Source organism: Siniperca chuatsi, linkage group LG4, assembly GCF_020085105.1.
Source record: "Siniperca chuatsi isolate FFG_IHB_CAS linkage group LG4, ASM2008510v1, whole genome shotgun sequence".
Classification (NCBI taxonomy): Eukaryota; Metazoa; Chordata; class Actinopteri; order Centrarchiformes; family Sinipercidae; genus Siniperca; species Siniperca chuatsi.
Window position 1 is genome coordinate 4,667,270 of NC_058045.1, and position 144,179 is coordinate 4,811,448.

At 39.8% G+C, this 144,179-nt stretch overlaps 1 protein-coding gene and 1 long non-coding RNA gene across 2 annotated transcripts; one reads left to right on the plus strand and one right to left on the minus strand.

Annotated features, from left to right (window-relative positions):
• Positions 1–988: 988 nt before the first annotated feature.
• On the minus strand, positions 989–70,061 carry cspg4 (chondroitin sulfate proteoglycan 4). Its single transcript, XM_044193805.1, has 11 exons — positions 69,896–70,061; positions 31,984–32,147; positions 26,795–30,346; positions 24,963–25,151; positions 24,513–24,788; positions 19,941–20,117; positions 12,201–12,399; positions 11,641–11,772; positions 9,946–10,106; positions 6,892–7,075; positions 989–5,821 (listed from the first exon to the last, which is right to left on the minus strand). The coding sequence occupies exons 1-11, from the start codon at positions 69,969–69,971 to the stop codon at positions 3,969–3,971; spliced, it is 6,963 nt and encodes a 2,320-aa protein (XP_044049740.1). The 5' UTR covers positions 69,972–70,061; the 3' UTR covers positions 989–3,968.
• A 6,200-nt stretch (positions 70,062–76,261) lies between these two features.
• LOC122874979 lies at positions 76,262–82,899 on the plus strand. The gene is made up of 3 exons (XR_006377717.1): positions 76,262–76,350; positions 76,772–76,876; positions 81,763–82,899. It is a non-coding gene; the product is annotated as an uncharacterized LOC122874979 (long non-coding RNA).
• Positions 82,900–144,179: the final 61,280 nt, after the last annotated feature.

Below are 144,179 nucleotides of genomic sequence, written 5' to 3' on the forward strand. Positions count from 1 at the left end.
TAGCAATAGTTTTTAAGCACAGTGAAATACAGCATCCTTGTTGTATTCATTTCAAAATACGTTCAATTTGAGACTTGACATCCACACCGCAGTGACATAAGCAGACACATGTGGAGGAACAGCTGTGCCAAGCAGCTTATGAAACCTGCAGGATGAGCGCTCCCAGAAGAGCAGAGGCAGACCAATGGCAGGCCAGTGACACCGGGAGAAGACAGGAGAGCAGGAAAATGTAAAAAGCTGAGAGAAACACTGAAAGCAAAGGCCATTCACTGGAAACAATGACGGATGGAGAGAACCTTGTTAAATGCTGATGAAAGGCTGCAAGAACTGTTCTGGTTTCTTCAAGGGCCTGTTTGCACCCTAACGCCACCTGGTGGTCAAAAGCACTTATAGCATCTAATAAAACAAAGATGAAAGGTTGACAAAAAGATGTTTCCTTCCTAAGATGCAACACTTTCTTATATTATAAATATCTAAAACATAGACAATGCGGTATCTTTCTCTTGGAAACTCTCTTTTAATAAAAGGAACAATCTCTCTTCTCTGTAATGTCCAAATTTGCCCAAATTTAACTCAAATTCAACGCCATCACTGTAACAGTGTGTTTTTAATACCTTTGCCAGGTGAATTATAACTAGCAAATACATATACAACCTGTATATTTTATTTTTCATATTTTCACGAGTCTGGTATTATACACTTGCATTACATTTCAACACAACATGCAGTACATATATTATAAAATAAAATAAAATGCATAATAATTAATCAAACCGCGTGTATAGTGCCATTATGTTGTGCTGAAAGGTACCACAGTTGTGTATTGAAAACAACATGCTAACACCTTGGCCAGAATACACAAGCTGTCCTCGAGAAAAAGTGTTCTGAAAGTCAATGAAATATATAGTGCGACTCTAAACATGCTGTGATATTAATCACTGCATGGACAGCAACTACTAAAGCAAAAATGACCACAAATCAAATGAAATAAAATTAATTTTAGTTTATTAAAAAAAGAAAGGCAGCCTTTTCTATTGTTACAATTTCCGGGCAAAAATGATGTAAGCAAAGATTTCTTTATATAGCACTTTTCAAAACAAAAGTTAAAGTGTGGTTCACAATAAAAGCATTTAGCATGAAATATCAAACAGACAGCCACAACAGCAACAAAACTGAATTAAAACAGAACTAACATAAAACAAAAGAGCATAGACATCTGTTTAGAAAAGCAAGATAATATGTTTTTTTATTGTCAATTGATCTCCCTTAATTTTAAATCAAGCTCTGGAAACATCCAGTAGACACTGGCTGGTTGACCTGAGAGACTTTAAAGTTGCTATATGGGCAGAACAATTCAGAACAAATTTACCTTGCTGTTTAGTAATAACTAAAATTTTAGATTTAATTTTAAACTTCACTGGGAGACAATGAAGACAGGCCAAAACTGGAGCAGTGCACTTGTGTCTGTGTTAGAAGACGGGCTCCTGCATTTTGACCCATCTGAAGAAGAACTCCAGCTCCGCTGCCGAGGACAGAGTACAGTGAATTACAGTAATCTACGCATGAAGGCACAAACACATGGAGACATTTCTCAGCACTTTCAAGTGATAAAACATGTCTGATCTCGGCCAATTAACACGTTTAAAGAATTAAAAAGCTTTGTAATGTTATAATATATCAGCTAGTGTGAAGTCAACAACCGAAGAACAACAAAGTCACTGATAAAACAATTAACACGGGTTTGTTGCACGAACAGTTTTATTTCCATTAGTGCCGAGAACAAGCTCAGAGGCATACTGCAGCAATAGACATTTCTTTTGTTCCAGACTCTAAACATTGCTTTGTATTACCATTATTTTCAGTTTGATCTCTGACAAAGCACATAACTTGAGTATGAATTGATGTATGGGCAGTGACAGAAATAATAAATAATGAAAAATGAGGGGTGGTGATGAAACTCAGTCTTCAGTAAGCAGAAAACACAAGAGGGACAGACATGTACATGTACATATACCTTTGACGCAAAACATGATATATATATATATATTTCGAGACGTTAATCAAGCCCAAAAATCTTACTGAAAAACAAAATATTTACACATAAAACTTGATGTGTAAGATGTGGATATGATATCCTGTAGGAGGAACCAATATTTTTTATTTCAGCTATCTTTAAGAGATAATGTCAGTGGAAATACAATCTCCTGAAACACAACACTTCCAGAGCTCTGTGCTGTCTGTAAAATCTCTACCTACATTTTCCTGCACTCAAAACACTACAAAATATAAGATCAATAGAATATGAATACTGCAAAGAAATTATTGTATATTCAGTATCTGAAAGAAATGTACAGCACATTTTTTTTTCAGAAAAAAAATGTTGTTTGAGCCTTTCTTTTCTTTAGTGGATCAAAAAAGTTATCTGATTTTCTCACTGTACACTTTCTACTTCACCTTAAGTACTTCATTCAACATTCAAACACCAGATAACCGTCACAGGTCCGAGTGACGGTAAAGAGGAACAATAGGAGTCTGATTTACACTCTTCTAACATACAATACATACAACTAAAGAGTAAAAAAAAATCTCATGATTTTTCCCATGATGTCTTTATATTCAGTTTACATATGGAATGCTTAAAATCTAAAATAGCTTTGAAGACTTAAAAACAAACTCAATGTTTTCGTTTTAAATCAATGTAACCTAACCAGTGGAGCATTTTAAGTCATTTTCCCCACCCCAGCACCAACCAGTTTTTATAAATTTCTTAATTGCAGACTTGGAAACTGGAAACATCCCAGCTTGAGATGACCTCACCTCTGCCTGTCAGCCAATACGGATGTGTTAAAGACCAATCCTACAGAAATAATGTCCTGCCTGTGGTCTACAAACTGTGTACTGTGTAGCTTTGCGGTCAGTGCTGTGCCAGTCCAGTGAATATTTACAAGCACTTTGGAAGCATGCAGAAATAATAACATATGACAGATGATGACATGACTCTGAGCTAAATTCAGTCAAACCTGTGCAAGTTGTCGCAACACGTTTTTCATTTTAAACAGTTTTTAGTATTAAACCATCGTCTTGCCACAAACTACTGAAATATTATTGTGATGACATAAAAGAAATATTTATACAAAAGATATATACCATATTAATTAGTGAGCTTTAGAGGTGGTGGTAAGAAAATATTTAACCGTTGCACAGAACCAGCCTAGAAGTTTCCCCCTAGTCATTACGTTTAGCTAAGCTAACGTTTCCTGGCTGTAGCTTCATATTTATGAGAATGTTATGAGTAAATATGAGAATGGTATCAATCTTCTCATCTAACTCATCTAACAAAAAAGGGGAAATAGCATATTTTCCAAAATGTTGTACTATTACATTAAACTGAATTTAGCCCTGAGAAACATTATACAACGGTACCTTAAAAACATTGAAAAATAAAGAGAAAACTCAAAGAGGCAGTTTTTCATCTTCTTGATAATGCAGCATATATTTACCTCATTATCTATGTACAAGGCGTATCAACTTTCTGAATGAAGCAAAAACTAAAATCAAACTATCACAAAGACTTTAAATTACCTATCCACTCAAATGAATAATATTGGCCTATGATATCATGTGGAATACAATGACAGAGCACACCCAAAATACGTTTTGCAAACACATGGCATGTTTATGTCTTCATTTGTGCCCTTTGACAAAGAGGAATGATAAAACTAAAATAAATAGACATGGCACGAGCCTCCTTAAGAAACTGCCTCTTTCTTTGCCAATAAGTATTCAGTGTTTCATTGCCTGAGAATTTGTCCACAGTTATGTTGAGATAAGTAAATAATCAATGGTGTCAAAAAATAATTTTCATTTAAACTGGTGTGGCAAGAGGTCTTTAATACTGAGAGGAATGATCTGAGGGGCTTCCAAACACTTAAGGATCCACCTCCCTCTGTGTCCTATCGCAAAGTGTTTCAGACCCAGTACTGGTTCTTTTTCAAGGCTGGGTTCGTTGTCCGACAGTGCTGCAACAACTCCGGGTCTGCGTCTTTGGAGTCCATGTTGGACATGGGGATGTTATTGGCTGGGTCAGTTTTACGAAAGGTTTCTGTGCCGGCCACCTCTCCGTTTTTGGGCTTGGATGCTGCCGTCTGGACATTGTGCTTTCCTGTCTTGTTTTTACGGATCAGGTAGTAGGCCAAGATGGCTGCCAGCAGCAAGAGGAGGAGGATTACCAGGATCGGGATGAGAATAGACCAGAAGTTGCTGCGCCGGGAAACACGTGTTTTCCCGTGGGAGCCAGAGCCAGAAGATGTTGTAGTGGGGGCATCTCTGCCCGTCCAGCGGGGGCTAGCTGGAGTGGAACGAGGGGACCCAGCCACACCAGGGAGGTCATTACTGTCCTTCGATGGGGCTTCTGAGGGAATCCTCAACAGAGTGGCAGGATAGACCCCAGATGCATTGTAGGGGCCCGTCTGGAAGGAAAGCACACATTCTGCAGGAGGAACCCCATGGGCTTTCAGCAGGAAGCGGGCCTCATCCTGAGTGACACTACCTTGTGATCCAGAAGAGCTATTTAGGATTTCCATAGCTATGCGGCCCTCATCCAGGTCCTTCTGACTGAATATGTCCACTGGCTGGCCTGCACCAGGACCTCCAGACCTCACAAAACGAGCCCCCCTCGGTTGTTGGATGACAGTGAACGTGGGGGAGGTTCTGGTCTTGTTTGCCAGGGGAGTTGCATCCAGAAGCTTTCTGTCCAGTTGGACAAGAGCACCTTCGGGTAAGAGAGGATCCTGAGCAATGTTGGCCAGAGGCTGGACTGTGATGTTGAGGACAGAGGAGACATTAGCAGCCCGGCTGCGGGCTACAAATGCAACACTGTCTCGAGGCGAAGTGGACTTGACAAAGCGCACACTGACTCTGCCTTCTTTGATCTGCTTCTGGGTGAAGGCGGATGTCGGCTGCCGGTCTACCATGACAGCTGCATACTTAGGAACACTTGTGATCTTGTAAAGGATGTCCTCCTCAACAGGTCCCCCAGTGGTGGCCCTCAACATCTCCTCAGTCACCAGGGTCTCATCATCGCCTTGCTTCACCTTGATCTCAGGGGCTTTGTCAAGAAACAGGGTGCGAGCTAGGACACCGATATGGAGTGTGTGTGGCTTTGTTTGGTGTTCTCCATCGGACACAATGAATTCCACAAAGCCATCAGCAAGGCTGCTATCGCTGTAGAAGCCCACCTGCCCACGGTTGACCATCTCTTGTGTGAACTCAGAGATGGGGTCCATTGTGAGTGAGTCAACCAGTTGACCGTTGCTAGGGGCTTTGGTCACTTTGAAGTGCACCTCGTCTGGCGGACTGTCCTCGTCTTGAGTGTTAAGATGCTTCTGGGTCAAGATGGTCATGGAGCCTTGAAGAACCTCCAAGAGCATGTCTATAGTGACTAGTTCGGGGGGGTCAGAGCCTCGCCGCTTGATTGAGATATTAAAGATCTCCTCCAGGACCATGGATTCGGCAGGTAAGGCCACACCATGACCCTCAGATTTTAGATGGGCCCTGAAAGAGAAACTGTCAAAGGAGGCCCCTGAGTCATCATGGAGATACTCCAAGTTTCCTTGAGTTACATCTTCCTGCATGAAGGATGGGGCATTACGGGGCAGGTCCTGACCACCCAGGGTGATACGACCGTGGTCAGGGAAACGCTTAATCTCAAAAACCACATCCACATCGCCTTGCTTATCTTCAGGTAGGCTAGCCAGAAGGTTGGAGGCATCAAGAATTGAATCGTCAATGGTTTTCCTCTGGCCTTGCACAATTTCCAGACCTGAGCGGAAACAATAAAAACAAACAGTTTTCAAAGATACTTTCTGTCTAGGTCTGACTGTCTCCTGTCGATATTTAATCAGTACATTTAGGCTGTGGGCACATTAGGAGAGACAGATGGAGCAGGGGGCTTGTTGTTTTGGCAGCAAAAGAAGCAGCGGTGATAAATCCCTTTATGACTTTGGACTGTTCAGGCAATGAAGAATTACAGTACATAATAAGAATGTTATTCTAAAACTCTATAAAAAACTAAAATGAAGAACAGGTCAAATTTCCCAGCATAATGACAAATTTATCAGAAATACACATTAATGTGAATTTGAGTTTTACCATGGGATGATTTGCAGATATTTTAATTAAGATTCAACAGTGACTCAGTTGTGACTGCTGGGTGAATTAAGGTATTTTTTCAATCTGGGAACAAACTTGATGCAAATTCAAATCAAGCTGCCATAGAAATGTATGAGAATTTCTACACATCAGCATATTGGTCTTAAGAAAGTATATTTTCAAAATAAAATCTGTTCAAAAGATTGCATACCAGCAAAAATATCAACAGTTCAGAATTTGTGACATTTTCACAAAAACAGATATGTTGAATGAAAGAATTATATATGGAGTTGATCCCAGACTGTGGACGACAAGTCACATGACTACAGTACTTGAGCCAGTCAGTCAATGTTTCCCACTTAAACTGAAGGCTCCACAACCTACAAACAATATTGTCCGATTTCGGTTTTATTAATGACATGAGCATGTGAGCTCAGCCAGTCTACCCTGTATGAATAAAGGTTAAATAAATAAATACACATCTGACGTGTCTATTTAAGTAAACCATGGCTGCAGATGGTGAAAACACAATGTAACTCTAGTGCTATTATTTTAGGCGGAGCCCTCTAATGGGGCTTTACAGGCTTAGCGGAAATGTATACACAATAACTACAATTGTGTTAAATTAGTGATAGAGTGGTTATTTATTTAGAGACTCATTTATTAGAGTTGTTATTTTAAAAAAAATGTGTCATTCATTCATATGAAAACATTATGTTCCTCTCTCATTTCGTCATTTACCTTTGTTCTTCCACAGCTGTGAGGAGATGTTGCTGTGAGCAGCATAGTAAGAGATGGTGATGGGCAGGATGTGACGGACATCTGGGGCTGGTTGGGATGACAGAGTAACCTCTATGGAGTCCCTTGCCACCCAAAAAGGCTCCTCAGGCATCTGGTGCTCGTAGTATACTGCTCCTGATTCCAGCTGTGTGTCAGAGGGAACAAAAGCAGAAGATGGTGAGTTGTTCAAAACTCTTAATCACAATGGAGTGTATAAAACTATCAATATCAAATAAGATTATGATACAGGGAGAAATAATGACAGCCAAGTGTCTTTTGGAAAAAAAAAATCTGTATCAGTAAATTACCTAAAAGGACACATAATATGAGTATTTTGGCCAAACATCTACTATACCATCAGCTATATGATCGGTCAATATCTTGTCAATATCAGCTTGATTTTTGACATCCTACTTGCAGTCACTAGTTAATAGTTAATCTTCTTGAGTTTGCTAAAATATTTTATTGCTCTCTTTCCCTCACAGTAAAATGGGAGCTCAAATGGCTGCAGCAGTGGTTTGGCTCAGCTGTACTGGGATCCGGGTTTGAGAACTGGAATGTGACGGCCTGTGTTCACTCTCTGAGGTCACTGTGTCCTAAACTCAACTCTTCTCTCTCTTACACACACACACACACACACACACACACACACACACACACACACACACACACGCTATAGTATATTCATGCATGCACACACAAACACACAGTGCTGAATAACTCCAATCATGTTTTCAGCTCAGCGTTGTGTTAGATTTTCTGTCACACTCTAAACAGAGAGGTTTGCAGGGAAAGAATGTTCTCGTGCTCATCCAAGCATGGTCAGATGTCAGGAATGGATATAAAGAAACGGTCTTGAACCAGATGGAGACGAGAGTGAGAATACACTGCCACCATGGCAGACAAACACTGGCCATACAGTGCACACATAGCAGCACTACATGGTCAAGTTGTGTACTCCATAATCCTAAACCAAATCCATTAAATGCTAAAAATACCATCAGTAATGTTTATTAAGAGTAAAAAAAAAAAGAGTTGCCTGTAATTTTCTTTCTTTTTTCCTTTTTCTAATTATGTTTACATACTTAGTAGGTTACTTTGCCAACTGTGCAGTAAAAATAAAAAATTCTGTAATAAATTCCCTGAAAACTCTTCATTTGTTAGGTATTATTCTTTGCCTGTGCCCCCAGTGTATATTTAAAGCCTCTCCAACCCTGTCCTTTACATACAGCTTTGACAGAGACAGAGATTTATTTGACAATGATAAAGATAAATGCAAGGCTGCAGTCACCCAGTCCTGACATGCAATTAAAATTGTCAAGAGTAAAAACTCAAAAAGCTAAAAGCTTATTAGCATGAATGCTCATGCTAACAGTGAGCCTTAACATCACAAAGGCACAATGTCATATATAATGAGGCCCCCTGCTGGTGAAGAAGAGGAACATGTTGATGCCTCGTGCTGTGAGTTTGAAAGTTAAATGAAATATTGCATCCATAATGGACTGCGGTTATAGATGGTCTGTTGATGGTACAAACTTAAGTTAGGAACATATTGTCTGATGCAAACCAGCCACAGTGTATGTGAAGCAGAACTGAACTAAAAGTCAAAATTCTCTGTGCACAGTTGCACTGTTTTTAAGTACATTTCCATTAGCTATAGAAAGGTTTAATGGTCTAAAGGGGAAATATTTTGTTTGTTATATGATTCAGGTGAGATTGAAGAAGAAGTCCATGTCATGTTTATTGCTCATTACACCATGATTTAAGGGCAACATTGGGGATGATTAGAAAAAGTTGTGAAGTCAAAGTTCTTTGTTTGCATTGTAATGTTATGTGCATGAAATTTCGCTCTTGTCTGACAAAAGGTTTCACCACTGCTGTAGCATGTTTGGTGTCTTGAGTCCAATGTGGGCTGGGCACTTGTATGTGCATAACACAATAACATAACATAACATACTCACTATAGTACACAATGTAAAACAATAATACTTAATTTGAACAGTCCACTGCTAATAATCAGGTAATATAGCGGGTTCGTCCTTAGTTTCAGGTGATTTTCAGAATTTTGTGGGTTAGGATAAGTTCAGGGTTACAGTTACATTGTCTTTAAAGATGCAGTGAATGGGCAAGTGTGTTTTTTGTCAGCTGACAGTATGAGCCTATTCAATAAACTGTCTATAAAATAGATATTTTAGCTCGAAATGTCTCTCTGTAAATATTTTGAATATTACCAGCTCAGTCCACTTTAAAGTTACATCCTCATACCTAAAAAACTAAATAGGTCGTTTGTCAGTTGCCCCCAAAACGTTACACATGACTCCTCTCTGGTTAAGGTGTTTGGTTAAGTTTAGGCAACTAAAACTACTTGGTTAAGGTGAGAAAATATTCATTGTTAAAACAACCGATGATGAATGTTGGTAGGAGACGGGATACAAACAGAGGTCTTTAGTGTCATTGTCCCATTGTATCATAAGAAATCAGTTGTTGCAATTGCACTGACTTCTCTAATATAAATAAAAGTCAATGCTGAGTAAAATATATGAAATAACAGTATAATTATGAGCAGACTGTAAAAAGTATTCAAGAGCTGCAACTGCAATCAGCTGCGTTTTTCTGCATTAAAGCCGCATCATGTCGTGTTGTGTGTCTGTCTGATGGTCTATGCAGCAGACGACTGGAGTGCCTCTAACAGCTATGACTGCTTAGTAACACAAACCTGCGATTTACAGAAATGTTAAACCTCAAAGTGGAGAGGATTTATTTGAAAAGAAAATGAATAATAATTGAACTTACAGTGCCCCCTTAATGCAACTTATTATTACATTTCTTTTTTGCTTTAATGCATTTTACTGTTTTAATGTTTATTTGTTACTGTTACTACTAATTTATTATTGTTATTAAAGGTTAATGTAGAACATTCATTTTAAGAAGGGAGGAAGGGAAATTAGTTTAATGTACTTAAAAAATACACCCCAGAAACACACATTTATCACCACACTCAGAAAAAGTAATTACCTGTGTTTTTGAGAAGTGGGTAATTTCCTCATACTGGTTCCTGTCATTGGCCAGGATGAGTCTTCCCAAACGAGGTGGGCGGATAAGTGAGTAGCTTATCTCATTTCCATCCTCATTGGTTACAGCCCCCAGATTGGCACTCGTGATGGGCTGCCTTTTTCCTGTGTAAACACACACACACACACACACACACAGAGTCCTCTGAGTGCTGTGATGATTCTGTTGAAAATGGCCTCTCGGAAGTGTAGAGGAGCTTGTGAAATTAAGCAGAGTCTGGAATTGCCTCAAACTTTAGCAGTTACAGTAACTCATGCACATTACTGTACAGAAGTGTTTCCTGATGGTGAGAGTTTCATTCCAAAATTTTATCCAAGCTTTCAAACTCATCTCCTGTGTCATGCATAAAAGTAAAGTTTATTATGAGGTTATTGCCTGTGCTGACACTTGTGCTCATGAAATAGTTTCACTTCTCAAAAGTTTCATCTGGAGAAGTTGAGATTTTTAACCACTAAAAATAAAGTGACAGTTTTTTTCCCAAAGTATTTAAACAGACTTGAAACAAAACAACTTCTCTTTGGTGACTATATGACTTTTCTAAGATGCAAAAACACAATCTTCCTCTTATGAATGAAAACTGAATTAATAAGCAATAAAATTCACCCTTGTTGAATTCAGTACACTCAGGGGTTGTGCAGCTACAAGCTTTCTTGGTCTGGTATGACCGTAGCTTGTAGTGGCTAATCTTAGCATAGATACTGTGTAACTGCCATTAATGAGTTGGAGTTTACTGCCTTTATGACCTTCCTCTACTTGTGCTCCTGTTACACAGCATTTAAGCATGTTTCAGACAAAGATAATAATGTGATTGTAATTACCACTTTGGCCACCGTGGCCGCTGTTCAGAAAAAGTGACAGTCTCAAATTAAATTAGTAAAGTAAAGTAACTAAAATACAAATCTCTTTGGCACATTTACTCAGGCACCAAATGAACACTACATCTACGTCTGCAGAATTTTCAGATATGACAGAGAAAAACATAAAAATGGGTACCAAAAAGAAAATATATTTTTTAAAATGTGTATTATTCTATCTATATTACTCCATGTAAGTTTTAAACAAGATCAAAACAAACATCCCAGGCAAACTGCATTAAATGCAGGAAGGATAGAAGGACATAAATCATTGTTCATGGAAATGTCCTGTTAGCAAAGATATTTGGAAGAAAGTTGTATTTTGTGCTTCTTTATTGTTGATTATGATCTTCCTTTATGTCCTGAATATGTTTACTTGTATATTTCCTACTCTTAAGGAGTGAAAAAAAGCTATATTTTTACTGTCTGTATGCCGAATATACCAGTTGCTGTGCTTTTTGCTATCTATTGAAAAATTCGAGGGTTTTGAAAAGATGTGGGGACCATTCACAGATACAACAACTCTATTTGTTACAAAGTAATGACTTTAGTAAAGTCTGGACAAACTGTACATCATTTTTTGTTTGTATTTTTTCTTTTTTGACCATGTTTTGTATGTCTGACATAGATACAAAACAGAATAAATATAACCTATTATTATAGACCTATTATTATATTGCCGTAATGACTAGGTTGAGCAAGTGACCACACGCTCGTCACTGTGGTTATCCTTCCATCACTGCCGCCGTCGAGGCTCAATATCTGAAGGATTCTGGCATCTTACCTGGAAATACCATGAGCTCCTCCTGCGTTACCATGGTGATGGTGAGAGGCCTGGCCGTGACAACAAATTGGTAGAGAGGAGATGTGTGCTCTCCGTCTGTCACGGTGAAACTGAAACCTCCAGACTCCTCACCTGCAGCAGCAGAAGAGTTTGGATTCCAATCATTCAGTTAGTTAATTAGCTTTCTATATATTTCTATATATATTATATTTCAATTTATATGATACTACTTATTTATATCTACTACTTATTATTTACTATATTACTAATTATAAAAGCAGAATGTAATTTAAAACTTGCTATACCTTTGTAGCCTTGATGAAAATTACACTTCTATTTGGCACACTCAAAGGGGACAAAAAAACTAGTACTAGTTTTACTGTCTCATGACACAAAATGGCCACAGTATATCTGTGGGGGTGTAACAGGGCTGTTGATCAATACCAGTGACTTACTGATGACTTTGCCAGGTACTGAGACTTCACTTGTGTAGTAGGGGATAAGTTTAAGCAATGTTGTTGTAATAATACGGCGGTAAAGGCTCAACCTGGTGGACTCACCCTCGTGAATGAAGATGACCTCCCCTTTGTTTATGTGAGCCTGTGTGAAATTTAGTATGCCCTCCTCGGGCGCCTCTTTCAACGCCACCATCCCATTGGTTGGCACCTCGACGTGGTAAACCAGTTCCTCTGCAGGGGTATCAGCGTCGTCAGTGTTCAGCATGCTGGAGGTGATATCAGCTTCCTCTCCAGCAAGAACCTGTGAAATATCAAAGACAGTGGGAGGGAGAGAGAGAGAAACAGAGATGAAAGGACACCACAGATTACTCAGTCTGAGTTATGTTTGGAGGAATGTAATTCAAGCCAGGGGTCAGAAGTTTATTTGAAAATTATTAGCAGCTGCTTAGTGTATAAAATACAATATGATGGTGCACATTAACATATGTCTGAAGTTCATCAAAGTACCAAAGTAATTTCTTAGATACATAGAAACAAAGAAACAGGAACAAACAGGAACAAAATAAATAAACAAATCCTACAAACAGCCACCTCCAAAGTAACAATTTCAAAGGTTAATTATTTCTCTGTGGCAGTCTAGACGCTCATGTTATCAGAAGATGGAGCACAGCAGCGCAGGCTGAATGACTCTCCCTGGGTGGAGAAGGCTTTAATGGACTTCTAATGGTTGGCTGGCTGAAAGGAGCATTAATTGAAAGAAATGGGCCAGATCCCCAGGAAGACATTCTTAAATAGCTGGAATCAGCTGGGAGAGGGAGCCGAGGGCTCCCTGCAGTAAGAGGTACATATCGATCTGGAAAGACATTCGCCCGCTGATACCTCTCTCGCTCCCTCTTTCTCATGACTCAGGATGAAGAGCAAGAAGCCTCCGGCAGGAAGAAAAGGAGAGAAGAAGTCTCAGGTGTGGATATTAAAGCTTCAGGTGTCAATCACTGAGAGTCAGTTATATTTAGAAGTTTATTTATGCTATGTGGCACGTACAAGCACATATCATTCATGATCATAATGCATATGTCAAGAGGTATTTTCTAATGAAGTACTAGAAGTGCTGTAATTATCTTTTTTCGTGAGCTCTCAACCTTACCTTATCTACCTCTATGCAAGTCAGTAATTCCCTATGATAACCCTAGCAACTTACACTGACCTTAGAAAGAGAAATAACATAGACTCAAAACTTAAAACTCAACCTGTCTTATAGCCGTGTTGCTTTCTGCTCTACTGAGGAGATTGTCCATTGAGAAAAAGAATGATCTCTTGCCGCTTCTCTCATTCTTCACATGTCAACATGTGCTCAGTTTTTGATGGGAAGTTGAAAATGCACCACCAAATAACACATGGTACATTAACAACAGCTGTCTTCAACGGCGATGACGTGCTTTAAGGTGGACTTTACATTTAATTTACTGTAATAGCAGCCTAAATACTTAACTTAGTATTTAAGTTTATACCGAAGGCTGCAGTCCAACCTATAGATCTAGACACTTACAATTTAATAGAAAACAATATAGCACCAAGTGCCTAGTGACTCAAATCTAAACCAATAATCAAAACAAGACTAAGCGTCTACAGCCATGCTAACGGCTTCGAGCTAAAAACTAATGTAATAAAAATGCTAATATGCTGATGTTTAGCATGTTTTAGCAGGTATGATGTTTACCATGTCCACCAGTTTAGTGTGTTAGCATAGCAGTAATTCATCCTGAAGGGGGCATGAATGTGTTTACCAAATTTCATAGCAATCCAGCAAATATTTGATGAGATATGGGTGCGCTTGTGGAAAAGTCAGGGGATGGCTGTTGAGGTATTTCAGTCTTGACTAAAGTGGTGGACTGAATGACCAACTGACATCCCCAGAGCCACACTGCTAATGTGGCTAAAAAAAACACGTGCTCCATGTCCCCCTTTTTTATACTCGAAATGTTCTGGAGCCAAACATAATGACAAAACAAACCAACTAAATTGCTGTCTCTTTCAGTCCTCTATGTCATTTCTGGTATTTCAGACCAATCTAGACTGGTTCAATATAACAAATGTGTTGTGAAGTGTATAATTTAGTTGCCTCACAGTCCACTGCTCATAACATCCCATTCAGTTTGACACGCCATCAAAGCTCTATTGCCATGACATACAGCATCAACAGTTCAAAGCCATAATTCACCATTACACACTTTGTGCTTTTTTTTGCTGGTAGATTGCATCTTTGTTCCTCTCAAATGATAACTTTTATAACTGGTGACGACTTCATAGACAAGTAAAGTCTGAGTTGAAGTGAAATCAACAGTACTGTTCATGTTCATAGCACAATTTCTGCTGCTATTGATTTGATTTTAACAGTACTGTATAGTGACAGCAGAGGCCATTAAAAATAGGCTTGCATGTTCTATCTAAAAGTCCCGTCTCTAAAATACTAATTACAATACACTTTGCGGCCTCTGGTTGGATGTGGTAGTAAATCTGCTGTTTTGCTTTACTCCAAAAACAAAATTAGGATCTTCTAATGTGATTTTTGTGTACATGATTGTTCAAACAGCACGAGTGTTGATTTGATGACTTAAGGTCAAAGTATGTCCGGACGGTTAGGTTAAAACCAGACTAAATCGGGTTGAAAGGTAAACGTTTTTTGATGTCTAAGTTACATATAACTATAGTTTAATCAGCATTTAAATAACTATATTCAAATGTGTATTTATCCCTGTTTTGCACTGAATACAGTCATTGAAGTGCTTACTGGCCAGCGTTGGGTGCCAGGGTGTGGACAGCAGAGGTGCTGATGTTTGGAAGTAAGCTGGTGGCTAAATTTGGGATAATCCCTGGACCTTGGAGGGGAGTGAGACCTCCTACTAGTTACAACCTCTAAAGTGCTGCACCTGTACAGTATCTAAAGACTTCAACTGGAATTTGTGAAAAGGAAGTCAGTAGCTCACGCTGTGGTTCCACCAGGACTGGTGCACAAGAGATACCTGCAGAGACTGTTGACCAGATTGTGATTGACTCTGGGGACCAGTTAGCTATGAGCGACTATCGGAGAAGTCCTGTCCGAAGAATCACCTCTGGGGACAATAACCTTTCATGTGTCAGACACCTCCATGACAAAATGGGGCTAACCTGCCTGGATGAACTCGATAGGTGGTGTGGCGCCTTCAGAGGAAGAATGAGCATTGTTGCAGGCAAAAACTAGTGTTACATTATTCTCACCATCATTCTTCCACCACTACTAACGGAGCTGATGCTGTCGACGGTTTATTTTCGAGGAGGGTGGGAACAATCTCCTGACGAGAGGCAACAGAAATGATGGTCTTAATTTTCAGCACAGCTTCAAGACAAAAGCTCCTGTTGCATTTGTTTACAGTAACTTTATGATAAGGAATCACTATTAAATGCTCACTGTAGCATTTTTAAAAGATTCACAAACTTAATGAAGTTCTGTATCAGATCACAGGAAGCCCCAATGCAACCTAACAAAGAGTAAATTAACACCGGGCTGAAAAGCAATTTTCCGCTGTAGTCTCCAGTTGAAAGTTACAAGCCTGTTTCACCGTTGACTACATGCAGCATCCCTGATGGGTGTGGTCTGGTGTGGTCAGTGGTGTGCTTTGCAGCATCTGTAACCGCTTCCAGCAATGCTATCATGTGGTCCTGGAGTACACCTGTTCTCACTGCAGGAAGGTGAGAAGTTAAACCGCAGGAGGTCAGCAAAAAGAAGATTTTCTGGTCACTTTTTGATCTTCAGGGTATGCTGCAATTTGTTCTAGATGTATGGAGAACAAAATTAAAACTAATTTTTTAACAGGAAATGTGACTTGACCCTACACCGATGAATTTCGCGGGGCAGCTGATGTGAGACAGTGCTTCTTTTCAACACAAATGATTATGCTGCCTTTTGATTTCTATTATGAGGATGATAATAATCACCGTGTATGCAACACTGATTACCTATTGTGCTAAAATGCAACTTCGTACACCAGACGTTCACTGGAAGAAATATGAACTAGTTCCCAAACAGAAAACAGAATTTACACTGTAAAACAGCCTTTTCGAATACTAAAAAAAAGGTGTCAATATTTAAAATAAGGTCACATCACCAGGTTCATGTTATTGTCAGTACAAGTTCTGATGGACATTTTTTCTACAGTGCAAAACCGACTCCCTGACACTAGATGGCCACATCAGCCCACTCTACACCCCAGCAAGGCACCAGGCAATCTAGGGCAGGTAATCTGAAAATGGCCTTGCAAATTGATGGTTTATATAACAATCAATGCATTTAGCACCTAAGAGGATGGGCTGCAAATTTAATTTGATCGGACACAATGGCTGATATTTCATTTGGAGGCAGTAATGAAGGAGCTGCCATAGGCAAATAACTTAGTTTGCCGATGACTCAACAGGATACAACCGTCTCTTTAAATGTTTGAGACTCTGAGGGACGCCAGACGTTTGAAGCTGTATCCCAAACTGCCCGGCATCTGAAATCCTGGCTGGTTTAAGTGAAGGAGTTAGCAGTGTGTTTCTAAATCTATACTGGGGAGTGGGGAAGTAAAGGTGCACAAACAAGAACAACAAGAAAGAGGATAGTTTACTGTCAGTGCCTAAGCTGTAGTCTATGGCCATGAAGAAAAGAAGACAGTGGTAGACAGACAGATAGACAGACAGACAAAAAACTAAATAAATCAGACTGACCCAGAGGAACAACTATTCAGAGATTCAGAGCAAAGTTAAGTAGAACCAGACTGAGACAGACTGAGACAGAGTGTAAACCCTAATCGAAGCCAGCTGTATCCTATAGACTGGGCCAAATGGGATCAATGGTGAGCTTGAACAGAGCCTGAGCATGGCCATGTTAGTCATCATGTCTGATCATCTGCTGCAGAGGTCACTACACACACACACTTCCTGCTTTAAATCAATCCAAGTGCCGCTGGGTTAGCCCTGACTCTGTGCTGGGAGACATCCACATATTATTATGTTACATTCTGCAGCCGCAGTAGAGGAGGCACAGGGATTGGATGCCGCCCTCGCTCTGCCAGATAGCCGTGGTCTTGTCGACCATCTTGGTTTTCCAAAAATACGGGTTGCCAAGGAGACGCGAAGCCGCAGGCAGAGCAGGGAGGGCTGAATGACACAGTTGGTTTCCAGTTCTGTGAGCTGATTACTGCTGGCTTTTTCCAACTGCCTGCCTGTGCTCTCATAGTAGAATCTACCTCATTGATCCTTCAAAACTTTTCTTTCATGACTGATGTAAATCAGTTTGAAAGCGTGTCGCAAACACACTCTGAACCTACTGTAGATACAATTAAATATGGATACTGTTGAATAAACACCTTTCTTTTTCCAACAAACAGTAATTATTTTGATGACATTATTTAGTGATAGAGCTTAATTCGTCAGAGAAGAAATATAAGTGAGATTTATATATAGGAACTGTAACAGTACAGTGGTACACGGTCTTACACTAGAAGGAGCCTAGTTGTGTGCACATCACATGTAGGTGCAAGGCTATTGGAAGTCAAACATTTAACTTTTGTAAATTTAGACACATTTTGGGTTTATCTTCTTGTTGATAGCTGTATAGTCTCGATGATAACATGCTGCGCATGTTAGTGTATGGTAATAGAAAAATATGATGCATATGAGTTTTTCTGGTAAAAACTCATATGCATCATATTTGCATCAAGTTTTTCTGTTTTTTAATACTTTACATCATGTAAAATATTTGAATGACTCCTTTCATGTAGCTTACTATTTTGGATATATTCAAAATCTTTTTGAGAGACTTGATATATCTGATGTATTATTGTCTCCGTACTTCCACTTTTTGGGATTGATATATTGAGTATTTTGATAGTTTTCATTGTGCGCTTGTTGGATTGTTAATTGTTTTGTTTATCACCCTGGATGGGTTGGATGTTTAATCACACCTGTCACTGTAGAGCCTTTCAGCGTATTGGTATATACAGTATATGAGTGTGGAATCCAGTTTTAAAATTTTGATCTGACGAATATCCGACTGGGATTGAAACATTGTCTGTTTCAATAAATATGGTTTGGAGTCAGTGGGCAGGCTAACACTACCAACTCACGGAAAGTTATCAGAATTATTTCCAGCATACTTCTAAATCTTTACACTGTAATTTTACTTGTAACCCAATCACAACTTAACCTTGAATCCAAACACACAATGTGAATAGTTAAAATCCGAGTTTAAATGAACAAATGTGTTTTTTCATGACTATGTTAATGAGGGATGGGCAATAATTAAAACTCATTTAATTATAATCTTTTAGAATTAATCTTTTTGTGATAAATAATACTCTCAAGTTAGAGTGATACACAGTTCTATAATGTAAATAAGACAAAGATTAATTAGAAAATATTAACTAAATTTAATTACAGACAGAAATATATTTACAAATTAGACATATTTAATATTTTAAAATATTATTTTATGAAAGTTGACTATTCAAAACTTTTACATATATGGCAATAATCCCTGTATCTCAGAGATACAGGGATAAGTATTGGCATGGTGATAATAATACTAATCTCTCCTTATTGCCTGTTCTACTGCAAACGGAATCAGCAAATTTGAGACTGCATTAAAATGCATACCGATACTGTATACCTGAGATTCTGCTTGACACTGTATTGAGTGCATACACTAGTGAATCACTGTGAATCTTATACTTACGTGGCTTATATGATTCACTTGCCACATTTTGGCGCAGTCAAACAGAGAATATACTAATTCACTTCTATTTTATGGCTCTTTATAAAAACAAATGCTGTGGAGGCCACTGCTGTACTGACGCAGCATGCATAATTGTCTGTGAGGTCAGTATCCTTCTGTGTCTAAGTAGAAATTCTCTGCATTTATTGTACTTGCAGTATGAAGTGAATTTAATTCTCAGTTCATACAGGATTCATAAAAGTGGACTGTAACTGCAGCTGGAACTATCCAATATAGATGTGAGAAAGAGCAGCAACAACTACAGAGTTCATTCAGAGTTCAGAGTTCATTCATTCTTAACACTATGATTTTATATAAACTTAAACCTGTAATGTAAGCTACTTCCTACAACTCAAAACCTTTTGAGAGTTTTCGTCTCTTGGGACTTCTAAGTTAGTGGTTAACTAAATTCACACACTATTTTGTCAGAAAATCAAACTAAATCAAGATGAAGCATACAGCAGTAAAGCTTAAAACACAAGCAAGGTAGTTTTTATATAATTACCCCTTTTCAACACGTCAGAATCTCATCAACCATTATAAAGCCATTTATCTGCCGTTCCTTCATATTTTGTGTGGCTTGGGCATCAGACCAATAATGCAAAGTCTGGAGCAGATGGGAATGCCTACTGCCTGTCAATCACATGCACAAGTTGGACTGGTTCTTATTTCCAGCATACTGCAGGAGAGAAATGTATCCACAAAGGTAACATGAAATAAACTGAGCACTGGAACTGATATAAACCTGCAGGGAAGCAAGTTATTTTCTCTACAGTTTCATCTTTTATTTCATCTATTACTCATTCCCTTGTTTTAAAAGGTCACAATAAAAAGTTTGTTCTTTCCTCCCTCACACACAGTGACGGTTGTGGTCAGCTTGAATTCTCATCAGCTGAAATGTACTAAAAGAAAAAAGTATCCAACATACTGAAAGTTTACATTTTATAGATATAAATGATTTTCCTACAGTAACATTTCCAGCCCATTTACCATTGAGCATGTTGGAGGAAAACTCAAAGAAACAGCAAATGGATTTTCAGCAAGCCAAACATTACCTCCAGTCCAGTGTTATGTGTCAGTTTTGGCGGCTCATCGTTGACTGGTATGACAGTCACTGAGATGGTGACAGGGAGGCTCCGACGCTCAATCTCATAAGCCGAGGCAGAGAGTGTAAAACTGTCCTCTGTGCTCTCGGTGCTGTCATGCATGTAGTAGATGTGTCCAAGTTTCATCTGGAGAAGACAAAAAAGGATCCAGTTGTCACTCAATTCTGAATAAGACCTGAATGGTAGGAAATTAAAATAGGGAAAGGCTGGGTGAGCCTGAATAACATTTTACAGTGTGACTGCGTCTCTTACACCCATATCCAAAAACCACTGCTTTTAAGAAACCATGAAGCCATCATATCCATGTTAACTTGGACAAAATTCAAAGAGAATTGGAAGAAAATCAAATTCATGACATAGTTTCCATCTCTAATTCTTAATTTCTTAATTTGATTCAAATGTTTTGGTGCTCAGTGTGATTTTCTCAGATAGGTGTCCTTCCCCTGATACATGGAACTCCAATCATTTTACTCATAAAAGTCAGTTTACTAATCATTTGGGGTACTACTCAGCCAGTGAAAACAGTTGTATAATGTCTACTGTTGCTCTGGGGGACCTGATTATCTCAGCTTTGGCTTGGAGACTACACATTTATAATAGAAAGCCTGCGTTACAAGGTGGAGTTTGAAACATGTGGGTGTTTATTAGACAGGGATTATCTAACAAAATTATGCTGTTGGTGGCATTATGGGAAAGGTAGGATCAAGGGTTTGGACCTTGACCCATACTAGGGACTAAAAGTCACAATATCTTGGCCCCTACTGCTTTAATTTTCACCAGTGTTTTATAAATAAAAGTCTCTTGTGAGTCCACCAACTTTATGGAAAGCAGTTGATCTCTTGCGTACCTATTTCTATCCCTTTCTATCCCTTATCATCTTCATGTAAAGTACATGAGGATGATTCTTTAAAGCAAAAATTGTTAATTTGCTTGATCTTTAGAAGCTGGCTAGCTGTTCCCCCCTGCTTCCAGTCTTTGTGATAAGCTAAGCTAAGTGTCTCCTGACTGTAGCCTCATATCTAACGGACAGATATGACAGTGATATTGATCTTCTCATCTTAGGCAATAAAGCGAATAAGTGTAGGTATTTTCCCAAATTGTCAAACTATTCCTTTAAAGGTCCAGTGTGTAGGATTTCATGGCATCTAGCGGTGAAATTGCAGTTTGCAACCATTTGAATACCGCTCGCCTCGCCCTCCCCTTCCAAGAGTGCAGGAAAAAACTTTGGTGGCCGCAAAACTTGCAAAAAACGCGAAAGGCCCTATCTAGAGCCAGTGATTGGTTTGTCTGTACTGGGCAACTGTAGAAACATAGCGGTGCAACATGGCGACCTCCATGGAAGGGGACCTGCTCCCTCTGTAGATAAAAACAGCTTATTCTAATGTATTGATTCATAATTTCAGGTGATTGTACATTAATGAAAACATAACTAAATATTATATTCCATTTCTGCCAATAGCGCCTCCTAAATGTTACACACTGGACCTTTGAGGGTCAATGTTTTTAGGAGATGAGAAAATATAATAGTGTTCTGTTCTTACCTACAGAGACCTATATCTCTGTACTGTATACATTATATTGTTTGTTATCCTAAGCAGATAAAATATGTTTTCAAAGTTTTGAGACAAAGGCTATAATCAGGTCTTAAAGTCTGGGAGCAACACGAGAACAAGGAGAATCTCCCTTGTGGGACGAAACCTTGAGGAAAACCAGACGCACAAAGGAATTAGTCATCCAATGTCAAGTGAGCTGGATAGAAAACAACACCTGCGGCCGGGTGAGGAATCTCAGCACCCAGCATCCTGAGCTCTTGTTCCTCAGATTTGTCATTCTATCTGGATCAAATAATCCGTCTGCCTAACCTTCTTCTCTGATACTTTTTGACAAATGTACAGAAATTCAGCGTTCGTCTCTGTAAAGAGGTCAGTTGGAACTTTGTAAAAAGCCAGTAAGCTGCTGTGATGAGAGGACCTGCTTCAGAGAGCAGGAAGTGCCAAATGGATCCCATATGACCGACATCCTTCTGGAATAACAACCCCACATCATCATTACTGATCAGGGAAAGTCAGCGCTGCTCGCTGGGACAGTAAACAGCCGGTGGTTGTTGGACACGTGGCCTTCAGATTTACTTCAAGACAGACTGATGCGGGTGTCAATATTTTAAACTAGCTGCATCACTTATTTTGTTTTTTGATTTATGTAAAATCTCAGGGTCTGTGTGCCCACTGTATTTTGGAAAATTATTAATATAAACCGTAGAAGCTTGCTCACTTTGTTCTGAAAACATTTTGTACTTTGTGAAAAATAAAGATGCCTGTGTGGACTTTAATAGGTTTCCCCAGATGGAAAACCTAATTGAGACCTGATGGAGAGCTGAACCTGACAAAGGTGTATTAGAGCACAATGTTTTGATTTTGAGTGTTTAGATTTCCTCAATTTCCTCAAGTATACATGACTTTATTGTTCAAAGCCTGAGTAAATCATAGTCAGCGCTGTGGTTAGCACAATACCATACATTGTCTGACACAGAGTCGATGCTTATGGGACACATCTGGGCCACATTGCACATAGAGTTACTTAACATTCTTGTGGTTGGTGTTGATGTAGATCTTCTACATGAAACACTCTCATTTTTTCTCACTGCACACCCCCCATATTACTGTACGACTACATAGCCTCAGTGAACCACCCCAACTGATGACTTTATCGCAAAATTACTACCACTACACACCAGTCCGGTATCCATTCCCAGGGGCAGGGGGGACCTGCCCAGTAGAGCTCGAAACAGCATTGAACTTAGGGGAAAAAACTCTACAATACAAAATAGTATGCACACATCCGACTTTCCTTTCAGAACAATTACAGTCTGGTTTAAATGCTGCACCGACTGAGACTTGGACATTTATTCTTCAGTGTGGTACTCATTTGGGAGACCTGACTTTGTTTCATTCTCTGAGTATAGCAGTAAGAGAAAACAGAAAAAGAGTACACACTGTGCACACATCCAAAAGTCTCAAAGAAGCAGTATAAAGAAAATCTTTTTTTCTCTGTGACATATCCATAATGGCAGATGATGATATCTATGTTCATTTTTGCCTCCCTGCTACCAACGCAACCGCTGCTATATACTAGACCCATTCAAGTTGCACATTGGGATCTTTGAGAGACAGTATGAGTGAGTCTGGCAGTAGCAAAGCGCGGGAGTTTTGTGTGCACTCACACATTATTATGGGAATATACTGGGCCAGTTTATTTTGGCTTCAGGCGGTCCAAAGGCATCAGTTTTTCCACAATGCTTCAGCAAAGTAGAGAGGAGAAGAGGCAGACCAAGGCTAGATGTAGGAGCAATAAGATATGTGTCTAACTAGCTCCACTAAACTATGTGGTCCATTCAGAATGCATGAGGTTTTTCCACTGGTAACTACTCCTGCATTTTTAATATTTTCCTAAAGCTGGGGCCCCTGAACCACATGGAGGGAGACCAGATAACTGTGCTGCAGCAGCTCCCCGATTCCCTCCCCTCTCTATCTCGTACAACACAACAAATCCAAGACAGCTCTGAGTAGTAACTGGGGAAAGTTCCATGGTGACGCTTTGTTGTGGTAATCCTCTTGAACAACCACCATGATCTAGTCGTGAGAGGAAGATGTTATACTCCCTGCAGTTATTAAGATGGGATAAAATTTGGATTATTGGGCTTTTTGGGGTCTTCTGGGAAGTATTTGGTCCCAGACTGACAAAAATATGAAAATCTCTGTCCAAATGAAATGCAAGGGCTTTGTATGAACACTCTTCCTTGAAGAAATTATTAATCAAATGTACTTAAACTTTAAAATGTTAGCTAGAGGATCCAGTGTTTTGGTGGATTTGGCATGTGGTACATATATGCTAACCATTTGCTAACCCCTCCTAAATAAAAAGTCTCGAGTTTTATTTTACAAGGCATCTTTCTGCCTATAAGCAGGGCAAAATGTGTTGCATGGAACTTCGAAAACAGCAAAAGAAAACCAAATGGAAAAACACAATTCTTTAATATGATCATATTTCTGCAGGCACTCCTCTATATGCTAGTTTCTGATAATGCTGGTACATCACAAATTCCAGGCAAATATGCAAATTGAATGGAATTATAGAAATTGGTACCTGCATGCACTGAAAATAATGTATTTAAAAATAAAGCATGTGGAGGAGAGGAGTTGGATCATTAGGCAAAGGCGAATAGCCAATGACCTATCTCATTACCCAGTGGCTAATCAGCCATTAACAGTAGCATAGCATAATACCATATTGGCGAGCAATGAAACTTTACTTGATTGTTGATTAAAAAGTCTTTGGGACTTAGTGTGGGAAGGGATCATACAAACAATTAAACCAATAGTGAAATAAGACAATAAAAAGGCAGTATTATTTGAATGAGGGGGCAGGGAGAGGTAATTGTTTGAGATCTTTGGTGATATTTTTAGTTGGAATATGTAACTGAATTTATAATTTCTATATTTCTTTCATCATATCACCACATACCTCTTCCCATGTAAAGTAAGTAAGTTCATCTCCATCCAGGTAGCGGATGTCCCCGTGCTGTGGTGGCTCTTCCACAACAAAGTCGATGTTTGCTGAGCTGTAGAAGGGATGTGAAATGTTAACAATCTCTGCGTTAATTGCTCTGCTGAGGCCTTCCTTCACTGTAAAGTTGAAGGTCTGGATGGGGATGAGCCGGGGCACGATGTTCACAGAGATGTGCAGGTCCTCCACTGTGGTAAAACCATTACTGACATCTACTGTGAAGGCGTCATTGCCCTGAAAAAGAGAAAGAGATGGATGTTATTAATATTCTAAAAATAAACCTTGCACCTTAGACTCATCAGAAGCTGAGGTTGTCTTTTGTCTGATTTTACTCTCAGTGTGATTATGAAAGGGAACAAGCTGTCACATCGGATTTACTACAACAGAATTAATTAAATGACAATAAACCTGGATGGATGCAGACACATAGAGAATGCGCCCCTGATCAATGTCCTCTTGAGTGAAGGAGTGAATGTAGTCGAGGACAGGCGAGGCTGTGCTGTCTGAGCTGTTTGTCAGCTTGACCACATGACCAAGACGAGGAGGCTCTTTAATGGTGAACACCATTTCTGTAGGCAAAATATCAGCTTGATCGACCTAAAAGGCAAAGGTACATGCTGTTAATTTATTATTTAACATTTTCATATATCATCACTTTTTTGTATAATGATAAACATGCAGAAGTATACAGCTGGCTCGACAAGAAACCCGTACATCAATAGCATACTGTCCAATGCACAAATTATAAATGTGTTTCCAAGGGAAAAAGCTGCATACTGCTGAATTATGCGTGGAGAAACCCTTTTCATCTAAATGTGTTTTGTGTGTGTAGTGAAATGACTAAGCTTTCAGAAATATACCTCAAAATGCAGCATACATAGAAAAATTGCTTGACTTTTGAAGTGTGGTGAAGATAGACACTGTTGTCACCTAATGCAATACCCCATATAAATAGAGGAACTATTCACAGCTGCCAAAAATAGCAGACGGTTGTGCAACTGTTCCAGTGACAGTTGGTTAAACAAATCAAATAAACTAATAAAACTCTGAAAAACAGTTTTCATTTGAAATTGGCAGTAGTGTTCGAGTTATATTAGACATCTGGAATTGGATGCCTTTTATCATTTCCTTTTAGTACAGTAACAGTATTGTGAGTTAATGTCAGTACACTACATTAATTCGTTGCATACTACCAAAATAGGGCACTGCAACTTTAGTACAGTTAATGGTACGAGTACAGGCATACAGTATCTAATTGGGACACTGTGACTGTATGGTGAACACAAACTTAAAAAAATACATTTGTGATATTTGGCAACATTTAAAGTCATGCTGCGGATTTACACACAAGCAGATTTATGGTCATCCCACTTTGAGAACATTTGATAAACTCTCTGGAGCCTGAAGCCTTGGAGTGTTTAGCAGTCATGCTTGCATTTGACAATATTTCAAAAGATCATACTACTTTCCATCTCATAATAAGGACACACATTGGAAAAACTCCCAGAGGCCAAGTCAATATTTTACCTCTTGTAAAGGCCATTCTGTCAAGGCTTTTTTCAATACATATTTCAGTAGTACGTGTACTGGGTGTCTAGGTTATTCTCCAGTCAATACTGCAGATTTAAAATAAGTGCACTATGGTGAAATTAAAGTTTAAAAGAAAGGACATTTTACTTTCAGAAATGTCCCTCATCATTTTAAAAATCAAGATATATATATACAGAGAATGTGTTATGAATCGACCAAAAACTTAAACCTCATTAATTGCATTCAAGATGAAGTGCAGGCAGGGTTATCTTACAAATTACAGTTAGGTTTCAGGAAGCTCCTCAGGGATTACTTAGTGTTGTTTTCCACACTTAATAGACTGTAATTTAGTACAGAAATGTGATTAAAAGCAGCAACTGTACAGTCATATTTAGCCCTGCTTTCATGTGGTTATAATGTAGATTAGAGACAGGGTTACAAAACAGGGCAGTATGCTTGAATAACTCATGTGGAAGATCTATTTCACAAAGAGAAAATAAACTTTAAAAGGCAATGTTCTGTCACATAATCATTGCCAAACTGTATGAAAATTAAATACTGTCTTGTTAAATGAAAACAAATGTATGCTATAGATCAAATATCAGCAACGCAAATTAATTTAAATAGTAGATGTGTTAACTGTGCCCTAAATCAAATTAACACATCAGTTTTGCTCAACATTCTGTAACTACAGAATCAGTAAACATTACCTTGAGATTATCCTGGTTGATTATGGTGTGCTCTCCCTCATAGGAAATGATGACCTCATTGGTTATCACCTCAGGCTCAGAGAGGTAACCTTGCTTGAATATTTTAATCCTGAATGTGCCCTCTTCAGAATGTCCTCTTGCTTGGACGGTGAAGCTGAAGGAATCCTTGGACCTCAGACTCTCATAACTATGCTCATATGACACAACACCTTTTTTCAGGTCCTCCTGGGTGAACACTGAAGCTTCAATTCCACTCACAATAATCCTGCCGTCGCTGGGTGGCGACGTGACCTGGAAGTTGATTTCACTGTCATCTCTGATGTCCATGTTAGAGTCAGCGCTCAACAGGGTGGTGTTAAGCGTCTTGGTGCTTCCATGGTCAATGACAATGATTGTGTTGTTTGCTATTCGCAGGTACGGTTCACCTGCCTGGATCTGAAGCAGCGCAGTGGCCTTGTGGAAGCCATCTGACACCTGCAGTGAGAAGCGTTCCCGATCTGCTCCATGGTGAATGAAGAGGATGTTCTTATCTCGCAGGTCGGCTTGTGTGAAACGGAAAAGGGCCTGTGAGGGATTAGATGTTGAGACGATATTGCCTGAGAGGATTCCCTCACGAGCGTAGACGATTTGGGTGTCATTGAAACCTGAGTCATCATCCTTAAACTGGATGACATCAGTTGTTAGCAGACGCTGACCGTGGCGGACTACATTAAAGACTCTATTCACAACCCTCACAGGAGCATGCTCATTCTTGGATTGGATAGAAATTCTGAAAACACCATTCACTGTTTCCTGATTGTCTGAACTTTCTGCTCCTTGATCAAATGCTGAAAAATGGAACTCATCACTGCTTGTCTTGGAGCCATCATGCTTGTAAATAAGCCTGTCAAGCTGGAGGTCTTCATTGCTGAATACTCTTATTGCCCCTTCAAATCTAGGCTGCCCGGGTGGGGAGTCCCTTATCAATCGTCCGTACTTTGGCTCTTGTGTGACCTGGAACACAAAATCTGTAGAACCTGGAGACTGCATCCAAAGATAGTTTTTGTTCAGAGTAAGCTCACCACCCTGCCAGACAACCAGCCTTTCATTGGTCATAACAGGAGCATCTGCATTGGCGAGGATGTTAATAGGGAAGGTGTATAGAGGGGAGTACTGATCATCAGCAAGGACTCTGAACTGGAACTGGTCTATACTATCCACAGCTCTTTGCACATGCACCCTGTAGCTAACAATGCTGTCCAAAATGTCCTTCTGTGTGAAGATGTCACCCTCAGCCAACTCTTTGTCTAACAACTGGAGACTACCGAGTGTTGGAGGCTTGACAAGAATGTATTTTATAGTTTGTGGATCTGGGTTTTTCCCTTTTACTTTGGCTTGAAGCTCTGTGAGTCCAATTATTTGCTCCTCACCGACCTTCACCTCCACTGGAACTAGGTTAGAAACTTTCACTTGTGCAGGAATGATCTTGACTAAGAAGGTGTTGTTCCAGAGGGAGAACTGCCCCAGGTGGATGTCGAACTGAATCCGCTCAACCACAATATCTTCCTGGTCACTTGAGTCTGTGCTGACATATGTAAGGCGGTCTTGATCCAGACTGGATTGATGGAAAGTTGTAACCTGCTTGGACATTCCATCACTTGTCATTATCTGCAGTTCTCCAAATATCAGAGGTTGGGTAATGTTATACATAATGTCTCCATTACGAGGATGAGCGAGGACAGCCAGATTTTGAACACCTATAGATCCATTGCTTCCTTGAGACAAGAGAAGGCCAGTGTTGGTCACAATAGTCATATGTGGCTGTGCCACAGATAACTTAAAAGTAGTTGAATGACTTACTGACTGTCCATCAGATACCTCCAAGGTAATGCCAGCAGCATGACCCCCTCTGTGTACAAAATAGATATTTCCATCTTTCAACTCCCTGCAAGTGAACTCTGAGATGCTTCTTCCTGGCTGCTGACTGTTTTCTAAGTAACCAACTTCCATGAAAGGCTCTGAGGTTACAGTTAGTACTAATTCATCACAGCGGGTGTCAGAATCCATGATTTTGATAAGGCTTGGACTCAAACGAGTCCTGCCGTTTTCTGTGATGGTGATTTCTCCTCCACCAAGTTGCGGTATATCATTGACGGGAAGAATTTCAACTGGGAGGACATACTCATGAGGAGTTTTTAAACATTCTGGAAGGTAGCTGTCACTGTGAATAGCCACCTGTAGCTGAATTTGATCTGCATGCCTTTCATTTCCATCATGCATATACTTAATTTTCTTATTGACAACATCAAGAAGAGTGAACGTTTGTGTGCGTCTTGTGTTAATGTTCATGTCAACCAAGCCATACCAGGGATCATCCTGGAGAGTAAAGATTATCTCAGACTGATGTATTCCTGCAGCACTGAGGTCAAATGTAGGGCTTAGGTTATTGATATCAAGAAGACCTTCCCCACCTTCAGGCACAAGCAATGGGGTGACATCAAGAAGTTTTGTTACATTTTTGAATATCTCTGGCATGTCATCTGTTGGGTAGCAATGCTGATGGTTGTCGATAACAACATATGGGATACGAACAGGAGGAGAAGTTGTGGTTACGTCTATGTCATAGTAACTTGAGTAGTCATAGTCATCTCCTTCACATTTAACATGAACATCTTTGGTCACCAAAGCATCCTGCAGGCTTCTATCCTTCTGATTTACTTTGATTTCCCCCAAGCAACCAATGAAGGATTCAAATGTCATTTCCTCCTCTGCACGACTTAAGTACCCACTCTCACGAAAGACATCCTTCATTTTCCCCTGGATACCTCCTAAATATAAGTTTCCAACCAAGTCCAATTTTTGTGACGAGTCAAAAGGGAGGGAGGAAGACTGACTATCTACATTAATGACAAAAGAATCCGGACTGACCTGTACCTTAACTCTATGCCACTGATCATCATCTAGCTTCACCTGGGTATTCTCCAGTACCTCCATGCCACTTCCGAGGTCCAGCACACCTTTGAGATAGCCTTTCACAACACCAATAGCAATGAAGTCTGACTCTCGGCCAGGGTGGAAAACAAGTAACGCATCCTCAATGGTGGTTTTCATTAGGACCTCTAAGACTCTTGGAGCACCACTAGCCCCGCTCCAGGTGGGGAAGGACACAAAGGAATCTGGAGTGCTGAAACTAGTTGCCTCCCCATCACCAGCCTCAAACTCACTGCTGCAGGATTCCTTCGTGTCGTGGCATTGTTTAAATGATGTGCTGAGAATATCAAATTGATGGGACTCAAATTTGACCTGAGTCATGCAGCCACGGAAAGGGGGAATGGCATTGCTGAGGTAGGGAGCATCCAGGTTTCCTGTTCCTCCAAGCCAAATGCCCAGGTCAATATTGAGCTGTTCCCTGTCGTCATTCACAGGAACATATGTTGGGAAGAGCTCATCAATTGTCATGGTGAGTTTGCCACCTTGCAGTGTAAGTGAGATTTTATGGTCCAGAAGGTTGTTCAGCTGTACTCCTTGGGATGAGGACAGTGTCACCTCGCCAGCCCCCAAGTTCATCCGTGCCTATGGGAAAACAAAAACATTTTATTTAATTTAAAACTTACAATACATTTCAGCTGCTGTAAATGTATATTTATACATATGTGGTAATTATTTGTTGTGCATTTAATTGGTAGAGTCATTATATGACAACTGGACAGCACATGGATGGGATTCAGGGCTAATGTTTAAAGGGAATGCCTTCACTAAAATGGAGTGAACACTACAAGTTACAACAACTTTGTACAGTTCTGTCAATATTTATGAAGAAGAAACTCTCTCTTGAACACACAAATACCAACCCAAATACTCTTATCTATGCTCATGACCATTTCTGGATCCTCTTACTTATCATTTTGGGAGGGCTAATTTGCTGACTCATAAAACACTTAAGTTTAAGCTTCATTTTATTGTAATGTTAACATTTATGATCAAGGCAGTGTATCTACAACCCCAGAAAATTCCTCAGGTATTCTCACAGTGTTGACAAAGCTATATTTGAAAAATTAACTAGTTCTAAAGAGGTTTCACTGATAACATCATTTTGCTTAAATAAAGTTAAACGACATGATTCTTATACATGCACAATAGATAAGGCAATTTAATTTTTGTAAAGCCTTGAGTCTATTTGCTCACTGCATCTTGTATATCTAGGAGGAACAAAATGAAGAACACTAAGAAAGGTAATATTACCTTTTATTACACATACCCTGAGATATTTTCCTTTCTGGGGAAAAGCTATATGACTCTCTGTGATAGCACACCTGAAGCTTATTCTGCTGCTTCTGAAGCTGTCAAGCAATTAATTATAGATGTAAAATGTCATGGTTCTCATTCCAGTGAGAAAACTAGAGAAGACAACAGTAAAATCAAATCAATTTAGGTTGTTTTCAGAGTGGCACCAATGAAATGTGTCATATACAGAACATGTCTTGAAGCTAAATGGCTCTCAAGACTATATTTAAAGTCACACTTTTCACAACCTATTGTACACCTTTGTAATGCATTCAAAATTTGCGGGATATTCTACAGCTAAAATGCCCCAAAGTAAATACTTTTCATATGTGATGTCTTTGGGATTATAGCAGAGAATGGATCAATAGGTTGTTATCCAACTAAAAATATTGGTGTCATTTTTATGTCTAAAGCATTTTCACTGCTTTAAAGTATCCTTCACCAAAAGAACAAGACGATGTACACCTACTGCATTGGTAAGTGAGACTATAATAATGGAGATGGTTTGCTTTGACATTGAATTTAAATACATATTTAGCATTCTAGTTAATTTTTGAAGTGTTCTCCCTCATACTTCTCTTGGGGAGGAAAATAAGTAACAATATTGACTCACTTTTTTTTCTAAAATTAACACTGAATCTGCTTGTGTATATTAGGCCATTCTCACAAACATTTCTTTTCAAGTTATGCAGGTTTTGGCAGTGGAAGGAGTTGTTTTAGCACAAAATACATTGCTGTCTTGTCTGTCTATTTTACAATACTGCTCTGTCTTTTATGTACCATCACTAGTTTCTCTTAAAAAAATGCTAATTTGTGATATAATGCAACCATGCTCATACAGTCTTAAGTTTACAGATTTTTTTTTCATCATCTTACAGTGTCTAAAAACATTTCAGCCTTGGTGGCACAGTTTGTTAAACATTCACCTGTATTTTCCCGTTTTGGAGCTCGAGGAACAGGTAGTCCTCCATTCCTGCAGCCAGTAACAGCAGCCCACTTCGCCGACTCGTCTTGATCTGTAGTGACAGGTGGAAGGTGGAGACATCTTGGAAGGCTTGTAAATTGCAGAAGCTGTCCCCAAAGTAGGATTCTGTGAAGAATGAAAAGATAAGAAGTAGGCATCATGTTTGCCTAGAAGTCAAAGGCATACTACATAACTGCAACAATCAGTGATTTTTACTGTATGTCACCCAACACAAACACATATTTTATTTGCACTGTGCACGAAAACTAAAATAGCCTGATTTCACAATTTGCATTCTCTATGCTGTGGCAACGTAACATGACTCACTACATTGGGATAACACAATAAGACACATGCATATGATGCTAAAAACTCATCCTAGAACTGCTGGATGGCAACTCTGTGAATTCTAATGTGGAAGTTTTGAGAAACCAATTAGATGAGCATTTTTCTGAGTCTCACATTACAGTGCGACTTGCTCTGGACTGATTTCTATATTATCAGGTGTCCTCCAGCTGCTCCTGGCTGAAGAGGAGCTGCTCTGGCCTCAAAGGGATTCTCTCACTGAGACATCAGTCATTACCCCTGCGGAGGTTTTCCGGGCATATAGAGTCTTGGGGTGCAGGATTTCCCAGGCTTGAGCTGTCTCGTTTCCAATGATATGTAAATTCAGCCACCTGCCTCGGACTATGCTCTCCGGGTCCTTGACAAAATGTAAACCATGGAGGAAGTCAATTATTTCCCAGTGCACATGCTCTGAAATTAAACTGGACCACCTCCAAGACCCTGTTTCCTCAGCATGGGTTTTCCATGGTCTTAGCCAAGAGTTATAGAAAGGGGGCTTTCCATTAGTCACCCACTCACACTCACATGGGTGATGGTTCAAGACACAGAAACTCATTGGAACACAGAGAAGAAGGCAGTCTTCTCATCACACAATGCTACTGCTTTGGAATATTTGAAATATTGAAGCAGAGAGAGACATTGCTATGTCAAAGTTAGAACATTCCTATGAGCTCATGAGGACCAAAATATTCCCTCAGAATCAACAGTAGCATCCAGTAGCCTAGCAGGACGGTGGGCTTGTTGCCACGAGGAAAAAATCTCACAGAATAACTTCTCAGACACGACTGACTCAGAAGAGAAGAAAATAAAACATTCACATTCATAGCTATAAATGGCAAAAGTATTTTCTCAAGACTCTGTTTGAAGGTGTCCATGTGAGAGCAAATGTGTGTGCCTCTAAAGGGCAGCTTGTGTCTGTGTTGCATCTACATTAATGCCATGCTGCCAGCTTCAAAACACTGAAGGGTACATTTGTCCTTTGGTTTCTCATCCTGTAAATGAACCCCTCCTCCCAGATCTGCAACAAACACTGGAAATGTGAACAAACACAATCATTTTGATGTCAGCAAGGACGAAAGCATGGCTTTTATTGCCGTGCCCATGCTTTTGTGATTTCAGTAAGAGGCATTTGCTTTTGGTTCCAAGGCTGCTCTGTCATGAACAAAGTCAGTGATGAACGGTCTCAGCGCAGGGCCAAATACACAGAGACTTTCAATTATACACTGCTGCACAGCACCGGTCTGCTGCAGCCAAAACAACGCCATGTTGGGTGCTCTCAGAAATAAATATGGCAGGAAACTGTTTTTGACATTATCACATGTTGAACTTTCCATATTGTGTGAATACTAACAAGAGAAAACTATAGCAAAACTAAAGCAATGAGATCCTTTCCTGGTAATTCAAAACAAGAATGGAGCTGAACATGCATATATGATTTGTATTACTGAGTTGAAATGATTATTTTTATTATTATTATTAGTAACACATCATTCATTTTCAATGTGTCACTTTAGGAGGCTATTGTTGTTAGCTGTTACTGACTGTGCCAGAGGCTATTATGGTACTGTTCAGAGAGTTTCTAGTAAGGCTAAGGTATTCCAAATGAAAGACTAGGGCTAATTGCACAGGAGCCTTCAGGCTGAAACTGAAAAATGGGGGAACAGAATCTTTTCTTACTGGCAATTGCATTAACAAAGAAAATCGCAATGAGCTCCATGGTTCTTAAACCCGAGCTTTTGTTGGATTGTTCACTGAGCATGGGGATAAAAAGCTGAAGGAGAGAGCGATGCCAAGACAATTCTGCCTGGGGATTTTCTGGTTCAAATTCAGCTTGCTGCTGTTGCCTTCAGGAAAAGGAGCACATTTTCTAATGATACACACAATAGCTTTACTCTCTGCAGTGTACCTGGACCTGGAATTCATTAGTTCTCAAGCTAAGCTGTGTAAAGCTCTGTATAGAATAGGCTTCATGTAGGAAAAGCACATTTTCAGTATGCTATCTGTATAAATGCCCTGCTCTGTGACACTTCTTTTGTCTCTGCTCCCTTGCTTAAACCGTTCCTGTGTTCACACTGTTTAGCAGGTATGCAAAAGGGACTCATACCTACAGGATGAAAGAAAAACATAATCATGAAGGGCTTTTGAGAATGCGAATGTGCATCGCAAGTCTGTTTTCTACTGCAACATAACACTCAGCTATATTCTCCATCTTCCAGGGACTTGGGGCTGGGTGTAGATGGGATCTAGCTGAGGTGATTTCGCTGACAAGGCATCATTATCTGTAAAGGATCATCCCTGCTCCTAAAGAGTGTAAGCTGGAGCTGTGAAGCTGCTGCCACACTTGGTGTCAGTCTGTGTGTGGAGGTTTAACCACCTAAGAGGACAGTCTCTGATCCCCTTTAGCTACCACACCCCTCCTCACACTACTTTATTGTGCGTCAAGCAGAATCCTGGTCTCTGGCCAATGCAGATGGCTATAATTTGATGACTGACTACGCTTGTATTTATAATGCTCTGAGGAAACTGAGTCTTCGTCTCTTTCATAGACGACTGAATGAATTACCCTGTTGTCTTTCTTTCCCTTTCCTCCTCCTCCTCCTCCTCCTCTTCTCTACCCTCTTTTGGTCTCAATCTAGCGACACATGTCCGGAAAAGCTATGGGGAAGAGAGACACACTGACCACAAGTACAGCAAGATTGGAGACATTCAGATAAAGTTGTGTCCTGTGACTCGTTTGTTCAGATGAGTCATTTCAGTCATATTTTAAGATGCGCCGGACAGACAAGATTTTAGCCTTTGGGATGCTCAGGGATGCTGATTTTTGCTGCCCTGATTGTATTGGTCACCAAAGAAAATACCCTTATCACATGCACAATATCCTGAAGCCTAAATTCTTCTAATTTATATTGGTTTGACTAATGTAAATGTTAATGAACGTGTTAACTGAAACAGAGTAACACAGAATACTATTTTATAAACATGACGGTCCACATTGGTTGGCTTTTATATATGAATCTCTCCTTGGGCTGGTTCCTTCTTATCTGTGTAAAACCCTAAATCAGTGTGGCTGGCACTCACATAATATTGTACAGATGGTGGTCCCCAGAGTTAGAACAGAATTAGGCAAAAAAAAAAAAAAGCTTTTAAATACATTGCCCCTTCTTCCTGGAATAATGTACAGAAGGACCTTGTCCGAGCTAATTACTATGGGGAAATTTAGGTCAATTTTAAAAGATCGAGAAAATAGTACGCTGGGTCAGTTCGATTGCTCCTAAATTTTCATTGAAAATCGTTTTAGGAACTTACACCTGTTTAGGCATTATGCCTAGATTTTTGTCCTTGACCTTGTATTGCATATTAACTGGATATTGTGTTCACTCGTTTGTAGTGTGTGACAGTTGTATTTGTCTGTTTGTATTGTTGTAACAATGTTTATGCTGCTCTCTTGGCCAGGTCACTCTTTAAAAAGAGACTTTAATCTCAACGAGACTTTTACCTGGTTAAATAAAGGATATGTAATATGATTTGCTTGTTTAAAATGTTATACAGAAGCAAGGATACCCAGTGTGTGTTCCTCTACAACAGTTTTGCCATGGTAACCCTGCCTGGAATCCAAACAAACCACCTACTTGCGTAACCCATGGTTAAACCACGTTTAGCTTGACTATAAATAGTGGTTATGTTGGCCATTTGTTTCCTTTGCTGGGCTGTGCCTACTACAACAGGGTATAATAGCCTCTGGATATAATTATATGAAGGATAGAGTGTTGTTAACCATAGATAGAACTGGAGAGCTTTTAAAGGTGTAATTGCACTTACCATATGGCAACACGGTCATTACCATGATGAGCAATTACATCTCTCACAAGGGTCAATGGCACTTGTGCTTATGATAAACATTAGTTTTCCATTTATGTCTGCAGATAGCAACCCATTGGACTATCAGAACATGGATTATAATATATAGCAGTAGTTGTAAAACATAAATCTACTAGTGCTCGATTGTCAGATTGACTGTGATTGTCATTTATCAAGCAAAAATGCCAAACATTTGCTAGTTTCAGCTTCTCAAATGGGATTATTTGCTACTTTTCTCTGTTAAATATACTTGTGAATGGAATACCTTTGGATTTAAGACAATTTGATAATCAACAATTGATAAACTACAGTAATAGAAAAATCTTACGTGTTACAAGTTGTGCACTACACATTCATGCAGTTCATTGTTTTTTGTCAGTGCTGGGACTTTCTCCGCAATAACAGAGAAAGAGAGCCTCCTAGTAATTAGGTCTACAATATATACTAACAATTTACAACCTCAAATATGTCTTGAGAGAAATGCAATGCCACCTGAACTACATTTTGAAAAAAATCGATGGTGACTTGAATTACGAGACAGGACATGTTTACTGTAATTCGACCAAATATCGAAGCACTTTTGTAGCTAAACCGGTTACACTTTATTTGGATAATCCACCTACAGATAGTTTATAGAGTATTTGTAACATTTCAGCAGCTTATTAGACAACCGTTTTCTAGGTTTGGTTAGGTTTAGGCACAAAAACCATCTGGGTTAGGGTATATTCATGAATTGTCACATATTCTCTGTTGATAATCTGTTGAACATCTACAGACAAAGCTAAACAGTTTAAATGTTACAAATACTCTATAAACTATCTGTAGGCCACTGAACATAATCCATGCAGCAATTCCGTAATTGGCAAAAAAAAAAAAGAATAGTATTAATCTAGGTAACAGAGTTGCCAGACCATTACTGTGGCTGGTGGCTACCATACTGTAGGCTAACGTGTTCACTGATAATTATTGGAAAACCATTTAGTGATAAAGACTCGCCACATCAGTTTTTGTTTAGCTGTGTATTGATTCAGATGAGCACAAATTACAATGTACCTACTATGAACAATCAATAACAAGAGAGACAAATGACATGCCCACACTAATCACAGCATACTAGTTGCTCTTAAAAGGAAGTGATCCTGTTGGTGCAACATGTTTACAGACCTGACTCTAAATACAGCGGTCTGTATAGGAGAATGCTGCTAACTTCAGCACTGTTAAACAGCAGAGAGCAGAGCCACAACTCTACTTACCTTGACAGCGCTGCTTTATGAGGACCCCCTCCTTCCCCACTGACTTTTCAGAAGTCACCAGGGACACACTTTAACAGGCTTTATAGAGCCATTTCTCAGACCAGGCTATGTCAGTGTGAAAGTAAACACATCATCATTTTAGTCCCCTTTCAAATCCCCACCTATCTCTGCATCCCTCTGAGACACTCCAATGCTAGCCAGAGTGAAGAGGTACAATACATAAAAAAAAAACCGGCTTGTGGAGTCTCAGCGGGTGGCCTCCTCCCTGGCAATAATTAAAACTTTTCAGGCGTTCTCTCTGTAAAACTCACACTTACACAACAGACAAGGGGTGGCGGCAGCAAGGAAAAATTATGACCTTTCTCTGTGAAAGGAGAATGGCAGTGTAATGTAATTTCAGCTTAGGAAAATGGACCTGTGAGAAAAGGGAGGGAAAGCCTGGAAAGGATGTGAAAGACTCAGTGTTGTCTGGGTTTGTGCTGTTAATGCGAGAGGTGGTCTGAAAGGCTGAGTTTCTATACAAAATGAATAGGAAAAGCTCACTTTCTTTGGAAGAATACAGAAAAAAGGAAAGGCCTTTTTCTCTATGACTTGTTGTGTGGAAGACTATTGTAGACTTTGTAAAAAAAAAAAAAACGACAGACGTGTTTGCATCTGCTGCCATTTTCTTCCTTCATCACTGGGTTGATATGAGAATGAGAACAGGAAATCAGGAGGGATCAGAGAGGTGGATGGTTATAGAGGAGTAGCTTAAGACCACACAACATCCAATCAAATCATTGGAAATCATTGTTTTATACGTCAGAATCTCAACATGAACTCTTCTGTGCGGCCTGTACATTCTCTTGCACAGCTGCCAGTGAAAATATTTCCATCAAATGTTGGCTGCATTTCAGTTTCATGTTAACTTTGCTATACCGTATTTCAAGGCATCAGTGAACAAAGAAATATTGTGCTACTTCCGAAGTGCACAATGAGACATTCTCAGATTTTCAGCTACAAGGTAAACATCTTTCCTCAGACTCAATATTCCAGCCGAATAAGGCGCATGACGAATTCACAGTTTGTTGGCTCATCACTCAACTAGACTCGTTGGTCATAATGACTTTGGACTGATGATCTCACTCACCTAAGAACATTGTAAGACAAACACAGCCATGAACAGAAGCATTGTAGTGACTCAGGGCTCTGCTGTGGTTTATGACTTGCTAATACAAAGCTTGCCTCTGTCAGCCCAGCCAAGGTACGGAAGCCATCAGCCGCCAAGGTCCCAGTGGGTGGGTCCTGTTAAAATAATCCCCCCGTGACATCAGAGGACTGACCCCCCCCCGCATACTATTTCTACCTATATCCCTCCTCACACCAAATGACCCCCTCTACACCCATTCACACACACACACACACACACACACAAACACACACACACTTTCTTTTGCCAAATACTCATGTACTACAGCTAATTGTTTATACATATAGCTGTGACTTTCTCTGTTTTCCCTCAGCTAGAGCACGGCTGTTTATAGACTGAACTGAAAGACATTTTAACACACCGGTAATGAATTCCAGTGTAAAGTCTCACCATGTGAAAAGTGAGTAGAACAGTGTGTCAAGGGAGAGGACAGGAAGGAAGAAAGTAGTGTCAAATAGCAATGGAATTCACGTATAGACTATTAAACTTAAGTCTTTTACAATGATACATTTCTCATCTTCCAGAATAGACAGTGTCCTGTACTTCTGGATCTTTACACCTGACTCATCGCTATAAATCTAATTAAAGGTCAATAAAGGATTTTCATTATTCTACAGTACTTTTTTCATAAGTGAAATAAACTGAGAGCACTGCCTGTAACACATGACTGGTTCGACTGCTCTGGCTTTGTTCCACAGCACTGATGGTTCAAGGTAATAGCAGGAGGAAATTGGACAGCAGTTAAGTACAGCCACTTAAGTTTCTAATATTTTCAATGTTAACACAAAATGGGAGAGCAAAGAGGTTCTGTGTCCTGTTGCTACATCTACTGATTAGTACGGATAATCAAACAAAATTATTTTAATCTTGGTTATTTTAGGCCAATAGTTTGAAGCCCTAATTTTGCTATGATGCAGGTTAGTTTAAGTTAATTTTTCATGAGCTGTACACTTTCTGTCCTAATTCTTTATATAAATTTCTTCAACAACAGTGCTATGTGCATCTTAACAAATGTCCAACTCTTCCGTTCAGAGCACTGAGGAGAGTACAAATGTTTGATAGTAAAGAGACTTTCAGGGAGTATCCCTTTAGTTCTGAATTTGGAGTTTTCCAGCTTTGACGTAAGTAGTCACACATTCGTGACGTAGCCTGTGTCCCTGTGTTGTGACTCAAACACCCCTCTACAATCCCTGGTACTTCACTTATATCAGCATACTGCACTCTTGATGTTTTTGTACTCATGTTATTCTGTGGGTTTTAATGTTTCCATCATACATGCGACTGGTATGCTGGCATCATTGAGACTGTCACAATTTCAAGTATGAATGAGCAGAGAGCCCTTGAGAGCACTATGGTTTGTTCTCAGAATTTTCCACCATCACATTTTCTTGGGGGTATTAAAAAGTTACGTCTGCATGTTTGCTCTCGTCCTGATTCTTTCAAGGTCTGCCTCATTCACCGTTAACAGTCATTTCTGACATATCAATAGCTCCATTCAGTTTTCGCTCAGAGTGCCCTTATGACTGCAGTTATGAGTACGAGTGCAGGCATCAGTCACTCCACGACTAATTATCAGCATGACATTGGCTTTTCAGTGGGCTGGAAAACACTTTGCTGAGTAGCAGCTCACTTCCATAAATCATTCCACTTAAATGTCAGCACAGGGAAAGAGATTTAGGACCTGGACCCTGAGAACCTGGCTCAGCTGGGGTCCGGTGCAGGAGAACACAGGGAATAGAGATGGTGTTTAAGTTGGACTCGGCTTCTGTATTCTCCAAATATTTCCCAGACAGATCTCATAAATTAACCGACCCACTCTTTCTTTTTCTTCTTTCTTCGCACATTTTTGTATTTGCGTCTCATTAGGGTCTCATTTATCAAAAATGCTCCAAGAGTTATAGATTTTATGTAGACCTCTGTGTTGTTCCATTTATTTCGATACTAGTGCTGAATACGACACCTACGGTTTTGGTAAAGATACTACAACAATACTTTTTTGGTACTATGAAAAATATAAACATGTTTTTCTACAAAATTATTTTGTTTCATGGGGCGACTATGACTCTGGAGGTAGAGTGGGTTGTCCCTCAATCACAGGATTGGTGGTTGGATCCCTGGCTTCTCGTATCCACATGTCAAAGTGTCCTTGAGGAAGACCCTAACCCAAAGTTCCCCCCAATGGCCAGGCCAGCGCCTTGCAAGGCAGCTCCACCACTATTGGTGTGTGTGTGTGTGTGTGTGTGTGTGTGTGTGTGTGTGTGAATAGGTGGATGAGAGGCAATTTGTGAAGTTCTTTGTCTCTGAAGGTAGCAGAGCACATATAATACTAGCGATACTCAGCGCTCACGATATATTTCACAAAAAGTACTGAGGCTCTATACTCCCCAGTTTTATATTGAATACAGTTTAAAATAATGCATAAAAAAGAAAAAGAAAAAGACATAAAACATCATTAACGTCTCATCAAACCTCACGCTGATCTAACGTGAAGAGACCCTTTGTCACATCAGTTTCAAGCGTCATAGCTACACACTTTTCCATGACCAAATTCAATAGTGAGGTCTTTCTATAAATGAGGCCCCCAGTCTCGCTGTGCTCCAAGGAGGGAAACTGTGATACAGAAGCTGCAGTGAAGGGGCCTCCCAAAACCCATATCCGGCTTTAACCTGGGTCTGCAGTGTCAGTGTGTGTTTGAGATCAGAGCGTCACATTAGCCTCATAATGAGAACCAGCTGAAGGCACACACCACTAGACTGACCCTCTCCAGCTCAGAATGACCCCCGACCCCAAACCTGGCACCACCTCACCTCTTCCCCCAAACCCTGGAGACAGCTCTCTCTTGCTTAACTGAATTTAGGCCCAGATAAATGCTTTATCCAGATGCTTGCTCTCAAACCCTTCCATCAACCAGCATTACTCTAAACCATTCCAGTGCACACACCCAAAGACAGAAGTACATGGTGCAACCATAAACACTCACACTCACCCATGCACATATTAGTGGCCATGAACACACACCCACGCGCACACACACACACACGCTCTCTCACTCTCTCCATCATGAGTTAGACGTCTCACAACCTAACAGTCATTCCTCCATGGCCTGCTGGCTGAGTCAGCCCACCGTCTCCCGCCATTCACACAACTGTTTTCCACCAGGCTACCACTGAGGAGGCCCGCCCTGCTACACCCAGGCCATCCAGCCACTTTTCTCCCTGCAGCAGCTCAACTCTCATTTGGGAGAAGCTAGGAGCACTCTACTGCTCCCTCCCAACGCTTTTTCCTGCCCCTCTGTCCTACTCTCACTCTTCCTCTACCCGCTGCTTTCAACCCAAAATAAACACCGTATAACATGGAAAGCCCGGGAACGCTGTGCAACAACTTAAACAGCACTCTAATGTTCCAGCTCCAACTTATACATTCATTTCATTTTTCCACAGTTTGCCCAGTTTGATACTGAAGTACTGACTCGAAGCCCTGGATTCTGTGGAAATGTGTAGTAGTTGGTACAGGCTCCTTTCTCTTGCCTCCTTACCACAAACAAATGTGTTTCTGAGCTGATAAAAGCAGATTTGATTTAAGTGAGGAAACTTAAACGCTAAGTGCTTTATTAACAATCTATGTGATTTTGAGTTTCATAATAGTTTGCTTTTGTTATGGCAGTGACATGTGAATTATTACATACTAACCTGAAGTATGACTCAAACCAAAACAGTCAAAACAGTCACGATTACTTGAAAAGGCACTAAGTGGCGCAAGTGGGGATTTGGTCCAATGTGAAAATTAGTTTTTTATATTTGTTTCAAATATGTTTCAGTTTTACAAGAGAAACCTTTCTTTAAACAGAGGAGAGTCACTGGGCGTGAATGCTCCTTTTTCCAGGATCCACAAAGTACATACACTCACCTGGAAACTAACAGTGCAATGGGAGGTAAGTTCCTTGTTCAAGAGCTCCTTTAGCAGTGGTAATGACGAAGAAACTCTTTGCTTTCTCTCTCCCATTTGTTCATCTGGTCCGAGGTTCAAACCTGCAATCTTCTGGTCACAAGTCAGCTTCTTTTTCACATCTCAATTTTCTCAATCCAAAAGCGAATTGTGCCATCTGCCTTGTGAAGTCATTCCTGCCTACACATGGCATATGAGGCTTCAACATAGAATACACATTTAACGTAAACACTGGTTTTGTTGGGCCTAAACGCTCATGCCACATCTGTGGTAATGGTTTAAACATGTGGTGACAAAATTGCCCCGGGGGAAACAAACTGCATCCCTGCAAAATCATTCACTGACAGCAGCCACTCTGCACACCGCAGTGGGCCTGGAGGGACGTCGTGGCAACATGCGTCCTCTAACACAAGCCACTGTTTACTGTACATAACTCACGCCCTTTGGCAGCTGTGCTGTGTTCAGATGTAGCAACAGTAGAAGTCCAACTGTGTAATCTAAGATGGCTGCACCAACCTTCACATTGCTGGTGAAAAAATGAAACTCTTTTTCTTTACACCCATCTGTCATAGTTTTCAAAACAAAGGCTTTGCAGTCGCCTATAACAATTTCACCAGGTATTTGTTGCCTGTCAAAAGCCACACAAAAATCCACCATGTCTACGGAATTCTGTTGAGATGGACAAGTTCTGCATTTAGATCATCTGCTCACAGCCACTTTTACTCAAGGTCTAAGTACTACATTACTTCACATGAAAGCACTTTATTCACTTTTAGTTTTCAACATTTGAGACAGAATTATCCATCTTGGGCACTACGGTTCAGGATGAAAGCAGGGTGGGAAAGTTCTACTTTGGCTGCTGCTGCATCCTCCCTACAATCCAAAGGTGTTATTTGAGACAGGAAGGTGCAAATACTGAGGAGCAAGGACCTTATTCTACATTCTTATTTAGACAATACAATGTGTTGTCAGATAAAATGGGAGAGATAGTGAGAGGAAGAAAAGTAGGTCAGTCACCTATATGGTTAGACTTTGGTTATGTTTAGGAAGCAAAAGACTACTTGGTTTGGGAAAGATTGTTTTCGTTTAAAGTTACCAAAGTTGACTATTGATAGAGGATGTTCTGCCATATTATCCACCTCAAATCTAAGAGGTTTTTTGGTTGTATACAAAGTGACTCTACATCCACCTTTGCTACTGACAGGACAGTCTTTATTTGCATGACTGCAAAAGGTCACTTATCAGGAAAATGTGAACATAGATCGTCCTAAGCCGTTGAACGAACAACCAATGATGTCTTTTTTCCGGTGAAGAAGGTCTCCTTGGTTTTATGAGTGAAAGTCGGAAGAGAAAGGGTAACTTGTGACAAGGGTCATGAGTCAGATTTGAAGCCACAGTGCCACGAGTTCATGTGCATCATAGCTTGCTGAACCTCAGGGATGCCTCAAAGACAGAAAGCACAAAAAACAAAAAATTTGAAAAACAAAATGTTCAGAGAAAAGGAAATATGATGAAAAAGACCTTGAGAAACTTGGAAGCATGCTTCTGGGAGGCTGAGAAAAAATCTTGAGAAATACAAAGAGTGAGTGCAGAAAAACTGAGAGCTACATCAGACAGCCTTTTTCTTTTTGTTGTTCCTGTAAGTTGGCACAGAACTTCAGCAGATAGACAGACAAGGTCCTTATTACATCCAATTTGCATTTAGATGATAACAAGAGCAGGGAGCTTGAATGTCTGTTGTTTCAACAACTTCTCCGTGTATCCAACAGATGTAATTACGCGTAATGCACCTCATTGCCTCTGACTGATTATAGTGTTATTTCTTCATTTCATCTGAGAGAAGTTGCTCATAATCTTCCTTTGTGTAACCCCCAAATGTGCATGGCTGATTCAACTAAATGCTCATCACTATGTTTGAAACAACCATACGTATTGCAAATGACTGTGGAAAACTCAAACTCCCTCCCATAGTGCACCACCTACCTCGAGGGTGACAGCGGATCAGCACAGCTTTTGTTGGAGGTTGACTGCTGCGGGACTGATCTATGGAGGTGTGTGTCCTGAAAGTGAAACTATTGTACTACAAGATCTGTCTAAATTTCCAGAACAGAACTGGATACAAGGACTTATCGTCTGTGACAGCTGAATGTAGCCTTTAGGTATGCTCAGAAGCGATGAAGTGTATATACATGATCTTAAAAGGGAGAACAACAACTGCTATGTTGGATACAATGTAAAGTATAGTAGAAGCTGTGAACATATTGCACCTTTTGTATGTTCACAGCTTAATGAGATATTGATCAAGCAATAGATTAGTGAAGGGTTATTTCAGGGGTCCAGGATTTCTAGATGCAGAAGTCCTGCTCATTATCTGCATAGATAATGTTAGGTGGCCAGCGGTTGGAACACTTCAAAGGCTTGGATGGACATGAAACTTTCCTGGTTGAATAATCAGTACAAAAGATGCTCAACTGCATTAGACACTACTGTACAAGTACTAGTGTACATAAAAACATAAGGACAGGGGTCAAGTATGACTCCCCAGGAGCATTTCGGTAAGTTTCACACGCTCCCCTGCTGGTTATAATATGCATATGATTTTGATTCTCAAGATGTCTTGTGTTCTTCCCTCAGGTGTATCTGGTCCGGTCTGATTGAGGGAAAACTATTAAAGAGGGGGCAGGAACCTTTTAATGTTACATTTGGCTTTGTGGTGTTTTCTTTTTCACCTCATGGTGGTAGCCATTTTGTACCTAGTGGGAATGATTTGGCTACTTGTGTGGTTGATGCTCATTCTTAAACCCAATAGCAGAGTCTTAGTTGGCCCTTTCGTGTGTGATAAGATCTTGTTTGTTCCAGCTTTGACCAAAGTTGACACCTTTTTGTGGTTGATTTGGGTCTGTGGTGGAGTGCTGTTCGCCCCCTTTCAGATTTTGGGTCTATGACATGCATTCAGCTACTGTGGTGATGAAGCATTCTGAATTTGAAAAGCTACAAATTTTAACCAGGATAAACGGACAAAAATTCTTTTAGCATTCAACAACAACACATTCTATAAATCTTAGCCATTGGTAGTCTATTGAAACTTCATGAAAGGTGCTGTTAAGTGCTAAGGATATAATTGTTGTTTTATCTTTTTCATTCATTTCGTTCCAATTTTACTGTCCAGTACAGTAGTAGATATCAGTTTAGGTTACGGCTAGAAAAACAACAGGAGCATGTGGGGTGTCCCCGCGCCTCAGGGACTGAGATGCTAACCATGAATCGCAGCGTTAAAAAAATGAGCATATATCAGCATTTTGAAAAGACAGCTGATATAAAGTCTCTACAAGACTGAGATGCAAAAGCTAGTGGAACAGAAGCTAACTAGGATGGAGCATTAACTCTCCACATCTGCTTTCAGTGGAAAAGGTTTGAAATTCTGCACAATCCATTTCTCAGCTGTCACAAGGCTTTTGTGTCTTAATGGCTGCTTCATCAACAAACTATCAAAGCATCCATTAAGATTTACCTGGATTATGTTTCAGAGCATTATGTTCTTTAAACTTGTGTACACTGTGTTAGAATGTACTGTATCTGCTAATCGGTGCATCTTGTAAGCCTTTCATCCATCATCGGATAGACAAATATTTAATCTTGCCACGACACAATTACGTGTACTGATGAAAGTGTCACACACGGGTGAGTAATTTGATGGTATAAGACATGCCATGGGCACAGATGGCTTGATTTTGTACATAATACCCATATCACTACACATTGTTTTACATACTATGCTGACAGCTCATCAGCTAAATTTAGATTTATGATCACATTTGTTCATCTCATTGAGGTGCTAGATGGATTTCTGCCCACTTTGTGTGGTGCATATTGACAAGGCTGTCAGACCTTGATGAATCCAGGGTTTGGAGGAGCACGATGTTGAAACACAGTGTCAATGAGAGCGCGTGAGAAAGAGAGAGATCATCAACAGAGGTGAGTAACTGAGTAGCAACAAAAGGGAAAGAGGAGAATGTATTTTTTATTGACTGCTAGAGGCGAAAGCACAGTTGAGACAGAATCACTGTCTTGACTGACGACTAAAACAAAGCCCATGACTAAAATCAGCGCTTGCCTTCACAAAATCCTGCAGCCAAAGACAGAGCAGAACGTCATAGAGGCAACCACTGTAAACACTGGAAAACAAAAATAAACACAAACCCGTGAGGATTTAAAAGTCTATCCAGACAGCTGATAATTCCATGCATTGATTGTATGAAAGGTTTTACTTGAATGAGTCTGTAGTAGTGTATTTCATACACTTATCCTGCATTTACCCAACATGCACTGCAGATTTGTCACAAAATTATCTGAACAAAGAAAAACAAAAAACTGTTCAAAAACAGTTAAGCAAATATGTAGTAAACACAGAGCTACTGTCAGCTGACCCTTCGCTAAACCCATAGGCTAACACCCCCCCGCCCCAGTTCCTGTTGTTATGCCAGTCTCTCCATTTTAGCACTACAGTACACATAGGCAGTTTAGAATGATGACGGTAACTTTTTAAACATTGTGTGCTTGATTTCGGACAGAAACAGACAAAAGCAGGCTTCTCATTTCTAGCTGGTGACCGTCTGTTTCGCCAGATGTGATGACAGCTGAATTAAATCAGATGGACAAGCAACAGACGTTAAATTTATGCTTTTTTGTTTTTTTTCTCCATATTTTCAAATATGTTTCAGTTTTACAAGAGAAACATTTGTGACTAACTGATGCATTTGGCAAAGGTAACCAGTATAGAGCAGGACAGAGCCACAAATGTTAGCCTAAACTCTGATATAGCAGCATCCAGGGCCGGCTGCCACATAATACACTGGGGCTTTTTGTAACAATAGTAATCCCACAAAATAATGAAGATTGATGCTTCATGACCTTGGAAGTAACACTTACTAGGTTACTAGGTAAGTAAGCTAGTTAGCTAACCTTTTCAGCTTACGTTAGAGTAATCTCTATAAACAGATATCTGTATATGAATGCAGAATCTGTAGGCAAGGGACAAGATTCTGGTATCGGAAACGTTCCGGTTTCCGTTTGTGGTCCGTTTGTAGTCTGAGTATTATTGACCAATCACGTTTGAGCGGGCTTGCGTGCAGGTAAACAGTCCGCGCAGAGAGCCAAAGAGGCGGAACGCATTGGCCGAAATGCAATCTTGGCTATTGTCTGACGACAATTCAGCTTTTTATCAATCTCGGAACCCTAGAGATTAGCTTTTAATTCGTTTTTTAAAATGTATCTCTATTGAAATTGTCGTGAGACGATAGCCGGTGGGTTCCAAGATTGCTACTCAGACTGTAAACAATGACCGGCGCACGGAAGAGGAAGTCTTGGCCCGGATATCCGTTATGTCCGTATAGATGCTGACTACACTGGAAGCCCCAAAATATTAAGGGTTGCCCCCAGAGGGTAAATCATTGTCAGACGGTAGCGGATGGGTCCTGAGATTGAGGTTAGAGCAGACAAACACACTGTCTAAAAAAAAGACACCACACTCGACTCTTTGGATACTGACTATTACTCTTACTAGAGCATGTGGAGAAATCCAAAGCTTGACAGGCCTGACATGATAGCTAACATTGTCAAGCTATGACTGTACAACTGCTGTTTAGCGAACTGTTAATTTAAAAACTATAAAACAAGTGAAAAAAGTTGTGATATGTGATGGTGTTTGCACCACCAGTTTATAATCAGGTAGTAGAGCTGAAGCAACATGAGAGCGAGTGTAATTTCAGCATACTGTGAAATTGACCTATTCAATTTGTTACATGCACATGAAGTCATAAAATACAGCATCGAGCATACTAACAACAAATTGTGTACCTTATTTCAAATATGTAAATTAATTTCTGCTCCTATCCCTGTGGATGAGTGAAAGCATGTCATAATGGTGCTATTACAGATAATAGTCCCTTCTGGAGCAAATGTTCTGTCCTTCACCTTCTTCTCCATTTCCCCTCTAATGTTTTATGAACATGTGCTCAGCATGCTGTCATTTAGCAGACACTGGCACCCTAACCACATGTCTTGTTTAACTTCTTGCAGGTCAGTTATACAGTACTGTATATGCACTGGATTACCTTTAAGTGGTGAAAAGTAGACTTTCATTCCCTGATGCATGTGCTTCATATTTAAAGCTATATAGACTTTGAATGTTGACCGGCAGCTACAAATGGCAGCAAATGGTGCTATAAAACTTAAAGATCTAACTTTGCTATGCAGAAATCAGTAAGCTACACGTTGTGTAACCGCTTTATTTCAAGGAATGCCAAAAATGTGGCCAAAGATCTCATGTTGTTCATTTCAACTTTTTCATGGACAATGGACAGACTGCTCACTGCTGTTTATGAAGACTGTTTCAGTCAAGTGACAACCACTATAGCTCAATCTTAAAGTGTCTTATGCAGAAAATTAACGAGGACTCTTTTTTTAGGATTCAACAAAGAACCATGGTAGTTATGACTCATAGCAAAAACTGCGCCACCATTTTTCCTCCGCTTTATTCCCACATTTTAATCTTAAGGCTCTAAAGAATACACACAATTCTAGTGAGTGGTTAAAAAGCTCCAAACTTTAAAATGTCCCTTTATGGGTGGCATCACAGACACAGTACATCCAGGTTTTTGTCACTCTGCAATTCCTGATATTCCTCTCTGTTACAGTCCCACTTTAGTCACATTAGTGCAATAAGAAACTGATACTTTAATGTTAAATAACTTGTAGCTTTAAACAATATGCAGATTTCACAGTGATTCACTTTAATCAGTGTCTATTGATGTATGCCTTTTTAACTTCCTCAGTTCATTCATAATCAAAATGTGTGTATTAGAGGCTATTACAGAATAAAGAATGTTAAACTTGAGTGCCTTTAATTTCCTTTTCCCAGTAGACACAGAGAAGCACTTCAATCTGTGCAAAAAACCTGGATCTCAAACATGGAGCCAAACATCCAAAAGTCAGGAAAATGGTGATAATCCCTTTTTAAGGTGGTTAGATTTTTTTCGGGCTTACAAGTCTTAAGGCAGGCTTTCACTGATATACTCGCTCTGCTTTTGACCTCCTGGAGAAATCCCCCTTGCGCACCTGTATTTGGGAAGTTCATTGTGATTTAGCAGTTGTCACTTGAATACTGGCCATATAAAACAATTTGAACTTTTCCAAAAAGGGAATTATCATACATTATGTTCCATCTGGAGGGAGGCTTGTGAAGATTAAACTTTTCCATTCTATTTTTGACTCATTCAAATAAAAATGATACACTTTCACCTGTAAAACATGGGGAAAATGGGACAGGAGGCCTCCTACAGTACAAACCCAAACCATCTGCACATGTGTTCACTGGTGCTTACCCGTTAAGTAAGCAAACCTCGCAGAATGTCAATATGTGTGAGAACTGATGCGCCACATGGTCTCAACATGTATATATTACATCTCATACCTCACAGGGAGATCAAATTCCATGCCAGCAGATATGATAATCATAAATCTGAGGATTAGCTTTTTGTGTATTTCACAGATCTGGATGATCTGTCAAGCTGGCCCCCTTCCTGTAAAAAGTCTTGGGTCTCTCACAGCCTGTCTCAAACATCAGACAAACAAAAAAAAAAAAAACCCAACCATTTACTTCATTGTATAAATCTCACAATATTTCCAACCTTTGATGAATGGAGAAATTAGATGTTTGCTTCAATGAGTAAAATAGTTCACTAATTTCTCAAAAACGCCTCGGCCAAACACAGGCTTGAAAAACAGAAACATACATTTATGTGTTCAAATCAATCAACCAATCAGTCAATCAGCTGATCATCAGCAGACATTTAACAGACTTGAATCTGACTCTGAGAGCACTGAAATCTGAAACAGACATCAGTCTTTGTGAAATGGAGACTGGATTCAAGTACTTAAAGCCCTATGACTGGCTAATATAACATGTTAAATATGTTTAAATGGTTTTTGATTAAAAGAAGTCACTGACATCACCTGTGATATTGTTGTCTACTTGTTTGCTCCTGTTTGTGGATGGAATGTAAACAGCTTACAAAATCATTAATTTTACCATCCAAACAACACAAGCTAACCCAGTTGAAAGCTATCCGAGAGTAATTAAAATTCCTCTGGATTTAAATACATTCTCGAGTGTGCATGCTAATGGCCCTTTTGGGAGCTTCTTGGACTAATCGGAGAGACTGAGTGTGTTCCTTTTGCTAATGGATGAACACATGATTTCACAGCTCCCAATGTGATTATACTCTTATTAGGGTCAGACATTCATAAAGACTCATTAGCAGTTTTTCCCATCATATGTGTGGCTGATATCATTTCTATCTCTATTGGTGTGTGCAGTCTTCTTGCTTTGATTCCAGTGACTCAATCCTTTTGAACCAGTTTGTAAGCCACTGAGTGCTTGCGCCCCAAACCTAACCTAGACTTAACCAAAAAGGCTAAGAGCCTCTCTTGGCTAGTTCGATGTTGCAAATGTTCAGATGATTCAGTTTGAACGGACTTTGAGGGATCATGAGATGGTTATTTTTCTGACAAATTCAAAACCGCTAATTTTGGATAGACAGCTTATACACACTGCTGTTTTAGGCAAAGAACATCCCAAGCAACATATGTTGATGACAGGAGGTGGGAAAAGGTTGGAATAGCCAAGACACCAGCCTCAGTCTGAGAAAACCTGGCTTCACATAATATAGTTATTTGTGACAAAAACATCTCCCAGAGAGGTTACTACAGGTAATTCACTGCTGCTTGGTGCTCTCTTTTAGATGAAACTACTAAAAATAAAGAGCCAATCTGTTCTGAATATTGGCAACCCATCTGCAGAGTTTAAATTCAAGTTAATTGAGTAATGTGCAAGTACTCAGCGATGGCAGCGTAATTAACGGTTAACAAGCCATTGCTACAAATAGCTGGCTGTGTATGTGTCTGTCTTTCTCAGACAAAGGAGACCCGGTATTATAGGCATGTATAATGCAGTTTGGTCAGCAGTTCTGTAAAAGCTGTATGACATTTTGTTTCTTTTCTTTGAGTCATGCTAAGGGTGTGGCGCTAGATCCGGCACAGCTAATTCTCAGTAAGTCCTTTAATTTCTGTTTTTTAATGCTGCATGAAGTTAGTGTACTGTTTTATAACTTCTAATGTCAGCTGCACAGTAACGTCGTCTAAACATTACCTGATATGTTGATACAGATGGATCATTTTGTGGCTCTCACTAGTGTATGCACAGATGAACTGAACTTGTCTGATTGTCATCATTGAGAGAAATCCACATTACATTTTTTTCTAAACCACAGGTTTGTTAAAAAGTTTTTCACAGAACAACAAAGGACATAAATGTGGATAAAAATAAAACAACGGAACTGAATGTTTTGGCAGCAACAAAAGTGAGGAGCTTAAAATGTATGACTCATCCATCTGTCTTCATGCTTCAGATGGCAACACGCATGAAAACATACACACACACACACACACACACACACACACACACATGAACACACAAGAATCCCCATTTCCTGCTCTCCTAGAAACCTCCCAATAAGCCACAGACTCGCTCAATTCAATCCACTCAGGCAAAAACACACAGCCTTCGATGCAGATACAGGACCTCCTGATTAAGAGAAAGCATATGCATGTTCTGGTGGCATGAAGGTTATAGACAGACACGGCTCTAGACAAGAGGGGGCCCTGGGCAAGACTTTCTTTGGGGTCCTTCCTTACTTTGCCTGGAGCCGAGAACTATGAAAAAAAACCTATAAACAATATACACAATTTAACTATAAATATAAGTTAAGTTAACATGACAACCCTTTCATATTGTACTACCACAATGTGCCATGAACATTCCTGCAGTCTATAAAGTGGGCATAATCCTTGCATGACATTAATACAGAAAACACACATTTGTAGTAAACATGCCTTCATTCATTAGATGTTCATTTATGCCCTCAGATCTTAAATCAGAGGTCTCAGCAACATCCTCAAGGCACAAAGTCTCTCTAAACCGTCAACGAAAAATCAGGGTGATACAACAGAAAAACAATACAACCCAGCCAACAGCAATCATACAATTCAAAATAATCTTGAAAAAAAATGAGATCATTCTTGCACTAATAATCTGAATGGTTCATTTATATATGGCATTAATTGTATTTGCGGTATTGTAGATGGAATATAAGAATTTAAAAATATATTTTATAATTCAGTACATTTTGATGATTCCCAGTGTAATTGTGACTAATGACATTAACGTGAAGCCGGGTGTTGCTAAGTGTTGGAAAATTGCCTATCTCTGAAGTGCTCATCACTGTCTACACCTGCCATATGGAGAGTGTATCAACAGTCATGGTTCTCCCACATAAAAAGCAAACATACGAGCTGTGGTTAGCAAGCATAAACTGTGAGACTTGCATTGAGTTGACAGAACTTTGGAAAACTGAACTGCACACATGTACACATGGATTTAGTTCACAAACACACAACCTCGCATGCACAACCAACACTTTTTTGTGTAGCTGATGGCATGGAATGCGTTCTCTACGTTTTACTGCGTTCGTCCTTTAACTGAGCTTTGAGGTGGTTTTGGATCGAGGAGAAGAGGGCTCTTTTTTAAACATTTATAAGCTGCAGGGCGACTCTGTTGCAAAAGGGAGGGGCCATCCAGCCCAGGCTGTGGAGGAAACCGCCTCCCCAAAAAAAAAATCAAACCAAACAAATGGCACAAAAAGTTATTTTTCAGATGGCTACTGTAAAAGGAGTCTTTGTGTCCTCAAAAATATGCTCCAACCGACACTTGACTAAGTGCAGCAAGGAAAGGCAAATGGAAAGAAAGACTCAAAGAAAAAGTACGCAATGTACCCAGTGGGAGGAGGGGATTTTCTGGTGAGCAGCAAAAGATGTATTTTGGGGAAAAGAACTCCTTCTGGAGCTTCTGATCCGCTGTTTCACCAGAAGGCCTTGGCGTAGTGTCAGGGCGTTGGTCTTGTTTCCAATAGCATCACTTTCTGTGTGACAGCAGCTTCATAAGACCTTAATAAAGTGTTTTATTTTTAACTGCTTCAGTTATCTGATGTGGCAGTGCAAACCGCAACAGTCATTTTCTATGAGAAGCTGTAGTTAAACACACAAACTACAAGTGTGGATTTATGTTGACTGACAATTCAGCGGAGAAACGTGTTGTACTGTTAGTCCATGGAGAAGAAACCGTGAACACTGACCACCTCTCTTTCAGCTGCAGTTCTGGATGACCGCTAATAGACATTGATGCTCTCGTCTGTTGCCATGCGACTACAGAAAACCCGTTTGAAGCATTTTAGCCATTTACAACAACATTATATTTGTAACTTCAAGCCTTTGGTTCTCTAAGCACTTTACAACATACCACGCTCAGAGCTGTCAGGAACATACAGTAAGCCATCCTTCCAAGTTGAGCAAAAGATGCCTGCTGTGAAGAAAAGGCTCCTGGTAAGCACGTGCAGACCTCCATTTGACTCACTCACTCTGTAATACATTTCACTCAAAGGTCTCACATTTCTTCTTAACATACTTGTGAAATCAGAACTTATCAAAGTTAAGCCATTAACTGGCTCTGTTTCATACGTGAGTGTTAGGATTCTAGATATTATAATGGGTTCGGAACATGCATGTAACACAGCATATGTCGCTTTTCAAAATTCATAACACTGGCCCTGTGAATCTGATGTAAATGAGTTCTGGCCTTTAGTTATGAATACATTCACCGTTGTTTATTAGAATTTAAATGAGGATGGAGAATTGAATTCCACAGGCCAAATGAAGCCCATATATTTCTGACTACTAATGAATGCTGTTCCGAAATGCACTGATTCTCGATAATCCTGCCAAAGGCATCCAATACCATCCAGCTGGCATTCAGATGTTCTACAGATGCGCTCGATTCACCAAGAATAAGGCCCATGGAAATATACTCATCCAGAACACTGCATTGCAAAGTATGGAATGCGTGAATGATGCATTTTCATAAACATACTTAGCTGTGTGGCTTCCAAGCCAACAGTTTGGATATGAGTAACACTGTGGAGATACAAGAGTCCATTTGTTGTTGAGTGTCTTGTTCCGCAGGATGTTGTGGTTCATGCTATGCACCCATAAAGTCAAATGAGGTGAAACACGTTTTGAGACATCTCATCCACATATTTGTTATTGTTGTCCACTGTGTATATTAAAGCAGAAATGACAGAAAACCATATTTGAACACCAAAGCACAGTATGCGATCTTTCCGGCTCTGGTATGCTCTGGTAAAATCATCAAGGATGTGCTGCCGTACTTATGTAATGTTAGTTATGCAAACACTTCTGGGAAATGGACAGAAATAATTTTCAGTTAGTTTAGTGGAATATCATTGAAAGGGGCCACAAAACCACAGAATTTAGACTGAAGTGTAGTGAAAAAACCAAGACAGAAAAGAGGAGGTAGCCATTATTATGAAGTCTGCCTCTCTCTGTATCTTTGAATTGAAAAACTGCAATCCAGCCATAATAAGTTTTCAAAGCTGTCTTTGTTATCTGATTTCACTGTGTATGCCATAGTTATTAATATATATAAAATGAAGTCACTGCGTTCATATTTTTCAAATATATTTTGACAAGATCCTTTCTTGGCGTGTGAGGAGGAGAGCTGACACAGGAGGGCGAGGCAGGGTGGAGCCGGGCAGTGCAGGGCTGCTCCTGTTGGATTTGGAAATAAAATGTCCAGCTCTGCACCACCGCAGCATCCTCCTCACACAATGCGTTTCATGTCTTCACAGTGATTCACTAAAATCATGCCATGTGCCCATATGAGACTCCGGTACGCCTGAGATTCAGTGGTTTAAAATGATTCATTTATATTTCACTCAATAATGCTGTGGGGCCCTTTTTTCCCTAAATAATATATTTCTGATGCTCAAGACTGACAGGAAGGATGTATATTATATCTGTAATTCAAGACACCTGCTCACACTTAAAGCATCATTCATAAATCCAGTACAAAAGCATGTTACAATACATATTATCAAACTCCCCCATTTCTCCACACAGACAGTTTTAGGGCCACTAACTTTGTTTCCAAATGGCCACACTCTGCAGTGATGTGATTCAGGAGTGAGTTCGCATGGAGACCACCATCAATAGTTTATGATATGCATTTACAAGAGGCCAGAGCGGGTCTGTTCTGGTCAAGGTAAAACCATTATCGTCTGTGAATGAATCCTACATCTGATAGTAAGACTTCACATAACCCACCACGCAGGACTGAAACCACATGCTGTGGAAAAACATACACACGTGCAGACACTCATGGTCTCCAGAGAATAAATCCTACCGACTTTGGCAATCTCATTACTCTTCGTCTAGCATCACCATGAAGTTGACTTTTGTGGTTTCGAGTGAAATAGCCTGACAACTATTGAGTGGATTGTCATGAAATTGTGTTCATACATTCATGCCCCCCAGGATAAACTTTGTAACAACTCTGGTGATCCCTTCACTTTCTATATGGCTCCATCATCAGGTCAAAATATTAATTTGTCCAATACTTTAAAAGCATTCCAAACATTCCCATCAGCCTCAGCTTTACTTTGTGTTTAGTGCTAATCAGCAAATTAGCATTGCTGTAAACTCTCAGTCTAAATATCAGTGGTATAGTGGAAATCTTGACCTGAAGGTGGCATTTAACAGAAGGTCAGAGATTCATAAAAATCAGTAGGAACTGTTGTTTTGCAACCTTGAATATCCAAAGTTTCATGGAAATCCAATGAATTTCATGGATGGACCAAAGTATTGGACGGGCTGACCTCACCGTTCACTTCTTTTTTTGGTGCCTCTAGCGGGGCAGAAACATAAATCATTTGAAATTATTCATATTAGCTTCAAGTGAACTTCAGAATGTCTTTTTGCACAGAACAAGAACTGTCCCACATGATTTCGTCCCACATATCTTACAATGGACTCACATAATTTCTTCCAGTATGGACAGAAAGAAAAATTACAGCGACCAATAAGTCTTTCAATGTAGTTATGGGTACGTAAGTATTGTTTTGCAGTAAGATAGACTTGAAATGTGAACCTATCCTTTAGTAGTTCTGTTATTTGTCATATGGGTATCGGAAACAGCAGCTTAAGTGTTGTGTGCAACAAAAACTCTTCAGCCAGACCAAAATCCTAACTTCACTGACACTTCTATGCAGCTGTTTTACATTTCATTTCCACTTGAAGGTACTGCAGAGCTAATTCCCCGCATCAGCTCCCAAACTGTATCCACTCAGCCCAACAACGAGCTCAGGAATACTGAACTACATACACGAAGACAGATGTCAGGTAGCTTAATGGTCGAACATTCCCTGGCAATAATGCACAATTTCAAATTTCCAGCGACCACCGAATCATGTTTTTATAAGAATGTGGACTGGACTTCACCACAGCACTATAGGTGTCATGTTGAAAACAGTCTCTTCTGCAGTGCTATCTGAAGGCGAGCGTTCCCAGTAAAACGTTGTAAAGACATTTTTGGCGAGGTAGAGTTGGCTGCTCAGCAGAGTATGTTCAAAAAGTCAGTCAATTATAAGAGGGGCTAAAGATTTCCCATTAGTGGAGAAGGGAAGGTTACAGAGATGCCAACGTGTGTTTAATGAGCACATACTGTCATTTGTTATAGGCTACAAGCAGAAGTGGTAGCCTGAAGTGGTCCTGTTTGTGTTTAGATTGTTCAGCCTCTAATAAGGATGTTCATGATTAAACCTAATCAGTGATCTATTATTCAGACCTCTTCTTGATTGTGTGCACTTTAAATCATTGTCATCACACTGATTAATTTTTACTGGCATGAGATATTTACTTTGTTTCAGTTATCAACATAATTGCAGTCCCTGCTATTTACTTGTCATGTAAATGCATCAGGAAAAAAAGATAACATGACAGTCTTCTCTACCTTTGACAACCATGTTCAATTCCGTCTGGAAATGAAATCCGCAGTTTGGCAAGGCAGTGAACCCAGTTTATTCCACTTTCAGTTGCCAGGAAAATATTTGTGCTCACAAGTACTGTAGCTGCATGTTGGATGACACTATGATTTCTGCAACAACAGCTGCTCAGCGAGTTAGTGTTGAGACTTCCTTCAATTTTGACAAATTACCGAAGGCAAATCCTTACTTCTGCAGAGATAGGAAAACATCTTAGTATTATTTTTTGAGGGGGAAACTTTTCATATTTCTCTTACTATGATTGATTGTATCAAACTCTATTTCTGTCCTATGAACCCACCCCCCCTCAACAAACTGATGTGCTATCTGGTTCGATAATGTCTGGTTGCAAAGTGGAAAACATTAATTTTGTTTGGAGAAAGTTTGCTGAGGCTGTTATTTTTTTTTTTTTTTAGATGAGAATGAAATCTAACCACAGGAAGATATTCCTATTTTAAAGTTTGGACCACATTTTCCAGAATCAGATCTTTCTATTTTAAACTGCTGACCTCTCTTTCAGAGTAGAAACCTGTGTGTGTGTAACACTTTAGACCCACCCTCCTTGCTTCCCCATCCATGATGTCTCAGTTGACTCATAACTTAAACCTGATTAAAAGTGTCTCCTCCTCTTCACCTACATCTCCCATTTGAGACTGAACTCAGGCTAATTAGTCAACTCAATAAAGGATCATAGCTTTCAGCTGGATTCACCTGCTGAGGTGGAAAGAGCAGATGGTCTTAATATTATAAGTATATGGACTTTCACAGATGGAAACCAGTGAGTTAAAGTGTTAAGGACCTAAACCATTTTAAAGTATTTAGGACACACCAGACTTTCCCCTCAGTCAACTTTGACTAAACAACCATCTAGTTACATAACACATTTTGTTTTCACTGGACAATTTTTCCTTTCCATACATTTACAAGATTAGTTTATGCATTTAATGGAAAGAGGGAAAATAAACACCAGGAGTGTGCTCATTTTTCTAATAAATGTGCATTAAAAATCAGGCAGCCAGAAAAAAACAGGTTCAATTTTCCCCCCTTAGGCTGGCCTTAAGCTAATTGCCATCCAATGGTTATTGGTGCCCCTATGTGTAGCAAAATGCTCTCTCACACTGCAAATTAGCTATATAGCCTCTGGAGGTTATTAAACAAGGATTGGACCACATTACTGTTAGAGTGGAATACCTGAACAGGCCATGTGTATCATTGGTTTGCTTTAAAATAAGAAATGGAAGCTTTCTTGTCCTGGCAATGTCTCCATGGTGTTTAAATCTACTGTACTCTCCTCTTCAGAGGACCATAAAACAAAATGATTCTGAGAGCATTGCAATTATGGTCACCAAATCTAAACACTAAACTCAACAATGTTTAAAACATCTAGAGTGTCTCCTCTGTGGTCACTTATACAATAAAGATTTGTCTTGAAGAGAAGCTTGGGAATGCTTTTTTGGCTGTAAAGTGACGGGATGCTCCGGTCACACGTGGTCAGCTTCCCTATTCCGTATCTTTACATTCCCCGGGGGCCTATTCCCACGGCCCAGTCTGGCACAGTATGGTATACCCAATTTCATAGTTGGCCACAAAAATACTGGTTGTTCTCTGTGCGCACTCATCTCTCCTGTCATCTGCATTTCTTCTGGTTTTGGCCGATCATTTGTTGACTTCAGTGCGTTCAGCTGCTGTTGTCAGTTGCTCAAAGATCCCAATTCTTTTTCTCATTCTCTCGCAATCTTTGTTCTCTTACACAAGAGTGGTTTTAAGAAATATATTTACTTTCTTTGTTTGTTTAATCAAGCATGTAATCATTTTTGAGCTTGGTCTCCCCAAATTTCATGAAATGTGAATAATGTCTGGAAATGCAAATATGTGCTCAGAGGCAACGCACGGAAAGTGAGACAGACATATTTTTTCAGCAAGGAAGAATATATAATTTGAGGTAGAGGTTTGATGATGAAGCAATATAAATTGGGTTTGTTACGATGAGAGTGGTGAACGGATGTTTTACTTTATATATTGAGGACGGAATGGAAGGCAGCACGCTGATAACTTTGATACAGTCTTTTTATTTTAATTTCTGTGGATCAATGTTCCAGCACATCTTGTCTCGTTCAGGCCATTTAAAGCCAAGAAAGGCCAAAAACATCAGCAAGCCCACCTTTTAAGAGCCAACAAGAGTAAAAATCACAAAGTAGGAAAACATGTGTATGCTTATTTTTTAATTTTTAATTAAGCATGTAAGTTTACATAAGATTGGCTATTAAAATGATATTTCCATATTTTGTCCTAGCACTATATGTGTCGGAAACACGATTTCTGGCTTCTTCTTCTGCAGCCACTTAGCCTACTTCAGTTCTTCGATGATTACTGATTTGTACACTGAAGAAATTGTCCATTATGTGTAGAATACAGCCATTTAACCCCAACACCAATTAAGGTTAAACCCTAAATATAACCACGATCAATATATTTATCTAACCTCAACAAAATGCTTAGATTCCTGTCTCTCTCTGTTCATGCGTGAAAGTATTCATGATCTACATTTTCTATGCGACAAACAGCAGATAACGGAATCTAATTAATGAAGGAAGAATTGAACACTAATCTGAGTTTGTGCTTACTTCACAGTATTTTACGAAACTATGTTGAACTTGTTTGCATCTGTTTTGTCACAACTGTGCGAAAGTTTTAACAGATGATTGCACAAGAAGCTTGGTTGTCAGGCTTGGCAAACCAGTGACATGTGCTTCAGCTCCACTCCGCAGCTGTTCACTGCTCTATGCTACTGCAGGCTACCATACAGTCAGTCAAACCAAACTTCATGGGACACATCATTTCCTCTGGTTATTTTAAACGGGATGACGACATTTGCTGTGGCCTCCTAACACTGGGATCTGTGTGAACCACAGCACAGAACACACACACACAATCATGAACATGCACACAAAATCCACACCCTAGATCCCCTTTCCCCCCCCCCTTCTCTCTTTCGTCAACCTCATGTGAAGCAACAAGCTCTTTTGTTGGTTCTCCCGTCTAGCTATATTTATCTGGTGCAAGCTATTCCAGACTGTCATCTGCCTGATCCCAGACCTGGTGCTATCGCCAGCCCCCTTGATTCTGTTTGAAACCAGCCTGTAATGAGGCTGTCTGGCATCAAATTACTCAGAACACTTCATGGTCCCTCAGTGGTGCTGATGAAGATTTTCAACAGGATGGGAGCTAGCACTGATCTGCCTTCATGTCAGCATGCTGTGAAAAGTGGCCCTGCTAACTGCAGCCTCCCGCTGCCATGTTGTGGGAATGATAGAGCCGCAGACTAGCTATTTGGATGAAAAAGGGGGGTGTTCATCTTTATTTTATGTAGCTCAAAGTCATCCTCATGGAAAATAAAGACAATTAAGTCGCATTGTTGGTGAAGTTGTACACCAGGTGTCAGGTGTTTGCCAGAATCTCTTTGTTAGACTGTCAAAACTTTGTCTGTAACCAAATGCACTAAGTAGAAATATTTTATTTCTCTCAGGAGAGTCACATATCATAGCCCCTTGCGGCTAAAGCTCAATCCCAGAGTCTTGGAGCAAAGGTTAATAACTTCTCGGATTCGAGAACTAATTAGAAGCACAAAAAACTATTCGTTTGGAGTCTGATGTCTCATGATTAACCACTGCTGCCTTGTGCTTATGAGTCATACACCCTCTGGGCTGGAGGGAGTCCCCGTGCTCGCAGTGGATTTCTCTATATTTAAACTAATGAGTCATATTCATGTAGGAGCTACTGTCCCTGCTGGACTTGTAAAAATAGCAGACCTAAGTCTTTAAGGGACAGTGCTATGTACACTCTTAGAAATAAGGGGTTCTTCCTGAAGGGCTAAGGTTACACCCAGAACCAGAGTAAGGATTCCATTAAGAACCCATTCCATCCAAAGAGCCCTTTTTTGGAAGAAAGAGTTCTCCGAGGATTGTTAAACGTATGGGTGTTAAAAGATCCTCACCCTCAATTATCTGTGTGACGGCCCACATTTCCCATCATGCCTGAACAAACATAAAACACATTTGATAACAAATTGGTCTCCCAGTCCCTGTTTCAAGAACTACATCAGATCTAACACTGAGCATTCTTCAAAACTTGGCTAATTGCAGCACACGCATTCTTTCACCACAGTTGTTTTGGCTATATTAGGTAAGAAAAGCAGAGGGACAATTTGATTAAAGCTTCCAGCTTTGGCTTGCTACTAACTGACCAAGCGGACTCCAGATGTTGGAGCAGAAACCTCAGGCTTTTCCTAACACGTCTCAGATGAATCAGCCAAACACTGGAAACATTTCCCATGATTCACGCTGCTTTTCCAGTGCCTTAGCAGCCTTTTGTTGTCCCATTGGCCACATCAGTCTGATTCCACTGATCAGGACATGTGAGTTACATGCGATGCAGTGTTCAACAGAGCAAGCATTGTTCCTGAATCTGATTTAGACATTAATTTATGTCATGTGATAATGAAAGATAACAATATCTGATGATGTTACCAGTTGATAACATTCACGATAAACAAGAAGGAAAGATCTTGAGAATGGAACTTACCATTAAGAAGACATTTTGTTATTCCTTTTTCCTTTTAATTTATTTTCAATGGATAAGAGAAACAATGGCAATCTGAATAGAGCTAATTCATCTTTATTCAACCAAAAAATGATAAAACAGACTATTCTCTATAAAAAAGGGAAAACCCCCATAGAGGCCACTCGTATCTAGACATCTGGTCATGCATAATTCCTGCTTATTGAAAACTTGGCAATTCTGTGATGATGAGAATTTTCTCTGGAGTTTTCATTTTGGGCCCTAAACTCCCCAACAGCTCTTATCAAAAATAAACTCGCAGAGTTCAGTTGCTGCAGTGGGGGAAGACTATAAGCCTGTCTGTGTCAGGGTCATAACAGACACTGGTTTAAAATGTTCCACTGCAGGTCTTGGCCCCGTTGTGCTCCTACAGGTATCCTAATGTGCATGACATTATCAGTGCAGTGCATCTAGGTAGGTAACATTTGTCTTTTGGATTTTTTGCAGCCCTGTTGGTTTGTTTTATTATTTTCTTATATTTTACAGTGTTTACTCTTTATTATGTTCTGTAATCGACATCAATCTTATTATCCATTTCCTGTTGCCTGCTGCTGCAAAGACCCAATGTGATCAAAATGATCATGAATCAAATCTAATCTACTATTTTAGATTTCCGAGTTTGCCAAGCTTTTGGCAGAGGACACAAATTTAAAAGGACTTTGTCCAAAGCACTTTTGCTGTGTCCACTGTTGGATTTGTCTTTGACTGGCAATGTCGGTCTGTCCAACACTTTGGTCCTGACTGAAATATCTCAACAACTATTGTGGATGGATTGTCATTAAGGTTTGTGCAAACATTCATGGTCCCCATCCTGTAGACTTTGTTGATCTCCTGACTTTCACGCCATCACTTAAGGACAAACATGTTATTTATCCATTATGGCTACGTTTATGAACAAATACCTGCAAAATGAATGATATTCCCATCAACCTTAGCTGCACTTTGTGTTTAGTGCTAATTAGCAAATGATAAGATGATGAACATGGTAAAGATTATACCTGCTAAACATATGAATGTTATTATTGTTACTGTTACTGTTACAGACTCTTAGTGTTATTATTATTGTAAATGGTAAGTGAGTACATAGTTAATCAAGTATCTTAGTGAGCAGGATGTTGTATGATAAGTGAAGATATTTCTGTAACATACCCACACTTTGTAAAATCTTGTGAATGAAAAATACAGCTGTTAAACTTTATTATCATCTTTAGTGCGCCAACACACACAAAAAAAATGCAACCCTGGCTGGCCAAGTATTAACAATTGTGAACATAATGCTAAATAAGTGCCCTTCGGCAAGGCATTTAACTTTTTTTTGTTTTGACAGTGCAGTCCTCTGGGTAAATGTAGACCATTTTCCTCCTTCACCCATGCAGCTCTAACCCCACGCTGCTGCTGCTGTAGGTAAGACTTTGTCCTTAGAATTGCCTAAAATTGCACAGTGACTAGGTAATTAAACACAGTTTCACAACAATTTTAAATCCCAAATTGGCACTTATAGACCTTAAATCTGGGTGTAGACCATCCGTCACTAATTTGCTGCAAAACTCCCTTCCACCGACTTATCTGATTGACATGGAAAGGGTTAAAAAAACACAAGAGCAGACCATGAGATGGTCTTTGACCTTCCACCTAGGGACAGAATCTGGGCCTGTGTTTATGTACAGAAACTCTTTTGTGTACACACCCAGGGCTAAATAAGGTCTGTGTGTGGGCTGTCTGCCTGCTCTAAGCAGATCATGGTCCTAAAACATAATCCAAGCAGCCTGTCGTTGACAGCCAGCAACCTCAAAGAGAGCAATGTGGGAAAGATCATCTGCCAGGGGAGTATAGAGTCCTCAAGGCAAGGGACATGTCTTTTTCCCCAGTGTTCTTGCATCACAATGAGAATAAACTGAGCTATGATATGTGCTTTTGAAGTCGCTGAGTCCTCTGCTTTAAGTGTGACAACAATGCCAGTGATGCATTCAAAAGGAAGGCAGAATTTCTCTCTTATTTTGGAAGGATTGTGCATCTGGCACATCTGTAGCCCTGTGAAGGACAATTTGATAGCTCCATCAAATGTTTCTCCTGCTTTAAAGGATTATTCTGATTTATTACTTTTTTTTTTACTACTTTTAACTTTGGTCTTATTTTTGAAGTTATGGCAATCATTCCTGTCAGAAATAATAAAGTTGTACTCACCAAGTAAATTGCTTAAAATCTGTAACATGGTGACATTGCTAAAAATAGTCAGATGGAGGAAAAACACGAGCAGTCAGATGATCAGACTGGCTTTAAAGACACCCGTAGGCAGGGCCAACAAACTGGGGGCCTTGAGGCAAACATTTGCTAGTGGGCCCCTATTGATCCCCCATTTCTCCAAATCTCTTTTCCACTGTGTATGTATTTGTTTGTATTAGCAATTAGTTTGTGGTGAATATAATTAAGCACAACATTATTTAAGAATATGATAGTATATGCAATATATAAATACAATGCAAACAAATAATAATGGTGTTAAACTAGATTTTAAATTGTAACCTCCTCTAGAAGGCGGGGCCATACGTAATAATATAGTTGTTATATTTGTTTCAGAGGTGCGTGCAGTATTATCAAACTATTAAATTACCACAAAGTAATAACCACACAGTGAACCTGGAATGCTCCAAACCAAACCATGTTGCCCAGTTGGTAATCTAGCCTTGCCCCAAGGTTAGCCAAATTGATCTGGATGTGAAACCAAAGACAAAGAGTAAAATTATTACCCAAACTGTCGGCTGTAAACATCCATCACAGTTTACAATCTGACTTACTGGTTCAACTTTGAGCTACCGTACTCATTGTAATCATGGGCATTTTGGGTTTGTTCACTTTCAGTTTTACCTCCAAATAAAGTGGTTTAGCAAAAATATTGGCTTATTTACTCTGATTGACTGTCTGATTGTTAGGCTGCTGCCTTTTCTTGCCCTACTGGACTTTGTAGCGATGTCACTGTGCTTCAAGATCTCAGCAGTTACTTTGGTGAGTATGTTATGAATACAACTGATGGCCAAAACTATGAAAATAAGACCCACATTGTAATCAACAGGAATTAGCATTTAGCTGTAGTTCAGTGAAATAAAAGATAAAACAGTCAACAACCCTGGCTTTTCGAAGGTACTCTTTTTCATTTTACATTTCTGGCTTTTAGCTGACATGCTTACCTGACTGCAGCAGCTCACTGTGAATAAGAAGCAGCGGCCCAGTGTCTTGCTCAAGGACAACTTGACAGGAGTTAAAGCTGTTACAGGAGTCAAGCCTCTAACATTTCCATTATGGGGCCGACACTGTAATCACCGGGCAGACATGCTGCCCACCCTGTTGCTGTGGGTCAGATATAAAATTCTACCTGTAGTAACAAGATGAAGTTATAGAGAGGAAAGGAGCGGGGTGAGGCAGGTTGCCCATACAGCTAACTTTGGGTTCCTGTAATGATGTTTGCTTCAGGCCAGTATTCCCCCTAAAAACAGTTAATAAACCATGACTCACTAAAACTTTCTCTCTGAAAGTGCTGGATAAAACATCAGGAAGGCAGAAGTGAGGGAGGTTATATCATATTAAAAACCTTATTAATATTGATTGTCTCCCATGCTCAGAGATGTTATTAGGGTCTCATTTTCACCAAAAGGACAATAATTACTTGTATACTGCACTTAAGTTTGAGAAGAAATGCACTTGTTTGACAGCAGAGAAACCTCCAGAGTCTATTCTCTTTTAAAAAATAAAAAATATGTTAAGACAAAAAGGTAAATTGCAAATTACTTTTGTGGATATTTTGTGCAAGTCTACTAAAACCATCCTTAATATTCATATACGATTTTTCTTCTTCCTGCTCCTTTTCAATCATGGAACGTGTATTACTGTATTTTGTTACAGATTACATCTTATATTTTATGTAAAACGTTGTGTTGAAAGTGTACACTGAAGTGATTGAAAATAATAATAGCATGTAAAACTCACGCCTGAGACATTTCTCAAAAAGAAGTTGAAGTGACCATTTATTTTTTGGACGTTCTGTCCTTCAGTCACGTGTGGAGGGATTTCCATAGAGAGGAAGCAGCCAATGGGCTGGGAATTCTGCTCTGCATTTATAAACACTCTGATTTTCTTGTTTGGATTTACTCCAAATACCCCATTTCTATAATGTCCTAACATTGCATTGTGTTTAAACTAAGAGGTGAGGGGAGGGTCACAAAGTCTGTCTGTGGGACCAGAACAAACTGCAGAACACTAATCTCATCAATTTCCCCATGCAAATATTGGACTTATTAATCTTCTGTGCAGACACTTGTAGCCACACCATTCTCCCTGCCAACTCTCAAGGAACACATGAAGGCATTGTATACAGATGCTTCACATAACCCAGGAAAATTTCATGTTTATTTTGTCTTGTTACCATAGAGACATTATACTCTAGGGGAGATAGCAGGCTCACATGCAGTCTTGGGATGCAAATCCCCTCGTTAAGCTTTGCAATTGAAAATGCAAACACACTCAAGAGCAAGATGTCGCTAAAACACTCACAAATGTGCATAAACCATTAGACAACGTTTGTGGTAGATGTTGTCTTATTATATGTTATTTTAGCAATTTAAGACAAGCATGCGCAATTAGGTATGTAGTAATTCAATCGATGCTCTTTCAGTGTTATCTAGTAGCTTTTTTAACATCATTTTGGTAGTATTTTACCCGGAGCATCATTAGTTCTGCCAACCGAGTTGGACAGGAGTTTTGTTTTCTCCCCATTTCGTCTGTTTGTCAGTCTGTTCATCTGTCAGGTCATATTTGTATTTTAGAAAATGCCAATATTTTATAAATGGATTTTCAGAAAACAACACAAATCAAAACAAAAGACAACAAACACAAGACTTTGTAGAAAAGTTGGTAATGTGGCAAGAAAGAAGTTTTTAACTTTTCACACTGTTTGGCCAACAGAGGGGAGTGGCAGTGGACGTGGTTTTCTTAGGAGCACATAACTTCCAAATAGATTTACATTACAACATCAGACTTTGTGTGCCTATCAACAGACAGCAAAACAGGAACAAAACTCTATTACCAGGCCAACCAAACATCATGTAAGCACTGGAGAGCAATTTATGGTTTGGAAATAACTACCCTGGCAATTTTTCCAAACCTTGGTAAAGTGGTGGTTACAGGGCAGCCTTACTGGCCACTACAGAGCTGCAGGCGGTTTTAAAGACTCTGAACAGGAACATGTCATGTCCAATTTCAGATAGAGCCATGATAAAGTGAGCATGCCTTGATTTGAGCAGAAAAGTGCTGTCACATGCTGAATACAGAACCCTGCAGGTCGTCTGCTTTCAATGTCAATGCCTTTTAGATTCTATGGCGAAACGAAATTCACTGATTTGTGGGATCTAAAGGGATTGGCGGGTATTTAGTAAGCCTGGGTAGGTGAAAAATGGTGTCATCAATCAGTGTATTGTTGAATTGAGGGACATCACCAGAAGGCTAAACAGGCAGGTCTTCGAGCATGAATGCTAAAATATATTGACTGTGAAACACTTAATCTCATATCTTAGCATTCTTACATTTTCTTCATTTATTCTACGCAAAGAAAAGATCACAGAATTGATTTGGTGAGCTCCTGCTTAAGCTCACACTGCATCTTAATTGTTCCTGAGGCTGCTATGTGGGCGGAAGAAACACAATGGCGTAAGACTATGGGAAAGTGGTAGGTTGCTGAAGAAAACTCTAGGAAGGCTCACTGTGCTGTGTTCACGATTTAACTCAATTCACTTCTGCTACTGCGCAAGATGTTCCTGAAGGTAGAGAAATATAGTATAATAATAATATAAGAGTGGGTGCAGGTAGACCACTTAAACACAAAGATTGCACAGTGCTTCTCCAAAGAAAGGTGCCAATGAGTTGAAGAACGCCCAGACATGTGGACGTCATGTGGCGCGTGGCCTGTGACATTTGAAGATGTAAACGCAGGAAAGAAATGAAACGTTCTGCGAGCATTCTAGGTAGTTGGTGGAAGAGTCCCCCGACAGCTTGTGGCAGGCATTTTGTGGAGTGCAGGGGGGCCAAAATCTAATCAGTGACTTGGTACATCTGGTCAATATTAGCATTTAGTTCTCCAGGGTCAGTGGGTGAGTTCTGTTCACACTGAGGCAGCGAGGATTCTGCCAGTAGATAATTAGATGAGGAGAAATTGTTCCTTTATACAGTTTTCCTGATTTTTCTGCCATTGTTTTGATTAGAGGAACATTTGGTTTTAGATATGTGGAAAATTACATCTACTGCACCATTTAACCAGTCAGCGCGAACTATAATGCTAACTACTGTAGTTATATCTGCATTAAGATACCGCACACTGGTCCGCTCAGTGTACAGCTAATTCTTTAGCGGAGGTGGCGTCGTCACGCCAGTCAGTGGGGTTTATCTATAAATAAGCAAACAGAAGGGCAGATGACTCTTTTCATGCTTGTGGCGAACAGATCACAGTGCAGAAGAACTGAATCCAGCTCTCCAGCTGAGCTTTGATTCTGTGCCACTGAAACAAAGTGATACTCCTCCGTTCAGATCAAGAGCCACTTTTTCACTTTAGCTGCCAATGAGACACCCATGGAGAGGTTTGCCGGGACTTAATTGGAGTGGAATTTGCAGGGAGAGTTCTGACAGCCAGCGGAAGACAATGGGCTCAACAGCTGTTCTAAGTCCAAGGCTGATCCTGCCAACTCGCCATATGTACAATTTTGCGCTGAGGTGAGCTGTTAAGCTGTTTGAAGACACTGTCCCATTCACATACCAGATTTGCCTCACCCAAACACTGTACATCCCACACTAACTGTACTCACACTCAGAAGGAATAAGAGGAAGAACTGCTGCATCATATCACACTGAGAAAGATACATCTGTAGCTGACTTTACTCATGCTCTATGGGGCCATTGTATGGGCCTTTGCTTTCCAGCATCCCCCTCCCCAACACACACACTGCCTCTCTCACTCCCTTACTAGCCCCTCTCTCTCACACACTTTCATCTCTCCTCTCTGGGTGGATAAGGAGCAGCTCTGCCTTCCACTGTGCACATCCCCCTGAAAGAGCCATTCATTGCTGCCGGCAGAGGGACCTCAGCTCACCTCCTAACCACAGAGCGCCTCAGCTTCACTACCTCCTGCCTTTTGGCAACACACTTTCAATGCAAACATTCTCATGGTAAATGCACTCACACACTCAGCCGGGCACAGATTGAAAGACAAAGAAACCCCCCCCCCCCGCATTAGATGAGAACCCGACAGATGTTGTCTCAGACCTTGGACCATGGTTAGACCCTTGGTACATCTTTCCCCTTATGTATTGAATTTCATCCAAGAAAAGGAAGGTTTCACTGCTGAGCAATGAATGGCATGAGGACTGTGAGAGTGAACAATGAAAAAATGTAGAAAAGAAAATACCACCTGATGTGGAGTTTACATATAAACTTTTTTGCTTTTTGCTCAATACAATATTGGTGCAGGTTAAAGTTTGTTTAGTTTAAGTTATCAGCTTGTCATGCTTTGATTTATGCATTGGGGAAGGCACAGGCAGACACATCTCCCGTGCATCTCTGACAGAGGGGAGCAGAAGGAGGGAACAGGACAGTAACAGAGTGATTTGTAGCAGCACTTACCTCCATGACCAGGGCTGGGGAGGCAGAACAGCAGGGTCAGGAAGACACCGACCAGGACCGAATTCAGGGCTTTCATATTTTCGTGCTAAAAGTTAAGTCCTCCACTCTCACGTTAAAGACACTCCATTCAGAAGGGACTGAATGAGTTTCCAGTTTTGGGACCTGTTACAGGATACTCCTCTATGTGAAGGGGCAGGGCTGGGGAGGGATCATGAGAGGGACGCCCTCTTTCAAACCCCCCCCAGCACACTTACACACTTACACACACATACATCTTCAAAGATTGGAAAATCATTTCCTGCCTCTCCCTCCTTCCCCTGCACTTACACATTCACAAGTGCAAGACATGTTAATACACACATATGTGCAAAAAATCACACACAAAAACACATTCACACACATTTATATACATTCACATATATCAGCTCACAAACATGCCTCCTGAACCACCCCTCAAATCAAAGACCCCCATATCGGCACTACCTCTCTGGCCACTGCTGGATTTGTAGAACTCCCTCGTTAATTATTCGTCAGTAATTGGAGTGGCCTTTGGAGACCAGGGGCTGCCTTCTGCAAGGATAAACCTTTTACTTTTAATTAAAGACAAATCAGGTTGTCCAACTCTCTTGGCGCTTTATCTTCCTAGCCTTTCCCTTGATCAATGTCTCGTTCTTTATGTTTTTGTTCAACAAACCTCCTCCCAAAGCTAATTAAGCTCACACTTTAGCGTGGAGTAGAGGAGTGTTGTGTTGGATTTGCATTCACTATCTCTCCCCTATTGATAGGGCAGGGCCAACGGAAAAGTTATTTAAGGCACTCAGAGAGAGACTTTAATCGTGGTGAGTGCTGTCACTGAGTGTTTTCCATTTGGCTTTTACTTTCATTTTTTTTGTAATGAACATGCACACACTCCTCACAAGGATTAGTATTTTCTGGTTGGATGCTAAGATTAAACCTCAAGTTCACTCTCAAAGCCTGAACGTTCAATTTCACCTGTCTCACAGTCAGCTGGTTGGCAAATTATTCCTCGTTCTTTCTGAAAGCTGAAATGGGAATACAATTAGAATTTTCTAAACACTTCCTCTCAGGTGTGGAATAACTTTACAACAGTAATTCACTGTTGAGTGCAGCCCATGCAGTTCAATTAAAGTTTTTCTTTTCAACTGAACAAACAATTCCTCAGAAATGATCTTCAAATTAGCTGGCATATAAAATATGTTAAACCATTCCAAAAGATGAGAATGAAAGGGGCATTTTAAAGTAAAAAAAAAAAACCCTGTGTGTGAATACACATCATAAAACATGCAAAACATCAAGATTTCATACTTTTTCTCATTCATGACTCAAAGTGATATCCACACAGGAATATGGCTTAAAGTTCTCCTTTAAACAAAATCTGAGTATGGCTTTTCTTTGGATCAACAGCACCTCCAGTGGCAAATAACATAACAGCGCCACACTGAGGTGGCATTCATTTGTTGGGAAAACAACAGACACAGTGAAGATGAAGTGGACCTCTCATCTCTTTACTCTCTCAAAAGGGTGTGTGCGATTGTAGCTGTAAGAAAACCTGTAAAATAACACATGGCACTTGTAATACGACACTATTTATTGCAGGCAACCTTTTCTGACACCACAGCCTTCCTGATTATTTCAGCATGACACGAGCTGCAATTAAAATGCTCCCTCTGAGCCTCAGCCAACCGCTTGCACCGATGCCATATTCTCGCCTCCCCGGGGATGCATAATTTGCTCTGGAGGGATGTCACCCACTGATATGAGTGGGCTCCTGCAGTATGCTATGTGAGAGCACAGGCAGCCTTATGTAATCCGCAAAACCAGTGCCCCCACCTTCAGCTGATGCAAGTAGATGTGTGTGTGAACCTGCATTTATCAAAGTAAGTTGATGCAATTATCAAGATTCTTTTTGGCTTAATAATGCATGGGCATGCTTTCATTGAGGGTGTCCTGTGGAGTCTTAATTGTAAACAAACAGGGTTTTGTTTACTTTCATATATTCTCACCAAAATATATCATATGTATCCTTAAGGCCTGAAAACATGTTTAATGCATTTCCCCCCTCATAAAACATCTGCAAACCCTTTTGTGATCTTTTGAAACATGTATTGATTACCACAGCATGCACTCTTTCTTCTTCGTATCCTCTTTCATAGCTGCATTGCTACGTTTTACAGTGAGATCTGGATCAAGTTAACCTCCTGCTCATGTTGTGCATGTGCATCCTCGTGGAACACAAGATAAAAACAATATGAAGACCCACTTATGGAAACATCACACTACAGGAAAACTAGTGATCAAAAACTCCATAAAGTAACTTTAAAGCTGCATTAATTGATTTCTTTGGCCACTTGGGGGCAGCAGAACAAGCTGAAAACTGAACATCTGACATTTAAAGTTGCTGTAGCAAACATTTGCCTATTAACACATCCAGCAGACCTGGAACAACATTAGCATTCATCTGGAGTCATGTTTCTGTCCACCTGAAGAATATTAGTCCTACATTCACTCTCTTTCTTTGTTTTGGTCTCCACCAACTCCTGAGGAAAGTCTCTTAAGCTGCTAAATGCTCCAATATGTTCAACAGCTAGTTGCTAACTTTGTCTATACTTGTTTGGTGTTGGGCAGGCAGTGTCCAGTGAGTCTAGCAAAGCTTTATTCACTGGAAACAGCTGCCTGTTGCGTCTGGAAATAAGGTTGAAGAGCTGAGTCGGCAGACCAGAAAACTAAAACAATGAGCTAAAAGAGGCTAAAGGGCTCCATAGAGCTGCACGGTTGGTGATAATTATCTGTTGGATCGTAACTATGAGGGCCACCTCGTCGTTTTAACATAAAAAAAAAAATCCCTGCAGCTTAAAAAGATGAGTCACATTTGTATATTAAAAGAGTTGCTGGTGATTTGACTAACTCAGACTGATGAAGCCTCATATTAGCTTCAGATGCATTTTATAATACATTTTTATACCTAACGAGGACAGTGGATTATGTCCCCCATCTCTTACATTGTCACGTTTCTTCACAAAAGAAAATCCAAACCTATCCTTTAAATAGAAATATTTGTGCACTTCTGTAACAATTCACATTATTCGATTCTACCATCTCACCATATAACCTTACTGTTATATCTCGGTAACTTTCCTGCACTTGGAGGCAGTGCACACATTCTTATCCGATCTAATTTCTCTCCCAGTTGATGTGATCTTCACACAGAGCAGTAACTTGGGACATTTGACTGAAATATCACATCTCAAGTCGTCATCTGTAGAGTGAAGAAGCTCAGCTTTCACCACACGGTCTCAAATATCACCTTTGTGTGTTGCTGCAGCCGTCTGGCCAGACCACTGCTATGCTCTCAAAGCTCCAGACTTGATTAAACCGCAGCAAGTATGTCAATGTTATTCCAAACCTTTTTTTCCCCCCACTGTCTGGATAAGAACTTGAGCCAAATGCCAGATAATCACATTGGTCTGTTTTGATCACCATGATTCACTGCTTTTAAAAACACACTGTAATAATAAGTGGCCTCTGAACAAAGATCTTTAGTGGCAGTAGCAAGGACACCGGTGTGGGAAAATAGAACAGTTTTACCATAAGAGCTCCTTAATTTTGTCCAGTAGATATCACTTTTCTATCCTTTTCAGCCAATGTTAGTCCACACACTTTTTGTACAGTATAACGGCTCACTTTTCATTAGCTCAATTTGACTAGGTTTATAATATTAATCCATGACTCCTCGCTATATTTTTCCCTTTCCATGACAACTTAAACTGAGAGTAAACTGAAACCACCTGCATAACATCAGTGCCTCAAGCATAGTTGCTGGACAGGATTTTATGAGTGGAAACGTTTTTTGAGGAGGCTGCAGCCCCTGTCATTTACTGACACAGATAAATACTTTGATGAGTTGCTGTGAGAGAAAGCAGCAGACGAGAGGCAAAGTTCACGGTGACATTAATTCTACACAGGGCAAAGAAGGTTACTTTCAAAGTGTAATCTGTTATAGATCAATGATTATTGTAGAACAACAGATGAAACAGTGAAAGAGAAAACTAGTATATCATTACAAATGTAGGTTTTTATTACAGTACCTACAGCAGGTTTCTTACATTACAAATAAGATTAGTTGATCAACAGATTATTAATCGCTAACTATTTTGATAATCGATTAATCATTTATTTCCGAATTTCCGAAATTGTGATGGACATTTTTGACTATTTTCTGATGTTTCATACACTAAACGATTAATTGATTAATCGAGAAAATAATCAGCAGATTAATCAATAATGAAAACAATCAAAAAAATAATCTCAATGAATAAATTTTACTTTAAAATCATGTAATCTTTTTATGATTTTATAAATTTAAAGTGTTTCTATCCAGGAACAAGCTCTGGAGTCCAGATAGGAATTTGTCACATACAGTATTAAGATAAGATTAGGATTCCAGCTTCTGTATATAAATCTGTGTGTGGGCTCACTGCCAAATAGCTAAATATGTCCTGCACTGGAGATGTTAACAGGCTTATATGGATGCATTTTGGTGGAATATTAATTCGAATAAATCTATTTTAAACTGTGAGTATCTATGTCTGCCCAACCCTCAGAGGTAGAGGTATTACAGTGTGACTAACAAGCCTAACACAGTCAGAAAGGTGTTGATTGAACTCAGATTTTGAGGTTGTAGCTTGATGTTTAAATCAAGCAGTCAAAATGAAGCTCTAAGAATTAATGGGATTGATTTTTATCAAGTATGAAGGGTTAGTTTAATCAATAAATGACCCAGGCTGCATGTTTTGCACCCTGAATGACAGTAACTGATGATGATGGATTTTCAACTTTCAAAGGACTCCTGATGACCAACAGCCAATATTTTCAGATGATCAAAAAAGCATGGCGAATAGAATTTTTCAGGCTTCTATTTTGTGCTGCAACATTAGCAGACCCTAGTTGTCAGAGTTACTTTCTTCCAGCTGTAAGCCTATTACAGTCCTTTTTTGACAATCCATCGGCGGTGTCAACTTAATTTGCTTTTCTCACCTCAGCTAATGCATGACACCATTGGAAAATGGCTGACTCATTTGCAGTGTATACACATGTAATGCTGTCTCCCACGTTTATTAATGATGCTAATTCCTATGACAATATTTGTGTCACCTTCATTTTTTTTTTCAAGTTCAATAATCGCTTGTTTAGATATGTTTGCTCATGGAAAGAAGAGGATTAAGCTTGCCAATCAAATAATTCCACAGCCTCTTTAAAGCGATATAACTTGATAATAAGTGGTGGCACCCTAAACTGTGTTTTGACATTTGCTGTAAACTTCATTTCAGGGTCTTAATCTCTATTAGCATGTAGTTATCAAAGGCACAGGGCTCCCTGGCTAAATCCTCACCACATCCAGTTTGTTTATGTTTTCCCTGACAGCTTTGTGACTTTGAATCTCCGTCCCTAATGCAAAGCTGTGGGGCGCATTGTCTGATATATAGGGATCCTCACGTATTAAATGATGCTTCTGGAAAAAAAAATAAAAATAAATAAATTAAACACAAAGATGCATGGAAAATGGAGGATAAATAACTAAGCAAACGTTTTAATGAAAACAGTATTAGAGCTGATAAAGATAAAGATAGCACACACCAAAAACATCTAACAGTAAATACAGAAAGCATTTTATTTTTCTGTTTCAGTAAAATAATAGCTGACTAGCTTCTCTTACCAGCAATCTATTTACTAATCAGGTTACCATTTGAATCAGTACTGAATTTGCACTGAATTTCAGTGTTAAATTCTAACAAATATGCTTGCTTTGTTATAGAAAAAAATGCATAATAGCCTACTGTGAGGCATAACATCACAGCTGATCATCTAAAAGTGGATTTTCCCTCCATCAAAGCCAACAGATCATCAGTGTGACAGTGGGACAGAAATCTTTCTAACAATCAATTGTGTGCCAGAGTCAGCATGTATACAAAACTAAATTCAGAATTTCATGCGCCGTTTCACTTGATAAAGAGAGGAATGTCAGCTTTTCAGTTGTTCGCATATGAACTTGCTAAATGGAAGGAAGGATGGGAGGGGGGCAACCATTGTTACTGTAACTCTGAGTCCCCCTGCTGTGCCCTGAGCATCATGGTGCTTTAAAGCAGCAAATATGCAGCATGAAGTAGACAGAGCATATGAAGCAGCTAGTTTTCTTTGGAGAAAGAGAGACAGCACAGGCAGTGATCAAAACATTCAGGAAAGAACATTCAAAGCACATGAGACTGTGAGGCTTTTTTATTTGAAGTAAAAGAAAACATCCTTTGATTTCTCACCTCAAATCAATAAGTAATGTAGGCATATTGCAGCATATTCCTGAAACAGCACAAACAGGAGAGGAATGCAAGCTGTGAATGAGACCCTTTTTTCTACAGGACAAAACTGAAGCCATACAATTTGTAAGCTACTGAAACTAATTTACAAAGATTTTCACAAGATTTTTGTCTTACTCTCATGTCTGTAGGGTAAATATTAAGCTACAGGCAACAGCCGTTAGCCTAGCTTAGCACAAAGACTGAAAACAGGGGGAAACAGCTAGCCTGCTGTCCAAGAGTAACAAAATATGTCTACCAGCTTTATTAGATTAAGTACAGCGGTAATTTCGTAAACGAAAACTATAACAAAAATGTTCGTCAACAACCTTTTTTCCATTGATGAGCTAAAAATAGATCTTTGATAATAAAATATAATGTTAGTGGTGGGCTGTTTTATACAGTCTATGGTGGTGGGCTGTAGGACATTCACAAAATGCATGGTATTTTCCCCCAATTGTGCGTCTATAGTCCTAATCTATGGACACACTTTATTTAAATTTGGCAGAAAGGAAAACACAATGCACTGTAGTAACGGGAGACGGAGAGACGCCCTGTGGCTACAAATTAGGTGGGAAGAACACAACCAACCTGAGGAGACACTTCGCTAACTGTAAGTCTTAATGTTAATAAAGCATATACATTTGCTAACGTTAAGTCAATGTTACTGGGCAGTCGGCTATGTCAACTTGTGGCAAATTTGCTAGCAAGCCACGTTGGCTTAGTCTGGCTGGAAGCCAGTTTTTCTCACAGAAAAGTTTTCAGTTTGAGGTAATAAATGAATGAATGAACCTGCCTTCCAGGCTAATGTTGGCTGGGTTAGCGTGTTAGCTAACATCAGTTCGCTAGCTTCAAAGCTTGTGAGGGAAACATTCAGGGCTTGAAAATGAATGTTATAACTTGTCCGGGACAAATAAACTTTTTGGTCGGACAAGTAAAACGCTTTATCATATATTGAAACATATGGGGGACAACCGTGCTTTTCAGACCTGTTCCCCAATGTGTCAGTGCGCATCATGTGCTGCTGCTTAATGGTAAGCTCTGAACATGCATTGCAATTACTATCTAAGCTGTTGTTTCGAAGATTCCACAGCAATTTATCTGGAAGATATTTGTGTATGATTTCTTAGCTCTAAGGCCAGGTAGGCATATTAATCAACTAATTGTTTCCGCACTAGTGTGATTTCAATGGTAATGATTTAGTTTAGCTTAAGAGAGAAAACACTTTGACTAAAAGTTGACTAAAATGTAATAACATTTCCTCAACTAAAACTAGACTAAAACTATGACGGATAAAAATGACTAAAATGTGATTAAAACTAATAAGCATTTTCGTCTAAAGACTAAGACTAAATCTAACATAGCTGCCAAAATTAACACAGATAAAGTACAATAATAAAGTTGGTGATAAACATGATCTTGCAGATATGTAATGATAGTTCTTTTAAAAATGTAATCAGAATCAGAATCAGAAATACTTTATTGATCCCCGCGGGGAAACCCTTTTGTTCCAGCAGCTCACTGTCACGTCAGTGCACACAGGAATAGAAGTACTAAGCAAAAAATACAATACACTGTAATACAGGTCAGAAAATAAATTAAGTACCAAGTGGATATAAGTATAAAATAAAAATAAGTGTGAAGTACAAAGTGGGTTTACCGGTTGATGATAATAATACGGTATAAGGTAATAGTGCATGAACTGTCAAGTTAAGTGTAGCTTATTGAGATTATAATGAGACGGAGGATATTGCACAGCAGTAATAGAAGCATGAATAAATATCAATAAATTGGGAATTTTAAACTGAAAAGAGTATATTCCACAGTAGTATTAACACAGAATATTGCACAATTATGTCAAGTATTGCAGAGATGTTAGTGATCAATGTCCAGTTTAATGACTTAGGGTCATACAGACTGACACAGGGAGGAGTTAAAGAGTTGGCAGGAAGGACTTCCTGTGGCGCTCTGTGGTGCATTTTGGGGGGATGAGTCTTCTGCTGAAGGTACTCGTCATGGAGTGGTGGTGGGGGGGAGACACTGACCAAGATGGCATGAAGTTTGGCCAATCAAGATGCTTGTCGCCACTGCATAAAGATAACTGAACTGTATTGAAGTATTGAGCACTGCAGCAGCGATATGGTAAACAAAGAAGAAAAAGGTGCAAAGATATGATCAGAATATGATCAGAATCAGTCAAAGATATCAAAGATACACTGTCTTCATACTGGTAATAGAATTCATGTTGGCGAAAAAAAACCAAAATCTTACCTGATATCTGTTGATGAACATATCAGTGCTCTCTGCAAGACAGATTCTACATGTAACTGGACTCCAAAGCTTTTGTATCCTCAATGTTATCTTTTTATCCTTGCAAAACATGTCTCTCACTTTGCACACATACAGTGATATAACAAGACGTCATTATCACTTCACAGAGTTGCACTTCATTAGTTCCTGAATTGGAAACATATATTTATATCACATAATATGAAGTGATGGCATAGTTTGAATGCCAAGATGTGGGTGGTGTGACACTTGTCTTCACAGAGGTCAGAGCACAGCCTCGGTCATACCTGTGACTACACAGGCAGGGAAAAAAGTTAGAATATTCAAAAAGAAACTACTGACAAATGTGTTGTTTTTTAATAATACAAAGTACAATAAAAATGTGTTTATGGAAGAGGCTGGAGGCTATGGAGATGTGTTTTCATTTTTTTCTTTTCTAATATTCTTATAGTGACTAATATAGCATAAAAGCAGCCTTGTCATTTCTTTAGCTTGTCATTGGCACAGGCTTTCTTGTCAATATCAGAAATGAGCTTCATGGTGTACGTAGGAGACTTAAATGACTTAATTACCTTCTATTCTGTAACCTTGATTGAGGATACCATGTGGAGACCCAGTATCATTAATTTTAATTTTTAAAGAAACCTGCTGGGAGCCTAAAAAACATTTGACTGTCTTGTGTTTGCACCAGGCTTGTTCAGACACAAAAGACACACTCAGCTACAAAGCTTAGCAGAGTGCGACAAGGCGATTATTAAAAAAAGCTCAATTTCAACGCTCTCAGTGATTCTGTGCATCCACTGTTCTTGTATTCTTTTTTGAGAGGCGCTGGCACAGATCCAAAGCACCTCCCATCTATGCTTTGTGAAAAAGGAATGAGGGTTTATACCGTTTAGAGTCAAGGAACGAAAAGTTTCATCCCACACTGTCTGAAAGTTAAAGCTGAGCAATGCCTATTAAATAGTTTCGTATGTTGCACGGATGCAGAAAAGATAATCAATCTATTGGACGGCATTAACTAACATCTGCAGCGATTAGTGGCTGTTTTTTCTTGATCTTATCGTGCAAATATTCGGAGCGTGCAGAGTATAAATAAACACAGCTCAGTACAGTTGGATGTAGGTGATGGGATGCAGCCGCTGCACCAACGGGGAGCCAAGCAGAGCTCTGAGGTCAAGAGAGCACTTAGCACTGCCCTCTGGTGGAGAATCAATTGAGCTCTGATGACCACCCATCGGGCCTCTTTGCCTGCACACACTTGAATGTATAATTACAATTATTGTAATAAATAGATTGTTGCAGGGGGCATAGTTTTTTTCCTGTAAAAGAGTCTGATGGATGCATGACTCACCAGACTCTGTTCCATGGGAAAAATCCTCATATTAAATGCTTCCGGTTCACAGAGAAGGTACTTTTAGTGTTCTAGTGACATCAAACCGCTCATGGAATGAATCAGCCATGTCAACAAACAGTGCAGTGAATAAACAGTCATTTCCGGTGTGCTGCTGCATCCGCATGCAGGTCAAGCTGAGATGGTCAGAAATGTAAGGTCAGTCTCTGAGTCCCTGGGAACAAGACTGCAGGATCCTTGTAAAATGATTTCATGCATGTGGATGTAATTTCATTAGTTAACTGTGGTCAAAGGTTGTCATCACTAAATGGCAACTGAATGAATCACAGAAAATGATCTTGTCTCACATGAGCGGTGCGACTGCTGTGTATGAAAATGTGTGTAACCGTGCTAAATTTTATATTTTTAGCTGGTGTTGATTTCTCACTATTTGCAAACGACAGCTGGTTACATCCTTAAAATCTCGTTCTTTTATTGATAAAAATCTTACCACAGCTCATAATTTCAGTGACATTTAACAGTGAATTGTATTTTCATGCCAGCAATCAATCTGCAAAAGGTTTCCCATCTTTCAAAAACAGCCTCTCTTATTTTATGAGCTGTGTAAAACCATGTGGCAGTCCGTTCACATTTCAACAATATAACATCCCCGAGTGATAGAGGAGGTTCTGGTAAGTACCATAGCAAGATTATGCAAAGTGCGGCATGAATGGTTTCTAAATCACTGGTTTAAAATGAACAACATGGCCTCCTGTGGACTTCTGCCGGACCCTGATGCCTTGAATGATTGCACCTACAATATCGACGGTGAAGTTTGAAAAGCGGTTTTGTTCACAGAAATGGTCCCCTGTGCAAAGGCCGCTATCCTTCTATCCAGATACAAATGCATACAGACTCACCACTGGTAGCCCAGAATTTGTTTCGACTTAGACAATTTAAAAGATTGAGTTTATAGCACTGTAGCACTTTGCCAGCTTCTAATGAGCAAATTCACTCAACTTGTCTGGGCATGATCAGGGCTTGTTTATTGACAAACAAAGCAACCGCCAGGCACCATTTTTCACACTGTGGGTCTGTATCTCACTAAAGGAGCCTTCTCCTCAGCAGTGGATAGGTTGTCTGGACTAGCTGAGTTATCTGCAGTCAAAAACATAGCCATGGTCTCTGTTTGACTTTTTTTTTTTTTTTACCATCACAGGACAAATATGGACCAGTTTGACTCCTGACTGCAATGACGTCAGGAAGGCTACACCATTTTCTCCCTTCATCTTTTATTTTTTTACATCATGAAATTCGGTTCATTCAGGCTTAACTGACAAATAGTTTCAAAATGACTCAAGATTAAGTTGAATGTGATTTGTAGAATGCTACCACAATTAATATCAACATATCTGTATTTGTATAACAAGTAATGTAATTAACGTTAGCCACTTTATGCTGGTGCTTTTTGAAACTTGGCTTGTTTTGAATTTTTTTGGGAAGGAAGGCATCATTTTTTGATGTGCTTTCTGTCCAAGCCTGATGGTCAACTGCCACTGCAACTGTTAGCCTACTGACTGCAACAGAAAAAGGAGGGTACATTTTTGTTGTTGATGATGATGTTGTGGGGACTGAAGTCATAAGTTAATGTGGACCATTTTTGTTAAGTATGCCGTGTACTCTGCTCTCTCTGCCTTGCAGAAATGAGCTGGCCTGTCTGACGGGGGCAGACATTTTTGGTGACGGTTCTTCTCTTACTTTTAATGCTCATTGATTCCGGTCAGATTGTGCAAACAAATCATGGTTAACTGGTAAAATGGGAGTAGTACTTACAAATGCAATGTTACATCCTTTGTTTCTTGTCTCTCACACTCTGTTAGGATACTGATGATGACACCTCCAGAGCTGTTGCTGTTGGAGTTTTCTGCCTTCAGGAAGATGTTGCCTAAAACCTGGCTTCTCCTCACCTGACCCCTTCCAAAGCTGGAAACATGTTGGAAGGCAGTGTTGGATGTCATGGATGAACTTAAGAACCCACCTCAGACAGTCTCCTGTCTGACCCAATTAATGAACTGCACCTAAAGTATACATGAATTTTCTTAAATATTTGAATGATAAAGAACACTCAATGAAACTGGAGAATCAAGTCATTGTAACTTAAAATGCTGAGTTGAATAGTTGGGCAAAATTTGATTTTACTGCAGACTTTATGTACAAATAATTGGAATTTTAGTGTATTGAACTTTAATTGTGAACTTGAACTTCCAGTCTATTAGCATTCAAGTCAATTTCACTCGAACAAATTAGTTTCTCCATTATCCATTACTTAAATTTTCTAAGCCAATTTGTGCAGGTTACAAGTGTCTATGGAGACGTGTATATGTGTGTAGGTGTCGTGAGAAAATCAACACCCACTCCTGTGTCCCACCAGCCTTGTAACTCAGCTCAGTGAGTACACCAATGTTGAGCCAATTTTTTATGTGTTTGTGAGTTATGGTGTTTTTTTCCCCAGCAGACCTTGGCTGTCTCTTTCTCTCAATCGCTACATCTCTGTCCCTTTTCTTTCTGTCTCTCTGTCTCTTCCTCCTCTCCCTCTCTCTTCCTCTCCTTCTCCTGAGTGCACCGGGGCCATTGTAAAACACTGGGTGAGTCCCAAGCCCTCAGAAGGCTCAGAGGCTCAGGGTTGACTGATCGCTGGATTTCACCACAGGCTCCAAGAACGGGGATTGTTCAAGAAGCTTTTCCTTCCCACTGAGACCCCTGTGGATTAAGGATTCCTGGCTTCTGTTGCAATAATAAGGCCTCACACACTGCCAAAAGAAAATACTGCAGTAAAGCTCTGCAATGCTTCAACTGTATATGCTGTGCATTGCCACATTTTGCCCCTTATAGTTTTTGTCCTTTTGTATTTATTTATTTACCTTCAGCAGTGTTCTGGTACCTCAGAATGAAAGACTGGAATTTAATGACAGTGTTTGCAACAGCCAACAGTCATGTTGTATGTAAAAAGGATATCTGTGCCATGAAATGGGTTATATTATCAAAACATTAAATGCTTAAAAATTGGCCTACTGTAACTGTATCTAAAGTGAAAAAAAGAATTTCCCATTAATTAGTTCAACTGGAGAAATGCAAAGCTGGATCTCTTTGCTTCATGAATATTATGGAAGCTTTCTTTTGATTTTACAGCTTACACCTGCAATGACGAAAAAAAACCCCAGCACATGTAATAGAGGCATTATTTCTAGTTTGAGTAATATTTCTAATTAAACGTGAAACATTTTGAGTGAGTACATGCACACAATAAAAGTTTTAGCTAAGATTCCCACCCACATACACCAGTGCACATGTATGTATTAACATATCGGTGCCCATATACATATATGCAGATGCCAACAGCAGCTTTGCAGCAGCTAAACCAGAAAAGCTGCATAGGTTCCCCATAACCCTCATCACAAGCACTTTATTAATCACTCAGCACTCTCAGCTGAGGCCAATAGGTCAAATCAGAAAGCAAGACTGAGCCAAATGCAAGAAAAACAAAACAAATCCTGAAGCTAATAAAGATATAAGATGGAGGGTACAAGGCTGGATCTGAGGGAGGGAGGAATAATTTAAATAATAATGAATATTTTTCTATCAAAGGGATGCAGTATGCAGGTCTAAAGAATGAAAACCCCAGTGTTTCCTGAAGTTTCCTTGAGCAGGTAGGAAGTTAGGAAGACACGTCCTGCCAAGCCCCAGGGGTGCTCTAGCGTGCACCAGGGCTCAGCTATATGGTTGAATCAATATTGTATAATCAATAACAATATTTTTCAGATAACAAAAGTCTTTACAGGTGTAAACAAACAACTTACAGGTATAACATAAAAACATTACCAATTTAATTGCAATGTTTGGAATATTGGACAAAAGATTTTTGTAAAAAGATAAGATGATGTGAAAATCGAATGATTGCCCCGACTTAAATCACATAAGTAATCCATTTTAGTAGTCAAAGTGGTTTTCATGTGTATTGTTGACTGATAGGAAGAAAAAAAGGTCTTTGGAGATACATCATAATACTCCTTCACTCTTCAAGACTGACAGCTGCGTTAGCAGGGCCATACAGACACAATGTAAACAAAGCTTTGCTGGTAACTAGCTTTCAAGCTAAGGACAGAACCCCCCGCATTTAGTATCTAAAACAACGGCAACGTTTTCAGGCAAGCTTTTAAACTGTGTGCTGCAGCTGACTTACTAATTAACTAGCTATCTAGCTTTCAAATTAACATTAGCAGTGTTCTTTTCCTAAGTGAATGTTTGTCTGGTGCAGGAGGTCAAGGTGCAACACAATGTCTCCGAGCTTGTGGGAGGGGAAAGAGACATTACAGAGAAAGGTAGTGAAGGATGCAGTTCGAAGTTTGTAGCTCTTTTGGGGTTTCATCTCAGCTGTCGTGTGTCTGTTAGTCAAGTGGCACTTTCAGCAAATGATAGCTAACGGTGATAGTTACTGCTATATGCAAATATAAAGTGAAATTATTTGATTGGCTGTATGCAAAGAATATCTCTGTCAACGTCGACGGGAAAAGAATAGCATTGCGCAGACAAAGGGGTACTGAAACACAAAAAGAGAAGTTTCTCCCTCTATTTTCCCTAATTTCCAGAGCAGATGTATGTTGTAGCAGAAAAAAAAAAGCATGCGATTTAATTTCAGTTGTACTCAATGGAGTTGGAGTCTAGTAGAAATTCAGAAAGAAAGATATGGCACAGGGGAAGAGATGGAACAACCAAGACTGACACTGGGACCAAGTCGCTGCCACCCGCCTCCACACGGTGGGCTCCTTATGTGATGTTGACTGGCTTAGTTACAGCGGCAGTACTTATTGCAAATGGCAAATGCAGGCGGCAGCCATCGCGCTGCAGTTCCAGATGGCTCTCTGCAGTGTTTCTGACGCCACAACATTCTCCATGCAAATTAGTGGCTGACCAACATTAGCTCTTTATGGAAGTCAGATTCCATTAACGCCATTGATTACATTATTGTAGAGTGCCTCAAACAGCCACTGCCCCCTCATCATCATGCTGTCCCACAATAAAGCAGAGACAATCATCTGCAGCCTTCTGGAGCCAACATTACAAGCCTGAAATAACCAGCTAATACAAAGAGGTGTAATTTAATATTGAGGAAGAATAAAGTAAATGGATAGTAATGACAAAGTTGGTTACCAGTCCAATAGCACTACTGACATGACCAGATGCTAAACCCTTCGGACTCTCGGGAATTGACATAGTGCCGGTTAATTAAATGTAGCCCTTGACGGCTAAATAACGGCAATACAGCAACCGAGATTCTCCACGCTGAGGCTTTCAGAATGGATTGATCTTACTGGCGTCCATCAACGCGAGCACTGAATTCTAATGTAAGCTGGTGTGAATATAACAAGACACCACTTCCATCGCACAATAGCAAGGATTACAGAAGCCTACTTTCCTGATCTCCCTAAGGTTAGACGAAAAGAAATTGCTGGACTTTTGCACTTGATAAAACCAAGCCAGAGACAAATGGATGGCCTCCATGGTTTTGCCTCAAAGTAAAACTAGTCAATAATTCCTCTGTTAATCCTTTCTCCTTGCTTTGAGATCTCTAAAGAAGGACTTGAAAGACAATAAAAGGAGGTGGAGAGGGAAAGGTGGATCTTTATTTTTTTCCCGAGAACAGACCGAAAAAAAGCACTCCATAGTTGCTTTGTGTTATTCTGTTATTTGGATTGTGATTTATTAGGCAGTAGTAGTATTGATTGCTCAGTTTTTCTTTAAGTACCACCAGATTGACTAGACTTATTTAACCATCCCTCAAAAGCAGATCTTGTTTGCAGATGGGGATAAAATAGCTGCAGGTGTGAATGTTTGCTATGTCTGTGCAGTCGTTTGAATATATACCCAAGCAGCCATCCAGAGTTTTTCACAGACTCTAATGTCTGAATGCCAGCGGGTGCACTTTAAGAATAAAAAGAAAAAAAAAAACGTTATTAAGGGTTTTCACTCATCTCTAGTATAACTGCACCATTCTCACTCTACCTGCATTGTTGCATAGCGTGTCCTGGCACATTAAATTCAAAGTCACATTAGCTCCGTGTACTCACAGGATTCTTTTCAGCTTTGGAAGTGAATTGCAGCTCCATCTTTGTCATTTTGCACCCACAATCCATTACTGTACAATAAATGTTGCTGTAGTTTTTTTTCTTTGAGAACAGCTAGTCCCTTCCTGTGAGCAGGAGGAGAAGGGATGCTTAGTTTTGTGTTGAATTCTATAGTTTTATACTTTCAGTTCACATATGAAGGCTACAGCTACAACAGATATTTTAAGAAAAGACATTTGTTCACTTTATAACTACAGGTAGGTTGAGGCAAGTGACCACGACACATACTGTATATTCTTTTAAATACTCATTAAATATACATACTAATAGACTAGACATCTTATATTGACATACTTGGATTTGCCTTTATGATTACTGTCCAACAACCCTCGCAAACACCTATCAACAGCTGAGCAAAGTTGAATAAGTGTTTATATCTTGTTGCAAATCAACATGGGACAATTGAAATGAGCTCATATCAGGTGTACTGTATTCCTTACAAACTGAGAGCCTCACTCCGAAGCTTCTTCCTTTCTCCAGACCAAACGCACCTCACCTCCTCCAGATCAAACACCATATGCTCTTTTTCGAAGTCAACTCATCAAATATCTATGAACGAAACACTGGTGAGAACCTTGCGGAGTGCGAAGCGAAGCCCCCGTTGCCACTTGCCAAAGGCTCTCCTGAACGAAGGTTGTGCATTCAGTGACAGGTTCAGCATCGACTTGCCCGAGAGCTTTCACCTGCAACATGAGCGGCCAAACAGCAACCTGACAACTCAGAAGAGTCTGCACATATAAAGTGGATGTGAAGTGGACTAGTCAGCAGTTGGCAACTGGCAGCATCATCAGAACACAGTGTGGGAAAATAAACAATTAGAAGACAGATACCATGGCACTGAGCTTTGAAGACAGCGATTAATCATTTTAAGTATGTGGGCAAAGACTTCCTGTTTTCTAGTGGTGGAAAGTCAGTATTTAAGTACCATACTTAAGTACAATTTGAGGTACTTGTACTTTGAGTATTCATTTTATGTGTCTTTATACTATATATTCCGCTACTTGAAAATATTGTATTTTTTAATCCACTACTTTCATTTGACAGCTATAATTAGTTTATTTGCAGATTAAGATTTTACACACAAAACATATGATAAATGTATACATTATGATGCATTACTGTAACTTAAAGTACTAACAGTACTAATGTAGTTAAAATTAGCTCCGCCGTGATCAGCTGCAACATTAAAATGAAATGAATAAAGTCACAATCCTTAAAATTTCAGTCCTGGAATATTCTGCCACTTCTACAGATACGGGTGGTAGTGGTAGGTGTGTGTTAACATTAGTTTTGATTAAAATATTACATGTATTGACCACAGGGGGCAGCAAAATGCAAGAGAAGAAGAGCAACTTGTGTATGTGTTCACGGCACAGCTAAACGAACTGTGGACTGAGTGGATAACTGTCACAGATACGCCAGGCTCCACCGTCTGTTCATCATACACACCTGCTCCCTATCACACTCCTGTTCCTCATCAGCACCTAATCACAGCCAAGATAAAAGGCTCAGCACTCACACCTCAGTCAGTTGTCTGACCTCGTTGAACCACGGACTCACCATAGGCTTCTTCATGACTCCTGCATTCCATTCCAACGGGATTCTACTCCAGCGTGCCTTCACTCCAGCGTGTTTCCTGCTCCGGCGAGGTGTCCACTCCGTTCCACTCCAGCGGGGTTCCCTGTCTCCGTACCTGCATACCTGTCTGCTCCGGCTGTAATCCAATAAACACACCTCTGTTTCCATGTCGGTGTCTCCTGCCTCTCTGTCCGTAACAATAACGGGTCACTTATTAATAAAGAAGATAATCAACAATGTTGTAGAACACCAGCTTGTGTCTTCAGCATCACATCCAATGCATGCATCGTTACTTTTGAATCCCTTGTGCTTGGGAACAAAATTTGAATCCTGCATGGGAAAGGCTGACTCCACCGATGACAGTAAAAACCCCTACATGGGCAAATACAGACACTGAATGGCTATAAGGCTTTTTCACAGCAGAAACTTGTCATAGCAGGAAAAGCACGGGTGAAACAAACTGTGTTAACGATGGCTCAATTCCAGTAAGTGTCCCAGTAACTCATGCCAGTGAGCCAGTATGTACAATGCCAGGCATTTGGAACTAGCTCACCTAAATGCAGTCGTTACATTATTACACCTGTGCTTTTCCTGCTATGACTTGCCAAAATGTCTGCTGTGAAAAAGGTCTATTGCTGTAAAAACTGCCGAACATAACAATGGAATAAAAAATAGAGTTTAATATAATGAACACTTGACTTTAAAGTAAATGTGTACTAATAATTTTACTCTGGTTTTATTTCTACTTTTACCAAAGAAAAGGATGTGAATACTTTCTCCACTGCTGCCTGCCTCTCTGACACACACTCATGCAGGCACATGCACACAACATCGTCTTTTTCACCTCGACCTCTCCTGCGCCCTCAGGGTGCTGATGCCTTACAGCCTGGTGGTACAACCCCTCTGCAGTGCATCGCCTCTACCAGTGACAGCAGCAACCGAGCTGACCTACAGGGATCGCATCAGCAGCTTATTATTCATGCAAGAGATAAAAGTGAGGGCACATCTTTCATAGGTAGCATACTTATAGATTAGGTAGCTATGACAGATAAATCCATTTGTGTTAAGGTGAGGAAGGAGTGGATAAATACCAATCCCCCATAAGGACATTCTGACGCTTTGAATGAGAGCGAGAGAGAGAGGAAGGAAGAGAGACACAAAGAGACAGAAGGAATAAGAGGACGTATGAGGGCAGGCAGTGCTGGCAGACTAAGCATAACAAGTATCTCAAGAGGAGCGGCTCATGTCTCTCCTCTGATATTAAGAACTGAAACAGTGGTTTGATAATTACAGCTAGTGGGATATAAAATCCATTTGGGTCTTCCATGGCTCATTAAGGATAAAAACAATGAGAGTGTTAGTGAATATTAAATGTTAAACATACTGTAAATACATAAAATGCAGTGTACTGAGAAGCTTTGCTAATCTTAAATTATTTTACGATCATAGACATTTTGTACTTCAATGTTAAAGTGATTCTGTTTTTGGTTCAGACACTCTTGCACTCTAATAATTTATTGCACAAGCTATAAAGTTTACATATGAAAGTAGAAACATGTACAATAGATATTAGACCCTAGACAATATTAAAAGTTCTTCCTTTACTCTCAGAGAGTTTGCAAAACATCCCTATGAAAGTTTGGCTAAAAAAACATGGTCCAGGTTATAAGCAATAACATTTAACTAAAATACATCATATGTGTATTTGTGTATTCTCAGAGGAGAAAAATGCAACTTAAACAGCACATGCAAAAGGCCAAAATGGCAAAAATTTAATTTCTCCATGAGTTTTTTTTAATTATAAGTTAATTTATAAAAATGCAGCTTGTCTTCTCAGAATATAAAATTTAGCTCTTCACTTGATGGCATATTCCAGAAGTAATGACATCTCTAGATGTTCTGGTTTAGGCCCTTAATGTATGTTAAGATGATCTACACACACAAAACACGCATAACTTCTAAAAAAAATATCCCATGAATTTGAACACAACTACAGTGAAAAAACAGTCTCACAATAAGCAAGAAACTGCAGACTCAGAGTCTGCACCCAGCCTCCCGTCTGTCTAACCCAGTGCAGTCAGTATAAAGATGTATGCGTTCACATCTCCACGGCTGTCTGCTCTGTTTCAGGAAGGAGAGAAGAAAGTGGAGACAGTCCAAATTCTCCCTCAGGGCACATCTGGACAGTGGAGTTCAAGAGACGTAACACTAATTGGCCTTACTTCCTCCTACATTCTTTGTGACACAAATTTCGGACCTGAGCATGCTCTAAAGGGGGAGCTGTTGCTTAAAGCTCAGCATCTTCCGACCTTGTGATCAGCAGATCATCAGGCAGCAGTGTAGGCTGATATTAGTCTGCTGAGAGACAGCTTGTCACACCACAGCTCATGGGAGCTCAAAAACCTCATTTGCAATCAGACTGCCAGGAGTTTAAGTACTTAACCTGCTGGAGATGGTTCAACAGCTAGCCTTTGGCTTCCTTCCCCCTCCCTGTTTTCCTAACCTCTTTTTCTGTCACCTCCTCAAAGCTGCAGGCTTGCCAATTTGTTGCTGTCTCTCACAATAATAGTAATTGTTTTAATCTCCAGGGCTCGCAGTTTCCACTGGTTATCATCATTTTCATGATAACATAACAGACAGGCAAACAATTTTTCTGAAATTATTTTTTAGTATTATGAAAAGGTTGGGCACTGTCATTATAATAGAGTGTATATACAGCACAAGATCCACACTCTCTATAAGGCCTCATGGCATTTCAGAATCTATGTACAAAGCCTTGTTGCTTTCAGGAATATTAAACTAGTCCTTTGACAACTGCGACATTTTCTAACCTTTAAACTATGGGTAACACTTCGTTTCGATAGTCAGCCTATAAATAGTTTATAGAATATTAGTTTCATTACATTTCACCTGTAGTTGTTTAACAGATTATCATGTGACAATTCATGAACATACTCACATACCAAGATGTTTTTGTGCCTAAACCTAACCAAACCTAGAAAACGGTTGAATTGTTGAATCTCGACTAATAAGCTGTTGAAATGCAAGAAAACACGATACTGTTCACAGAAAACACGATACTCCTCAAATGACCTTCAACTGCTCCCCAGTAGCTCACCTGGTAGAGCGCGAGCACCATGTACTAAGGCTTGCAGCAGCCTGGGTTTGATTCCAGCCTGGGGCCCTTTGCTGCATGTCATCCCCCCCTTTCCTGTCTCTCTTCAGCTGTCCCTATCTAACAACGGGGAAAAAAGCTGTAAAAATAATCTAAAATAATAAAATAGCTTTAAGCTCAAATTAACTCTTAACACACCGAATGCATATATAAATAAAACAGTCAAACCAACATTCACAAAAAATTGGCAGTTAAATTTGATTTATCATAATAATAATAATAATAATAATAATATATCAAAAACATCGTAGAAAAGGTCATCGTAGTCATCTGGACACTGTTTTCAGAATCAAAACGTTTCGGCTCCCCTCCGGAAGTCACTGAAACCTTTTCTACGATGGAACACTCCTGGACGAATGAGGGACTACACCGTCATATCAAAAACAATTTATTTTTGAAGCTTGTGTTGCTACAGTAACTCCCCAGCAAACGATTTACACATTGATAAAGTCTCACTATCTAGGACATTGCTTAAGTTTTACTGGTGCAACCCAATTTAGTAAATCCCTAGTTTGAAACTTGCTAGTAGTTCCTAAGAAGTTAGGAAGGACTTTACATACAAACGTAGTGAGGGATTTACGAAGAGCTGATGCAACCCAGTCCTGTTCAATGGCGTAAAGTGACTTCAACCTGCATTGTTCATTTGTGGCCACTAGATGGCAGAAAAACTCCAAAACATTTTGAGAGACACACAGCGCTGACACATCATCAACTTATTAAGTTAATGGCTGTATCCTGCAGATACAGAGCAACATTCCACTCAATTGCATTTGTGTTTACCTGACACATGTAAAGCCAATACTCTTTAAATGACTTCTTTGCTCTAGGTTTGACTTTCTTCACGAGCTAGTTGCTGTTCGTCTGCCATTGGGTGCTTAGCAGGTAGCCTACAGAGGGTTAATAAATGTGCTGGAAAACCAAAACAATGAGCTAAAAGTAGCTCTGGGAAAGCTTCAGAGTTGTGTGATATTTCTCAGTGGATTTACTTCTACAAGTGGCCCTTTTCATGTTACAAATAGTCATTTGATTTAGTGTAATGCAGCTTTAAAGGTGGGGTATGCAATTCTGGAGAAATCCAATACCATGACAAATACCATGATATACAGCGAACAACGACACAGCAAGTACTGGAACTAACGTTAGCTAGGTTGTGGATTCCTACAGCTGTTGCTGCGAAGCTAACAGCCAGAGAGGACGAGACGTTTCCCAGAGCGAGCACAGCAGCTCCAGACAGCGATACACACAACTCTCCTGCTGCTATAGCTAACGTCACAACAACAGCAGATCTTGGCAAACTAGAAAGTGAGCTGAATGTCTGTGGGCAAATCATTTAATGTTACCTGACACACAAATCATTGCTGGCATAGTGTTGTGTGGCTCAATCCAAGCCACTTTATTTATTTCCCATTTACAGAGCCAGGGCTGTGTACAAACACCAGTTTTTTTCAGCACACACACTGAACAGACGGCTAGCAGACCGTGAGCAGATATTCGCTGAATTTGACAGAAAGACGTGTATTGGATTAGAATTGCATACCCCACATTTAAATTTCAACTTTTAGCATCAGTTCACCTATTAGTTATTATTAGTTATGGCACCTATTATCAGTAAAATGATATAAGCCTTTGCATACTGGAGTTATTTCTTTAAGGCTTACCACAAGAATGTGTTATGTAGTGTTCACAATATTGGAACAACAGACACACCTGCTTTAATACTTACACTATTTCAAGGTAAGGCCTGAGTGACAGCAACATCTGCCCTGCGTCCTTGAGTAAGAAAGTGAATCCCTACCAGCTCCTCAGGCGCTATTCTGTGGCTGAGTATGACCTCTGACCTCCAAGTGAAAGCTAAGACAACATTTCTAAAGGGGGGGCATACTGTAAATTAATGGATGAATAAAAGAACAATAAACCAGTAAACAGGAAAAACAAGTCAACATTGCTCCTGAAGTGAGCCAATGATGAAACACATTTTGCGAAAGTCCTTTTCCAACGGGCAGTGACATTCACATTTAACAATGTATGCAGAAACACCAAAGACACCGCAGCCTAACAAAATCACACTGAAACAGATCTACTGTGACATGCAAATGAATATGTAAATGACAAATTTTCGAGCCTCACTCATCTGAATTAAATATCAAATCCCAAAGCATGACGAGTGACTTTCTTACAGGGACCTGGGACTTTCTCTGAAGAAATGCTACAGTGAGAACAACTGTTTCCCTGAATGATAATATCTATTGTTTTCCTATGGTGGAATACATCAAACTTGGTCTTTATTGTGGGTTTTCTTGGTTTAGGAAGTGTACAGGTAAGGAACACAATGAGTCACGCTGTTTTAAGATGTCAGCAATGAAGTGTTTGAACAGGAGGCTGTCAAAATCCAGGGAATTGATTTGAAATATAAATTCATTTTAGGGTTTCTTACGTGCATGGCAATGAAGCCACAAGTTTCAGTGCCATTTCACTGACATGACAGGTGGTTTCACAAGCATTTAACGGGCCGTAAGGCATCTCATTCCTGCAGCTCATGTAAATATTATTAAGCTGTTTCATGGCGGGGAGATTAGTTGAGTATTACATTGCTATCTTTATGTAATGTAATAGACAATATGTCCCGTCACAAAACAGACCTTGGCTGACTCAGAAGTGTTTCTTTTTCTTCGTTTAAAGATACCACGAGACGTTTTGGAGAAAAGTATGGCAAAATGGAGGTAAGAGGTTTGTTGTGTCACCGGTTTGTTGTGTCAGCCAGTAATCACTGAAACAGATTGTACTTTTCTTTCACAGCTCAAAGAGACTGAGAGAACGAGTGAAAAACTGGAGCTGCCGTCTTTTAGTCTCAAGGAGATTGTCCTTCTGAGTCAAAGCCTGACTCTAGTGAGAAAACAACAGTGTGAACAACAATAACATGCTGCATCTTCATATTCAGCTCCGCAGAAGACAGAAGTAAACAATTTGAGATACATTTCCATCATATCACTTCTCCATGATAGGAAGTAAATGTGCGTTCACTTAAAAAACAGCGCTGGAACCTTACTTGGGAAACATCAAATGAATAAATGAATGAAAGTGTAATAATGATGAGCAATAAAGACTTTAATGTCTTAGTGACAAAGTAATGATAATATTTCTTCTGAGGTTCAATAGGATTCTGGATTTCAAAGATCCTAATTAAACTTTTACTTAGAATTATGATAGAATTATGACAAACAGAAGAATTAACACAGTAATTTACAATGTGATAAACAGTATAACCCCTAATAGATCAGTATGTTGAATTCCTGCTACATACAGCAAAAGACAGCAAAATTCATGGCAATCTGGAGCAGTGCAATATTTAGAAACCTATTGGCAAGACGGTTGGATGGACAACATTGATATCATATAAGACCAGCTGGCTCCAAGCAAATATGCAAAGTTTGTTGATTATTTTTGAAGTTATGGCAGTCTACAGCCATCAGTTAACTCAAGCCCGCAGCCTAAATACTCTTCAGCCCCCAGTTTTTATTGAATTTGTTAAAATTAGCCTGATGTGGTAAATGTCAGTCAGCCTCTGGTACTGAAGGAGCCTTGTCAAACCTACTGAACCTCTTGTCATGCCACTGTGAAACCGGCTCCTCAAATTTTCTTTTCTGGGGAAAAGAAAATTGTGAAGGGAGCCACTGTGGCTTCACAACAATGACACCACAGACAGTTAGCTATGCTGCCCTACATAGACAAAAAGCAGTAACTTTAGTTACTATAATTGCCTTTGTAGGGCAAAGAGACAATGTTCTGGACTTAAGCTGGGACATTATTTTACCCCCCAAAAGGTCCCTGCTCGGGGGGGTAGTACTTTTCAGAAGTCCCGGGACTTTCTTGGTTCGCCTTCTCTGGCGCAGCGGCTCAGCTACTGTGCTGTTGGAAGCCACGGTGGAAGACACGGAAACGGATGACCAGTCGGTTCAAGGTAATTCACATATGGCCCACATGCTGCTTGATAAATGCTATAATGCTAACTGTTGTCATGCTATTGCTACCCTGGCCAAAAGCTAACGTTAGCTACATGATAATGCCAATCGCTAATGGCATTATTAGAATTGTGGTGTTCCTTAAGACAAGGCTTGGCTAAGTCGATCACACAGAATTATATCTTGTTAATGTCATCGCAGTGAGACATAACATTTATTTTTTCAACGTGTTTTTCAGATAAACAGACGGGCACACTGAGCTGCAGGCTGCAGAGACTAGTGTGTTTACTCCTGCAACCACCAGGAGTGCTGAAGCACACAAATGCTGTATTTTGCACATTTATATTTCTGCAGATAAATAAATAGTTGTGGAACTAAATGTGGCTGTTCTTGTATCTGAAAACAAGTATATACACTACTACATATGTAAAAAGACACGTAATGCTTATGCTTGTGTTACCATATTCTAATATTTACAACGCTCTGAGGAAGCAGTGGCTCTCAATTTCACTGATATACACCGGTAAGCTCAGTATTTAAAATAGGTGAGAGTGCATAGGTTACAATAAGCAAAGGTCCTTATGCTGAATTGCAAGTGATGTGTTTAATAAGTTAAAACAATACAGTTATGCAGCAGTGTGATGGGTGTAACCAAATGGGTGTAATTTGCCTAATCTTTGTGGGTCTTAAGACTGCAGTGGAAACGCACACAACAATGGGCTGAAGGAACTTTTTAGTTCCTTGAAAAGTAGTTCCTGGGGATAAAAGTTCCAGGTGCTTTGGGTGGAAACACGGCTTTATACAGCTGCTCAAAATGACTGACAGATGATAGAAACTAAAGCTACTCAGAAACTAGACCTGAGCCTGGATAGAAAAAGAGGATGAACTTTGAACAACTGTGCACAGGAGAAAATTGGACACTTAAATGAAGTGGTCTGTGGTGGACTGTGGGAACTATGATGCGGTTTTTGGACACCTTTCAACGATAAAGGATCATGGAGTTAAAATAGGCAGTTAAAAACACCCCCTACTCTCTCTGTGTATTTGCTGTTGTGGTTGTATTTCTTATTTATTTATGAAATTAATTTATGAAATTAGCCTGCTGGGGCTTTGAACCAGTTCCCCAATGTCACATTTATATTAGTAGTTAGCTGTCAAGTTACCTATGATTGGCCATGTGTGATTTGTGATTGTTTGTAGCCTGTGCAGAGGTCTGGTGTTTAGTTGTTGGATTTTTTCATCCCTGTTTTGGTTTCAAGTTGTGCTGTAGAAGAAAGAATATTTTATACTTTGGTATTGCTACTTTTACTTAAGTAAAAGATCTCAGCAGATATAAAAGTTTCTTTAGGAGGCAAATGAGAGATGTGTGTAAGTCACGTATCTGTATGATGTGCATTATTTCATTTTTATTTTCAACAAAAATCTGTTGTCCAAATGCCACCCTGCAGTTGAAAAAAAAAAATCAGATACCAGTACTTTAAAGTAAAAACACAAACTTGTTTGTAAAGAAGTACCAGCATGGATACACGTCACACGCCTTTGCCTTGCTCATCATTGATCTGAATAATAAAATAAAGCAATTCTCCCAGCATTCCCTTTATCCTCCATTAGCTTCATTTTGCATACCTGCTCACCTTGCATCCCTTCTATTTGGAACCCATTACTGCAAATGTTTTGTTATGATTATTGATCCAGTTTTGCACGATTGCCAGTGTTACACACACAATATTTGAATGCATATTGTGTTATGAGGAAAAGAGGCTATCATGACAACATCAGGGACCGTGTAGTATTCCTGTGGCGTGTGTGTTGCTGGTTTTATGCCACAGTCTGCCCCTGGATACACCTAATTGTTTTTCTGCTAGGCTACAACAAAGAATTCTTATGTGTGACTGCTGCCACTATGATCTTCTGTGCAGTCTCTAAGAATACTGTGGGTCTGTTCTCACCAATGTTAGGAAACCTCACTTCAATGAAATATGTAAAGACAGGGTACTTAAGAGATCTGCAATTATTAAAAAGTCCATCAAACTTTGGGACGTGGTTAATGTTTTACCTAACAGTAGTACATGTATAAATGCACACACAAAAAAAGACAATGGCAATAAACATCCTATCAGAAAAGGCACAGCAGTGTTGGACTGACACTAACACACTGAATATAATTGCGTTATACCGTATATTTTAAAATCCATTAATATGCATTGTTTCAACTCTTATTCTTTTTCTCTTTATTATATCCTAATACTATTACTAGTACGGTTACTATAATACTAAGTTTGTGAGAATCTGCTCCTGTCCTCATTCTCCCTGGTGTTGTCTGCATATATTCATCTGCATGAGGCAGAGCTTGTTTTTCTCCATTTGCTGCCATTCATTCTTGTACAGTATGAACAGTAACAAAAACAACTTCCACCAAAGTGAAATAATCCATCACAGCATACATTAAGCCTACATTTGGGTTCGTCACTCTTTGTGTGTGTTATTTTATTGTGCTCGAGTGTGTTTACATCAGTGCACACAATATGTTACGCTCTACTTCCTGTCAATCACCACAGGAAGAAACAGGAGTCTCTGTAAGCATGTGGACTTAACATACTTCATTAACACATTTATGCTTTCTTATCTGGGACACAGTTGTTAGCTGTGGCAGAAGTTAATTTTAAACTAGGTTTAACAACATAAAGCTTGTGGTTTGAAGTTTACACAAATGAGGAAATGTAAAAAAAAAAAAAAAAAAATATATATATATATATATATATATGTATATATATTTGATTGCATTTGGCATGCATTTCACACTAGACAGAGGAAAATAGCGTATAGGTCTACGCTATACGTCTAATGGTCACACTGTCTACCTAAGCAGCGCGTGTGCGTCACGGAACCTCTTGCAAATGATCTGTCAATGGTCACATGGACATCATACCACCTTTCACTACAGTTTCTGTCCATCTGTAGAATATGTCACAGACATAAATTAATTCTAGATTTTTTTTTAACTCAACACCTCCTGTATCTGTTTCAGATTAATTCTGTGGACAGAATCCTTCATTTGTTAACAAGGCTTTTATTGTATTGTATTTATCAAAGGAAAACTCTGTGTAGAAAGATACGGCTGACAGTAGCAGCGCCGCAGCAGCAACGCTGTCCGTGTGGACACCACACACGCGTGTGAGCCGCCGCACTTCAGCGAGATAGCCGTCACACAGGTAGAGGTAGGCGGTGTGGCCCAAGGATTTTTTTTAAGCAAGAGTGCCAAAAATTCACTGGTTCTGACTCCTCAAATGTGAATATTGCTGTTTTTTAGTCCCATAAGATCAGTATATTGAATATCTTTGGGCGTTGGACTGTTGGACAGACAAAACAAGACATTTGAAGATGGGGCTCTGGGAAATTGTGATGGATATTTTCCGTTATTTTCTATAATTTTATTGTCAGAAATGAGCAGATTAATCAATATTGTAAGTGATTGTTAATTGGAACTCTAAATGTAACTATATAAGTGTATAATTCATGTTTTTCAACACATTATATCTAGAACAATCACTTACAGGAACACGGTAATGCAACAATTGTGAGAACACAATCACAGGACATTGGGTTGCAAATGCACATAAGTGAGAAAAAACTATGCCATAGGTGGAGCCCTTAGGCTGCCACCAGCTACAGAAATGCTGAAGCTAATATGAAGAAAGATATAAGTAATAGCTGAGAAATATATGTTAACATTTACAATGTTCCTCAGGTTATTATGACTTAGCCTGCTGTAGTTTAGTTTAGTTTGCTGTAGTTTTTTTCTGCAAAGCCTGCAGCTGCTCCACTGACAATGAAGGGCAGACTGACTTTTGGGACACACAGAGAGTTTATTTGAGGTTTTTTACACTTACTGTATTTCCTTGTTCCACACTGTATGCCATGCTGCCCCAGTAAACACAGTGGTGGCATAGTGGTGTCTTGTGTCCATTATAAGTCAGTTGTTTTCCTCTTGAACCACATGGGAGACCCTGGTGGCCCTGCACCATGTCTGCTGGTATGCACTTCTGTTACACACACCGTCATACATACTATAATTTAGGCATTTTCACAGTTATATGTAAAATATGACAATATTTCTCATTTTCTAAGAGAATGCAAAGGCACTGTAAGCCATATACATGTACTGTATGTGGCCAGTGAAATCAATTCAGACTGATATACCTGTACTTTCCTTTTAATAAAATATATCCATGCACCCAAAGAATTATACAAGGTGGTGTCACAGTCACCTTTTCTACCCACACAGAAGTGAACACCGACATATAATTATGTCTATAATTTTACTGCATATTCATTTAAATTATGCTGACTTGGTAACACTGATATTTAATATATATATATATATATATATATATATATATATATAAAACTGATATTTCAGAGAGAGTAGACTAAAACACAGAATCTCTCTTTCTTTGGTGTTGGTAGCACAGTTTTGACCATGAAGTTCAGTGTTAAGTTGTACAGGACTTCACCAGGACTCTAACTGAGATGATAGCCATCAAAATAAAATATGTCCATGAAACAATTGGTTAATGCTGGTCTGTTGTCAAAAGTGGCTGAATAAGGACTGATCAATGTAAATAGTACCTGGCTCCACTCTAATCAGAGTCATTGTGGTAGGAGAACAAGTCAGCAAAATACTAGACCAAGCAGAAAAGTACCGTAAGGGAGAAGAGAGCAGGAGAGATGTGCCCGATGCCTCCGGGAGAGAGACAGATAGAGAGATGGTCAGAACGTTAGAGAGAGATTGAGAAAGCAGAGTAGACACGGAGCCAGAGAAAACCAATTAGGACAGTGATGGGCACTTAAATCAGACTGTTATTCAATACTGCACAGTCTGTGTAGGAGTATTACAATTCCCTGAAGCTTGATGGAGTATTTCTTGTCTCTAGTTGACAACGGCTTAAAAGGGAGATAATACTGATTTTTAGCTTTGTGTGTTGGTCTTATGCTCCAAGAAAACTGTCTGTATTAGTGAACATTTTCTGCAGCCTCTTACAGCCAGAAACAAGAACAAAGCTTGTTCTGCCTTCTAAGCTGTGATGTGACACCTTCTGTATATATCTGCTCTGTACAGCACATTTTTAAGAAGATTAGCTTTACAATAAAACATTTTTTGAATTGTAAACTGCTTCTATTTAGCACTATTTAGTCATAAAATACAACAATGGTGGTCATATTATCAGCATTCGAGAACGAAATGTGCTGGTGCTGTATTTATCCCAACAAGCATTTTCAGCAAGCCCTTCAGTTTTTGAAGCTGCATTAATACATTTTTTTGGCCACTTTGGGGCAGTGGAAGAAGCCGAAAACACAACATCTGACATATTATCACCTTATAGAATTACTATATTAGCAAACAACTGCCTATTTACATATCAAGATGCAAATCAATGGAGTTTGTGGGCCGGAAAACCAAAACAATGAGCTAAAAGTGGCTGAAAGGCTCTGTAGAACTGATGGGAACTGCAGACTTTGGTAATAAGTCTCTCTTTCACACACACACAGTCACTTGATCTGTAGTTAATATTAAAATATCCATTAGGGTAGCTTTAAAAATAATTAGCTAGCTATTCTTCATATGTTACTTGAAGTTGCTACATTACAGTGAAAGAAGCTCAAACTGGATGCAAACTTACTTTTTAACATATAAGCTGGGACTCTGGGCAGCAGAACAAGCTGTAAACGCAACACAGTTATGGCAAACAGTTGCCTAATAACACATCAAGCGGACATGGGAGCAACATTAGCAGTCATATGGCGTCATATTTCTGGCCACCTGATAAATCTAAGTCGAAAGTAAATATCCACTCTCCTTTTACCTCTGTTTTGGTCTCCACTGACTCTTCGTGGACGTATCTGGCGCTTTAACTGCTAAATGCTCCAGTATTTTCACCAGCTGGTTGCTAACTTGTCTTGTTGCATCTGCTGCTGGAAACCAGGTTCATGAGAGCAGTGAGACTGAACCAAAAAAGCTTTGTGGGCTGCAATTCTAAAACAACGAGCTAAAAGAAGCTAAAACACTCCGCAGAGCTAAGGGGGACTGCAGAGTCAGGTGATAATTTTGTGTTGGGTTTGTCACTACAAGCAATCCCTTTCACATTAACGATTGTTAATATATAAATATTAAAAAGTAGAGCTTTAAATGGAGCTATAATCCTATGAGTTGATGAGTGTGAGTCTCTGGAAAAAGTCATTTGAAATCCAGACTCAATTTGAATTCTATAATGACATAAATTGCCATAATGACAAAAATACATGAGTAAAAGATTCAAGAGATGGCTGCGATAGCAGCTAGATATTTCTGTGGATTAGAGTAAAGTACACTTTACAGTTTGATACCTATCATAGTAAACTCTCTTTTCAGTTAGATTCAGACATAATATTGTATGAATTCACTCAGATTTGATAATGAGATAAGATAACATTTACTTTATTGCTCCCTGCAGGGGAATTTCCTTGTCATACAAAATAAAAGCACCCACACATACCAAGAGCAAAACACCACAACAAATACGATCTACTAAAGAGCTAACAAATTAACTGCCTGCACTTGTTATCCATTTATTATACATGTCAGTGGATGAGTTTTAGTCTGTAAACTGATGCAATGTGATATGAGACTGGAGTCTTTTCTATTTTAAGGAAGGTGTTTATTCAAGCTCACAAAAACTGATTCCATGGTCCGATCCAAACAACAACAACTTAGATTAATTTAAGAATAGAGGTGTTCCCTCCTTTTAATAGGCATACCTGGAATAATAAGTGAACAATATTTACTGTAAATGAGACAAAGACAAACAATGAAATGCTATAAACGAACTGCTAGCTCTGCAATTCCCACAGCTAACAGAATAAACTCTGTGATATGTGGCAGTTGTAATTACCAAGAACACCGATTTTCCTATTGATTACTGCACTGCACCCTCTCGTGATGATACGTCAAATCCAAATTCAAACTGATATCAGCTTTAATATTTACTGCCATTAAAGCTGATGCACCTAATTAAACATGTGCAGTAGTCTTTGTTTGTTCTACTGGCACTTAAATCCCTTCACACAAACATATCCTCACACACACACACGCACAAACCCTCCTTGCCTCCTGCCTCTAGAGATCTAATAGAATTACTGAGTGTAAATAACAAGGTATAAAGAGGGAAGGCTTTATGTCCAATCATCTAAGATCTGTGAGGGAGGGCGCTATGAAATGGACAAATCTCTGGGATGGAACACAGCCAGCATCAGTTTTTATGCCTAAGTGACTTGTGTTTGTGGACCTGCCTCGCACTCGACCCCGTCAAATTGATCCGTTAGGGGAGCCAAAACAGGAAGGAGCAGGGGCCCATTGCCCTATTTCAAAAAGACATCTTCATTTGTATTGATTTGACCGAAGAGTCTGCCAAGAGCTCTCTGTATCCCCTGTCATGCATTCTTAGCCTTGCCCTCAACAGACCTATATTTGGGCACTGGGCGCTTTATTGCATGCTTAGCACACACTTCTCAGGGATCAGCAGTTGGGAAATCGCAGAAACGGATGCAGCAATTTCATCCGCCTTGCCGCTAAGATACACTGTAGTTGCTTTGTTAGCAGATGGCTCCTCACAGACACACACATACACTTACACACACAAATCACCAGCTTCACTTTCCATAATGCAAGTCAAAAATAGCCTGTCAGTAGGTGAACAAGTAGCATGAGCCAAAACTAAGAAGACATTCAGCATACATTGATGGAGTTTAGCTAAATGCAAATAACATTAGAGGTGTTCCCTTTTTTCCCCCAAATTATTATTCAGTGATGAGCAGACCTCGAGGCCAAATTGGCTAGGATAATTCAAATCAAAGGCTAGAGCAATACACCTGAAGGCACAGGCCATGATGCTAAAGATCAGTCCTGCTAACTGGTTAAACATTACATTATATTAACTAGCAATATTGTTATATCTCATATATCTCTAGGGCAATTTTGAATTCATATTAATTTGCAGCAAAGTCAGCAAACTACACCTTTTAGCAATGTTTTTGTGATTACAATGATGTATGTTGTTATGTGTCTTAGTTGCATTGGCTAGAGTTTAACAAAATCAGGCGGGTAAAACTGCCACTGCAACAAATGGAAGATAAATACAATATTAACCACAAGACGAAAGTTATCGCTAATGCAAACAGCCAGGGGAGCTGAGCAACAATCATTTGACTTGTACTTTTTGGGATAAAAAAGTCCAAGTTGGTGCCAAGTTCCACTTATATCTTTTGGAAAAAGCAACTTGTCACTACAAAAGGTAATCCTGCTATGTATGGGGCTGTAATGTGTGTTCAGATATTCCTCTGAACCTTGTGTTAGCATGGTTAGCCTTTGTTGAAACTGGATATCATACTCTGTAAACTATGTTTATGAGCTAATCAATCTCAGGTTGCGGTGGCGTTATGATCACACTGTAATAGGGTTTATGATTCCAGCCACTGATGACTCCAATAGTGTTACACAGACAGATCAGACATTGTAATCCTGCTGGGTAAAGCCTTCATTATTTCCATTTTAATAGCCATTATTGTCATTGTCAAGGTTACAGCTGCAGCTATGCTTGCTGACATTTTGTGTTTGCGAGGTGTAGATGATGCATATTCTCCCTTCACTGCACATGGTTATTGGATTCCCTGGCCATATTTATGTTTTTAATCCCCTGCGACGAAAGTCACCAGAGGGAACACGCACATATAACCAGCCATATCTGCTGCTAACAATCGAGTCCAGTGAGAATCTGCATCATTTTACCCTCAGAGCATTACGTCTGGAAGCCTTGAGATAAATAGCAATATCAGTTTGTTTTGACTGTCTGAAAAGTAGATATTCACTCAGTTAATTCTAAATGGCCCTGAGTATGGCTGTTTCGCATCACACATCACAGGAAATATAACTGTCACTGTCTTTAACAGTAAATGATAGCACTTGAACTGATAACTATTCATCTGGAAATTGAAAGCCTATAATTTTTCTCCTCAGGGCTTCACTTGTTCCTTATCTGCAAAGCTTTGTCTCTCATGATGTATTGATGATGGCAAGTACTTTGTAAAAATGTTAAAGAAGAAATGGAAATATTCAAAGAACTGTTTTGACCTCAAGATTCTAAATCCAGGGTGCCCCGGTAGCTCACCTGGTAGATCTTAGGATATGGCTAGATGGCTGTATATTGCAACACTTACCGTAAAATGACATTTCAGTCATCCTTACACTATAAGATATAAGGTCTATAGTTACATTTTAATCCAAACAGTACAGTACATTGTATGGATGCTATTAAAACCCACAGCGCTCGACATTAGACAGTCAGCTACAGTAAAAGTTGACGTTAGCGAGGGTTAGTGTTAGCGTAGTGTTGACCTAACATTAGTTTTCTTGCTGAAAACAAATCTCATAGCAGATTATAAAAACAGCTGAGCGGCACACAGCAACAATGGCTACAGGGAGAAAGGACGACTGTATGATTATATAAGTATTTTCAGATTTTTATATTAACGTGAGTACCGTAGTTGTTGAGCTCAACGCAGCTGGCTACATGGCTAGCTAGTCACAAGTACCTCAGCTAAGTGTCTCATAATAGGGCTAACGTTGGACTGCTATATAAGATGACACCCTCAATAACAGTCACATTTTGGGTCTAAACACTATAATGAGCAGATTTACAGTAGTTCTGAACTTTAATTTACGTTCGACATGACACATTGGTAATATATTGGGATCCCACATCCATTCCGTTCTTAAAGAAGAGCGATCGTCTTTTCAGTCCACTTTTGATTTTTCTAATTTTGACAATCTAAACGGTGACAACACATTAGTAAAGGTTTTAAGGACTATGGCTGTTGGTAGTGGTGGTTTATTTTGTTTAAATATGCAGAACTGTAATTTTATGGGTTATTGTTGTTCGGACGATTAAGCTAAGATAGCTAATATGTGCTAACGTCAGTGTCTAACTGGCAGCTATACCACATGATACCAACGTTGTTATACTATTGGCTCACATGCCTTGTTAGAAGCAGGAACCAAACATCAGACATCTCACACTGAGATGAACAAAACATTTTGGATTCGTCAAAATTTTTATAATGATTAATTCACAATCATAATATTTTTTAGAAAAAGTGATACTTTTAGTACCTTTTTAAAAGCTCTGTGGCTGTATTATTATTATTTTTTGAAATATTAATCTATGTTATCAATATAGCCTTTAATAAATGAATAAGCCATGTTTGGCTTCCTCTTTTTTTCATCTATTCAAGAAGACACACCTAACAATTTATATTATGTTAGGTTTGCTTTATGTCATGTGAACATATAAAAGTCTGTATAATGGAACTTGTCTGCACACAGTTGGAAGGTCATGAGTTATTGATATACTGGTATATTAATCATGATGCAGTCTAGTCCTGTAACAGTCTGTTAGGATAGAGTATATGGAGATATTTTATGGATAATCATCAATCATCAATTTCATGAAACATCAAGTTCACTGAAGCATTACAATTACGAGCAACAACACTTCTGAGTGACACTACACTGATACCCTCATATCATTGCTCATAAATGGTCATATTGTGCTCTAACACAGGTTCCTGTAGAAAGTATCATTATTTCTGTTGTGGTCAGGTGTATAGTCTTTATGATACAGAATAAAGTATGTTGTCATACAGTTGGATATTGAGGTTTAAATAGTGTAATTGTGGCTCCCAGCCAATGGGCAGCTGGCAGTCAAAGGAGTTGTGTGGCTGATGAGGTCGATGTGGGTACAAAACAGATGGTAAACCAAGCGCCATGATTCATACCTGCAAAATTTTAAAGTATGTGATAAAGATTGTTATTAGAAAGAGCATATGTCATTTCCTACTGGGAATGCAAATGCTGAGAAAGTGAAGATTTTTTTAAAAAGTATATAAAATTCCAAATAAGCAAAAACCTCCTGAGTCATATAAATATACAAAATCTGCCCTCATTTAATACCCAAACAGATGTTTTGGGTTTTTTATGTTTACCTTCCATGATTTCACTAGCCTCTAGTGCCTGATTAAAGATGCACTGCAGTGCATCTGCAATCTATATGACAATTTTGTGCCTTGATATATAGCCAGAATTGGTCATTTCTATGTCTTTCTGCAATTCTCTTTTGTAGGTGTAACCTCATGTGCTACAGTGAGCTCCTGTTTCAACTCCACTAGCAAGAAAGCACAGTGCTGCATCGTGCTCCCCAGCCCTGCTAGCAAAATGAAAGTAAAGCTACTTTCTTTGATGTAGATGGTGAGGCCTGTGATCATACTTAGACTAATTAATTAAAGGTGGGGTCTAATCCAATACATGTCTTTTTGTCAAATTCAGTGAATATCTCCTCACGGTCCGCCAGCTGTCCGTTCAGTGTGCGCGCTGGTGTTTGTAGACAGCCCTGGCTCTGGAAATGTGAAACAAAGTTGCTCGGACCGAGCCATGTAGCCAGTTGAATCGGGCCAATTGCTGAGTGCTGGCACACTTGGCTGTGTTCTGGCAGCGGCTCACCAAAGGTAAGCCAACTCTGGCCAAGCAATGGTTGCCAGGTTTGGCTAGGTTTTTGGTGTGCTGACCTGGGCCAATTTAGGCTGAGAGTTGGCACATTTAGCTACATTTGGACCAGCAATGGCCTGAATTTGGGCGAGATATGGCCATACAGACCTGGACCAGTTTAGGTTGTGTTGGGGATGAGGGGGGGGTCAACTCAGAAAATGGCCCCTAAACTTATAGGTCTATGAAAAGGTAAATTAAAATAACATTTATTTAATTTTTAAAGTAAATTATTAATATTATTAAGTCATAAAATGGAAACAGATTTTTACGTGGCAAATTTAATGAGCTTTTTTAAAAACATACTTTGAGAAGATTGAGAAGACCTGCTATGACTGATCCTGTTGCCAGGAAGACATATTGATAGATATTGGGGTATGCTCTGGCAGACCCAGACTTGGACCAGTATGTGCCAGGTCTGCCATTTTTGTTGGGGTGATTGCCCCATGCCGGTTATGCTGGTAATGCCGGTTCAATTTCAGCAGCTGGACCCGGACCAGTATACTTGGGCCGATTCTGGGGGCGTCATTCAAACCGGGTTTGGCAAGAATCTGGCAACTTGGGCTGGGTTATTTCTTCTGGCCTGCCGGATTTGGGCCATTATGGAGCCAAACCATTTTGGCTAATTCTAGTCATTATTCTAGCCATTCCAGCCATGATTTGTGTGTCAGGTAACGTTAAAGACTTGCCCACGGACATTCAGCTCACTTTCTAGTTTGCCAAGATATGCTGTTGTTGTGATGTTAGCTATAGTAGCAGGAGAGTTGTGTGTATCGCTGTCTGGAGCTGCTGTGCTGGCTCTGGGAAACCATCTCGTCCTCTCTGGCTGTTAGCTTTGCAGCAGCAACTGTGGTGACAGTTTGCTAACCCACAACCTAGTGTGACGAATAATAACTTAAACGAAGGTTGCTTGCCTATTATATTATTATTATATTAATACCATGTTGAAACTTTTGTACACACATACAAACACATTTTGGGACAACTGTGGTTTAGTGGTAGAGCGGGTCATCCACCAATCGGAAGGACGTCAGTTCGATCCCTTCCCCCAGCCCACATGTCGAAGTGTCCTTGGGCAAGACACTGAACCCCAAATTGAGGGCTGTGCCTTCGGTGTGTGAATGATTAGTTTCTTTCAACTGATGAGCAGTTGGCATCAGTGTACGAATGCGTGTGAAGGGGGTGAATGTGATATGTAGTTGAAGCACTTTAAGTAGTCAGAAAGACTAGAAAGGCGCTATATACTGTAAGTACAGTCCATTTACCATTTAAAAGCAGGCCTTGAAGCTTAACACTTTAAGGCATTGTCCTGCAGACCTGCAAGAAAGAATTTGACTAGCTGTTGCAACAAACTTACACTTATACAAAGAAACAGGAACATCATGTACTGAGGACATGTACATTAATAATGTACATAATGTCATAATGTACATTATGACATTATGTACAACTGCTGTTATGGGGAGCAGTGCAGAGTCACTAACAGAGGAAGTGAAGGGTTCCTTCCCCTTGGGGACTGTCACCTCAAGATGGGTGGAATTGTGTGCCAAGAGGCTGAGACCAGCCTGTGCACCAACAAGGGAAAGCCAAGTCTAAACCATGGCTCCCCCGCTTCTTTTTACAACCAGTCAGATAACTGCACATTTCTATTATAAAACCCTGTGTAATGTGAAGAAGAGCACTCTTTTCTAGGATGTTGGCTACAGCTTGCTGACTGTGGTTTACTGAATAGAAAAGATCATTGTACAAGATGCTGTTGATCCTCCAATGCTTTAATAAACAACAAATTGAGAAATAGACTTTCTCTGGACTGTTCTTCCACAAATAAACGAACACGCTGACACTAGCTAAGCTAACCCACGCTCTATGTCATGGTATTTGTCATGGTATTGGATTTCTCCAGAATCGCATACCACACCTTTAATGACATTCAAAGCCTTACAGTTGTCACCCTGGCAGGTTTACTTACAGCCAAACCACGTTTGATGTGTAATGATCAGCAGCTCTGGTTTTCACTTGACATTGCCTGTCTGACTTTTTCTCTCTTTTTCTTTCAGTTCCTTCAGTTCCACTGGCTAAACCACAATTCATTCACTTAGTTGCTTGCTTCTCCCTACAGTGTGGTTGCTGTTAAGGCATGTCTGAATGTCCAAATATCATGCTAGTCCTAGAAAATGGATTACACTTCAATCAGAATATATCCACATCATTCTTGCGAGCCCCCCATGCCTGGTTTCCTGGCACAGGGGTTTTGAAGGGAAAGACAGAGCAGCTGTTGTTGACTGGGTGGATGAGACCTAGTTTCGATGTGGCTCTACTCTGTCAAACCTGCCAGGAGAGGGAGATGGACTCTTACCGTGGCAGAAGTTGCATCCGGCGGGGGTGACGAGGTGGAGCGGATAGCAGACTGACAGCTGTCATCAATCACTTGCCCCACCAGTCAGATGCAGGTTGACAGGAAGGGGCACGTTGGCTAGAATGGCGATTCGTACACAGTTTACCGGAGATGTCTTTTTGCCAGCCAGTCTCTGGTGGAATGCTGTCTGTCATTAATCCATCCGACCATCTATCAATCACTTCCTTTTCCAGGGTCAAGCCTGTATGTGACACGCTCCATTTCACTGTGATGTTACGGAGTAGTGGCACTGCTTCATTGATATTTTTCCGAGCCAACAGTATATATATATATGTATTTAGCTGAGAAAGAAAAACTGCAAATGTCCACCACACATCACATCAGTTTGCAACCAAAAACAAATCATAACCATGACGTACCTTACTTTATGCTTAAGATGGATAAAAACTTTGAGAAACTTTTGAAACTTTGTCTTTTCTCAAGCCTATACCTTGTGAATTTGGAGACAAGGCAGCAGAAATGTGAAACAATGGATTACAAAAGGCAAGTGAAGAGCTGAGCAAGGATAGACTGAGACGACCAGAAGCTAAATAATGCCAGTCCGGGGCAGTTGTATAGACAGGAGAGAGATACTGCTTGGTCTCTCAGGAGTTGCCACTGGTTGAAGCTCACTGATGCTGAACACTAACAGACAGCTTGAACTAACTCTCAGCAAATCTTGTTTTTCGCTGTCTCCACTATATAGGTAATTCTTCCATTTCTCCAGATCACATGTATTCATGTTTACAGTCTGACAAACAGAGCAATGAAATACATGCATCTAGGGCACGAGAATATTATATGTGAAGGCCTACAGTGTGCAGTATAATGCAAAGTTGCATAGTAAACATTCAAAATTGAACATTTTATTATAAAACATCCAGAAAACATTATTTAATAATTAATCACATAGTTTAGACCTACTTAACTTCACTGCATAGCACATCAAAGCCTCATTCCCTTGTGCACTGTGCCTGCACACTTGTTTGTTTTAACCCAGACAATAAACAAGTTGTTTTCTTATGATGGTCATACTAACCAGGGCGATTTTTAGAGGAGGGAGAGGGTTGAAGTAGAGCTATCGCGTGATTTCATGTTTCTGATATTTGTTGGAGCCCCACTATGCTTCCCTCTGAAGCACAGCATCCTTAAAATCTGTTTGTTCAAACTGTAAAGTAAATAATCCCTGCTCTAAACAAGGCACCGCTTATTTACAGGCCTGTTTCACCCCATCATACTGTAATGCAAACATTCCTGCTTCCACTCTCCGCTCACTGTGTTTAACATGGTTGTGTCTGTTCAACATACCTGCAGATATGCTGTTGGTTACTTTGCCTTTCTGGCTTATGCTTTGAAATAGTGTGAAATTCCATGTGAAGTCAGTAAAGTTGCCAGATGATAACCTTAGGCCTACTTATCCACAAGCCCTTACTAAACTTACATTTACAACACCAGGCCAGGTTTGCCCCATGCTTTCTTCAGTGGGTTAGTGGAATAATGCATGGCATTAACAAGCACTTCATGGTGGCATAGTGAAACAACATATCATTCAGAGGGCACTGGCACCTGCAGTTTACCTGAGGAAAAGATGGTCAACTTCCATTTTACAAGTTGGGGGTGTATATATTGGGTTTAAGTGTCACAAAACACTGAGGTGACAAGCTCTTTGGGATGTGATCAAGCGCAAATATGATTGGAGTGCAGTGGAGCAGTGACGGCGCTGCCTTTGGGATTGGCTTTGATTATGCCTGGAGCTGGCTGCTAAATCAATAGACCCTGACGCTATCGCTGTCTGCACAACAAATACCCGAGCTTTCATGTACCTGTCTTGTCTGGAAGCAGCAGACAATCTGTCCAAACTGACTCACAGTTTTCTGAAATGAAATGTCTGTTTATGTGTACCATCACATTTTCTCATTTTCACGAGTTTGGATTCAGTTTGGGCATTTTGGCACAAGCAGCTGGTGACCAAGTCGTTTTCATCTTAAATGTTGTATCTACTGAAGTGGAGGATGCACAAATGAAGGAAACAGACTTTAAGTGTGCTGTGATTCTGCACAGGCATTCAGCCATGACCAGGTTCATTAGCTGCCCCAGTGTGTTCGAGCAAAATTTTAATAACGCTGTCTGTTCACCGCTGAATGACGACTTTGGGGGCCCTTGGGCAAAATGGCGCAGAGCACAGAATGATAGCATGGCGCAGATCTTTATTACTTTGTCTTGAGGGCAATCAGGAATATTTACTGTCTTTTTCATTTGCTCAGTTCAAATTGTGCTTTTGACAGAAAAAGACAAAAGACAACCTGATGTTGGCTGGAAAATTGAAGGGAAAGGAATTTTGCTTCAACATCAAAACCGCACCTTGTGTGGTGTATTGAATAGTGTTTACAACCTGGCCCTTATGTTTCATAATTTTGGCCATCATTGTTGATCATGATAAGATTTTACTCACCAAGCTAATTGCTGAGAACTGGAGGTGCTTGTGTTGCTACAGTAGTGTTTCTTGTCCAGTTGGACTCTGATATCACCACGTCCCCAGACAAAAAACAAAATAATCAAGTCAAGTTTTTTTGGTCACGATCCCGATCCGTGTCCTGGCCTGCAGAGAGCACTTTAACCAGATGAGTTTAATTTTGGCCTGCCATCAAGTTAGTCACCGAATTAACGTTAATTAGCGACAGCTGATATGACCCGCTGCCGGCGAAGTTTGTCATTTTAGCGGCTGAAAGCATCGATTATAGCCCTGGCTAAAAATGAGAAGCTGCTACCTGAATGTTTTGTGCATTGCACTTTGCCAGTGAGAAAGACAGAGTTGGAGCTTAGCCAATCCGATCCGGGTGTCAGAACTTGCTCTCTCACTGGTTTGCACAAATACATTCACACACACAGACACACACACTAATTTTCACTTGCACGCGAGCGGAATCCTCTCACTGTAGAACCTGGCTGTGGTAACGGAGCGCAGCTTTATTTTAGCTGAAACCGATCCTTTAAAATATGTCCGGATGGGCACTGAAACCGATATGTACTGGAACGTTTAAGTCACGGTGTTTCCCTTTATTCTTGCTTATAAAAAGGACATTTAATTAACAATGCAAACAGCCACAATTAATTTACAATGGGTGGGTTTTACACAAAACAAAAAAAAAGTTTAAATAACATATATCAACATCATAGTTTTGCTCTGCAACAGACATTTTACAGAGACACAGAAAAGATACAGATTTCAGAAAAGTGCAGAAGAAGGAGAAGTGACTTATCTACCAGTGGGTGAAATAAAAGGAAGCAGAAAGCAATTAAAACAAGACAAGGAGAAGAAGAATTTCATTGCCTCTCAGACTGGTGCTGCTCTTCTGTTCTACTTCCACCTCCTCTGTTCTTTCGTTGCTGACAAATAAGGTTTAGCGATAACATTTTTACTTTAATCTCTTCTCTTTCAGCTGTGCTTCCTCTACATTGTGGAAATTGTGCATATTTGTGTGGTGTGTTTGTATGTGAGAGATTCCTACAAAAACCTGCTGCTTTCTGAAATCCTTTTACAGTACACAGTGCGAAAAGATTAACCGCAGTAGCAAACATTCTAACTTGATACTCCTGCATTTCCCAGGTGCCTTTAGACTTGTGAGGAGCTTTTAAAGGAAGCTATGTTCAGTTGTTTGTAGTGATGATGAATTTCTGACCAGCAACTTAGCTGTTGATTTTAGTATGCATCTGCTATGTGGAAGGATTTGTGGGCAGAGTCATCATTGCCCCAGTTGTAGAGCTCAGAGTCATAAAACAACCAGCACAGTGTCTGAGAAGTGTGAATAATAAGTTGTCATTTCTGCCTTTTTTTACAGGCAATATCTCCTCTCCTTCATGGCGCTGTTTTATAGAATGAGAGGCTCCACGATTTTTAACGCATCATTTGCCTCCTCATTGTGAGTGGGGAGGGGAGAGCAGGATGATGGGTGAGTGGTGGTTGTGGGGGGAGGGTGCCCAATGTCCTTGCATTTTATTGCCCAGCTCTTGTCCTTCCAGCACGGCTGGTCAGACCTGTGCCCTTGGTATTTCAAATAAGCAAATGCCCTTTTCATAATAACACTCAACTGGCATGAGCCTTTCATTTCCTTTATGACCAAAAGACCAACGGGGATCCACTCTGTTTACAGCGTTTTTAATATTTCATCATGAAGACATGGCTCTGAGGGATAAGCAGTCAGTGATTCATGAGAAGCAAAAATTTATGAAATTAAGAGTGCAGGTTTAGATGTAGTTACTAGAGAGCATTAAAGGAATTAAACACAGATTCATGCTTTCTTAGAGAAAGAAAATCAGGAAGCTGCTTGGCCAGGTCTGCATCAAGATCACGGCAAATCATCTTCACTTAGCCTGATCAAAAACTGGTACTTGAAAACTTGCCCATGCCCTCTTCAGTGCCTATATTTAGTATTTAGACACTCGTATCTGCACTGAACGTCTGAACCCTCCTTGAACTGAAGTTTCAAGTGGGTTTCTTGCCTTTAATGAGCCATGACTAACTGGTTTTACATTTCACTTTAATTACAGATTGCTAATACGCAACTGCCTCAAATTGTTCATAGCTGGGTAATTTTAATTTTGTCTTCCTAAATTGATTTATTTAAGCTTAATGAAAGTGTTATCTTTTAAATGCACCATCATCACTGTGGTATCTCATTATGACCACACATCAGTGCAGACCAACAGCCTTTTCTAGGAGGAAAATATAGTAAATCAAGAAAAAAACCTATAACTGCTTAGCATAAATATGTCGGTCCTTATTGATTTTGTATCTCTGTTCCAATACATTCTCTTTGTAGGTTTACAGTCGTGATGTGCTGGAAAAAAATGAAAAATGAAAAAAAATCTCTCTACATATACATTTGATCACAAATCAATTCCTAACTACAACATTAATTACAAGACTTAAAGGTCCAGTATGTAGGATTTAGTGGCATCTAGCGGTGAAACTGCAGTTTGCAACAATTTGAATACCGCTCGCGTGTAGGAGAAACTACACTGGCCGCGAAAATCGCGAAAGGCCCAATCTAGAGCCATTGGTTGGTTTGTCCGTTAAGGGCTACTGTAGAACATGGTGGTGCAACATGGCGGCCTCCGTGGAAGGGACCCTCTCCCTCTGTAGATATAATTGGCTTATTCTAAGGTAATGAAAACACAACGATTTTTATTTTCAGGTGATTATAGATAATTAAAACATACTTATAAATATTATATTCCATTTCTGCCAACAGCTCCTCCTAAATGTTACACACTGGACCTTTAACAACCACAAGGCTACATCCACCCTACTATGTTTTCGTTTTAAAATGCATAAGTTTTGAGCGTTCACACTACTCCGGCGTTTTTTGACCACGTAAAACGAAGAAGTTTGGAAACGCTGCTGGCTTTGTTTTCGTTTTAAAACCCAAAAATGGAGGCTTTTGGAATGACGCGGCCACCCACATTCGCTTCTTGATTTGGTCTTATCAGTGACGATGTGTCCTGATTCGTCATGCCCCTATCACGTAACCCTTTTCAAGAAGAAAACAAACACAAAGCATGGCTGACCTTGTTGTCTATGCTAGCAGCTGCAGTAAATTCTGCATTTTATAATGCTACATGTGCAGGAGGCAAGCTATTATTCGAGCGATTTGTGACAATTCCCAAATCCAGTGGCGTTATCAGTGCTACACGACCGGTTTTGGTTGAAGAACCAGTGCCTGGTGGGATCATTTTATTAATGATGTTGTGGTTCCTGGGGAATGGCGAGAAAACGTTCAAATGCCCAGATGTGGAAGGAGCATCAAAACATCAAAGCACTGAGTACAGAGCCCAAAGTGAAGGATCTTGTCGTCAACTTCTACCAAATACACGATAAAGTTATGCCACAATGCTAATCCACAGACTACATCATCAGAAACGGGAAACATTCCTTAATGTACAAGCGTTGTGTGACTGCAAGTACTGTTTCATGGACATTGTTGTCAGTAATGGTTTCGTTTTGATGCATCAATATCAATAACGTTATGTAGGTTATAAGCATCATTGGCAAACGTGAACTCGGAGAATGTGCTATGATATTGTGGAGTATTTGAGTCTGTACAGTAACGGAATAGATGTTATATTGTCTGTATTTAGAATGACACAAAAGGACTTTGAAAATACAATGATGGAAAAGAAAGACAAAAACAAAATACTATTGACAATGTTTTAATAAAAACAACAATATCCGGGAGGATTTTGTGAAGAGCAGTCACTTTGTCCTGCTTCCTGTTTACAGTGGCGCGTGCATGCCCAGTGTATGTGAATGGTCATGTGATATGTGTTTTCAGGCGTGTTAGTATGGACAGAGATTATTTCTGAAACGGTGCTGAAACGGTCGTCTGGTCGAAGATTGTTTTAGTTTTAAAACACCATTTGAATACGTAGTAGTGTGGATGTAGCCTAAGTGTGGTTTAAAAAGGTGGAGCTTAATTTGTCATTTTAACTACACACAGTTCTGTGAAGTCACGTCATCTACTGACAGCAGTTTGGTCACCTGCAATGAAACAAAAATTATCTTTTGTATTTTATTTATTTTAAGTCAAGTCAAGTCAACCTCATTTATATAGCACAATATCACAAATCACAAATTTAGCTCAAGGGGCTTTACAGTCTGTACAGCATATGACACCCTCTATCCTTAGACCCTCAATTTGGTTAAGGAAAAACTCCCCACAAAGAAATGGAAGAAACCCTATTACTCATGTTATTTGTAGAATATGTTTTATTAAAATGCCAAATTACAATTATCATTTGGTTTTGTTTAACTTTGACATAAAACAATATATACATACTTGCTTACATATCCACAGAACACAGATTCAACAGGATATTGTAGAGTTTAATATATCATGACAGAAACAACTGCTTTCAAAGCCAATATCCAGTGACGTCTACTAGTAGCGGTTATGAGCTATTGTACTGTATTTCATGGACTGAAAAGTACTGGTAGTGGTAACAATGGTGCTACAACAACAATATGTGTTGTGCTGTGTGAAGGAATTACCAGACATTGTCTGCCCTTAGCAAAATGATAGTGACAAACTGAAGATCAGGCGTCTACGTCTTAATCTGGGTTAATCAATGTCACTTCATCGTGGCAAGTACAGCTAAGTCATCCTGAACACTCGACTTTCCATTTCCCTTCTTCCTCTCTCTCCCTCCACTATGATGGACAACTGTGACCTAGTACATAAGACAGTTTAATGGTCTTCAGTAAGATTAGACTGAACAACATAGGACACATGTTCTGTCAGTTTGCTTATGTAAGGCAAGAGCTGTTCAGTGTGAAAGAGATTGAAGGACTTTCTGTATAGAATTCATAAATTCATGCTCAGTATTTCCAGGACATGTACACATATATCCATACAGTTTTCTAGTTTATAAATGGTCTATATGAACGATGTAGGATTTATCAAAGCCAAAATAGCGGTTCATCCTTCTTTTTGTTTTCATTTTCAAAAATGTTGCATACAAATGTTTTGTATTGAGGGAATAGGTTCTGTTTTTAAGGTTTTTTTCTTTTTTTGACAGCTGAATATTTCAAATACACAGAGAATTCCCTTACAAGGCACTAGGTGAAAATAGCCAGAAACATTGTTTACCAGTTTTTCTTGTTGACATCTTTCAAATAAAGTATGCAAAAAAAAAAAAAAAAAAAAAAAAAAGGAAATCTGAGAGAAAGTGTGTTCACCAACCCTCCCATGTATCTTCCTACCAAAAAAGAGTTTGGGGCCAGTTAGGCTGTAAATGTTAAGGCGAAAACAGGCGCTGTCAAGTAAGTCTTTTGGAAAATAACCCCATCAGAAATCCAACAGCTTGTGTCAGGCACTCAACTGACACCTTTGATACAGTACAGCTCAGCCTTGCTGGCGTCATGGTGGAATTGCTTTTAGTGGAGCTGAGATGTTGAAGGCTACTTTGTATTGAGATGTTTTTCCTCCCCCTTTGTTCCACCCTATCTGACAGCAGACACATTGATAAGGACAGACAGATGGAGAGACAGAGGGGCAGAGCAAAGACAGGGGGTGGGGGGTGGGGGTGGGGGCAGCCAGTGACAAGGAGGTAATAACTGCACACCTCGTCGGCGGGAGGGGACATCAAAAGACCCACTACTTAAATGAATTCTGACAGATGCTGGGTGCAGCCCATCAATATCCTCGGTCGCCATTAAATCAACATCCAAAAGCTGAGCTGGATACCTGCTCATAAAGCCATGGTCCAGTGACAAAAGATTTGGACCCTAACGAGAAAGCAGGTGACGGATGCACAAATCCTGTGACGGGTGGCTAAGTGACGAGCAGCATCACTAATGAAAGGGAAGCCTTTTAAATCCCATGCTGCTGCCAAAGCAGCATTCAAACAGACAGACAAAATGAATTTGGGTGCCAGAGCTGTACTGATTTAGAAGATTACACAGTAAACATCTGAAAGATCAGTGCTACTTGGCTGTGCTGAAGGACATCGCTGTCCTTATCGTTCAGTCTCTGCAACACAAATTCGACTGTTAAGATGATACAAGAGAACATGTTTGATACAGCTAAGGCATGCATCATAACATTTCATTAATCACTGTTATAGGGAGTTTATCTCAAAAAAGATGCTCTCTCCAAGATTAGTGTCTTAATTGATGAAGTCTTACAGACTAATAAAAGGGTCTTCATACACAAATGAAAAGTTGTGAGTTACGGCTTCACTGTAGCACATTACTGCGCCGCCACCCTCCAAAAACTTTACAAGAACTAAAGAGTTCTGCCCTTGTGAAGAGAGGAGGAAGAGGAGGAGGAGGGGCACGCGGCAGAATCAGTCATACAGACAGCCAACGCAGGACCAAGTCTGTAATGTAGATCTATGATGCTGGACAGGGTCAGTGGAGGCAGTGGAGTGTGTTTTAGTGCACCATAACCTCAGACGAATGGGCAAGGTGGGGTAGCGCTACGGGAAAAGAAAAAAGAAAAGAAAAGAAAAAAACCCCACTCTGCTCTACGTGACTTTCTGTTAGAGATGAGTATTTAAGACAAACCCAAGGGTGTTTTTTGTACTTGAGAGGTTGTCTTTAATTTGCAAACACTTTTATTATCCTGTAGTATACTCCCTTTCAATCTATAATTAACTTAAAGGGAAGGTGATATAATAGTCATATTCAGAGGATTACTTGCAGATCAGAATATATAGATGGATTCTAATTGCTTGCATGTTGTCAGTCAATATCAATTTTTTGTTCCCAGTACATTCAGTGTAATTTGGGTTGCAACTCATCTCACATACTTCCTGCAGCGAAATGGAGAATTTAAACTCTCCAATACATCCAGCTCTCCAATAAAGGCCTCACGCCTGCAAGCGTATCATTTAGATTGACAACAGAGGCAGAAGCAATTGAAGTGAACTTAAGTCTACCCCCTGCCCTATAAATAATATTTAATCCCTCTTTGGAAGGGAGAATTGGTAATGAGTCCCAGAGCATTTTTGATGCATCACATTGCCTTCAGCTACAGCTGACACCAATAGGATATAAACCAGACAGCTTTCTGTGGCCTACAATGGTGAGATACGATCAGATCAATCAAATAGTTGAAGTCTGGTGAAATCGGGATATTGAGAAGCACAGAGTCTTTTATCTAAAATGTGAAACAATGTGGAGAAGAAAGGGAGAGTGTGGGAAACACTATAAAGCATCGTCATCCTTTGAGGTATTATTAAAAACCTAAGAGGTATTAGTTTAGATATTTGAACTTTCAGCTCGAAGAAATGGTGGTTAAATATTAAAAAGGCTTACTGTGCAGAAAATCCAATAAAGAGAAGGCTAAGTATGTAAGCTTATATTGTTGCATGATAATGCCATTGAAGGCTCTATTCAGCCTTGTTTTCTCAGAGCACCCGTTATATTTGTTGATGCATTTTATATTTCTTTATGTCTCTCACATTTAAATGTCTATACAAATGCCCAGCATGCTGAACACAGTGTCTTAAATGCCCTAACAAAACATGCCAGCTGTCTGCATCACCTGATTTGAGAGTCTCGACATTAGAAATCCAGTGCATTAATATGTACCACAACTGAAACAGTAATATAATCACTCAAAGTGTTCTGCATTTTACGGCATAATTCCACATCTAGCCTCCAGGAATGTACCAGCCAGTCTATCCAGACCACTAACATGCTTATCTGTTACCCAGCTACTAAAACATGTCGCCAGGCTTAATATACTGTCCTGCTGCTTCACACTGATACAAAGTGAGTGTAATATTACCTAAATGGTGAGTAAATAGATTCCATGGGGAATAATAGCCGTCAGCAGTCTGATCCAATAAAGAAGTAGGCAGAGAGAGCATGAAGGGAAGATGAATGAATCTTATTAAAAAGTACTGATGCCTGGTCAGCAGGAAAATGAAGAAATAGCCAGACTGGACCGCACCTGCAAACTCACTGAGCAGAGACTTTATGCTGTCTCGCTCCAGTTTGCATTTCACCTGGTTATCAGTAAATGTTTTACTCATAAGAACTCCGATTAATTCAACGTCAAGATCAAATACAAATTCGTTATCGACAGAAAATGCTTACCATTTCCCCAGGAGCTTAGTTTTTTAAACAGAAGTCAAAGGTCACAAATGCAGTCTTATGTCACCATTTTACATCAGAGACCGCTAAGAACAACCTCAATAACATATTTTTGGGTACTGTCAACTACCACTGGATCTGTTAAGAGAAAATACACCCTTAAACACTTTATGACACAATTTATCCACTATGTAACTACTATATAAAAACCATTTACTAATGTCCCTTCACTGCTGGATCATTTTGTTGGGGTGTTATGTATTCATAAAAGGAAGAGTTTGACTTTTTGGGAAATTCACTTATTTGCTTTCTTGCAGAGAGTTAGATGAGAAGATCGATGCCACTGTTATACCTGTCTGTTATACAAGTCTACAGCCAGCAGACAGTTTGCTTAACATTAACTTAGGAAGACTGGACATGGGAAGAGCTAATAACTAATAACTAGCCTGGCTTTGTCCAAAGGTAACACAATCAGCTGACAAGCACCTCTTAAGTTCACTAATTAACATGTGAAATCTGGGAGCTGTAACTTCCTGGAGTTACAGCTGGTTGCCTGGCAACTGGGCAGAGCCAGGCTAGCTGTTTGCCCCTGGTTCCAGTATTTGTGCTAAGCTACGCTAACGTCTCCTGGTTGTAGCTTCATATGTAGCGGACAGACCTCAGAATCACAGGTTTCTTTACAGACACACCATTGTGCACCCATGTTCACCATATAAGCAGAAATCCATCATAGAAGATACACATTTCTACCCTGACAGGATCTCAGTAGACCAGAATGCAATGCAGCCACAAGACATGTTACATTTTGTGTGAGGCAGCAGCTTTCACCAGAGTGCAAAAGCTCTTTTTAATGCTATTGCTATCAGTCCTGTTCTCTCTACCTACATGAATAACCCACAGCTGAATGCAATACGTTCCCGCCTGTTCTCTGGGGATTTTCAAGTCATTCTGGGCAATGTAGGAAATTGCTTACTGAAGTAGAAGTGGATGAGGTTGAGGGAAAATGCACACAACAAAAAAGTAAATGACACCATTTCCTCAGGAAGTAACACCCGGAATGGACTGAACATCATACTGTGGTGTGTAATAATATTACCTGAGGGTGGATTTTTCCTGTGAGAAACTCCCGTTTCCTGTGTTTTCTCATTGGAATAGTATACTGTAAATGTCAGGAGAGATTCACATATTGAAATGACACCATAATTACTTTGCTCTCAAAAGCTGTTTTAAATCCAAACCTTACAGAACCAATAGTCCTTTCAAATGAACATTATCGTCATGTCATTGACAAGTCGCTGAAACTCAAAATGCATCTTTGCACCTAGCTAATGATTTTGACCTCTGGGACACAATGTTCATAAAACCGTGTTTCTCATTTTGTAGAAAGCAGCAGTTGTTAAATTTATGTTGGCAATTACCAGTGAATTCAAGCTATGAGGAAATTCAACATTTCCCATGAGAAAAAGCATCAGTTTAGTGAAAATGCCTCTCTCATCTAAACATGATGTAGTGGCAGACGGGATGTGGTAGTGGTTCTTTGGGTTTTGTTGGCGGGCTCGTTTTAATGCCTGCCAGCAGACATGCAAGGGTGTCCAGGTGCACAGTGTGCAGACGCCCCTCTGAGAAACCAAACCTTCATTATTTATTAGGCTACATAATGAAGCTGCAAGAGGGGGTCAGTCAGCCGTGAAGCTGGCAGGAGGGGATGTTGCTTCGTTGTTTGCCAGGGACGCAGGTTGGAGCACTGGGCATGTGCTCTGCTAGTAGCTGCACGAGCGGAAGATGAGAGAGACGCGGGATTCAATTCCACCTACTGCGTGTGACAGGCTAAATATAGAATATCAGATGGAGTTGTTAATTTCAAGATGGCATGCCATCCTTTAACCCCCCTCCCACTCCCCTCTCTCCCCAGAATCGACCATTTCAGTTCCCACAAAATCTTTAATCGTGCCCACTCTTTTTCTCGCCCTACATTCTTTCTCTTCTTTTTGCCTCTACACTATTGTAATGGCTTAAAGCCAGATCCAGCCTAGGTTTTTTTTCTTCTATTCAAGGCATTTTCTTCGCTTTCATGAGCAATTTTCCATTATCCCTGGCCCAGCCTTATAGGCTCAATAAATGCCATTTGACTTCCACTAGATAGTGAAAAATGGGAAAAAGGAAGCTGTTTTCAATAATCCTGCCAATACAGTGATTCAGTTGATTTTCATCCTGTCATACTTGCAGTGAAATTGAATTGTTCCCAAACTCTAAATCTTTCAATCTAATAATGCATACCAATAGATGCCCACAATGCAGTTCCAACTCGGGACTTCATGTAAAACCTTTAACGTGAACACTGAATCAGTACTTAATCTCAGTCTCCTCCATATACCGTAGTCAGCAGAGTGCATAACATCATGGCAGCTTTTTGTTTATTTTGGAATTTTTTCCCATTCAATTTTGGCCAGAGCGCAGTGTGAGATTATATATACAGTATATTATAATCTCCCGGAGCTCAAGGTGTCATCTTCACATTGCTACTTTGTCCGACCCAAAGCTATTGCATTTACAATAATATAAAAACAGACAAAAAACACCAAATCCTTATATTTGAGAACACAGATAATGTTTGGCAATTTTTGCAGAACAAATAATTTAAATGATTAATCACTAATCAAAATGTTCTGTCAATTGACTAATCAGTGAATATTTATTTATATATTTCAGACAGTAGTTATTGAGATTGATTTAACAGATACTCTTAAGGCATATTGTGTTGTCTTTGAGACTCATTCACAAAATAGTTTTATAACAACATTGGCATCTAACCCCGTGTCACCATATCACCACAAATAAAGGCAATTATGATTTTAGAAACTTAAGTCAATTTATAATTCACATGAATCAGTGTGCTTAGTTTTTGTATCTTGCTGTACTTGCTGACCACAGAACTCACAGAGCTCACATAGTGGGCCACATCAAGCAGTGTAGCTGCCCTTTAGCTTGTCCACACTCTCCTACTAAAAGCAAACCATCATTCACAAACTAAGAGGTTATTTGTGAAGGACATGAATAAACTGAATGACAAACACTGTCTCAGACCAACCACTCTTACTGCACTCGAAGCTCCTTCGCTGTATCTAACTGCGCCTTTTGTAATGTTACGACTCGACCTTGGTGAGGGTCAGTATCTTCTTATCAACTTTAGCCGAATAGTGCGAGAAAGAAAAAACATGTACTTTAAAATAAATGTGACAAAATACTTGTTTTCTCTTGTCTCTGCTAGAGTTGTTTATAAGATTTATGCAGCAGCTCAGCCTGTTTCACACAACCTTGGTTCCATAAAAGAATGCAACGGAATACCTGGATAAATACAATACACACACAGAATATGAGCTATTCTTTTTAAGGTCAAAGTCAAATTTTCTTACTGCCATTATACTCTGCTGTAAAATTAATTTGAGTGTAGTATATTGTGGAAAATGTTTACATGCAAGTGCTTTATGTAACGAAATTGAAAAGGAACATTGATAAAATAGAAAATATGAGGGCGAATGTGTGCGCTCATCCACCATTCTGGCCTCCACTGCTTGACCTTAATGTCAGTGTCACCTGTTCATCTTTTTGTGGCCTGAAAGTGAATTTCTCTTTGTCTGTGCACAGAGTATTTGCATTTAGGGACATCATATCACAAATCTGAGAAGAGCAAGCTGAAAAGAGAATAACACATGGAAACGCCAGCAGCCTATAAGGGAAATGTTCCTGGAGAGGTCCTTGGTGGTGGTTTGGCCTTTGGTAAGAGAGCCATTGTGGCAGCACTCTCACTCAGAGGCTGAGAGCAACTTGCCAAGCTGTAGTGAAAATGGACAGTCCCGAGCACGTCTAGCCTTTCTCCCTCATGTCCTCTCAGGATCCTTTTGTCCTCACTCCCTCACCTTCTCATCCTCGCTGTCCTGATGTTCACTTTTCCCATTCTCCCACACTGTCCTCGCTGATACACTCCCCTCCTGTATGCTTTCCTCTTTTCTCCCTCACAACTTCTGACTTCATTTCTCACTCTCACCTCCCTCACACGCTCTCGTCTTTCTATCTCATTCCGTCTCTTTCTCTCTCTCCCTTTTCAGCCGTCAGTGTGGGAGTAAAAAGGATTAGTCGAACCAAGAGAGGGAGCAAAGCACTAAATGACGGTATTGAATTCTGGCAAAATATATTTGGGCTTCTCACGCCAAGTGAGAAGTTAAGTCTCAGGCAGTGCCGTTTCTAGCACATCTAACATGATAACTGTGCATAATGAACTCATTTCAGAATGACAGTTATATTATCAAAAGTCTGTCGCTATTTAAACTTAGAACATTCAAGCTACAAAAAAAAAGAGGACAACAGAGAACACTGAACAAATATCTTTTAAACTACTCACTGCAAAGTATTAGGGTCAGTTTCTTATCTAATAAACACATTTTTGTTGTAATATTACTACAGGTACCTGTTGCTGGTCATCCACTGTCTTCAGTTATTGTAGAAATATAGTAGTATTATAGTATTCTCCTATAGACAGGAGGATATGTTATATACAGTTGTTCAAAAAAGAACTAGGGTACTTTTATATGCACATTTAATCCAAAGAAATCAATAATGGAAACACATTTTTCCATTATTTATTAATTTTATTGCACTTACAGTTCACAATATAAGCATAATCAACAATGAGCTTTGTACATAAGCAAAACTAATCAAAATCACATTTAACAATGAAAAAAGCCTCTATACAAGCTCTCAAAAGTCAGTAGTCCAGCAATAGAAGATAGGGGTGAGAGGCCAAGCCTATATAAATCTTGGATAAACAAAGCATGGACAACCCTTTATTGAGTTGGCCTCAAGATCCTTCATAGTTAGTTTGAATTTGCCATGAGAGGCCAACTCTGTCAGTAATATCAGACTGTTGGGGGTGAATGACAGTCAACAGTCTGAACTCAGAGCCAGCCCTCTCTCTGTGTAAGGTTATGTGCCCAGGTATGACAGGCGTGTAATGAAATTCCTCTCCTCTTTACTCTTTGCATCAGTGTCACTGTGCAGGTTCTGACAGCATCAGCATCGTAAGAGGTTTGTTGCGTTATGGGTAGAGAGACTATGGACAGTAACTGCATTCACTAGTCACTAGTTAGATGCCCAACCATAACAGTAGCTCATATACCAGCCCTGTGTTACTGGTATTACACTCTACAGTGCCTGTCATTGAGCAAGTGCTGAGTACTACTTTGTAACTAGAAGAGATGTTGATATTTGGAAAAACCTTACTGTATGTAAAGGCAGTCTTGTTCTAAATTGAGAGCATTGTTATTGTTTTCCATAAAGGGCAATGGTAAGATTTTACACATTTGAGGTTTGGCCAGTTTTTTAAATACTAGTGTGGCTCTGCTCTTTAAGACACAACCAAAAATCATTCACTCAAAACCTGCAATACCTGACTTTTTGGCCACTTGGGGGCAGCGGAAACAAGCTGTAAAAAACACAACACTGTCATTACCAGCTTTTAAGTTGATATGATTAACTTGTTAGCAAACAGTTGCACATCCAGCAGCCACGCAACAACATTAGCATTCAACTTTGCCTGCCATTTGCTGCTGAAAGGTAGCATACAGCGGGCTTTTAGAGTTTTTTAAATGAAAACAACTTCCTACTGCTGCTGGAAATGATGCTGATGAAAGCGGTAGGCGTGAACCAAAACAGTAAAGTTGCAGACTGTAAAACCAAAACAATGAGCTAAAAGACGCTAAAATGGTCAGTCAAGCTGGGGGGAACTGCAGAATCGAGTGATAATTCTCTGTGGGGTTATGACTATGAGCGACCCCTTTCACATTCATGTGATCCACTGTTAATATAGAAATATAGATTATAGCTGCTTTAAGATTATTGTTTAGGATTGCTTTACAAAAGTTTTAAAATATTCTTTAAAAGTCCACAAGCTAAAGTGGCTATGTGTAGAATATTTTGGGTCGTCATTTATGGTTTCCCACAGATTGTGTAGGATTGACTTTTGTCACAAATGATATGCCTCAGCAAAAACAGGTAGGGAACTGCCTCATTGTGGATGATCAGTGTGAACCTGCTCAAAATGGCAGATGGTGGACCCATTGAAGGAACACTCTCTGAACAGCTGTACCGTCCTCAACAGAATGCAAAAGGAAAGCTTTTAATGAAGGAGGCAAAATGACTGAAGAGACTGACAGAGTCTAGGGACGACCAGAGCCATTAGTGAGCTGCAGGCTTTCTACTGGAGAAGTCAGTCATGTAACAATAACTGTAATATATTTTGTTGCCAAAACTTTTCCCACACCATTTACATTAGTGGTTCTTGTAGTTCTCATAGAGTTAACTGATACTATTGGGATAGTCTGAGTCAGCCAGTCTGTGGCATGTCTGTTGTGGGTCTTATTGTGGCTTAGTAAACTGATGAAATTATGAGATTATTGACTTGCTAGACAGAGGAGTAAGTTTCTGCCTCTTGTTCAGATTTCACTTCGTCATGGGTTGGTCTCTGGCCTCTCAGCAGTTAGAGACAGAGGCAGAGCAACATAGAAGACAAACTGGTTGAAGTTTTGGTTGAAGTTTTTTAAAAATAGATTAATTCCGATGTCAAATGTTTGAAAATATCTTTAAAGAATGCATAAATTAGGTCTATGCCCAGTCAAATTCAAAATGCTGCTGACCTGTTCCCTTGATGCTTCAACTCTCCCATCTGTGGTGCGCCCATGGCAACATCAGAAGAAGCACTCAATGTGATGCATGTCACATTCACGCTTAATGAGTTTTGGCCTTCTGTCAGACCCTGATTCAAAGTCATACAATATGTTCTTCTTAAATGCATAATTTACAAACAATTAATAGAAAACATCCTGGAGCAGGGAACAGATGGGTTACATAACCCAGTGTTTACAGGGAGAGCTTTTTAGCAATCTCTGGCTAGTTCCACCATTAATGATCAGTGGAATGTGGATATTATTAAATGATAATTAATTCCACTCCATATTTCCATCATACAAGAATATATTCCAACCCATAGCTTCAGCATACAGGAATGAATCCCAGACTATTATGGTACTGAACCATTAAGACTCAAGTTTGCAATGCTTACTCAAATATCCTCTGCGCACCACAGAGTATGAGCTGATTCTTGTCACGACTATTTAAATTTTTCTTGCCATCTGAGTAGTGTCTTGGAAGGTTCCCAGTCCACATAAACTAAAATGTGCTTGCATGTATGTTTCTCCTTCTGTTGAACTGACTCACTTAACAAAGCCTCTCCCTGTGTGTGAGTGTACTGCAGAGGATGCTACAGAAACTAACTGGAGCCACAGGGCCCCTCGCTGTGCCAGAAACAAGTGAAAGTGAGGCGAGGCTGCGAACAGCTTGCGTAGAGGTTGTGAAGGTTGCGGGGGTACGAGGTGGGGTATGTGGGTGTGGAAGAGGGTTGTTGGTGGGTGGTAGGTTGTGGGTGGTGCGTTGGGGTGCTTGCAGGTTGGACATGTTTCCTCACTGAGCTTTCCTACTGCCAGGAATTAGCTCCCTATGAAAAGCGGCAGCAAAGTGGCAGCCAACCGAACATGTTCAGAATTTACTGATCGCCACATTTTTACTTTAAGTTGGAAAAAAACAGCAATTAGCTGCTTTCTTTATCAACCGGTCTGTACTGCTTTCCTTCCCCGACTGCTCTGCATACAGTATTCCCTGAGTGATGAATCACGCTCATGTGTTGTGCAATGCTGCTGCACTCACTGGCAGATGTTGCTGGAACTATGGAGCGTGATGTGATGTTTTTACATGAAACACAGACACTTCTGCTTCATACAATAATGATATAGGCCTACTTTTTAAGGGGTGATAAGGTCAAGGCATCCATCTTCTTTAACTCCTTATTATGGCGTTACAAAGACATTTCTGCTTTTACTTTTGCAGTGCGCATGCTCTTGAGTGCACTGTTCATCAGGTGCATGCTCCTCAGTATGCGTACAATTACCTCTTGCTCGTTAATGCTCTCTGTGATACCTCTATAATGATGTGCCTGCCGCTCTCTAGCTCACATTGTCTCCACACTTAGATTAGATCTCCTCATGTTGACAGAAAACCTGCCATCCAGCTTCAGCATCTGAGGAAGGAGAAAAACAACACTTGGAAATGGCGCAGGCAGTGTCAACATGCCTGCCTGGCTGCCTCTGTGGATGTATTGTTTTCATTATGTCACTGCAGCTTAAAAATGCAATCTGGAATTTATTTGGCCATTTAAGGTTTAGTTGTATTCAAATATGACTTTGGCTGAATAATAGGCTTATAAGAATTTTATTTAAAATCATAATGGGATGGCACCAGAAAATGTCAACAAGCTGTAAGACATCTAATACTTGTCATATCAGATCTGTTTAGCTGTTATGTGGTAGTACTACTCAATTTTGTAGAATTATAAAATCTTACTTTGCTAGAAAACACTAGCCAATGAATAGATCACAATGTTTGACTGGTCATGTTATAGGAACGCATTTAGTGGTTAGAGTATGTTAATCCACAAAACCTCACCATATCCACTGTGTGTATGTTTTAAAGGGTCACTTTATAAAAAGAGATCTTGTTGATGAATTTGTAGCCATGCTACAGTCGTGGCTCTAGGAATGGCAGCGTCGGTAAGTTGGTCCACCACTCTGGTCCAGACTGAAATGTCTACCAACTATAGACATTTTTCACGGCAGACATTTTGACTAGCATAGCAGGAAAAGCACAGCTGAAATCTTTTTTGTTGACGATGCCTCAGTTCCATCAATTACACCTGTGCTTTTCCTGCTATGACAAGCCAAAATGTCTGCTGTGAAAAAAGGTCTATTAGATGACCTGACATTCATAGTTCCCACAGGATGAATCCCACTGACTTTTCGTCTAGCGCCATCATCAGGTTAAAATTTCATTGTGTCCAAAACTTTGTTTTATGACTAAATGCTTGCAAAGAAAATGCCATTACCATTAGCCTCAACTGCACTTAACAAATGTTAGCATGGCAACACAATGTGGTAACAGTGGTGAACATTACCTGCTAAACATCAGCATTTCAGCATTCTGAGGTTAGCATTTAGCTCAAAGCACCACTGTGCCTAAGTACATCCTCACAGAGACGCTAGCACAGCTAAAGACTTAACTATGCTATCTCCACTGAGCTACTCAGAACCACAAGGTCGTGACTTGGACTAAAACTATTAAAACCATAAACAGACTGCAAATGTTTTTACCCACTGAGAAATTAGGCTGACTGACATGGTAAACCATCTGCCTCTCCAAACAGAGCTCTGCAAGCCTTTGGATGTAACTTTGGTGTGCAGTATCCTTCTTAAATCAGCTGCAGACTTGACAGTGAAAGCCCAGACTGTGTGTGAACAGAATGAGCACAGAAATGGTTTAAAGGCTGAGGCAAGAAAACCTCTGCAGAGCATCTGCACTACCCCTGCCTGTCACCAGGGGGCCACATTGTGCTTCAATAAATCCCCTTGTTTTTTTTCTTCCCATAAGTCAGATAAACACACCATGAAAACAGAGCTCACCTCCCATCGACTGCTCTGTAAATGTATAGCTTTGTAAGTGGCATTGAGAGTGCGTGATGGGAAGTGTGTGGGGCGGAAGAGATTTGGATGTATACATTTCAAAGAGTAGTCTCAGATTTAGCTGGCCTCTTTGCAGACAGAGCGACACACGCCTCTGCTGCCTCAAAACACTCATTCACTAACATGGCATCTCTGGTAATGGGAGATTAGCATAGAGAAAGGGAGACAGAAAGAGAGAGGAGGAGAATGACAGGAGGTGTGAGACGAAAAGTGGAAGACGGATGGAAACAGGCAGCAGGGGGTTGCACCATGAGAGGGAAGTAGAAAAGATCAAGAGACAGGAAACAGAAACATTTAGATTTAAGTGACTGATTTACGACCTTCTGTTGTAGCCTAATTACTGTAGGTGCTACACTATATGGCCAAAAGTATGTGGACACCTCTTTCCACATACTTTTGTGTAGGCTGAAAGAGCTAGGCACCTTACAGTTGTCCTAATTGGGGAAAATTTTAATGCTTCAGCGCACAATGATATCTTAGACAATGATTAGCTGGAAGAGTAATAGGATCAATTTTACACATACTATAAGAACATGGCCTCCTTGCATATATCTTTCAGCCAGTGCACTGCCACTGAGCAGCGCTCCAATTGGTTAGCCAGGAATAAATCCTATCAGCCGGTTAGCTAAGCTTAGCATAAAGACTTGAAGCAGGTGGACACTGATAACCTGGCTCTATCCCAAGGTATATAACCCCACGTGACTAATTGTCATTAGCACCCTTCCATTTTTGTATAGATTAAACAAACGAGATGTAACACATTAATACTGAGCTTTAGAGCTGCTGGTAAGGGGACTTTGTTGCTTTTGGACAGAGCCAGGCTAGCAGTTCCCTCCTCTCCAGTCTTAGCTAAGCTAACTGGCAAGTGAAGGGACACACAGTGGGATCAATCTTCTCATGGGAAGAAAGAAAATAAGAAAATTTCCTAAAATGTTCTCCTCTAATGGAAGCATCCTTTCTCAGCCCAAATAAAAATGGTTTTCCCAGTTTGGTGTCCTGCACAGACCCATGACCTCAACCTCATCCAACACCTTTGGAATGAATTGGGACACCGACTGCGAGCCAGGCCTAATGCCTGAACATCAGTGGCTGACCTCGCGGATGCTCTTGTGGCTGAATGGGAGGAAATCCTTGCAAGTTTGGAAAGCCTTTCCACTAGACTGGAGCAGCATAGCAGCATATTAGCGCCTACAATTTCAGAATGAGATGTTCAGCAATCATGCATTGGTGTAATGTTCAGTTTTTTGTACCATTCCTGTACAATCCGTCATCATCAAAGTAGTTGCAATTCTAATTTGATTTATAGGAAGTCTGTGACCGAGACAGAGGGGTGAGGAGGATGGGTGCAGTTTTTTGGAACACTGAAGATTCCTGCACTGCAGTGTACTGAAGAGACGCGCAGTGTATCTGATTCCACTTAGCTGGGTGCTTCCTGCGCCAGTCAGATGCCAACATCAGTGCCAACTCTCGCTCTCCTCTCGCTAAAACCCTCCCCTGTTCCTCCTCCTCCTCCTCCTCCTGATGCCGCAGGGATGCAAAAGCTTTGGCAACTGCAGCCTGTGATAGTAAGGGGAGTGCTGGGAGAGAAAGGTGAGAAAAAGAGGAAGCAAGGGGGAGAAACTGCAGAAAGAAAGAGGAAGAGAGGGAGTGAAGTGAGAGTTAGTTAAGGGAAAGAGAGAGGGAGGAAGGTGGAGGAGAGAAAGAGGGGAAGAAACAGAAGGAAAACATTCTTTGCTTACCCTCTCTGGTAATGAGACATGGCAAAAGGCAGACAGAATGATAAACAGACAGCAAGAGAGTAAAAGAGGACAACGGCGGGGAGAGAAACGAGGATGACAAAGGCTGAGAGGAAGAGTGAGAGAGAGGGTAATAGAGAGAGAGTGACAGAGAAAGAAAGATCTACAGGAGCTGTTGTTTAAGACAACAGGAAAAAAGGAGGCACAGACACTGAAAAGCAGGTCGGCTGCACAGCTTCAGCAGAACCTCTGTTTATACAAATAAAGCCTGGAGGGCTGTTTGAGCATCTGTGTCTATGTGTGTTTTGGTGCGTAAACGCTTCTACGTTCGTTTGCATTTGTGGATGCACATGTGCTGCGTTTTTGCTTGTGTCTGCATGTGTGTGCATGGCGAGCATTAATATAATTGTCATAAGCATGCGGCTAAGGGTGGGTGGGATGTGTGAGGGGGAGCAGCTGTGTATCTGAAGGCTGACCCCATGTTGCAGTCATGCAAGCCAGACGCCTGTACTCTAGTACTCCTGGCCTAAGGCAAGGAAATATGGAGCTCAGCACAACAGCATTAACTTGTGTGTCTGTGAATTGATATTTGTGCATCAAGCGCGAGCAAAGACGAGTGTTTGTGTGAGTGAATGCAAGTGTGATTCGGGGGAATAATGCTGCTCTTTTCTAGACGCAACGGGGCTGTGGTTAAGCATCACTTCCTCTTGTTTATGCCACGGGCGACGTGTTGTCCATGGAAGAGAGCCCCAGCCAACTTTGCTGACGCAAGGTCAAACACACAGGCATGGGCCCCGGGTTGCTTTGAAACAGATGTTACCCCCGCACTCTGACACCCCGCCCCCTTCTCCCTCACACCCAAAATCCCACACAAATCTATTGCCAATGACAGCACTGTGTAGGGTTGGGGTCTGATAAAATTCAAATGACAGACTACACAGATTTCACTCTTTGACCAAAGTGCATGCCTCTGGGTGTAAAACCATCCTCTGCATCTTAAAACATGACAGGCCCCAGACCCTCACATGCCCTCCTCTCATTCATCGAACTGGGTTTAAACAAGAACAGAAAATCTGTTTTTTTTAACCGTTTGGTCCGATCTTTTCATGGTTGTCTAAACAGGGCAAAAATCTGATTCTCTGTGTGTGTGTGTGTGTGTGTGTGTGGTTTAAGGCAACATGAAATGAGTTTAAAGTAAAGTTTGATTTTTATTCCAGTGTGTCTGTCAATCCAGAAAGATGAAAATCAAAGAAAAGAGAGACATGCGCATACATGGGGATGTTTTCATAATGAGGACAAATATAAAAGTGAGATTTCTTTCAAGGTTTTCAGCCTTTTGCTGCTCATCAGAATTAAAATCTGAACAAAGACACAAGGACAGATAGTAGCTAGCGTAATTAACTATTATATGGTGCAGGGCTGTTCTGATTCTTCGCCTGAACATACAAATCAATTTTTTAGCTGCTTCAAGATTCCCAGTTGGTTGTAGCTCTGTCCTCCCGGAGCTTTGAATGCCTTTAAGGTTTCAAACAAAAACACCAAAAACACATTACGAATCCTGTTTTTGTCTCTCTTTATCCCTTTATAAACAACTTTGAATGCCTTTAAGGTTTCAAAACAAATGCTTGTTAGTCCAATTTTTGTAGATTTAATCCTGCTGACTAGTTTAAGGACAACTTGCAAGATATTGCATAGTTTTGATAGCTACTAATTCCCCTCATGCAAGTGAATATATGTCAGATTTTAATAAGCTCACTCACTGCCTGATACCAATTTTGATAAATCTTGTTAGTCTTTTGCCATTCATTTACATAGTTTTGATAGCTACTAATTCCCCTCATGCAAGTGAATATATGTCAGATTTTAATAAGCTCACTCACTGCCTGATACCTCTGCAGCCAACATTTTCAGAAGAAACAAATCACGAAGGAGTTGGAATTCTAGGCCATCCCCTTAATTTACCAAATTATCATTTCATCACTCATATGAAATCAATAAATCAAGATCAATAAGATGAAGTGAAGAAGGCTGGGTGAGATGGGCTTTGAGGGACAAAAATGAAATGAGGTTCTGCTTCGACCCCACAGCAGAAATAGAAGTTGATGGATAAAATCCCTGCAAAAAGCTCGCAATTCTCCCCAAATCGACTCTAATTCAATCTCCTGTAATACCGACTGCCATTTACCAATTATGATTATGAATGAAGCCACTGTGGATACTGTCACACACGCAAAAAAAGGGAGAAAGGAACTGTCAAAACAAAACTGTATATTGATACAAGCTACTGGTTACATCTACATGTTAACACTACCAGCTTTCTTCTTGAGACAGTTACATGGCTGTGACTCACTTTATAAAGCATGCAGACAGTGAAGTTTCGAACGGGCAAGGCGTGTTATCTAAGTAACATTGAAGGTAGTTTGATCGTTGCTGCCAGACATCGTTAGCAGCCATCGCAGAAAGCGACCGACCTTCTGAGGCTTGCGTGCACTACAGTGTTTGCTGTGAATGGAAGGGACAACACAACTATGTGATGTTATTAAGTCAGCAAGGACCAAGATCACCGTGGAAACGTTTTCAGCACCTTGTTGACTGCATGCTTCAAAGAGCTGAGAAGGTTGTAAAAGCATAAATGGGCCCATCCAGGTGGATAACACTTTATTTTCTCGATCCAATAGTTTACAAAGACTGCGAGAAGGGAACTGATGAGCAACTGTAAAGGGATTCTTAGAGGGGACCGTGTAATTTGGTACTAATTATATGGTAAATGGAGACAGTTTTCAATTGTTACACTTATAATTCATTCCAATTAATATTTGGCGTAGCCTAGAGTCTTATTCTGTGCACAGCAGGATTTTGAGCTACATGTAAAAAATTCCTGTGTGGTTGTTATTTACAGACAAAATACAAGTCAACAAATACAGAGAATCAACTGTCCAATTGTAAATCAAAGCTTTGTTTGAGTTGTGGATTTTCTTATGTGATTATAGCAATTTTATAATTATTCTGATATCATAACTTTTATTTGTGGAAAAATGACAATTCTGCTGAAAATTGATATAATCTGTGTTGCATTCATTCTCAGATCAGGGTCCCCAGATCAGATTTATTTGGGGAGGCTTTGGGGCCTAAGAAGAGTGCATTGCCATCCATGACAGTGTCTTTTGTAAAAGCTACCAGTTGCCAAGTCCAAATTTTGCAAATCCAATACATAGGGGCTTTAATATTTACTTGGGTTTAAATGGATTTCTGACAGTTTTTCTAATTATTAAGATTACAGCATTTATTTTCTAGAATATTCACTCAACTGTGCCTGTGTTTCCTATATATCATTCCTTGGCTCTTTCTTAAAAACTCGAATAAAAGAGTAATAACCAAGTCTCCATTTTCTCTGTAATCAGTACCAAATTACAGCATCCTTTCCAGGAAACTTCAGAGGAAATGATTATGAAATTACAGGACAGATAAAATAAAGCCCACAAGTGAACCAAATTTATAACCACAGATGCTATTCTGACTATAAAGAGCATTTCCTGTCTGATAACAACAGTGGAGACCTGATTAAAGAGATTTGTTTTAAGAAAACCAATATTGTGTGTATGGCGGTTACAGTTTTTACATTATTTTCCAGGAGGCCCAGTTTCCAGTATATTATAGGTATAGTACTACGTTCTGCCCTCTGAAAACAGCTTTTGTATTGACTGAGCTGCATTCTGCTACAACATAAATGGATAGCGAGAATGGACTGAAATGCATTTGTAAGGACTCTTGAGCCAAGCATTCTGCTTTTATACTTCTACTAAGTTAGAAAAGGCATATGATGGAATGTGCGAATGTGCGATGAGTCAAACGGTGGCCAGGATTTCTCAAGTACCTTATAATAAAAGTAAGTAAAATATCTATATATGATTTTGAATAGAACCAAAGCTGACTCTACATATAATTTTGTTTCTCTTTCTTTCTGTCAGACAGGAAATACTGAAAAAGTTTCATTTCAGATGAACAACTCGCATTTTTGAATGTCAGTCAGTTTTAGCATTTTCTGCCTCTAAGCGCCCATTTTCTGTTTAGACCCAGATGCATGTCATTAATGGAAGGCAAACGCCCACAAAAAGTTTCAATAATAGATTTAGAAATTCCACTCTGCTTAGTTTAAAGCCCATATTAATTAGACATTATGGTGTACATTGTAAAATGCTATGTAAGATTAGATTTCAGAACAGTAACAGATTTAATATATTTTTCAAATTTCACATATAAATGTGTTAACATACAGTTTCTGTGTTTCTATTATATCATAGTGCATTTGAAATGTAAAATGTAACCCATCAGAGTGCAGCTTTACATTGGTAATGTGCTATCAAAGTGAACTTTTAGTGTTTTAACAAGTTCACACGTTCATGTGTTAGCCATCTGCTAGAATTTGCTGCATCGTCAGAACCGGGAGAGAGTACAGTATGAAAATGTATTATTGAAATCAGTTGTTCACTAAACCCCACACTAGTTTAAGAGGAGACAATATGATTCATAAAGGGAATGACTCATCTCCCAAGTGTGTGTGTGTGTCTGTGTGTGTGTGTGTGTGTGTGTGTGTGTGTGTCAGATGTGGCTGCACATGAAGCATAAACAAATGCACCAAATAACTCTGTATATGGGAGTGAAACCTTAATCCTATTTCCAGTCTGGCTGATGTTGAAGAGACACAGGGAACGGCCATGCCTGTCTCTTTGCTTCTCGCTACCACTAACCTGAGCCTCGGTTAGTTAGGGACAGGCAAACCAGGCAAAATGCACTGTAGCCCCATTATGTCACTTCCCCTCTTAGTATTATGTATTCATGCTACACAATGTTTTCTCCTTCCAAGCTCCTGTCTGATATCGTGTACAACACCTACAGTACTTATATCTTAAACACAGCTTGATGCAAAAGCTTTTTTGAGATGTGGCATCTAACAAAAGCACAAGTTGAACAAGGACGTGTCTGAATTCCAAGTCCAGTTAAAACTTGTTACTGTCACAGGTGATTCTGCTGTCACCTTGAGCTGTAGTGTTTTGTTTTTTTTTGTGTGTGTGTGTGTGTGTTTTCCTGTTGCAGAACAGTGTGGCTCCGCCATCTTTATGCAAAGCAACATCAGAAATAAAATCTACCAACAGGAGCAGGAGAAATAGGAGCATAGTCAACATGGGCTTAATCTTTTTCTATTGCTTACTCAAAACCAACAACAATTTGCTCTGCAGTGGGTTTGCAGGAGACTCAAGTCTGTATTTTCATCTTTTGTGCCCAGATTTATTTGTGCAGCATGTAATTCAAAATGTGCCTCTATACATGCGTTTAACTTCCATGTTTACCAGTGTGAAATGCTGTTTTGAATTGGTTCAGGTTTGATGCTGTTAGTACTAACCTTTCAGTCATATTCGTATTTGGCATTTCTTCTTACAACTGAACACTTTTACGCCTGTCTGCCAGCTATTGTGCCATTGCCTATGCGCATGTGCATTTATGTTGATTAACACTGTGCTGATAAATATCTCTTGGAAGAGGATAAACAACAATTTGATTTAAAAACTGTCAAACCTTCACGTGATAAAAACCTGAATTAGAGCATCCAGTGCAGTGCTTTTGTGCAAAGACTCTGGCCGGTATAGTGTCCCTGAAAAACAGAGGCATACAATGGGCACATTTTGAAAACTACTGTATACAATTCAGGTACTCCTGTAATTTTCCTCATGAAGCTTTGGTAACCTTTTGTGTATGTAAAAGAAGATTATGACATAGTCTGTCACTTTTCTGACACAAGATATTTATCAGAGCTAAATATAGAAATTTCAGATGAAGAATGGTATACAATGTGTATGACACAGTGTATTACCACTAACACACGAGTATGAAGAGAGTTTGGTTGAAAGAATCTACCTAGGTTCTTCATAATACCCCAGATCAAAAGCAGACAGCAACCACGTCGTTGGAGGCCAACCATGCGCATGTTTTCTGGAGCTGCACTAAACTAAAGCCTTTCTGGAACAATGTAAATGTAACTATTAAAGACACAATGGGATATGTTGTTCCAAACAACTGTGCTGTGATGTACCTAGGGAACACTGAGGAGGCTCTTCAAAGAAGAGATAGATATCTGGCAAAAATTCTGCTAACAAGAAACTGGTATAAAGCTGAGCCTCCAGCGAAAGAACAATGGTTCATCTATTCAATGGAAAAGCTGACATACCAACTAAAAATTAAAGGCGATAAGAACTGGGAAAAATGCGTGATTTACATGAAACATGATGCCACCAAGTGACTGAACTAAGGTAAAGTTAAGTAAAGTTATGGAATAACTAAGAATGAGACTATATACATGTCTGAACTGCCCCTGACAGCTGTTTATTTGTTGTATTTTTTGGTGATGTGTTGTACAGATGCTCATAATGTTCTGTCCAGAGCTGAAAACGCAATACAACTGATAAGTAATAAAAAAAACCCTGCAAAACTAATGACATTCCCATCAACCTCAACTGCATTTCGTGTTTAATGCTAATTAGTGAACATAAGCAGCATGATAGCAATATCCTCGTGACCATGTTAGAACACTGATGCTAGCATTTAATTCAAAGCACCGTTGTGTACAGCCTCACAGAGCCGCTAGCACGGCTGTACACTCTTAGTCTTGTTGTTGCTGAAATGCACCTGAACACCAGACTTCAGACAATTCAAAGCTTCCACAAAAAATAAAACAAAATAGATTTGTTGCCAGTGACATGGCTTCAAGTGTGTCCTTAACAAGAGCTGGAATTCTGTTTGGTAACTTTGCGGCAGAACATGGTCTACCAGCAATTACCTGCATTCACTTCATTGACTTGTTCTTGTGTTTGATGGTAAAATCGCCCAACAGTTCTGTTACCAAACTGATTCAGAGTCTGCAGACAAGCTTGATGGTAACCTGCCTGTCATTGAGAGGTGCAAAAGTGACCCATTTTCACTCTTGACTGACAAGTCCATTGACAAGAGAGACGACAAGCAGCTTGTGCTATCATTTGAGGTTTTGAGGAGCACAGAGCAGCAACTTGTTTATGCTGATCGGTAACACGGTGACAAGTGGGAGCAACTTTGAAGGAGTCGACGCTTCCCTGCAGTAAGCTGCCTGCTTGTGTGTGCCATTCAAATTAGCTGGGGGTGTATACATGTATATCACTGTGGATGTACGTACAGTATGTTGTTGTGGAAGTAATGAAGCAACCAGGGCTGTTTTGACTTCCACGCAGTGAAGCAGACCGTGAGTAGGAATTTTCACTGGTCAGGAAAATACACAGCGATCACAGTGAGAGCACGAGGACTGGCACACCCACTGCACTGCTGAAATGCAAATTGAATACTAACAGCCAATGCTACAGTGCCATTTAATGGTCACTTCAGAAATGCTGAAGAGTGGAAAGCAGGCTGCATGTTCCTGCAGCACAGCACTGAGGGCCAGTTGAGACAAATATACACAGGAGTTGAATTCACACTCAACAGGATTTATGCAAATACATTCTTAACATGAGTGTACATAAAAATATATGCCTTCTTGATTTGTCATATTGTCCACTTTACATTAGTAAAACCAGATTTAGAACAACATGAACGAGTGTTTGCATCTCGAGGTGAAAATGAGCACCAGCCATTGTAACCAAAATATTTTCGACATTTGGGCAGCAGTGGGCAGATCCCTGAGGGAGGCACAGATTAAACAGTTTACAGTATGACAGCTGTGTTCTGTATAAAACTAGACAAAAGCTGTGGAGTGAGCGCTTGATCAGCAATTAAGTATGATGTCCTGGCCCTTAGTGTGTTAGTAGTTCACCACCCTTTATTTAGTTATTTTTCTGTAACTGAAAACTTATGAGAGAAGTAGAAGTATGGAGTTTAATATTTCACCTAAAACCTAATGTTTCACCTAAAATAGGATGAAAATAATATCAGGGGGGAAATATTCCCTCAGGAAATGCTGTTTATTTCATATATCCTTTAGATTTTATTGGATTTTATGCAGAATAACCATGGCAGTGTGACTTGCAACAACATCTGCAGGTCTCTGGTACAGTCAGCTTATGATAGCTTGTAATGAACAGAAACATTACATGTACACAACAAATGAGTAAGATGGCCAAGTAATACATAATATAGAACAATAAAACAAAGAATACATCTTTGAGATTTTTATTTTTAGTTTAAGAACAAAATATCTTACCAAACTGTTGCACTTTGAGGTTAAAACTGAAATATGTAAACAGCAAAGGGTCATGGTTGCTATATCCAAAACAGACATTTTTTCCCTATCAAAGCCCTGCAGAAGCTTTTTGTTATTAATTAATGCACCTATAACCTGTTGTGTAAGCATTATATTCTTGGCAACTCAGAGGAATGAAATCAATGGTCATTTGTTGAGATATTTAAAATAACTTCCGGTTATATTTGTTTGTACAGTATGCATAATGATACAGAAGTGGACTCCAGAAAAAAAGACAGCATAGGACATTTGTTTAAATGGCATATATATATATATATATATATATATATATGTCCAGAAGGAAGTACCATGACATTATACTGCTGTAGAAAGTCTCAGGTGTCAAAGTACCTTTGGACACCCATCCACATACCCTGTTTTCATCCCAACTTTGAACCATGTCAACGATCTTTCCCTACCTTTAACCAAGTAGTTGTAGTTGACAGCTATACTAAACCTTAACATGCAGATCTGAAAAACTGATAGGACTTGCTTTCTTGAACTCTCATGTGGGTTGTTTTGGAGTGGAAGAATAATTTGGGATGGCGAGGAGGGAGATGGAGCCCAAGGGTTTGGAGTGTGACGGGGAAGTCTAACTGACATAGAGAAAACATCTTGTTGTTTGTACCTTTTTTCTCCTCAGTAACAGTTTGCAGTGTGCATGCAGACTTTTACTTTATGTCTTTTATTCTATCAGCCATCCACCAGAAAGACTAATTGTTCCATTTATTTCTGTTCAGAAGCACTGCAAGCTGCATTTACAACTTACAACTTCATTTTATGGCTGTAATAGTTTGATGCGTCTGATCCTGTCCTTTCCACTTTCTTGCAACCGCGTGCACTTTGACTTGCCATTTCGGACTTTGAAGGCCAGGGTACTGACTTTGACGACATTTGTGAACTGAGTTTTGCTGTTGTTGTATTAACACCACCATGAGAAGATTAGAAGGTTTAATTCAAAGGATTTTACCTCACCCACAGTCATTTCTTTGCTTGTTAGTACTTGCTGTGTTGTGGATTTGCTCTGGATATTTTTTTTTTTGCATGGTGTGCTTTTTGTTTGCCCTGTGTGGGCTTTACTTTCCCTCTGTAGACTACCTGCCTGATTGACATCGACTTCCCCTAGCCTTAATTTGCTTTGGCCATGCGAGAATCATGATATCGCGTGAGAATCCAGCCCTGATTTGCTACATAGCCTGCCCATGAGCCTGCCCCGAATATATAGCAGAGACACTAAGGGACAGCTCCTGTGGTGCAAACAGTATTGCCAAATCTCTACCAGTGGACACATTTCTACCGTCGCACGGTCCGTACCGTCACATCGCCCGACCCTACAAGGAAAATATTGAATCTTAAAGAGGGTAAGGAGGAGGAGGCAATGATCTGTGATTATGACTTTGACAGCTTTATATTGTAAGCAAAAAAACAAGTGAAGTGGCTGACAACTGAAGTGATTGTGAATGGAGAGAGAGAGAGGCATGTGGCCGTGTACAGATCACATTCAAGGTCATATTGATTAGGAAATGAAAGCACAAAGCACTCTTCAATGGCCACTACAGTGAAATAATAGACAATATATTAGACATCTAAGTTATAGTTTGCTGCTGTAGTGAGTATATCACTATCAGCTGATGGTGAATCATCTGCACTTGGTTTTTTCATAACCTCACATGCCCTCCCAAAAGTTTACTGTCAGCCCAGATCAGGACATGACATTTAAAGCATTACATGCACTTACAGATGTTCGCTGCTCTTGGCTCTGGCTTTCTTGTTTGCCAGCATCTTTTTGATCATGTTACCGAATCCATCATCTCGATCTGCGCAGTCTAAATGCTGTTCCGCTTTAGGTTGATGAGGGACTCGCCCTGCCATTGAGTTGACTTGACCACAACAACCCCATGAGACAGACAGCAACAGTAAATGGTCTCAACATGCGTGGGAACACGGGGCAAGCTGCACACACTGGCCTTTTCATATGGTAGCACTGCTGACTTGTTCTTGCACTGTCAGCCCAGATAACTTCATCGTCATTGTCATGCAGAACTGCTCATCTCTGTTTGCCTCCCATTTAGTCTGACAGTGGGGGGGGGGAGTAGAGGAATCTTTTTTTGGTCTTATAAGGTTAGACTAAAATGCAGACTTTTTGTTGGTTTTGCATTCTCCATTATGGAAGAATTAGAAATATGGTACGGTCACATGGTCTATTTATAAGTTATAGTATAACGCAGATTAACTGTAAGCCTTATAGATGGGTTTCCGAATGACATAATCAGTGAGATGTGTGCACACGCAGGGGGTGGAAAACAAATCGGGATGACTGAGAGCGTATAAAGATCAACACGTGGAGTTGTTTTTGTGCCTTAAACTGCATGAACACAAAAGTAAGAGGTGGAAAATGTTCGTTATCCCAATAAGGAAACCTCACAGTTAGCTCAGTGTACATACTTATCTATTAGCTCCAGCAATCTAGTCAGAGACCTGGGCTTTATGAAGGCAGTGTTTGGTTTTACACTGAAACTGAAGGAATAAATCGGGGTTTTAAGGTAAGACAGCTCACACTGTTACGGTGTGTTTAAGGCTGTTTAATGAAGAGTGGAAACATTTGTCAGACTGTGATCGATGCTTTGGTGATCACTCTGACTTGCTTTTAGAGTTTCAGTGGCAACAGCTGATAGAGGTGCACACTGATGGCTTTCAATGGAAAATAAAATATTTTAGAGGAGTCAATAGTTTTTGAAGTAACATAAAACATCTGGTATATCTAGTCTCTGGTATATTTTGAGGAAACAGCAGGATTTTCATACATGCTAATGTTACTTTTAAATTTTTTCTAACGTTACTCGTGTGAAAGGGGCTTCTGTGCTGCCCTTTGATGTTTTGGGACAGTCACTGTTCATTTGTCACTAGAGCTCACTAGACCTAACTTTGTGTAGTCTGTGCTATCGTTATCACGTTTCTCCCTGGAATGTGTCATGTTAGCTAGCTAGAGCTGACAGATGTCTATCAAAGGGGGCATGTGGTAAAAAATAAAAAGTTTTGGAAAAGTGAGGATGGGTGTTACATATAAATACTCCTCTAAACAGTAATTTTACTGGTTTCCAGAAAGTTGCTTCATTTCTAAATACTAAAAATGTACATAATTAAGCTATCATGGCATTGTTCCAATGAGTTTTCTACCCCGCTGCTGTGCACGCATCCATGATTGTTTGTAAATGGTAAACATGTCTATAGGCGGAAGGCGAAGAAGTCCGCTGAGGAAAGCCACTGAATTACAGCTGCACAACAGGTACTTCCACAACTCTGGAGGTGCCATTTGGCTCTCTGGCCAGGCCTAATCTGATTTAGCTCTGCCTGCTCCTTACGTTTGGTGTGTCTGCCACCGGTGCCTGTCGAGAACATGTATCACACTGAGCAAGAAACAAGTCGAGTCACTGACACGACACCATCTGCACATGCAGGTAGCAATCTGTGCTGTCCCTTTCCAGTCCTGGCCTGCAATCAGTGTCTCCACCACACTGCTTATTGTTTCAAATCTGCTGTGGCCACTAGCAGTTAAATGGCTGGAGACTTGCAATCGTGTTGCTTTCTATAAATAGCAGAGAGATGTGCCAGGAAAAGGTGAAGGCTCAGTTAATTGAAGAGATGTATGTTTATTGGATATCAATATACAGTATGCTATACTAGTACTACAAACGATTATTTTCATTAGGGATTAATCTGACTTTTCCCCCGATTAATTGTTTGTCTATAAATGTAAGAAACACTTTCCTGAAGTCCAAGTTGACACATTGAAACGACTAGCTTTGTTCGAACAACAATCCAAATCCCAAAGATGAAGAACACCAGCGACAATTCACATGAGAAGCTTGACTTAATGAGTTTTTAGCATTTTTGCTTAAAAAATGACTTACAATTGCTATTTGATTATTACAGTTGTTGCCAATTAATTGTTTGATCAACTAATCAATTTTATAGTGCACTAGCACAATATGGTAAACGTATACAAAATAACATACAATAATCAAACGAATGTAAAAAGCAATGAACTGTGTTCCACTACATGACCCCAAATTCTTCATGTGTGTAAAAAGTAATTTTGTTACTTTAATTGTAACTTGCTCTGACTCACTGAGTTTAACAAATATAACATGACATGATTATGTTGTCATGATAATTAAGAACAATAATATTGAATTAGTGTAATTATTGAATTAAGTTTAGTTTCAGGTATTAAGTGTTAAAGTGTGTCTGTTACGCTTGCTTTAAAATGAATTAAATTACAGAATATGTGTGCATTTTATGCTCTTTCTGGAAGTTAAATTCCAATGCTTGTGCTACATAAAATGTTTTTGGCTTAGAAAAAAACAAGATTTCAAATACAACGTTCAATTAGAACACTTCTAACATTAATTGATGCCACCTGGGTAAAACAAATAAGCAAAGAGTATTTCAGCTGGTATCAAACACAACACAGGAAGCTCAGGGAGGAGACCATCTGAGAGGCTACACATCTGACTGGCATGCATTACACGGATCCAAGCAGCTTCCCCAGGAGATACGGTTCAAATGGCCTCTGTGAGCAAGTTCTGCACGACTGCCCAGCAGAACACAGCCAGAGTGCATGAAAGTGGTGTGAGACGGGGGAACTTAATATCTTTCGCTCTGGCGAGCTGCTTTAATAGAAGCTGTCCATCCCGAAGAAAATAACAGACAGGAAACAACAAAACAAGCTTTGTGGTCTAATTTAACTGTTGTCACGTTTTGTCTGTTTATGTTTACAAATACGCATAAACTGAAGTCACTTGCCTGCTTTGCTGGGGGCAAGCAAAGGTCACCAGACCAAGACATGTCATCACGCAAAAGTAAATTGACTGTGTTGTCTCTGTAGAATCAAATGTCCACATAAGCAGAAATTGCTTTGGTAATGCGTGGGGTTGTACTGTAAATGTCCAATAAAATCCCCTGTTGGGTTTTCTCTAAAATATGAATGACTTTTCTAATGTGCAATACAATTTCATGTTATAGGGAGCCTAAAGTGAAATAAATGATTATTGTTTTAAGCTAAGACAGTTCTTCTGACCTTCATAACAATAAATTAAACATCATGGCTGGGTGAGAGATAAATAGAGGTGACATCACAGCACATCATCCAGGCTGGCTCCA

Excerpts from the sequence above, each read along its gene's own strand:
- cspg4 (XM_044193805.1), bottom strand. The coding sequence starts at position 69,971 with ATGAAAGCCCTGAATTCGGTCCTGGTCGGTGTCTTCCTGACCCTGCTG. Across the intron at positions 20,118-24,512 it reads CTTACTTTACATGGGAAGAG|ATGAAACTTGGACACATCTA; the intron begins GTATGTGGTGAT and ends TGTCTTCTCCAG. Across the intron at positions 11,773-12,200 it reads GGTCATCTTCATTCACGAGG|GTGAGGAGTCTGGAGGTTTC; the intron begins GTGAGTCCACCA and ends CTGCTGCTGCAG.